Source organism: Anas platyrhynchos, chromosome 4, assembly GCF_047663525.1.
Source record: "Anas platyrhynchos isolate ZD024472 breed Pekin duck chromosome 4, IASCAAS_PekinDuck_T2T, whole genome shotgun sequence".
Taxonomy (NCBI): Eukaryota; Metazoa; Chordata; class Aves; order Anseriformes; family Anatidae; genus Anas; species Anas platyrhynchos.
Window position 1 is genome coordinate 61,825,768 of NC_092590.1, and position 144,179 is coordinate 61,969,946.

A 144,179-nucleotide genomic window follows, 5' to 3' on the forward strand; every position below is an offset into this window, starting at 1 on the left:
TTCCTGGATCCTGACTTCCTGCTCACTTGAAACTTCCTTAACACTTTGGCAGCTAAAAATTGACACCTTCAATTTGATATGCCGCTGTAGCTGCACCCCAAGCAAATCCAGCTGGAAAAGCAATATCCTCTAGCACCAGCTGCAGAGGACAGGCGAATACACAGCATTATGCGATGCTATGGAGATGTGGGCTTCATTTGCAGACAACAGTTTCTGGCTCGATCACTCTTCCACTTGTTACAAGCAGATTCTATACTGAAGACAAAAATAAACCCTGTGCAGCTTCACAAGCTGAAGGGTAAGCCATGCACTTTGCATATCTCCGGATTAAAGCAGAGAGGTGCAGTCAGCTAACAGTGAAAGCGAAAAAGGCAGCAGTGGAAAAGCCTACAGTGGTCACAGTAAAAGGGCTCCACCTAGTCCGCAGCATCGGCACACAGAGCAAGTTCCCATTTCCCTTCACCTCCCCCTCGTATCCCACTCCCCAGCCAAAGGACATTGAGGACCCTCTACTCATCATAAATCCTTCAGTCACCAGTCAAAGAATCCTTTCTACCCTTTCCTAGCTTCAAAAAGCAGCAGTACCTCTGCATTTCTGGCATCAAATGTATATTTTTTCTCTCCCCATACCAAAACAATTGGCCTGTCCATGCTGCAGTGGATGGGAAAGGATGTTTTAGCCATTACATGGTTAGCAATGGAAATCAATGAGTAGGAAAGTAAGTTTTATGTGGGAGTACGGGCAGATCTTTCTCTTTCTTTAAAGTCCCATTGATGCTCTTTTTTTTTTTTTTTTCTTTCTAGATTAGCAATGACAACCTTATGGCACATGTGCCAGGCTCAGCATCTGCAGAGAGAGCAGCCCTCAGGTCTCTGCCTCTACCTTCTGCCAGAGCTGTTACTGCTCCCCTGCCAGCAGGCAGAGAGGGAAGCAGCAGCAGGAGGACCACTCTGGGTAAGACTGTAACAAGTGGGATGGGCTGAAAGTCTTCACTGTACCTTTCCAGAAAGCTGCAACACCCGGCACACTAGATGGCACTACTGCAAATTCTCTCTTTTTTTTTTTTTTTTTTTTTTTTTTTTTTTTGAGTTAGAGGAGATTTTTCTCCCATTTATTATTCTACCAAAGCTATACCACTTTTGCCAAGGTCAGTATCTGCACTTATTGGACTGCTAAGCAATAATGTCTGACAACTAATATTTTTTCTTTTTGTTTACTTCTTTTTCACCTTTTTGATTTTGAAACCTTTCCAGGTGAGGACCTACTCCTGCAAAGTGTTATACATGCATGTAATACTTTCTTTTACAAGGAAAACAAGAAAAACCTTAAGATACACAGAAAAGCCACTAATACAGCTAGCGCACATACTTTTCCCAGAAATATGCACAACAGAATAGTCAACTTATTAGGAAAATATATTCCTTGCAGAGATGCAGAGAAGCTGATTTAAATCCAAAGTGCACGTTACAGAACCAGACAGTGCAGATGCAATGCAAAATGAATCAGGCTTTCACAGCAGGCATGCATTTCCTCAAGTGTCTTTCAAAGAAAAGGTAAAAGCTCTTTGAATACAAAGGAACAAAGGGGGAAACGAGGCACAACATACCAACTTTTACTCAAAACACACATTGATGCATAGTTCAGACAGACATACATATTTCTCACATGTTTCTTACCGATGACTAAAGACTGATGCAACGAATGAGTTAATGCTCTCTGGTGGAAGCAGCCTCCTCAGGCTTTCATTTGCAAAGAGGTAAGCATTGGACAGTTAACACTAAAACTCATCAGGGACATCTTAAATCATGATTAATAGGTATTAATGAACCAGAGTAATTATGCATATTTTTTACATCATTAAATGTTATTGGTAGGTACCTTTTAAAATGTAAGTGACATTAAATCTTTTCCCAGAAAATCATACAATTCAATTTCACAAGAGATATAATAAATATGTAACTCAATAATATGGGGGAAGAGGCAGACAGGAGATAGTAGCAATAAAAACCCAATAAAAAGTTTTATAAAAATGCTTAACCATAAAAACAAGGCTAAAAAGTGTCACTGCTGATTCTCTGGCAGGAATCAACAGAGACAGAGATGGGTTTTAGGAGAGATTGAGTGGGAGGAAAATATTCCATAAGCAGTCTGGGGAAGAGTGAACAAAATTTGCCTCAGAGGTTAAGGCAGATTCACAGTAATGAGATAGCAGACTATGTCAGATAAGTAGGCAGATACTGAAAGATACAGAGCTTCAAAATTCAGAGAAGCTGAGTTTATAGCAGCTAATCTCAAACTCTTCTGGCAACCCAATTTCTAGATTTGTAACCCCACTTTGGCTAGCATTTCTGGACTCACGAACCTATTTCTTGTTTCAGAAGTGGGACTTGCAATCATATTTCCATTAGACCCACCCAATGTCATGGCCTTTAGGATGCATTCCTGGCTCATTCAGCCTTCATCCTTTGGCAATTTCCCCCACATCTAATAAGTAGCCTCACCTGTACCTAAAATTTTGTACCTAAAAAAATGTACCTACCCTTGTTTTGTCCAATACATATGTACCAAATTATAAGAGAACTTAGTTTTACCTAGAAGCAATTTTTTTCCAGACTAGATTTCATTGTTTTTGTTTATTTGTTTGTCTGTTTTCACATTTGCACCGAAAGAGATTATATGTAAATAAAAGAACACAAACAAAATATTCCTAGGAAAATTTGAGCAGTTCTTGGATATCCAAACACACTTGGATAAACTGGATAACTGGATAACTTGGATAAACTTGAATAAAATTTTGGTAAGTCAATAAATAACAAGAGTAATTGGGTTTGATGTTAAGAGTTGGCAACCTGTCTTTATAAAATTCTAGGTATTATATAAAGGTCAAGGGTGACCAGGTTTTGGTGTCGGTACCTTTAGTCATGTGGGATTAATTAATAACAGAGGAACTGTATCTTGTCAAAATTAATTTTCCCCAACTGATTCTGTTTCTACATATCTTATCCTGTTTCTACATTCTTATCTACATATTATAAATATGTTTAATAACATTTACTATACAATTTAGAAATAAAACTTTGGAGGGGTTATGAAAATTCAAATCTCTCTCCTGAAACAGTACGCTGTGCAGGAACAGAAGAAGGATACAGATGCTTTGGAAGCGTATGTCTCTGAAACAGCCAGAGATAGAAGTTCACATATTCTGCGAGTTGTCTTTGAAATTGCTACTCATAAATTTAGCTTCCATCCCTGGCAACATAATGGAACAGCTATTGAGAAAACAAATTTACTAAAACACTTTGAAGCCTGCCAGACAAAGTTGATTTTTTTTTTTTTTAATTTTATTGTGATACAAAATTAATGAGCAGACAGCAGAAGATATACTGTCATGTGCCTGAATATTATCAGTATACTGTTTTCTTTTGGACATTTTAGCACTGATCTTAGGTGTTCTCACTTACAGAGACAGTTTCCATCTTGCACTGTTGATGCAGGAGAGGACTCCTAACTTTGATCCCCTAAATTAAGCCTTAATTAGAAGCCTCTGCTGGGCTGTGGATTAGACTTTCTTCTCCCATTTCTGCTGTGTCAAAATACTGTTCCCAAGCTTAAATCAAATTGGAAATGAACTCTCATGTTGACTGAAATGAAGGGTGATGACAAACAATGAAGGGTAATGATAAACAATAACTTTGAAGGGAGGCATTTAGTGCAGTACACAAAGATTAGTATTAGTTCTGATCTCATTTAATAGCTTCAATAATGAGCTAGAAGAGGGAGTAAATGGTACATTAATGAAATCTGCAGATCTATTAAACTAGGAGGAGCTGAGCATACTGCTGAAAATGGAGAAATAATACAAGGGGTCATGGCAAGATTAGAAACACAGGCAGAATATTGTAATGACATTCAGTTTAGAAAATAGAAGAATAATATTTGGGTTAAAAAAATAATCAACAGGTGGTTATAGGTATAATGCTGGAAGAGATTTAATATTAAGAACACTGGGAAAATTAGGCAAGAGTCTGTAACTGAGAAGTAGAGAAAAACAGTGAAATTTGGGCAGAACTATTAAAAAATAAGCAGTAATGACTCATCTTAAGCAGCTCTTCTACCATCAGCTCTCCTCTGCATTTAGTCTGGGCACTGGAAAAACAGACTATCTGTCAGATGTTCAGAGATTGTGTAACTACAGATTTTTTTCCAGGAAGAAAACTTAGAAGCAAGCCATCCATTTAACAGAGTGTTGTCCTTCATGGAGTGAATGACATAACTGTGAGCCAGTGGCTAAAAGACAGTAAAAGCATGAGACTGAAGAAATAAAATATTCTCCCACTGCTTCTGGTAATTGCATCATGCAGCTTGATTTTTTTTGATATTGCTGAGAAAACTGCCGATGCAATGCCAGCTGCTATGAACTTTCCAATACCAGATATATGTGCACAATATCTTGGAGAGCTAAAGCTAGTAGTGAGCAAGTTAATTCCAGTTGAGGAACTAACACAAACTAATCTTGCTGGGAATAATGGGTCACAAGCTATAGTGGAGTGCCAAAGTAATGTTTTATCACTGCCTGTACCAGAGAGGGTTTCGGCAATTTGGCATGGCACAGCATTAGGATGTATAGCATGTATGTAAAGTGATATTCCATATTGGTCATCAGTCATCAAAAGTCCTTGGTAGCTCTTGGCTGTTGAAGGAATCGTCCTTTATTGCTGAGTGCCTCCATACAGAATTTTTAAGTGGGCCTGACCACTCAAGAGTTTGTCACTGTCACAACATTATGACCCAACACTGAGTGTGCAGAGAACAGGGCATTGATCCACAGCTTTAAATTTGCACACTTCAGTAGAAAAACTGGCTCATGTAAAACCACGCTGTATTCATTTATATCTCAGCGTGCCCTGCCGTTCCAGGTTCCTGGCTTGTTCACCTTCTAAGTGAACAGGCTTAAAACCAATGAGCTGTCATGCAAAAATGTCAGGATAAAAAAAAAAAAAAAAAAAAAGTAGAATAAAGGAGGACGCGTATATGAAAACCAACACACAAATAAATGATACCAGAAGCATGAGAAAAAGAAAGAGAAAGCATGAGGCATGAGAAAGATCTTTTGAGAATTACACTTGTTTGTTGAGAAAGCACCTTTTTACCGATGTTTAAGGGAGAGCAGCCTAAGTTTTTCAGAAATTGTCAGTTTCAAGAAATCAGTATAAACTGCCTACTGGCAAAGTTGCTTGATTTGATTTTGCCAAAAAAATATCTGCTACAGCTAATCAGATTGACTGAAAGTGGTTAGGATGACATCTGAATGATTTTAAATGAAACCTGTTACCATTTTTAAAATAGAAGGTCCAGAAATCTTACATGCATTTGAAAGCTGTGCAATTCCTTTGTTCATGATATTTCTCCATAGGGCTGAATTTTCAAATGTGTGTATTATCTTCACTGCACATACCAAGCTTTGTTTTCAAACCAGTATTTTTTTCCCCATATGTACACTTTGTAATCCCAACACTTTACCCAAGGGTTACCTCTCTTTGTAACATCATTCATGTGTCTATATGAATGCAAATCTGTGGGTCAAAAGTGATTGTCTTGAAAATGTAGGCCCAGTACCTGGCTGTTTTGCTGCTTTCTCTGTGAAACTTCTGCCTTGTTCACAACTAAATCACTTTTATCCTTAGAAACCTGGCAGATCACTTGGGTTATACTACTGGATCTCATTTACATGCTGTCTGTATTAATCTCCCACTGTAGCACTCTCAACTTGCATATTTCCCTGCACAGCAAAGGTTTTTTTGTTGCAGGTTTCTGAGCCCATTGAATGATCAACACGAAGATGAAGGCAGGAATTCAGCCAAAGCCAGGCAGAGCTTGCACTGTGATGGCAGCCCCATGCACGTATTGACCTGCAGCCCCTGCTGCCACTCCGTGCCCCTGAAGGGAAAAGCATGTGCTCCAGTTGCATCACATGGAGGGCAAAAAAGCGGGTAAGAAGTCCGAGTTCTTACAAAGACCATGCAGCTCAGTCCTCACAGCCTATCAGCTGACATCAATGGAAATCACTCTCCAGCTTCAACCAAATTTGATAGAAAAATCAACATCTGTGAAAATACATGGCTGAATAAGTGGATAGGGTTTTCAGCTGATGTAAAGCCTGAAAAGTGAGGGCAACTAGAATATTAGCCACTGGAGAATGTACTCCAAATGTGTCACCATACCACATGGGAAATGCTTCAAGCAGGATGTGCAAAACCACAAAAAAAAAGCAAAAATCAACCCCCCAATATAAACCTGGTTTTAAAACTTTGAATGATCATAGAAACACTTTTTTTTTTTTTAAATCAGTTTTATGAAGATTATTTGGCTGAAACACTAGCAATCCAGAATTCTTAACACTTTTTTTTTTTTTTTAACCTTTCAGGTATTTTTATTATTATTGTTTATTTTAACATATGTCTAGAATCAGGCAGAAAGGATTCTGCTCAGACTGATTTTGTACTGGGGATATACTGTTTCAACCCAATGATTTCAACATTTATGATCTGTAGTAAGTCCTGTAAAGTCCCACATTTTGTTTTCAGAATTAGCTAGAAATAGAGAGACAAGGTCTTATAGCAGTGAAACGGTATCTTTCATTTTCTTTTCTTATAGAAATGCTGTTTCCAATGTCACTGACTATGACTAATGACATTGACTATGACTTTAGCAAATATGCTTGAAAAGCTTCTTCCACCAGTCAGGATTAAGAAATCCCATTATATTAGTGCATTTACATAAAATCCACTTCTCTATATCAGCAATATGGAACTATCTACTATTAAACAGCAGCACACTATGAGAGACAGTAGTTGATATTACTTTTCAAAAGATTTGTGCTATGCCATTATGCTGTAAATATTTTTTCCTTTTGCAAGATATACTATCCATTGTACTGTTCGTTTTTATCCTGCAAAATATTAGTAAATACTACTGCTTGCACCTGGAAAGTGAGATAAGTAGCACAGCAATACTTTAATTTGACAAAGTAATCCAAGTACCTATTTGGAGTTCAGTAAATACAGGTTATTTTTCAGACAGCCTATGCTTTACATATATACTTTTGGTCTTCCAAACAGTGTTACGGATGTGCAGTGATGTCTGGGGATGATGTTATTCTGGAAATATTGCAAAACTTGTAACTTGTACCTAACCCTGAATCTAAACTAATAGAATCAAAAAAAATAAAATAAAATAAAAAATCAATATAACTGTTTAACATAGCTGTCTCTTGCTTGATTTAAACACACGAATAAATAAATAAATAAATAAATAGAAAAAAAAGATTAAAGGATATGGTGGGTATAATGGTGCAGGACTGACCTTTTTATCATCACAGAGGCTGACTACTTAGCAAAGAAGTCACACAGATGAATACAGTACCTCATTCAATTTAAGTTCTTTAATCTTTTCCCGTGTTTTAGCTTTGCTCAGAGGAATCTGAACATTCACATAGTGCAGATAAAATCATGTAGATTCTTCCTCTTCCGATTAAATACTAAGGAATTTTATAAACAACACACACAAAAAAGTGGAGTTTATGGGTAAGTAAGTCTGTTTGTGTATCCAATTCCTTTTTATATTAATTGTCTCTTTCAAACTAAACTGGTGAATAGACCTAGCAATGGTTGCTGTATTAAAGCTTTTGGCTGTTGGGTGATCAGTTTTCAGTAGGAGGCAATAACTAAAGACATGAGGATAGGAAGGTTGGCTGAACACACATACTGACCTCCTAGAAATGGTTCTGGCTCCTTATGTTCCCAAGGAGGCCTGTAGAAAAATGGTGGGTATTTGTGTAATTAAAGGACTGTATCAAGATCTATGACATGGATTGGAAAGGGGGAGACACAGGCAATCTATTATTTTCTAGCCTTTGAAAAGCAAATTTTGGAAAATATTAATTTGGAAATTCTGTTAGCAGAATGCATACAGCACTTTATTAAATGCATTTAAAATCTGGCCACTGGTGGTGCTGCTACCCACATCATTTTCCTCTCTTTGTCTGAGCCAAGGCAAGAAGTTGTAGCAATAGAAAGCTGTTACCTTTTATGTGGACTATTACTACAGCTTGTCACTGGTTCCAGTTATTTGTTTCCTTGCCAAAGACTGAGGAACTTTACGCTGAGTTCCAAGTTCTGCAGCAGAGTGTGCACTACTGATTATAAATTATTTTTATACTCCGCTTCTGGCCTGCATTCCTTATCTTAGCGCCTGTTGGTTTTTTTGAAACAACCATTGGCAGCAGTAGGAAAATGGCAAGGAATGTTTTGTTTGGCCTCTGAACTCTAGAGTGGAGCCTGCTCAGTCTCTGCAGCACTGGCCCAATCCAGGTAATTCAAAGAAGCTGAGAAGGGCTGAGGCATTCTCAAAGTGGACTGAATCTTTGGCAAATTAAACAATCAAACTCTAACAAGCTCTCCACTGGGCTTCTGTTAAGAGTTTTTCTTCCAAGGCTTATACTGGTTCCAAATTTTAATAAATATTGCCAGATATGGCAAGATGCTTATGCTAACATTCATTTGTCATTTGTGTCCAAATTTCAACTTCCTCCTTCAGTGTCTGGAGATGCTAAAGTAACTTCACTTTCTTCCTGTGAAAATCTCATGTTTCAGGCACCTCTGATCTACACCAGGACAAATCTGAGACCAGAAAGAAAAAGGCAAGTATACTTATACACCAAAACAATGAATAGGTGCAAGATAGAGGATAGAGCTGTTAGCTGAAATATTTACAAGAAAAGAGTCCAGTTCTTACATTGCCCCAGTAAAGTTAACATTAGAATTAGGTGAGTGTCCTAATAATCAGCATGTGTTTGCTATCCTACATTGAACTTGAATTCCCCTCTTTTTTTTTTTTTTTTTTTGGCATTCTGGATATCTTATTGACAAAAAGCACACCACGATGCTACATTCTGAAAAAATATATCACAGTTCTACTGGTTCCAACAGTAAAAAAGTCATAATCATTGCTACTTTTTAAAATCTTTTTTTCCAATTTTACCGTTTTCTTCCTTTTATACATACTATTGTAGAATTCCTCAGAGTGCACTGAAAAAATGCAAATTCTATCATGGTTTTGACAAGTACATTACAAAAAAAAAATCCCATTTCAGACTCTATAAGGGAAGAAACAGCCTCTATGATCAAAATCAGCACAAGCTTTCCATTGGAAGTTGGATGAGGTCTTAGCTTTCACCAAAATTCATTCAGGTTAACTAAATTTAAGGAGAGGAAAATATGACACATGATGGTATCCAAATTTTTTCTACCCACAAAACATTTTTTTTTCACATGGCTGTAGCTGATATTTTAAAAGCTATTTTCTCAGTCTTCTTTTAACCCGGCTGCACTGCCACTATTGCAATGGGTTGTTAAATGGGTATTGCAAAAAGGATTGGGATTTTTTCTTTCGCTCTCTCCCTCCCAATCAAGATTAGCCAACTCCTAGTCAACATATGCTATATATAATATTTCTTAGGGTTTTCTAAAGACTGCAGGTTGTGTATACTCAAAAAATCAGCATTTCTCTTGCAGTTCTAGCATAAAGTCTTGGACTGATGCCTAGAACAGAGCCAAGATGTGTATCTCTCAGCATGCTCTGTCATGTGCTATTGGTTATAAAGCTTGCAATTGTTATACAGCTGGAGTAGTGCCTTAAGCATACCTTTGCCTTTCAAGGAGAAGGTTCAAACAAAACAAAACTTTTGTTCTCCCAGGAAAGTTCAATGAGAATGTCAGCATGACAAAGCAAGCTGGGAATATTTTCTTAAGAGAAGATCTTGTGATTAGTATAACTTTTGTTTCTGGCAATACCTAGCTATTTGCATGGAATACTTTACAGACATTAATTTATGTAGGCATTGGTTTATTCTCTTCCTAAATTCTTATTTTTTATTTAAAAGGGGGTGACATGCATTTTTGAACTTTTTTGGGGTATTTTTTCCTTCCATGTGATGAATTTTCCAATAAGAAGGGTTCCCAGATGGAACGAGAACACGGTAAGTTGGGAATAACACTGTCAAAAGGCAAAGTACTGTAAAACAAAAACAAAACAACACCAGTTGTTTACAATACAGTAAACAATTTCCAGTGCAAAAAGATTCCAGTGCTGTTATGCTCAGAGGTTCTTTCTCTATGCCTGAAAAGGTGCTATGAAGGAGAATAGAGTCCCTAGAGAAAAGATAAATGATTTCTCAAAATCCATATAAAAGCTCAATATCAGGATTAGGAAAACATTTAGATCTTTCATCAAGCAAATGTCCTTTTCAGGGGACAATACCTACCTCTACATTCTCGCCTCTACTGTAAAGTTATTATCTCTCACTATGCACATTTCTGAAATGTTAGGAAAATGTGCAGATATATGTTTTGTTCTACCATACACAATTAGAAAAATGGAAATCTGGAAGTTTTTTGTTAGATTTAATTAAAGTAAGTTACTGTGCTGCTTTGTCCTGGAAAGCATATGCGTAGAAATGCTCAACAGAATATGAAGCTTAGAATAGCCCTTCAAAAATAGACATTAACAGAGCTTTATAACTTAGATGTTAAAATTTCAGAAAGAAGACCTTAAACTCAATATCATGTATCCCAGCTCTCCCGTACTGAATATTTTGTATGCAGTAACTTGTATGTACTGCCAAGTGGATGCTGAAACGTATCTTTTCATCCGTAACTTTGCAATGGCAAGTCTTCTGTACTAAATTTACTTTGCATTTTAAAAGTTAAAAAGTTGAATGATTGCCTATTAAATTCAATACTACCATATCTCAGCTCCTGTGGAGAAGTAAATCTTAAAGGTTTGTGTTCAGTATACAACCAATTCAAACACGAACACTGTAAATGATGTTAGAGATTACCTTTTTATCATTCAAATTTCTCCTGTGAATCTGTCAGGGAAAGAGGTGGTTTTATAAAAGAAATAATTAGAATTGCCTTTGAAGTGAGTTGTGATCACAATCTAATAAGAAGGTAGATTAGTATTTGACAGTAGGACTAGAATTTTAACAGATGCAGCAAATCTATCTGCAAACAATAGCTTTTTCATTGGACAGCATCAGAAAACTGCTATGCTTTTCTGTTGTGGTTTCTCTCTGCTGTTGTCCACCTATCACTTTAAAATTTATCCCCTTAACAGTCATTAAAACTCCAATACAAACTCTTCTCAAACTATGTTTGTGTATACATAGTGTAGATATTCATCACTATGATAAATGAAGGGAAGTTTCTGTTGAAAGCTGGAAATAGCCCGTTTATTTATTTATTTATTTATTTTTTTAAAGCTATTTGAGCCTAATTCAAAGAAATCTATGGAATAATGCCATTACCCAACCCACTGCAACCTTCCATGAGATCACTTCTGCTACTCACTTTTTCAGGCACGATGCCTCTTATAATTCTTTGACTACTGTGGAGTCTCTCCTAGGTGCTTATTTCCTAAGTGAAGTCACTGCATCACTTAGTGAGATAAATGTTTGTGTGTGTGCTTATTCTGAAATATGAACCTCTCCAAGAGGAGAGGAAGTAATTCAAGTTTCTAAATAATGGCAAACACATAATTTTCATTAGTTTCTTGAAGTTCTATTTCTTTCTGCACATGGTCCATACTAATGAAAAATAAAAATAGCTTGGATAATCTGTATAACTCTATCAAATAAGAATAGACTGTTAACAAACCACTAAAAAGAACATGGCTAAACTAAGTACATGCCAAGCTAAATTTCAGTCTTCAGATATGCTCAAAATTGTGCAGGCAAAAACACAATCCTTCATAAGAAAAAAAGGAAACAGTTACATGACATATGATCACAAAGCTGGATGAAATGAATTTTGTCAAAACTTCAAATAGTAAGTGACCAGGATAAAACTGACCTTTGGTCAGTAATCATATCTGAGAAATTTCAGCTGTAAAGGTGAAAGCTTGGCAAAGTTATAAATAAATGAAAAGGACAGAAAGAAAACATTACAAAAATTATAGCTGTCAATATGGTCTCTATCTGGAATACTATTACTGGTAGTTTTTCAATATAGCACAGACAGCAGACTAAGGTGATCTATGGAAAAACAATCTGTCATTAATTAAGAGGAAATGAAGACGGTAGTGGGAATGAGATCATGGACCATCCAGAAAACCAACCACTGAAGAAAAAGAAAAAAAAAAAAAAAAAAGGAAAAATAAAGGTCTGTTGTAGCCAACTTCAGTGTTTTACTGAATTGACCTTTGAACCACTATGTCATCAGTTTCCAAATATCCAGTTTCACTGGCAAATTACTCAGCAGAATATGACATGATCAATGATCTGAAAGTTTTCAGCTGGTTGTATTGATCAAACATATAAACAAAACACAACTGTCAGCTGCTCCGAGTTCACTACTGATTAAGTGATGTTTAAAACAATTAATGAATAAACGCTTGAACACAGAAGAAAAAAGCCTAAGTGATATAAAGGAGTAAAGATGTTTATTGCTCACTTAATTAATAATTTGCTTTATAATTGATTTTTTTAATCATTTGACTGACAAACCTTAGGGTTTGAACTATAATTACTAGCTACCTACAATTACTCATTTTTAGATTTCCGTTATACACACCTAAAGTTCAGAAAGCAGAATTGCTGCGGCTGCCAAACTCTCTTCCAAATATTGGTGACAAAAAATAAATCTCAGACAATGCCAATTATTACAAGAATGTGAAGGTTGATTACTTTTTGTAAGAAAAGGCACATAAGTAAATGCTGTGGAACGCTGAGGCAGGGCTTGGGCACACAAAGGAATTATCGTAAACTAATGAGCTTCCAGGTGTCGGCCGAGCTTGGGTAACTAACAATATTCACACTCTTAGCCTGAAGCAAATCTGAAGCAAAACACATTAGATTAATCTTCAGGGAGAGCACCCTCTGTTAGCAAAACCACCAACCCCAAACAAGAGTCTAGTTTGCAATGATGCACTACCTCATGAAGAACATCTACCTGATTCTCCCTTGTCCTGATCTGACAATAGGAATGATTGAAATTTTAATTTGGGAATTTAATTTTCCTTAGACATCAATAGAGTGATCCAAGACTCAGTTCTATCTTGCCTTTGCAGAGGAAGAGCCTATAAAACAAGGGTTACTATAAAAGAGAGACCTGGAATCAAATTCCACATTGGTCTCACTAGAAAACTGAATTTATGTCTTTCTTAGACAGATAAGATGGGAGACAATCTAGCTGTTAAAAAATAAGGACCTGAGTTAAAGAAAATGGAGGGGGAGAGAATCTACCGTGGAAAGAATGCTGTTTAAAGAAAGGGTGAAAACTGAAAGATTAGCTTACTGTTACTCTAGTTTTATCTCTTGTAAGTACATTTTTTAATTCTTTAAATCAAAGTTCTTCTGCTTTATGTCTGCTGCTATTATTTCCCTGGAATTTAAAGTGCCTGTTTTGTTCGGCAAGTGGCTGTTAGAAATCTCGGGCTATTAAAAGATGGTGCCAATGTTAACTATTATATGAAGGATTAAATCTTAACTAAGTAGTATTAAAAAGTGACTGTATAAACCTTTAGGTTATTGGTACTTCCAAGATTTTTCAAAGAAAAGAAGACCAATATGAAGGATTAATAGTTAAGGTTATGCAAAATCCACTTAATCAGCATGGCTAATTTTAGCTTAAACTAAAGCTGCTGGCAACTCTATGCATTTTGCTTTGGGGCTTTACTTTTGAAGGGAGGGATGAATGCATTTTTGAGGTAAATCTATCTTAACTGAGAGACTACCTAATACTGTTTAATTGCTGAAAAGGTGATTTTAATAGCATTTACATGTAGGAAAGGAAGGAGGTCTTCAGCTGTGTATCTGTAAGATCCTAAAATAAGCATTATATTTTTCACATTTTTATAATATACTGGGTGATTGTAGAATAGGTAAGTTTTATAAACAATACAGTCATCAACATGGGCATTAATTATAAAGATAGAATTGTTATAGGTTAATATATATAATAAAAATATATATATTATATTAGTTATAATATACATAATAAATAATAATAATAAATATCTAATGACATATATATATATGTGTGTGTGTGTTATATACATCTGATATTAAATACCCGATTCAGAAAAGAGCCTAGGAAAATTGGAGCACACTCTGAAGATATGAATATAATGACTTGCCAGACTATCTGGGGTGCAAATACTGAAGATGGGTGTGTTTCACTGACAAATGCTACCTAAGCAAGACAGATGATGTACAGAGCATTGGCTCAAGCACTCCAAGCATTTTAAGCCAAAAAGATGAATTTACTAAGACTTACAGGTCTTTTACCCACCTCCAAAATCACAAAGGATTAGATTATTCAATGCGAAGTGGTTATGATATGGTTATGCTCTTAGTCAAAATACAGTGATATGAATGCTAAGTTTCCTAACCACTGAGAGTCAGACAAAATCTGGCTGCATTTCAGATTAATAGGGTAAAATGTGGAGAAAGAAGGAGGATGGGTATTTGGTGGGATTACATAGGGCTTCTTCATGTGGCTAGAGTAGGTAAGATTGGTAAAGTATGATTTGATTTACAATGAAGTTACTGCAATTGGAGCCGTGAGTGAAATCCAGCCATGTTATTATTTATAGACCTAATGTAACTATGTTGAAATGTATGTCTAGATCCTAGTGCACTAATACAGTATAATTTATTTTGAAGTCTTTTTAGGCACCTTCAGATTTTTTTTTCCTATGTCATGGTTAAATTAATTGTAATTCATAAAGCTTCACCTCCCTATGCCTGCTGTCATGCCCTGAGAAGGTCATCCCAACTTTCCATCTCTCTTAGGGTTTTCACTACTGTTATTTTTTCAATGAAACCTGTTTATCAGCTAGGAGCATAAGGGGTGATATACTGGACTGAAATCAATGCATACAGCATTGTGTGTGTGGAAGTGCTTTAGAAGATACTTCAGAAGGACTGTGAACCCCCACTGAGCTAATGAACTTTCTCTCGGTCTAAACTAATGCTTGGAGAAGGCTTAGGCCCTGTGGACTAAAGCTGAAAATTGTATGTAATTAGGTCTCCTCATCCTGTGTAAAATTAGGTAAAGTCAATAACAGAACCAGAAGCCACTTCAAGGAAATGGGGAATCTCAACAGCAAGTCAGGAGTGAGTTCTTCCTTCTTGCATTAAATCTACGCCGTTTATGTTAAATCTATGCAGGTTATGTTTAACTCCGTCTGTCTGCTTACAGAGGTTAGAGTTTCAGCTAACTAGCTTAAGTGCTGTTAGTCGTGATACTGTACCAGCAATTGTGCTTAGCAATCTACTAAGGACTTGCATAAACACTTAGATGGCAAGCCTGGACTGATCTTGGCGTTGGCCATTTAGCCATAGACATACAGCTATTCGCAGCTTTGTTATGGGTTGCTTCTGTTATAGCTAGTATGTGCGAGAGCTAGTGTTCGGTTTTTTGTTTTGTTTTAAGTGCAACATAGATATTTTGAGTCTTGCATGTCTTGGATATATGTCCCACACGAGGATCAAATCATGGCTGTTAGAAACTCCTTCTTCCAGATTGCAAATGGAAATTGGATTGAATATACTCAATGAAACAGATATGTATATTGTAGTATTTCCCTTGGCTAAATATCATTCAGTATTACAGTTCCACCTGTTTAGAATCTTCCTGCTCCTGACACCTGTTCTTAGTCAGGTATGGCCTTCAATTTTTGGTTTAGACCATTGTGTAATGGATCACTGTGCAATACTCTTTACTGCACCTCAGAATAAACTGTACCTCTTTGATGGAAAAAAATATTGGTGGAGATTTGTGAGAGGTGTCTTTGAAAGATGAGGAGCGGCTGAAGGAGCTGGGCTTGTTCAGCCTGGAGAAAAGGAGGCTCAGGGGCGACCTTATCGCTCTCTACAGGTACCTTAAAGGAGGCTGTAGTGAGGTGGGGGATGGCCTGTTCTCCCACGTGCCTGGTGACAGGATGAGGGGGAATGGGCTAAAGTTGTACCAGAGGAGTTTTAGGTTGGATGTTAAGAAGAACTTCTTTACTGAAAGGGTTGTTAGACATTGCAATGGGCTGCCCAGGAGTGGTGGAGTCACCATCCCTGGAATGATCACCATCCTAACACTTTTAGTGTTAGGTCAGAGGTTGGACTCAGTGATCTTGAGGTCTCTTCCAACCTAGAAATTCTGTGAAAATAAATTATGCTGATGGCTCACTTAAGAATCTTCAGATTCTGGTCTCTCCATTTCTCACTTCTCACTGTAAACTGGCACTTGGAGAATAGTAATTATGAGCAATGAGAATTTGAGCCTGATTTTTTTTTTTTTTTTTTTTTTTTTTACTGGAAGCATTCAGAAAGAACATACCTATAACCATCTTAATACTATCTTCTTTTAAATTCTTACATATGCTTAAGTGTCAAATGCATTTCTATGGGGTTAAAACAATTAAAACAATTTAAAGCTCTTGGAGAACTATTTATCTCTGTGTTTGTACATACACAGTTACACTACAGCTTCTCATTTAAAAAGGAAAAATGTACCCTTCTAAATCTTCTAGGAATCGTTCTTTAAAATATATTTTGAGTTATAATCTCTGACCAGACCTCCTAAAGTGAGATGCTGTATGGTTCTTTTAAGTAAAAATATTGTTACTTATGAATAAATCTGTCTAAGCATGCTATAACAAATTACTTTAATTCTAGAATAGAAAGTCAAGTATTTAAATCCATTATAATTTATAAGGAAGAACAGTAAATTTAAGAGTACAAAGGTTTACACAATCTCTACCTTGTGTTAGCTGCTTCAAACCATCAGTGTGTAAAGCAAGATGGTAAATAGCTGTCATGTCAATATACATTAAAATAAGCACTACTGAAGTCTGTATGGACAGACAAAATCATCTGTTAACATTTAATTTTGTTAAATTTGCTTCTTCTCTTGTAAAACACTTTTTTTTTAATGGTATCTCATTCTCTGTGCTCTGGATTCTTCTGTTTTTTTTCTGGATTCTTCACCTTTTACACATGATGTCTCCTTTCAACACTATATTTCTACTCTAATATCTAAAATACATTTGTTGTCTTCTATTGTTAGAGCTGATTAGTGCACACTCTGTTCAGGTTTGTGCTACCCTTCTTACTTGGGAAGATTGTTTCATAAGAATCTCGAAAACAAACCTGATAATCATTCTTGAAGATTTCAAAAAAAAAAAAAAAAGGTTCCTTTCCCTTAAAAGCTATGAAAAATCTTGACAATGTTGATAAAGCTGATGTGCTTGCTACAATTGCTGTCTATAAAGCTTACAAAGAATTCTCACTGATATCTTGGGCTCTTGCATGTCTAGCAAATGTTGTCTCCAGTCACATCTCAGTGATCAGCTTTTGGGACAAGAACAAGATTTTGTTCTATTTTCCAAAATATTCTCTTGCGTGTCAAAATGCGTAGGCAGCTAACTACCAACAGTGTGCCTATTTACTGTGGTAAAACAAATGAATAAATATATGAATTTTTATTATGTCTTCTATAAAGAAGACAAAGCAAAAGTTATCAGAGACGTGATGCTACTAGACATTTTTCTCACTCAGTCACAACAACAAGGCATAAACATTTCATGAATCATGCAATTTTTAGATGGACAGAAATATCAGTCAACAGAAGCAACGTCAATAAATAAATTTGAGATAATCCTGCAGTAATCAAAGCTCTATTTAGATATGCTCTGGAGTATTTAATATGTCTAAATAAAGAAACTCAGCTGTGTAGCAGAAAAACGATGCTGATGTAAGCTATTTGGTGCTGGCATGGAACCAAAATGGATGACATTTCTGCTGTTCTGCTCAGTTTCTTTATTTAGGTGTTTCTTACACTAGATGCTGCTTTATGATAGTTTTCTTCCCCCACCCCCCTCCTTTTTTTTTTTTTTTTCTTAAAAAAGGCAAGCAAAACACCCTTCACGTCTAAATTGATCTATGTAGGATGTCTGATAATCTAAAATGTTTTTGATCACTTCCTGGCTACCAGCTCAACTGTTCATTAAGATTCTCAGTGTTAGATTTATTTACCTGTGTAGTCAATTTATGGTGGTTCAACCTAATCTAATTTTATTTGGCTTCTTTCTAAGAATGCAATGAGCAACCATTATCAGTGTCTTGCTAATATTAAGACGTTCTGTGTCTACCACTTTTCCTTTATGCATTCATTATTCCATCAAAGAAACCAATTAGTTTGTTTTCACTTGATTTGTGCTTTTTACAAATGTGTTACCAATTTATCACTGTATTTTCTTCAAGCTGTTTACATACTGATTGCTCTTGCTTTGCTAATTGTTTTAGTTATTTGTCAGGTATTGAAGTCAAATTTAGTGGCCTATAATTTTTCATCTTTCTTTATCCCTCACTTATTCTCTTTAAAATTTTAATATAAATTTAACTCCCATCCCCCTTGGTCTCCAGAGGCAAAGAAGTAAGTGGAGACAGATTTTAAATTAAACAGTAAACACTAAGTAAGACTTGACTAATAAAACCTAGTTTGAACAATAAATGACTTCAGTGGGCAAAGGAGAAAATTGTACAGAAATTGGATGAGAGGAATGGATTCTGTCTTTGGCCTACAAGGCCATACCCTCTCTTGTTGCCCATACTTGTTTTCCATAACTGTGCATATCTGCAGCAAGGTAAAATGTTGGCGCTGCCGTTTGCATATTATTTTTGGATCATGAATCAACAAATTAAAGATCACTGCTCTAGCCAAACCAGAGCTAAGGCTACAACATCAGTGTTACAGCACTACAGGAAGAAATAGCATGGCAAGAGCCAGAAATGATGTAATATTTGGCTTTATATGAGAAAGAAAAATTAAGTCCTATCAAGACAAGAAAATAGGTACTGTTTGAAAAGGGCAGAGTAATATAAAATATCTGGTTCTTAAGTAGCTGAGGACTGATTCACAAAGACATTTATTACTTAAATCTCATCAGCTCTTTGGATGTTGGCCTTAAACTCAATGTTCAGCTGCAAACAGCTAAACATTTTAAAGGATAGTAAATCTGTCTATTATTCCTTTAGCTAACACAATTTAACTCTTTTTAAACACTCCCTGTTTCCGCAGACTGGACAAGATTATGAGGCCTGTGCTCTTTCAAGGCAGTTACTGTCATCAGCTCCCTCAGTATTCAGCTTTCAAGGAAAAGAGCTCACAGGATAATCACGACATGAGAGGGAACTATGGAAGAGCCCTTACCAATGCTATTTTATTTCTGCAGCAAATTTTAAGATCTATTAAGTTTCTATCAGATTTGAAGCTAGCCAGCAACAGGTAGTTGGCACATCTGACATGCAGTGGGTGCAAAAACTACAACACAGCATTGCAGACTTACAGGAACACAGCCTGGCTGCAAGATGCTGCACAATAGGAACTAATGGACAAATACAGTTCAAAACTACAAATTTCATATTTGGAAGTCTTGTAAAAAATAACACACTTGATTTTGAGTCATCACTGTGACCATGAAGAATGTCATACATCTATGAGGGATTCAATTTTTTTTGCAGTGCTCAATTAACTTGTGGCTGAGACTCCAAGGAGAGTCTGCTAAGCACAGCTCTTACTCAGAGATGTTCGCTTTAATGTGTCTTGTAAAGCTGAGTGAATTTCAGGGAACAGAAGTGGTAGTACTGTTGTGACAATATTCAGAGCATAATGACTTGTACAAATTTTTAATCTGAAAAAGTATAGCAAAAGTCAACACAGGATTTAATTGTTCAACAGAGAAAAATTATAATTTACCATCTGCCATTTTTAAGTACGCCTCTTAAATGTATTTGAGCTTGTTCTTTCTTGACACAAAGTTTGAACAATTCAGGTAACTTCATAGATGTAATTTCTCTCCAAGAACTATAACACCATACCAAACAGCATTCTGGTTTAAAAGAAATCAGTGCTATACATTTACATTAGGATATATGTTATCTGGGTTAAACGTTCAATAATTAATACACCTAAAGTCTCCTTATGATGAGATGTTTCTCACGTGTCTCATTACAGATTTAGTTCTGGTACTATGAAAAATGTTAATGTTAAGTCTGGAAAAAGTAACGATGCATGATAGTGATGGATAATATGTACAGGGTAATAATACAGTTTCCTTAGGATTGTAGCACAGCAACTTGCATGGGACTTAGATCAGGCTGTTTGGGACCTTATCCCATTCTTTACAGCACAGAAGTTGGTCCTGCTTTGAGCTGGAGTTCAACCAAATGACCAAAAGAGGTCCTTTCCAACCTAAATTACACCATGATTGTAATCTGAAAATTGCAGTTTTCAAGTGGGAACTGTATTGGGAGGAAGAGCTGGAGCACTGTTCTGTTGTGTTTGTGGTTTGCCTGTTAGATGTTATAGCACCAATGCAACAGAACTCTCAGACATAAAAAGCTTTATTTCAGAAATAAGGAGTCTTTCATGAAAAAACAGCATGCACTCTGGAAGCAGCCTGCTGTGCTCTTTCTATTTAAAAATTTACATGCATCTTCATATTGCCACATACACAGATACACACAGGTATTCTACCTAGACAGGACAAAGAACTCAAAGCAGATCTACAAAACCAAAGACTGCTCAGTGGGCTCCTGAACAGATTCTCAAAGGACAGTGGCAGGAAAACAAAACTCAGGCAGTGGAAATATAGAAGGAATGATGAGTGGGAACAAAGAAGTCATATGGCCTTGATGAGACTAGTATTGGAATACCATATATAGTTTTGGTGACTGTGTTTTTTGTAAGATATGTTGAGTAACTGTAGTAGAGAGTGGATAAAAGATCCACAAAAGGGCTGGCAAGCCTTTTGTACAGCAGAGACTGGCTTTAAAAAGACTGAGAGGTGATATATAATCATGGTGTATGTATAGGATAATGAGAATAAAATACAGGATGCTGAATAATGCCTTTATAGTTACACAATCTTCTAAAAATAGCAAAAATGCAGTTCAAACTTCATTTGTTTCCTATTCCAGAATGTTTTCTATAAAACTGAAGATGAACAGTCACTGGGAATGCATTCTGAAGAGAAGCAATGGATTCACTAGCTCTGGATGTTCTCAGAAATATTTTTTCTAGAGAGCTTGATTTTGATATAATTTACTGAGGTCAGTACAGGCTTTTGATGATTTCTTGTAGTATGTGCTAGGTAGCATGACTCAACAGTTCTTTCTGGCATTAGTTTTAATGAATCTTGTCCCTTTCTCCAATGACACAACCTGGTTCACAGATCAAAACACTCTGATGCCAGTTATTGCTCATTGCTATGCAGTCTTTATCAAATAATAATAATAAAAAAATCTAAAGTCTAAATCTAGCATTATGCTAGCTTCTCACATTTGTTATTCAGAAGACTGCAAGAGATACAGTTACTATTAAATCAATTCTGTGGTGATCTTGATTCATTTAGAGAAGAAATGTATTCTGTAAATTTTCAGTCTTACATCTCGTCCTGAGAGATGGTCATTTTGTAAACTCACAGTGTGTAAATCCCACAGCTGAATTTTTACTCAACGATTTTAATGAACTGCTGAATGTCAGTTCTTGCAGTCAAAAGGGTTTACCTTTCCTAAACAAACATGTGATATTTTATTATCTTCAGGTAATGCTAATGACACTGGAAGGAAATGGGAGAGAATCTTTAATACTGCTATTAGAGAAGCTTGGTAGAACGTGATTCACAGATATTCAGAGCACCTAGTAACTATATTCTAAATGAAACAAATTTACTCAGTCTTTAAGACTAATTTTAATGAAAAAATATGAAACAAAGACCAGATCTGCTGGGAAAATAGGTAACCTTTTAAATTAATGTTCCCTGAGCCACAATTAATTTAGATTTAATAGGACAGTTAATGTATGTTATTTGAATACTGATTATTAAACATTCACAAAGGATTAAAAGTTATGTAATAGATTCATAACTGTGAAATTGATATGGACCTATTGCATAGCCATAATACTCTGCAAATATGTTTGAGTATGTAGTTGCTATTTATTTAATATATATTAACTGTTTTATGAAGTCTGAATTAAATACTTAAATCTCAATTGAAAATGTTTCTGGGAAATACAAAACAGAACGTGGGATATGTTTAATGTGCTGTGTTTATCTAGATAAAATCCCGTTGCTTCAGAAACAACAAAAACTTTAGTAGTCTGTGGGGCCTGCTTGAGTAAAAAGTTTTCAATGGATAGTTTCACTGCTGAAATGCCTATGAAAGTAAGTAGACGTCAGGATGATGAAGTATCCAAAATGCAGGATCCAGAAATTTTGCTAATGTTGACAACAAAATCCTTTGTTTTCCCAATCTCCTTCCTCCTCAAGAAGCAAACCTATAATGATGTATTAATTGCTGTTTATTATGCTTCCTATTGCTTCGTTTTTTTATGGCTTGTGGTTGCTTAACAGAAGTAAAAGTAATCCTATGGATAAAATGTAGTGAGATAAAAGACCGCTACAAGTCTTACTGCAGATTTCTTGGATGTTTTTATTGTAATTGAAGGTGGCACAAAGATCACTTCTCTAATGACAGGAGCGCTAGCTCTGCGACCAGACAAGCATGCTATACCTACTGCTGTGGCTCCACCTGCTGAAAGGTATTGGTTTGAGTTCAGAAGGAGTACAACGGTAAAACACATTGCATCTCCTATCCACTCACTGTTTTTTTTTGTTTTTTTTTTTTTGTATCTCTGCATGGTACTGTGTCTTCATAGCATATAGGGTGTAGACGTATCTTGATTACTTGACAAGAACACAGCCTCTGTTTCAAAGGCAACTTGTACCTCTTGCCACCAACAGGCCTGTAACTCCTTCCTGTTCCATCAGCTGGATCTCAATGTAGGTACACTCCCGAGCCCAGATGTGTGGCTGGGCTGGCACAGTCCTGTAGGACATTGTCTGAGCTACAGTCCCATGTCAGTAATGGTACTCCGAAATCATTTGCCTCCTTTGGCCAGCATAGCCTTTTTTATTCCAGCCACCATATGAACCTTTCTCATTTTTTTTTTTCTTCAGAGTTTTCTGCCTCAGTTTGAGGCACTTTGCAGGGGAAGAAAAAGAGAATCTCTTGCTTCAGGCACCATTACACAGCCAATAAAGTTGGGACTTTTCTAGAGTTAATGTTCTGTAAAATCTAAGGTGATAAGATTTGGGAACGCAGGAAATTCTTCAAAGTATTCATGTTAAGGAAGTTTAACTTCTGAACCATTTGAATGCTTAAGCATCAGACAGCTTTTCTTTCGTATGCATTGTTCACACAACAGTGCAAATCCCCATCTATCTGGCTAGATATAATCACTACCATCTTGGAATACCATTTCCTTCTTTTCAGCCATAAGCACTGATGTGTTAGTAATGAAGTAGTTCAGCTTGTATTTTCCCTGCTAATTCTACTCCCTCCCCTAAATCTGTGTCTTTGGATCCTACTTACATTATAACATCTTTTAGAGCATTTAATGAAATATGATGAGGAATAGAAGGAAAACTACTTTATTTCTATTTTTATTAGTAGTTATTGCTTAGAAGTCTATTAATGCTGAGTAATGTGCCTAACAGATGCCAATCTTTTCAGAAGGAGTTAAAGTGAGTTACACATTTTAGCAACATTTTCAATGTAAGGCTTTACAAGAACCATATTTACTTCTTCCCCTTTCATGCAGATATATATTTCTATAACTTTTTATTGAAAATTCACATTGGATATATAAAAGTCCAAGAGGTTTCAAAGTTACATGAAACATTTATTTGGAGGCCAAATACTAAAGAAGTGGTGATTGGATTGCATGTCAATAAGAAACCTGGCACAATATATTTTACACATATCTGTGCGGTATGCATTGCTTTCAAAAATTTACCAATGAGACTGTATTTCATAGTCAGTCTTCCACCTACAATTATAGACTAGAACAGCAGAGGAGGAATGAGATCCCTGCATGAGTCTGCTGAATCCACATGGTACTTTTTTTCCCCTTTGCTTAAGGCAAAGAAAAATCAAGCATGAAAATCTTCAGGGCTGACTGTTCTTTCTGCAGAAGTGCATCTGGTGATATTTCAGGTTTTAACATACAAAATTTCACTGTCTAGTTCTGGCTTAATTTGGGATTTACTGAAAACCAAAACCAGAGACTTCTAAATAAACAACGTAGAGAGCAGTCTCCTTTTAAGCATTTCCAAAAAGTTTTCCATAAGAAGTTCACAAACTAAGCCAACTAATGTTTGGGGTTCTGCCAAAGCATTCTTGAAATACTCACGTCTACTTAAAGGAACAACCAGGTAAAGGGAAGTAGTGTTCCTCCTCAGTTTTCCCAACTGAGTCTAAAATTCTATAAACTATAATTTCATTTAATATATAAACTATATATTCTAAAAACTATAATTTCACCCAGTTATACTGCTGATACTGAAGATCCTGACCCTTGAATACAGCAGTGCCCAAGTTTGTTGTGTGCAACATGACAAACATCAGCTATGCATCTGGGAATGCCTGTGTTTGTCACAAACCAACAGCAGAGCTCGGATTAAGTAAGTGAACTGACAGAGGCAGAGATGTAATACTACAACCTACAGTTGTGCAAGATGTACTTGTATAAAGGTGACTCTGTGCCTGCTTGGATTTAGTGGTTAATAGCAAGCCAGTGTGTGCCAGCAGTTATCATCACCTCTGTCTACTTGGAATAGCAAATAACCACAGTATTGCAGACATAGCTAAGAGCAACCAAATGCTTCCTCTTCCTTGGTGATTGCTGTAGCAAACAAAACATATGTCCCAATCCATTAAGGAAAGAGATGAAATGTGGTAGGTAGAAGACTCCAAGGCAGTGAGAACTAGGGGCAGCATGACGGTCCCTTGTGAGCAAAATTAGGGAACAATCATTTTGATGAAGGTGATGATAGCTCAAGAAAAATGTGGAGGGATGTGAAATCTGAACTGATAAAAGCAATGGACAGAAGTAAGCAAAGTAAAGAATCAGAATGAAAGACAGACAAAAAATCACTTAAGAGCTCCTATTTATCTCTCTACCCTGAGGACACATGAAGGATTTGAAGTGCTGCCAAAACTATCTTTGTTTACACATAAATGCTGATAAGAATTTCCTTCATCCTACCCTATTTCTCACCCCCTTCCTCCTAATTTCTTGGATACAAAAATTTTGTAATTAGTAAACTAGAATGAACAGAGAAAAAAATAATTTTGAAAATTGAATGTGTTAGTGGTAAATTTTATGAAGGGAAGGAAAACAGCAAAAAAGGACATAGGATACTCATTTGCAAACTGGGAGCAAAAAACATTTTTAAAAGTTCAAGTCTCACCTCAAGTAAGGCATTACCAACACCACCAAGATTACCAACACTGGCAGAGGATTGCAGGACTGAGGGAAAGAGAGGTTAGGTTTTTTTTTTTGGTTTGTTTTAATTCATTGTTTAAGAAAAAAGAAGCATAGATTGCAGAAAGAGAGAGTATTTTTGAGTAGTTGCTACTCCTACTGTGTCCTGTAAATTTTGGGTACAGTTTTCCATCTTTTTTGCAGCCATATCACCTACTATAAGATATTGCCTTCCCCTGCAGATCTTGTCTTTCTTTAAGGTATATATTCTGGCTTACTTTACTGCTAAGAGAGGAGGTTGTGCTCCCTTTGCTAGTGTTCTTGTCTTGTTCCGACACTGGTAATCTGTTAGTTTTTCCCTGAGCTGATTCAACTCCATAACCTGTCAGAAAACAAAACGAAAAAAAAAAAGAAAAAAAAAAAAAGAGAGAGAGAAAAAAGAGGGTAGGTTAATTGTTGAGTTGAATGGGTCTATTGTACAGTCAGATTACTAACACAGGTAGACCAAGAGACAGGGTATATAACCTAAAAAGTAGAACGGTTGTGGGAAATCTAGGAGGAACAGGACTTTCTGGTTTTTGAAGCAGCTGCAGAACGTAGTTTCATCCTTATATCTTTAGACCACCACAACTACAATACAGGTAGTGATCTAATGAATGTGAAAAAAAAAATTACATTTCAAAAGAACAAAAAAAAAAAAAAAACAAAAAAACAAACCTTGAAATATGTTAAGTGATTCCTGTGAGACACATGTTTTGCATTAAAAGCTTTTCTGAGTCAATGTAAAAAAATACTTTTTCAAATCTTTAGCAGAAAATAGAAGTTGCAGTTTTTGCACAATGGAGGAAAGATGAAGGTAAAAAGCACAAGCCTTCATGAACAGCCTTTTGCTTAAAGCTTTCAAGCCTTTTGAAAACAGGTGAGGAACAATATGATTTGGAATTAGATTCATTGCAGTAGCAGAGTAACTAAGAGAAGACAACAAAATAAAAATCAACAAATCACTCTGAAGTTTCAATAATACCAGTTTAAACAGAGACATCGCTTAAGATGGTAGGTGCTTTGCAGCTGGGAAATATAGTTAGAGACCTTAGTAGGGATGATCTCAGAGAAGTGGTGAGAACAGCAGATTGTTGAGAAATACCAAGGTCAAGAAACGTGTATCTATAAAATAAAAGGAATTAAAGTGAACAGGACATTAATATGAAAAGTAGTGGTGAGAATTTGTCTCTTCAGGATTATGGGAAAATCAAGAGTTAAAATGGTCAGTGACTGCAGTCACCAGAAGAAATAGTTCCTCGTCATCACTTCTGTCATCGCCTCTGTGTTATGTGACAATGTAGATCACCTCCCTGATGCAACTGGAGACTAATGTGGTCTAAACAATGCATTACCACAAATGCAAGGCAAGGGAGAAGAATAAGTAGCTGCAGAAAAAAAATGGGAATGTTCCCTTCAGTAGCACTGAACTGCAATCTTGATTAGCAACACTGAAACTGAGGTGATGCTAAGCCAAAATGCTCTGGTGGTGCCAATGGTTTAAAGTGACATATTCTGCCAGAAGCAGCTCTATGCCCTGTCTCCATGTTGACCTTCACATGTTGTGTTTCAGCCAGCTTTATGTAGCTGTGCAGTGAACCACACTGTGGAACTGACATAGGTGAAGGTAGGAAGAAAGTAGAAAACATGAAGAGCTGCTTAACTCCAGACCAATTCTTGGGCCATGTTTTGATACAGTAAATCCAGATATAAAACTGCTGGTGCTGGATCAAAAATAATGGGGCTCCATGATACAAAGCACTGATCCAACAGAAATTAACTTTCCAGTTTGAATTTGTTTAAAACAAAGCCCCAAACTGAAGAATTGACTTTATACTGCTGAGCTGTATGCCGATCAGATATATATTTTCTTATGGGTGCCACAATAGCATCATAAGAGCACAGACATTGTCATTTTGTATTTCGTGTCCTGACCTAATTTGGGTCAAGTATAATTGTGACTTTGCATCTCAACCAGATCAGGCTGGTCCTGCTGAGTGACTCTGTGACTAATACTAAAGTTCAAGGAACTATGGTCTCTTTGTACTCTGGTCAACAATTCCATTAAGTGAGACAGGCTCCATTTTGATTTGTAAGAGTCCATAAAACAGAGGAGAGAAAGCATGGTGGTAGGTAAAGAGTATCCACAACACGCCCAAGTCATTTTGATGCTGTTCTTGAAACCTTGTTCCACCTGCCACAATCCACAACTCCAGTAGTCTGCCTGTATCTTTTATTAGGTTGCATCTAAAACTGGGCTGCAACCTGAGGTGTTCCAGATCATTTCAAGGAAACAGTATGTTAAAGATTTTCTTAGCCTCATTTTGGCAGCTGTTAGTGCCAATACTTAGTATTGCATTTCTGTGTAACAATAGGTATTTTGAAGGGTGTTACTTGCCAGTGCTCTTCCATAAGGATGTGGCTTTGTGAGTTCTTAGTTAGGGACCAACAACTTCCCATGGGTTCTGGAAAGTCTTCCTTAAACTTCTAAAGTAGGTGCTGCCAGTTCTTGTAATTCGACTGCAAGTTAGATGGCAGTTATTTTACTAGTCTCACACATGCCGGAGGCAAAGAACATACTGAGAACTTCTACTGTCATTGGCACAAAGGCATTTGGGTCTGGCCAGTGTGGCTGCTTAGAAAACTGCAAAAATGACCCAACGACACCCAGAAAAGCAGTCCCAAGAGTATAATGAAAAGACTCATTGCAGGTAACGTTGTTTTTGTTTGTTTAACATTTGAGATTGATGATATTAAAATGACTTTTTCCATCTTCTGGCTCCTTGGCCGTGAAGTGGGAATAACAGTTGCTTGTTTCTACAGGGATGACCTGAGGAGGACAGATGAATTACGAGTGCAAGACGCCATGGCAACAAAGGCCATTGAGCACCTAGGCACAGGATGACCCTTTTTCCACGAGGCACGACTGGAAACAAACCCCTTGTGGACAACCGATGGCTCAGAGCAGGGGACTGAGAGATGAGGCACACATAGAACCCAACGAGGGGGAACGGCGCCCACAGAGCACCACCGTCCCCCAGAGCGCTGGGAGGGGGGCACTCCCCCAGACTGGACGCTGGCAGAAGGGCGGCCGGGGGTTCCCCGGAGGAGGCGCTCGCTCTCCGGGGAGGCAGCACAGCTCTCCCCTCTCCCCGGGGCAGCAGCACCTCCCCGCCCCGGCCCCCTCAGCCGGCGAGGCGCAGGCGCGCTGGAGGCCGCCCAGGCGGCGGCGCTTGCGCGGTCAGGCCGAGGCCCGGCGGGGGGCTCCGGCCGCGGGGTTCCGACACCGGCGGAAGGCGGCGCTGCTGCCGCTGCCGCCGCTCGGAGCCCGCCCGGCCCCGACACAAAGACGAGGGCGGGTGCGGCAGCAGCGGCGGCCCCTGCCCGCCCGCGGCACCCCCCCCTCCCCATAACACTCCCCGGCGCCACATGGCGGCAGCGCCCCCGCGGAGCTAGGCCACGGCGAGCCGCGGCGCCCGGCTCTCTGCTCTCCCCCCGGCTCCTGCGGGAGGAGCGGGGCCCTGAGCACCCCCGCACGGCCCCGCCATGCTGCCCCCGGGCCGCCGCGCAGCCTGCCGCCCGCCTCGGCCCCACCGCCACCGGCGGCCGGCCCGGCTGCTGGCCGCGCTGCTGCTGCTGCTGCTCCCGGCGGCGCTGGGGGGCGGCGGCGGCGGCACGGCGCTGCCCGAGGGCTGTAAGTACGACGGGCGCCCCAAGAGCGCCGGGAAGGCGGCCGTGGCGGCGGGCAGCGGCCCCGTGGAGGTGAAGGTGGTGTGCAGCAACCTGCAGCTCGCCCGGGTGCTGCCTCCCGAGGCGCTGCCCAACCGCACGGTCACGCTGTGAGTACGGGCGGTGGCGATGGGGGGGGGGAAGGACCGGGGAGGGGGAAAGGGAGCCGTGCTGGGGCTGCACGGGGGCTCCGGCGTCCCTTTATCCCGCGAAGTCGCCTTTAAACTTCTAAAGAGCGCCCTGGTGTGTTTCTTTCTGTGTTTTGAACTTTCTCTCAGGGGAAAGCCAGCCTCGGAGTGCCGTGCCGTGAGGTGGCTGTGTCCACCGGGCGTGAGCCGCTCGGTGCGTGGCAGGCGAGGAGCTTGGCGGTAGCAAATATTGTCACGCAGCCAAAGGGACTTAGTTTGTCTCTTAGGGAAACGTCAGTTTACTTCAGGTAACAGTAGGCGTGTTGTTTTTACCTGGACTTAATCCTGGCTCGTCCGTGTGAATAACAAGTTCAAACTGGGTGTGCAGCGTACTCCAGAGCAAGAAGTGTATTGCTGCTCGCCTAAAGAGCACGCACATGCAAACGAAGCATTTGCAAGTTGTTTTTTTTCTTCTCCTTGAGATGTTCACCAGTCTCTATAGCAAAGAAGATATGTAGCAACACTGAATCTCATCAGTGGATAGCCCAAGAAGTACAACCTGTGTTCATTTTATTAGGGAGCCACTGCGATTTTGGGGGTGCAACAAAGTAGCATGCAAAGAAGATTGTGAAAAGAAACTCTATTATGAGGTCTAGCTTAAGATACTTATTATTTGACAGGAAATCACAGGTTTGAAAGATCTAGAGGTAATTGGAGTTGAATATACTTCTGTTATGAGAATAACAGTTTGCCTTGTCTTTGTGAACTTTGGCAGCACTGAACATGAAGGAAGGGCTTCTTTGGGAAGTTACAGTGAGATGTATATGCCAGTCCCGTCGATGAGGACCTATGAGAAAGGGAAAAACAAAAAAGGGAGATGATCGAGGCCAAACTAGTTGTGCTCAGCTTGTCAGTATGCAAGGGCTCAGAGAATATTTCTAAATGACCTGTGAGAAGTGACCAGAAATATTGATGTGTGAAGTTTCTGAAGTAGACAAGAAAGCAAAAGGTGGAAGGTGACAGCTGTTTGATCAACAAACTCATTTTAGTCTTTGTTAGCTGTAAGTGCTTTGCAGATGATTAACTCTTAAGCATATAGTATTCACACACAAAAAAAAAGATAAAAGTATTTGTTAGTCTGGGTGATACGCTGAAGTTGGCAGTGGGGATCTTTTGATTCAAAAAGTTTGGAGTCACAGCTGTGATTGCAGTGAAAGACAACCAGATATCAAACACAGCAGCCTTGCTGTGAATGGACCTTTGTTCATAATTGTAGTCACAGGAGAATTTGGAAGAATGGCTCATCTTTCATCTTGATTCTTCATACTCCTTTATTATCTAGAGTGTATCTAGAGCGTATCTACATACAGTAATTAGTTGTTTTCACTTTTAACTGGCCTTTGAAGATTATGATAACTTCTGAAACGTTTTTTCTCTTAAATACTCATAAACTTTTAATAGACTTAGCAAGAACATGCTTTTCCATTGTTTACTCTAGTAAGTATCATAACTATGTTGATACAATCAATGTGAACACATACTTTGAAATTTTACTTAAAAATAAGGCAAAGATTATTAAACCAATACACTTTTCTAAGAGACTGGACATAGTAAGTGTTGTGGTTTGGAATCTTTCAAGTTTGTTCACTTCTGAGGAGTGACTTTCCGTATCATTTTCCTGAATCAGTGTTAACCTGGTTAGAAGATTTTGGTAGTTTATGAGGTGGGTTGCCATGTGCCATTTCACTACCATGTTGATCAGTAATGGCTGGGTTAATTGTTACGTAATTGTTTGCCAAAATTTCTTGCCTTTTTTTTTTTTTTCCCTCCAAGCTGAGACTTAGAACTGCAATACTTGATGGTAAAGGTTGTCTGATTAGAGTCAAACTGCCCTAAGTTATCTTGAATCTTGATTCTTGTGGGATCCTTCTATTAAGATAACTACTAGTTCTATTATAGCTTTTTGGATTAGTGGATTGCTGTAGAGATAAGTAGCTGAAAATAGGTTACTGTTGTGTAGATCAGCTGCGCTTTAATTCAGTTAATTTCCTTTTATGTTGACTCTTAATTTGCAGAAAGCAATCTTAAATATAAAGACTTTTTATAAAGTTTTATAATTTATTATGCTTCTGGAAGTGAGCTAGGAAGGACTCAAATTTAGTAATTATATTCTTCTTGGAGATCCTGGTTCCATCTTCATCACTGCTCAAACTCTTATTAGACACTCAGTAGATGAGCTGCTGTGCATTTAGCATGTATATTTCTGTATTTTTCCTCTAGTGAAACATTTTTGAGGATAAAACTCACTAAAAAGTAGGGACAGAAGAAAAATAGTGGAAATAAGGATAAATGAGTAGCATCTGAGGATGTTGGCTAGGCTTTTGTAGTTGGCGGTTAACACTGGTGTTGGTAAGTTTGGCAAGGTCACTTAAATTATGAAGTGCTTGACGTTTGTTTGCCACAAAAGCTTTCATTGCTTGTAATTTAGGTCTGTACTAGTTACGGTTGGTTAGAATATTTAGTTACAATTCAGGAAGAAATATCCTAACTTGATGTCAATTAAGAAAGGACAAAGTAATTTTGCTTTATGTTTGAAGAAGGAAAGCAACCACTGAAGGAAGAACCATAAAGTATGGAGAGGTGCGTACAGGAGACTAAGTAGTGTTTAGGATTTAAAGCTGTACTGTAAATTGAGATTCCTGTAGAATCTAATTAGAATTAGCTAGTGCTTTATTGAGCAGTAGCTCAAATTCACTATGGAATTTGACCTCTAGTTATGGTTATAGTTAGTCCCTAAAGAAGGGACTGAGTATTTTGTAGCCTTATACAATAAAAAATGATTGGGATGCAAATGAAGGGTGGTGTACCTACACTAAAATCCAGAAATGGCTTTGACCTCTGTAGTTTAACCGGCCAGATGAGATGCTTTTGGTGTGAAGATAATATAACTGGGTGAATGTAGCTATGTGCTTTTGTCTACTGTGTTTCTCTAGATACTGAAGTCACTGCCATGATTCACATTTAAGTAAGGAGCACGCTATATTCGCATGTACTCATGAGATAAGATAACTATTGCTGTGCTTCCTTTGATGCAAGCTCAAATGATGATCTCATAGCTTGTTCTGTGAAAGAGAACGTGTAATCCCACTGAAGACATGCCAGTGAAGTCATAATCCTTGTTGTTGAGAATTTTGGTTACTGGTTACATATAGGTTATGTTATAGGAATATAAATAAACAGAGGAAAACCATGTATGCTCAGTAAAGAAGTGTTACTGAAATAGGAATCTAACTGGTCTGCAACTTTGCTTACCCACATACTCTGATAGGAACATGAGTATCAGTGTTGGCACTTACAAGCATTAAGGTTTACAAGCCAGAACATTAGTCTGGATTTGTGTTCAGAACAGTCCAAAGATATGGTTAACTGGATTGCTGTTGAGAAACATCTTAAAATGTCACACTTTTTGCCCAGCTTCTAAATATAACCGTATTGAACTGTATCCATTAAGCATCTGAAAGGCGTATTTTTTTGGCCGTTTGGGTACTTCCAAAGCCTTTACGTTTTTGTAACACAAGTTCTTATACTCCCAGATTTTCAAAGCAAAAGGTCACTCATGTCACAAGGAGTCATTCCTATCACGGTGTATGATGGCATTGTAATTCCATTAATTACGTGTAGTTACATGAGTAATTTTTTCCTACTTGCAGTAAAAGGACTTCCAAGTTTTAAAAATAAAGCACATTAGTATTATGTAGTGACTTTATATTCAGAATTTTTATACTCCTTTTTTTTTGAGGCATTGTCTAATGCTTTGCTAAACTGTTTTATTTCATTTGCTTTACTTAGATGGGCATTTCTTTAGTATGTGTCAGAAAAAGATGTTCATTACCCAAAATTGACAAACAGGAAATACAGGCGTAGTAAGTGTATTCTGTGGAAGTTTGGCTCTTTTGAAGTACATTTGCATTATTAATTTGAATGGTTCTCTTGACAGCTAATCCCTCTTTTGTTGAAGTATCTGCCAGGGACTGCTAAATACTCTGTACTAATAACTGATAACTTTTTTTTTTTTGAAGACACAAAGGGCTAATAACTCCCACGGAAACTTATCTTAACATTTTCTTCAGTTGGTGGGTACGTGGACTGTGCAAAAATGTTTTCCTCGAGAACATGTGGCAGAACAGAGACAGTACAGTACTTGAGAACTGTTGTATCCACAGTTGAGTCATTTGCAAGTACTTGTGCATGCCCATCTACCAGTGGCATCCAACCTGTAAAAATCGGTAGTGATGCTTCATTTTCTGTTAGGCTTGTATTCTAGTAAACCTCGTCAGTATTCAGCTGTTGTTTTGTGTTCATCTTTGTTGAGAAGATAGCAATCCACATTCAAAATAAAATTAACATTTTGCTGTATACCATGTTTCAAAACTGATTTATTATTGTGAGGTTGTTATTATTAGACATTAAATATATACAATATACTTTTATGACCATGTATGCTTATATGTTCGTAAGAACATTGCAAAAAAACAAAGGTCACAATTTGAACAGCTTTTTCATCTAATTTGTTCTGCCTAAATAACTACTGAACTTCAGAAGGCATCATCACGTAATTATGTGCACACTAGGACACCCACTCAGTTTTGCATAGTGTGTTGTTGTTTATTATGTAGTAGTAATGTCTTCAACATAGATGGTGGGTTGTAATTGGTAATAATCTTCATGTGAAAAAGATTTATATTAATACTGATTTTTTTTGAGATTCTTACATACAAATGTGTTTGAATTGTGTTAGGTGACTTTCAAACAGTACTTTTTTTTTTAAAAAAGTACTTTTAAAAGTACAAGCATTGTACTTTTAAATAAATACAAATACACGAAGTATTTAGAAATATGGCTTTTTATCATAAATACAACTGTAGTCAATTGTTACAAGTCTGAGGCTCAGAGTTTGAGAGCAACACGTTAGTTACTGCTGAGTTTAAAAAGAAAAAAGGACAGGTAAGTTATGCAAAATTCTGCAGAGCAAATTTAAAATTTTGTAATGAGGCCAAATTCAATTTTTTGATTTCTGGAACAAAAGTATTTATACAGAATTGCCCAGAACCTTTTATTGCCCATGAGGTTATCCATGAAAGCAACATCTTTTATATGTTCCGTAACCTTTCAGTGAATGTTAGATGTTCATTGTGTTGTACAGTGTTTAGTCTCAAGAAGTGGTATTTTTATCTTAAGGATTAATACTTTTTTTTATTCTTTTACTGTGGACTTTATTGATCACTAGTATGCCTGGTTTTGCTGGTTCTGCAAATCTGCAAAACCATAGAACTTTACATTTGAAAGTTAAATGAATATAAATAGGTGTTGTACTGCATTGATGAATGAAGAATGAACAACTGCATGTCTTGTTCCTTCTTGCTTGCAGTTTGTTCATGTTTCAAACGTTAGTGTTGCACTTTTAAATAAATATGGAGATGTAAGATTTGATTTTTTTTTTTTTTAGAATTTGAATGTATGTACTTGCATGGGTCAGATAAGTTGCAAATTCATGATTTTGTCATTACTGCTTTATTTAGTCTTTATCTTGACTGTTATAGTCTCTATAATTTTAAATCTATATGGTTTAAGTGCTTTCATTGTGCTAATAGTTAATCCGTGGAGATTAAAACCAGTTGAGCATTTCTTCTCATTATTAATAATAAATTGTTTTAAATTTAAGAACTTCAGAGAAGATAAGTATGTTTTCATTATATTTTGCTTTCTGTGGTGAAACAATTGGTGAATTTAAAAAAATACTAAGTTGTAAAACCAGAGAGAAATCATCTGTTAAATACCTGAAATCTTTAACAGCAAATAAGTGAGAGAATTTTATTTTCATCCTTGGGTTTCACTGTGTGGCTGTTTAGCAGTGAAAGAGCTACCATGTCTTGCTGCTCCTAGAGTGCTGCAGTGGCCATTAATTGCTGTTTCCATGCATTGCCCTGTTGTGGCTCCTCCGGCAGTGATGTCCAGCGTGCAGCGTGGTGCTGCCCTGCAGGTACCCACACAGCCCCAGAGTGAAGGGGAAGGAAGGGCTGTAGGAATGGAGGCAGATAGCTATGGCTGGCAGCTGGGGAGGACCTGAGGTGGCAGGACAGGGGGGAGTTTTCTTGGGATGGATTTGCTCATTATGGAGATGGAAAATCAGAAAGACTTTGGAAGGAAAGTAGAATTAGTTAAGGTTCTGAAGTGGAGGGTACAACTGGCTAGTGAAAGTGAGCAAGAATTTTGGGAAATTTAGCAGATACAGAGGAAATCTGGGTAGGATTAGTAACAGGTTGCCAGTAGGATGTGGATCATACAGCAGCATCTCAGAAAACTCTTTTGGTATTGTCCTCATGATGTATTTCCATCTGAGGAGATGAATGTAGACTTCTGTTAGAAAAGAAAGCTCATGAGTTAACACTTGTTTTTAAAGAACAGGTTTTACCATGAAACCTAGCATCAGGCAGGTTTTGTAAGTTGTGCTCTGATTTCTAAAATCATCCTGTAAGATATCTGGAGGATCTTAGCCCGTCTAATAATATCTCAGTCTTGTTTTAGGGTGACAGCCTCGCCTGTTGACAGGCATTTATGTGAACCCTCAAAACTGTGCTGATGGCAGGTTTAACACGACCTTCTTCTGCGAGCTGGCATTCTAGCTCCGTGCTGCAGACTGGGGGTCCCCTTCCTGCCCCCCTCCCTGCTTTTGGCCTGGGGATGGTGTGGTGTGAGGGAGAGAGGTGTGGGGTCTCCTCGCTGCTAGCTGAACCCCCGTTCAGCTGCCTCTCGGGCACAGGCCGGGCTGCGCTGGGGCCTTCCTCACTGCTGTGCTGTGTGTCCAGCTCCACGTGGAGTCAGTTCAGGGAGCTAAACTATCCAAAAGCTGCCGACTTCTGTAGCATTAGGATATAAATTTTTGTGGAAATGTGTCTTCGTGTGTTAGGAGTTGACAAGAAGTACTTGCTAACGTGTCTAGACAAATCATGTCTAGACAAAGCACTTTCTTATCAGGTAATATGTGCGCGCTGGAAATATAAATACATGACACTGTGGGCTTGACGGCATGGGCTATAATTACTGCTTCTGCGATAGGGCGTACAGAACATATTGCCTGTAACAGCTTAAGCTGGTTAAGGGTCTGGCTAGACTTGTGTGTCTGCAGTATTTCCCATGAAGTGAGCTCTTCTGGTGCACGTTTTTGTGGAGCTTGGAAGTGTAGGGTATGGTCGCACTAAACCGCAAGGGAGAATCCTAAAAAGTGTATAGCTGCTGTGGAAAAGCTAGGAAAAGGGAGAGGAATAAGACAAGAGGCCACAGAAAAAAACAGTCATCTCTTAAACTGATGCAGTTGCTACAGATACGGGGAGGGGAAGAGAGAATTTGGAGGAAACTCTGGGAACATTGTGGTCACAAGGGTTTAGTTGCCAGTACTGTTGGTTAGCTTTAGGACTGTCAACGTGGAGTGTTTGGAAAAAAAAAAATAGATGTCACTGTGTTCTCTTGACTTTTCCATCTTATCCTGGGTTGAAAAACTGAAGTACTAGAAAGAGAGGTTTTGTTGTTAAGCTTATAATTTCACAAGCATTTCTCTTCATGGTAGTGTGATTTTCAGCAATATTGCTTCTCATTATTGCATTCTGCTTTGTCCCTCATTGCTTCCTTTTCCCAAGATCTCTTTCATTTAGCATTTTTGATTAGAAAATTAATTGAGGTAGTCCAGTGATGGGCACTGTATTTCATTGGAAATCAAGAATAATGCCCTTAAAGATGATAAAGACTGTGGCAGCACACTGAGTATCAGGAAAAAGTCTTGAATAGCATTGCACAAAATGAGCATCGTTCCTTTTGTAAATTAATGATACAGGGATTGTGCAGAAAAAAAAAATTGGTCTGTCATTACATTGTATAAAGTTAGTATGTTTCTGGTTTAAAAAAAAGGAAAGATAAATAGATACAGGTGTAATTCAGTAACCTCATTAGTTTACTGTTTTAGTTTACAATGTTAATATTTCCTAACCTGCATAATAGTGAGATAGAACAGATCTTTTTACCTGTTACAAACTTGTATTTTTGGAAATGTTTCATTGCTAAACTTCCTCATATTTTTATATATTGGAAAATGCTCTCTCCTTTAGAAAAGGCTTTAGAAAGATTCATCATTCTATTTCTGTATAATAGTTTGTAGAATGTTTTCATTTCAGGGATTACTTTGAAGCAAGTACTGTTCAAATTCTGCTCAGTGTATTACTTAATGTTTCTTTACCTTTGACACCAGTAATTCGCTAGAAGGCAAAGTACTAACTGTGCAAAATTCAGTTTTTATGTCCTTGTTAAATCAGTTTCTACAAGATAAACTTTGATAAATATATTTATTTTTGCACATTCACTGCTTTCAGTAGAAAGCATTTTTCTTGGTTGTACCGATGGTTATTTTAGTCCATTTTTTGCTGGTGGTCACTTTTCCTAGTCCTTAAGAGTATACAGCCATCACTGCAAAATGATCAGATCTATTTTCTGCTTCCTAGCTCACTGCTGAGCTCTCCTAAATTTTGTTCTGGAAGCTACTTCAATGTTCAGCTACAAGTTACTGTCTCCCTGTCTTCATACTTCTTGGAGGCTATTTTGACTATTTTGTAATAGCGTTAATGGATGTTAATGTGTAGTTTAGTAATATCCTATTAAAGGGATTCATTTGTGAAGTTTGGAGATGTATTCTAAATTCCTGATTAGTTGACTTTTGTCATAATAATGGTTGTTTTATTGCTGACAAGCCAAAATTGTTTTACAGCACAAAACCTTTTTCACTTAGTGTTTTATTACCTCATTATAAAGGTAAAAATAAGCTTTTTTTTTTTTTTTTTTTTTTAATTTTCTTCTCTGTTATAAAGACATGGCTGATTACATCACATTTAATGGCTCCTGTTAAGTAATTGCATAAAGTAGATCCACATCTCAGTTTGTGTTCTTACGCAAGGGTTGGACAATGGAAAAGCAAAATGCATTTCTTCCAAGCAGGTACTGTTGACCCTTTAAAAACAAAACAAAAAACACGCCCCAAATCTAAACCAGAAAAAAACAACCCAACCAACAGCAAAACAGTGAGTCTAAACTGGAGCTTATGAGATGTATGGCATAGCAGTGACATTGGGCAAGGAAACCAGCATCATTTATGTGTGAGGTCACTTCTTAAAGAAGAGTTGAACAAGGTGGGGTTGAGTGGAGTGTACACTCATGCTCATTTTCCCACTCACCTTCTTAATGATGTGCAGGTTCAGGTATTTTTGCCTCTTAGGAAGAATTATGGTCTTAAACTAATAAATTAAAATTATTATTGATCGCAAAATAATTGTCTGTGTCTAAGTGGTACATAATAGCTCATTTCGCTGCACATTAATGGACAGGAATTGTAAAAGTGGATATAAAATGTCTACTTTGAGGTGAATGCTTTATTGTGTTTTGTCGTCTTATGCTACATCCCTAAACACTTCTAATAACGTATAGACTAAATATATTAATAGGAAGTTTAAGCTGCATTTTTTAAAGATTACACTTACAACATTAAGTGTGATGAAATGTCTTACGTTATATGGAGTGTTATAAAATCTATCATTTATTGTACTAAACCTTTATGGTTAAGCAACTAACAGCCTCTGCAGGAAGAAATACTAAATCAGGCTGACTATAATTTGTACATCACACTCCAGAGAGAAATTTACCTAGTGAACAGATATTCAGAGGCTTCTACTTTAGGCCTTTTGTTTTATAGGCAATGTCAGAAAACTGATTATTTATTTACAGAATTGTAATTTTTATTTCATTTAAATTTAGTTCAGTCAGTTATAGCTACTTCTGAAGAGGTTTCTGCTCCATTTTGAATAGCTATTTTTTTCCTGGAAAAAGTACAGGTGAAATCAATATTTCATGAAATGAAGTCAGTTATAACTAAAACAAAAAAGACTTCTGTGCCACTAAAGATTGTAGTTTGTTTGCTTGTGTTTTCACTTCGATGTTTTATATCTGACCTTCAGGTTTTTTCTTTTCATTTTATTTGTAAACCAGTTTTGTGTTTTTTTTTTTTTTTTTTTTAAGCTGCTGTTATACCTTATGCTCAGTTTGCATTAAGTAATAACTATTTTTTTATAAGCTCCTTCATTCATTTATTTTTATTCTGTTTTTTTTCTGCATTTTCGTGGAACCAGGAAAAACGTTGAAATAAAGATGTACTTCCTGGAGATTTAGCTAGATGGTTTGAGGTTTGTAAAATGAGTCCTGTACTGTCTAGGTTGAACCCCTTTTCTCTTTTAATAGAAGTAAAAGTAGTTTCAAAGGTTTTAGGGTATGTGCTTTTAACACTTCAGTTAAGTATTAGTAGTTTTGCCGGCATTCTGTGTTGAAGATAGATTTAAAAAAATAAATTCTTTTTACTATTAAAATGTCTGCATTCTGCCTTGCCAAATTTCAGCCTTTCAAATGTGTGCTCTGTTTTTCTGTTCTGCGTTGGATCTTCCTTGAAATACCTGCTGATCTCTGAAAAGATTTCCCTTGTTTCCTTGATTTGTTTGTCTGTCTTTTAAAAAAACTCTCTGTGGTTTCATTTGTTTGGTCAACTAGATTATCATAGATGCAGCCCAGGATAATTTTCCTTCTTCTAGAACTGTATTTTTGCAAGAGCAGACTTTCTTAGCTGACACTCTAGTGGATATTACAGACATAGACAAACATACCAGCATATTTTTGGTATACTTTTAAAAGTAAATATTTTTCTTATCCTTTCACCTTTCCACTGTTCCTCTGATCAGTTTCCACACAGGACTGGCTGACCGTGTAGAGCACTATGTTGATCACAGTTCTGCAATTAACATGTAATTGTTCATGTAATTGACGTGACACCTTGAAAGTTCCCTGGGGTGTTTGTGCAGTTTAACATTGCTTATGGAGCAGTGGGCACCGGGGTTGGCTTTGGATGAGCTGCTGAAATACGTGGTATGGGTGGAAAAGCAGGAAAAAGAACGGGATCTCCTTTTAGCATCAGAACTGTTACCTTGGTTGAACGATTCAATATTAACTTCAAGAATTTTCAAACCTTCTGCCTGTCAGATTGGAAATGGAAAGATTTTCACAAAAATTGTTCAGCTGTCTCAATTCTCTGCATGTGTGTGATCGAGAGAGATTGACTCAAAGCCAAAGCTTTGAGATGAAAATTGCCTTCACTGTTTGTCTAAACCATAGACGCTTGAGGCAATCGTTGAGAAACCCAGAGAAGAAAACTGCTTAATGTAATATATGGCTGTGTCAAAAAGGTGCTGTTTTCATAGATGGTATTTCTGTATTTTAGTTTTGTCTTATTCATGATGAGCTTTGAAGTACTAATGCTTGTCATCGGATAATAAATTTTATGCATTGGAGGAAAGGTGTGTGTTTGTTTTTACTGCTACTATAAAGGATATCTGAAAGATGTAGCAGACTGGAAAAAAAAAATCTCCTAGTGGCAGTCGTTAATGCTGAAGTAGTGTGATCCAGTCTGAAGATATAATTGGTGTAAGTGAAGAAGGGCATGGACATACTGGATCTGTGAGACACATTTGATAGAGGATCTGACAGAAATTGAAGTGACTGTAGCAGAAGTTATGGAACAAGCTGACAGTGAATAAATTTACAGGATGAGCTGGTTTTCACTGGAGACCTTTTTAGAAGAACTTGGGGATGAAAAAGTCAAATGATGAATGTCTGAAGTCTTGCTCAGAATGAACTTGATTTCTGAAGGCTGGAGGGTGGCAAATACACTGCTGATTTTAGAAGTGCACCAGGAGTTTTGTGGAACTACATGCTTCTGAGTCTGATGTTTGCACTGAACAGTAGAAGTAATGTTTGTTGGAAAAAGTGAGGGATGTGCACTTTGGAAAACTTGTATCTGCTGTAAGTCAATGGTCAGTCCTCTCAATGGAGTGGGATCTTACAGACCTGTGATGTATGGTGTATTTGTTAATGACCTGTAAAGGAGGGTTTTGGGTTGTGACAATTTGAGAATGAGGGTAAATCGAAGAATTTCAGAAGAAGTCTATGACACTACTAACTGGGCAACAAAATGGCAGAAGCAGCACATCAGAGAAGTGAGAATTGTGCTGGGAACAACGACAACAATTCTGTCTTCATATGTGAGATGATGGGCACTGAGCTGACCAGAAAACTTCAGTCTTCAGTACAAGTAGTGAAGGCAGATCAGATGTTATGAATTGTTAAGAAAACCACAGGAAACAAAAAAACAGCATCCTTACATCACCGTCTGAATTTGTGACTTGTCCATGTGTTGAATACGGCTTCTGTTTTGGTACTTTAGTCTCAAATTTTTTTGAGTTTAATGAAGCTGGAGAGAGCTCAGAAAAAGTTAAGAAGGCAAAAATTTACCTTTGTGTGAAAAGTAATTGGTGAAAATGAGTCTTCCACCTGGCAAGAGACAATCTAAGATTCTACATAATTGTGGGTGGTAAAGAGAGGGTAGACAGGGAGTTTCTTTCAGTATAAAAAGCAGGGAGCACCAGCTGAAGGTGGGTAGGAGCTGTGATCTAAGCAAATGAGATGAGGGGTTCTTTATGCAACAGTTGTGCACTGTGAAACCTTCTGCTCAGGATTGTTGTGGATGCCAAAATGGCATTCGTAAATGGTTTCAAAAAGAAAACAGGAAAATTTAGTGACTTGGATATAGAAAGCAGGACGTTCTAAGTAAGGAAGCCTCCAAGGAGTTTCTTAGCTTATGGATAAGTTGCATCCGCAGATGGCTACTGGAGACAGGATACTTGGCTAGATGGAGCTTAATAGAATCATACAGTCAGGTTGGGAAAGACCTCCAAGATCATCCAGTCCAACCATTAACCTAGCAGTGCTTACCGCTAAACAATGTCTCTAAGCACCACATCTACATGTGTTTTGAATACCTCCAGGGATGGTGACTTTACCACATCCCTGGGCAGCCTGTTCCAGTGCTTCACAACCATTTAAATGAAGAAATTTTTCCTGATGTCCAGCCTGAACCTACCCTGGTGCAACTTGGGGCCATTTCCTCATTTCCTATTGTTTGTTGCTTAGGAGAAGAGACAGACTCTGACCCCTGCTGCAGCCTCCTTTGAAGTAGTTGTAGAGTGATAAGGTCTCCCTGAACCTCCTGTTCAATAGCCTTTGTTTGATCCAGTTATTTGTATGGAAGAGAAAACATGCAGTGATCTGGTTCTTCAAGGGAAGAAGTAATGGATAGGCAGAACGCTTGCTGACTTCTTTTAAAGGTGTTTCAAAAGAATTACATTAGGTAGAAAGCTGAGTATGTGAGGGACTGCTGTTATGTTATGACATAAGCTTGCATGTTACTTAGAGCACTTAACATTAAAAAAAAACAACACTTCCTTTTTCCTGTGTGATATTTGGGCAGTGCTGTTATATGCATTTCAGATAATAGCTAGGTATTGTAGTTTGGTGTAAAGACTGGTAAGTAGAAAGGTTGTTTAGAAGTCTTAGCACCAGAAGTGTAAGCTGTACCAAAAAATGTTGCTATTAAATATGTAATATATTGTTCTGTTCTTGTTTACAGGATTCTAAGTAACAATAAAATAACAGAGTTGAAGAATGGTTCCTTCTCTGGATTAAACCTTCTTGAAAGATTGTAAGTACTTCTTAAAATTTGTTTTCACTTAAAAATAAAAATAATTGTATACTGTTTATTTCATTAATAGTTCTGTAACAGGATATGTTCCCATTATATTTTGATACAACTTTGTGATTGCAGAGTTAACATAATTAAGTATTTTCTTTATGAAAATGAATTTTATGTAACAGCCTAAAGGGTGCTTAGTAAAAGCTGTAACTCTCAAACTAGGTGCAAGTGAAGAAAATGCAAAGTCAGCAAAACAACCAACTCCTTCCCTCCCTCCCCCCCATCAGAACTCCAGCAAACAAAAACTTTCCTACTTTTTAAAGGGCGGTAATGAAATGTGACATTTTACAGGAAAGCTGTAGCTCATAACCCGATTTGGGTGAGATTAGGGCATTTCCAGTGGGAAGTTCACTGGAACACTATGATGGACTGGACTTGCTTTCTTGTTGGCCTTATAATATGAAAACTTAGGTTGTAGAGAAAGCTGTTTAATTTCTTTTCTTATGAAGTGTCAAGCCCTCTATCAAACAACTTCAAAGTATTTGTCTAGGGGAAATAAGTATATGACAGCCTCTAAAAGAGACTGTATGCACTGTAGGTTTGTTACTGACATACATGTTAACAGTTTTGCATGTTACTTTACGGTCCCTGTATATGCCAAATATATGGGGAAAAATGGGAGCCAGCCTGATGGGAGTAACCTCTTTGACACCTTTTGCTTCCTGTTTTCACTTTCCCTTTCAGATGATGTATTGCCTATGGGATAAGAAGCATTATAGCTTCTGTTACAGTCAGCTTTTTTTCCGGCTGGTAGAAGGTCAGGATTGGCAGGTTGATCTACCTGGGAGCAAGCAGAAACTTTAGAGATAGGGATTTTTCTAGGCCATTTGACTGGGAAGGTAGCCAGTTTCATAATAATCTTGCAACATCTAGGAAGAGTTCCAAAGGACTTCTGGCTTCAGGGGATTAAAAGAATTTTATTCATCCTCTGAAACTTGAAGGCTGCAAACCCAGTCACCTGGCCTAAATAAATTCAAATGCTACCACCATTCCATCCCCCACAACCTAGGAGAAAGATCTGTCTCCTGCACTGACAGATGAGCTCTATTGTAGAAATAAGCCTTTGTGCCAAAGAAGCAAGGTTATCAGCAGGGACGGCATTCTGGATCTTTACACATTATTTTGGCATCGTTGCTCTAGGTAATAAAAGCATCTGCTGACAGTTGTTAGTTGTTGAAACTCATTACAATTTTCAGACAGGAAATACTTGAAACTCTAATTAGTTTGAGGTGATCGTTTACATTTGCTCTATGAGTCCAAATCTTAATTTCATTTAATATAATAACCCAGCTTTCTTCAATTTAATGCCTGTTGTTTGTAAGGATTTTTAGGTTATTTTTATATCTCCTTTCAAGAAAAGGAAAAGAAAGCAATACGTAATCCATCATGTTTTGAATGTTTAAAGTGATCTGGGATAGGCAGTATTTAGATGGTATGGTGATGTAATTTGAATGAGATAACACACTGTGCGTACTAGTGTAGGAATTAATACACCAACAAATGATTATTGAGGGTAAGGTGTCTTCATCGTAAAGGAAGGGATAATTGGCATGACACACTAGTCCTTAATGACCACTCATTCTTGTGTGTGTGCAAGACCTGATGAGGGGAAAAAAAGTATTTAATAACAAAAAATAAACTTTTCTGTTTTAAATACTGCTAAGACATGCATCTAACTTTAGGACAGAAGGTAATTGTATAACTGAAACAATTTTTCAAACTTAAATTAATAGTCATTCTCTTGAGGCTATATAGCAGACTCATCCTGGGGAAACTGAACCTGACAAGGTACCCTTGCCCAAAGGAACCATGAGTCTCCTGTGAGCTTTTCATCATTATTTTTAGCAGTCCAAACGAGTGTATTGTACTGCAGTTGGTGTTTGAACAATTTGAAATAACACCTGTAGTTTGAATTTCTCAACTTGGAAGTTTAGCCACTGCCATATTCTGGAAGGGTATCAAGGCATCATTATGTAACCGTAGTTCTTAATTCTGTCTTCTGTGAACTAGACAGTACTTGTTTACTCGTAAGCTCTCATTCTAAAATTACTGCAAACAGTTTGAAGAAACAAGATTTATACGTTGGTTTGAATTTATTCTGTAACCCCTTATGTGCTAACCTGGATTTAGGAATGATAATTTGAGAAAATAATAGAGAGCATTTCTCACACAGGTCTCAATGTGCTTCTCGAATATGCAAAATAAAAGCTGTACTGCAAGTTTAAAATAATTTATTTTTTTCTACCTGAAATGTTTGAAATAAGAAAGACTTACCCCCTATTGATCTTCCATTTGGAAACATCTAGTGGCTATAATTCACCATTATATTGGATTTCCTTCCTGATTTCCTTTTGTATATGTGATATTTTAATGCTATTATTTTTGATGTTATAGGGGTTGTAGACTTGGCCATGATACCTTCCTTGTGATGAAAACGAGATACAGAATTGTTCTCCTTTAAAAACTTCAGTTTTTATATTAGCTTTTGCCAACTCACAAGATGAAACACTCTGACAGTCTGTTTTCTGTGCTCTTTCAAGGAAATTAAAAGATAATTTGGTATAATACTACATAATAACATTCTTGCCATTATGTTGATATTGAAAGCTTTCTAAAATGTGGGAATTGTAATGGAGAATGACTAAAAAAGATTAATGGCTGCTCTTGTGAAAGGGAATATTTTGATTTGTGTTGGAATTATTAATATCTGTGTACTGCATCCTCCAAAAATTCTCGTTAGATGTTACCTCAGTAGAAACAGAGTTCTGATGTGTTTGCATGTGTGACAGGGAAAGTAAGGAGGCCACAAAGTTTGACTGCCTATGTGCTGCGTCTTTGCCGAAGAGGGAGTACACTTGGAGTGGTGTTTGTCTGTGGCCTTCAGCCCTTCTGGCAGAAACTGGAGTGCTCAAATGTCTGCCTCTTTCAGACATAACAGAAACACCCTCCCAATTCTCTAACAGTGCTTCTCTATTCAAACTGTTCTCAGGGCTCTTGTTCTGTCCTAAGAAACCATGGATTTCAGTTTTTCCCACTGGACTCTTAATATAAAAACTTCTAGAAGTTCAGATGAGGAAAATTTTATTCAGTGACCTAGAAAGAGTAGAAACAGGACGAAATATTTACTTTTGGTAGTAAAGTTGTTCCTGTTTTGAAAGGAGAATGTAATTACAAATATGCCAGTATTTGCTAATGTAATCCAGTGCTGAGGATAATTCCAGATATGTTTGTTTTAATTTTCTTGTTTGTGTTGGACTGTGCCCATTGTCATATGCGTGAACACGTTACTGGTTGATGTAAGTACTACTTTGACCTTCCTCAGTTAACTGTCATCTCAAATTAAGAATTTTAAATAATTTCTTCTCACTTTCCAATGAGGGAATTGTCATTTTATTCAGACTGTTGTCTTCCAGGGTGGAAAAGATACAATTTCATGAATAACTTAATATTACTATAAGACACTGAAATAAATCCTCTTACTATTTCCAAAATGATTTTTGAGTAAGCGTGAGCAGGCTACAAAACATTTTTTTTTAAAGTTATGTAGAGAGAGATTACCAAAATAAGAGCGTTATTTAACTGAAGGATGGAATGTTTGTTGGGAGCTTTTTGGACAGTAGCATTTTCTGATTTTAGTTCCTGTTGTGATAGTGCTGCAGAGCATGTACAAAGAGGAACTTGTGTTCTTCTAGTAGTGGAACTGATTTTTATTATATTTTGAAGTCTTCTTAAAAGTGATCGATGTGTGTTTCTTGTTTGAATGACACTGAGCAGAGAAGTGGTTTTATGGATATTCAGAAACTTGTTTTCTGCTCAGACATTAGGTCTGTTTTCAGTTTTGGGAGCCACATTTCTTTTTGTTACTTGCATCTCTTCAAGAGAAGACTGGGAGTTAGGCTAACAAAATGGTATTTGTTTGCCCTATCCTTGCAGTGCTTCAGAGAGAATTTTTGAAAGATTAGTGGTACGAGAGAAAATGTTCCTTTAGTCTCTGAAAAGCCAGTGCTCCAAAACTGAATAGTTTGGAATGTTCTGAACTGTGGGAAATGGCACAGAAATTGAAGGAAAGAAAAAATAGGGCTTCTGGTCTGGGCTCTAGCTTTTGTGTATACCCTATAAAACTGTGGGAGGGAGAGGTTGGCTTTATGTAATGATTAACCTATTTTTATAACTTCATACTTTGTCCTTTCTCCTCATTTCCTTTTTGAAAAGGCATTTCATATAGTACAGGTCCCTGTAAGCTAATCTCTCTTACATTAATTTTCAAGCTCTATTAAAAAAAAAAAAAAAAGATTACTCAATAGTAGTGGAGAGCTAAATGTATACATGCCAGTAGGTACATATATGCATCATTTGTGCCTGCAGGATGCTTAAGTAACTGCTTAAACAATCTTTGTGTCCTGAGACAGAAAAGGATAAGTTTGTAAATAGGGTGTATTTATGCACAAGTAATTTTTAGATACTTATGCACGTTTTTTTTGACGTTTGGCTAATGAAATACAATTTTAAATTTTAATGAAATAGAAGGATTGTTTTTAATGGCAAACCACAGTTAAATCCAAGTATATTTTTTCATTTCTATTTTTGTTATATTAGCCAAGTAACATTAGGGTTGATTGTTAAGCATCAACATTTTTGCTTATTGAGAAGTTGGTATTTGCCTGCTTAATTGTGGATTTGTGGGGAAAAAAAGACTGAGAATAAGAAAATCCTTTCTAATGAGAATAATTAAACACTGGAAGAGGTTGCATGATAAGACAGTAAAATCTCCATCCTTTCAGGTTTTCAGGACCTGACTGGATATCATAGTGGAGCAGTTCATCTGACTCAGTTGTTGCTTTTAGCCAGACTGTATGACCTCTACCGATCCCTGCAAACTTAAGTTTTCCTATGATCCTAATCCCAGTTAGTTGCCTCACCTGACAAATACACGAGCATCCTCATCTGCAGTGTTCTGTAGATTTAAGGAAATTTATTTTTTTTTAATATAGCTTCTCAGTTCAAGATTGCTCATCTGCCTGGCTTGTGTTTTTTGTTGTTTTTCAGCAGTATTTCTAATTACTAGATGGAAGATGTAGTTACTGTAAAATAAAAGATGTGCCAATGAGATAGAGCTTGAAGTTGTAATACTACCCTAACTGAAACCCTTCTAGTGGATTTCCGTGTTTTTAAATAAACGTTTATTTGAACAAATTAATATCTATCACTATATCCTGTTGGTTAAGCTTTGCCAAAGAAAAAATAATTAAAATCAGTGAATAAGATGATTACATTCCATTTGCTAAAAATCAGTAGTTCTGTTGGCAGATATTAAAAGTGGTAAGAATAAAACAAAACCCTTAAAAGCCAAACACAACTTTCTAATGAGATCGTCTTCCCCACCCTACCCCTTTGATGAGGATGTGACCAGTCTGTCAGTTTGGCCACAGCTGCCACTTCTTGAAGCTGTCCCAGATCCCGGAGTCCTGGCAGCTGCACCACCTGGGCATCAACATCTCATCCTATTTTAGGAGAGCTGCCAGACATGTCAGTACTGTGTTAATTTGTGCTCTTTAAATGTCTCTTACGTTTCACAGTTTTCATCTGCTAATGCTTTTTGAGAGCTGAACACATAACTAGTCTTCCAAATGATTGCCTCTGGGAGTGGGAAAAATCCCAAAATGCAGACTCCCCAACTGTTGTTGTTGCAGGTTGAGAAAAAGCTATCGCTTTGGGTATTTGGGATGTTGGTTTTTTTTTGTTTGCTTTAAAATATTTTAATATAGTTGTTGATTAATGCTTTGCTATCTTATTTAAAAAATACGGAGCATCCATTGAATGAGTTCTATGAAAACATGACAATTGTTGGCATTTCTTTTCTAAAAAAAATGTTAATTCTGGTTTAATTATCCCTCTGGAACTTGTTTTAAGACCTATTAAGAGGAGGAAAAAAAAAATACTATGTATAAATCAGACTGGTCACTTTTTATAAACTAATCTGAAACAGATTTTGGAAGTAATAAAACTCTTATAATTCTTAAGCTACATTGTTGTGGGTTGGTTTGTTTGTTTTTCCACTGAAGTGTGGAATTTAAGTAAGAGATGTATCAGAGAGTACAATTTGAATTAAAGTAATGAAATTAAAGATAATCTAAACTAGTGGATTTCCAAGGCATGCTGCCAAGGTTTTTTCTCCCCGAGTGGGAGTTGTATGATTTCAAATTAAAGCTTTAAATATGAAAAGAGACTATCATTTTTCTTCATTGTCCAAAGACTGATGGTAAATAAGTGATGACTAATATTTCATATTCTCAGATTTGTCTCAGTATCGGGACTGGATTTATCAGCCTTCTGAAAGAGGCTTAGAAACATTAAATTTTCAGATTCCTAATACTGCCTTGGATGCTGCTGGCAGTCCCTGCTCCACACAGGGCAGGAAAATAAAGTTGAAATAAGAGAGCAGAATATACACAATATACACACATAGTTTGATTTAAAACTAACTGGTGATACTGCAAGGTAGATGTGAAGTATTTCAACTATTTAAAATGTTTATTAGGTATGGCAGTGAGGCCTGATCCATGTGCCCTGGCATTGTCTGTTGTACCGTGTCTGACTAATCTGGCTGCAGGAAATGCTATTGTGAAATCTCGGGATGAACTTGTATTTTCATTCATGCGTATCTGTGTGATGGTAGATGTAATCCTCTTGTACTGTTCTTTTTTTTGGCAGAACTATTAATGTTCTAGGAGCTTTTTTTTTCCTACCCCAGCTAACTAAAACATTGGTTTTAATTGGAATTACTAATTTTGTTTTCAAATATGAAGCTTTCCTGCATTACCAAAAGAGTGAAAACTTTTCCATGTCACAATGAATGCCTGAGAAATTTCAGTAATAATACGGTACAAATATTAGATGAGCAAGAAGGTAAAAATATTTTTAGCAGTGATAAAGTTTGTTCAAAACTCTGTAGATGCTGGGAGATGCTACTTGTGATCTTTCAAACTAAGCCATATCTGCAGGATATCTTAATTCAGGAATTGAAACTATTGTACAAGGACATCACTTGTACAGTTAATAAAGCTGTTTAATGACATAGTCACTTTAATTCCCTACAGTCTCCTGTTCTAGAAATGAAAGATTTAAAAATCTGTGCTCTGAGTCTTTTTGCCATCTTTAAGTGGAATTTTCAGCCAAGGCTTTTTTTTTTTTTTTCTGTTAATGGTAGTGGAAACTTTCAGTTGTCTGGTATATTTTTACGATCTTGTTTTGCTGCTTTGGTAGATGTTGGGCAATACTAAAGCATTAAAACGCGGGTAGGCTGAAGAAAATGATACTGAACTAGAATGTATTGTACTATATAATGAGCAAATGTAATACATCTTGAGCAGGTATAATTTATTTGGACAGTATGATAAAATGTCTTTGACTGTACCTTTTCATGTGCTAAGAATCAATAGAATATTTAAAGGAACATATATGCTGTTTATATTCCTCTTTCTAATTAAAATACAGGTTTGCAAATTTCAACAGACATGTCAAAAATTACAAATGTATTGTATGGGGTTTTGGGGTAGTTTGCAAAGTGACTAAGACAAGCTAGGTATATCTTCATGTATTTATTCCTATATTTAATGGGTACTTTGTGATTAATGTTTTAATTTTTCTACATAGGGACCTTAAGAACAACCTTATTAGTACTATAGATCCAGGAGCTTTTCTGGGACTTTCATCTCTGAAAAGACTGTAAGTAGCTGGTCTTCCCCCCCAGTTTATGGGGGTGAAATAGAATAAATTTTGTGTGTTTGCTTTTTATCTTCTTTGTTTTTTATCTTTTTTTTTTTAATCTGTTAGAAGGTGGATATGTATCACAGTCACAGAATTGTAGGGGTTGGTAGGGATCTCTGAAGATGGAGTGTGTGTATCTATATAGTTTTGCTGTCTAATACACACATTTACATCTATATATAAATATAAAAGTCTGCTTTCAGTCTAAAAGAACTGCTGCTTCAGTCTTCAGACTGAAGAACATCTACTGCCCATGGCTTGGCAGTCTCACTTGATCTTACTGGCAGTCTCTCTTGTATTATTCCTTTCTTTTAGTATTTCAGTGACTTGAGACAACACTGGGTTGTTCACTCAGAGCTTTGATGCCATCAAGTGTTGCTTTATTAAATGTTAAACTCCCTGTGATTTTTTTTTTCTATGGGTCATAGTGGAACACAAAGTCCCTTGCTATTAATATTATGCTGAAGTTACTATGCTGTTAATGCCGCTTTACTGAAGGCTGTGCCAACATTTCCATTAACGCATTTTTCAGGGATCTATACCTTGGCTGTAAAAATCCTGTATTAGATGAAACTTGAAAAACAGGATATTGGTGTGACAGCTTTTTTTTTTTAACTCTGTTTTTCAAAATATCTGGGACGGCTTTTAAGTCATGGAAATCCTAGTAATTCTATTTTTCACAGGCCTTTGCTCAGTGTGAAACTTTTGCTCTTAAATTTTCATTGTGTTTATGTTTGTTACTGTTCAGATGATCTGGCTCAGTGAAAAGAAGATTTTGTTGCTAATTGCACTTTCAAGAACCTCAAAAATAAAGCTGAAGGGCCAATTCTGGAACTTGCAGGCTTAATTTTTATGTCTTATTAAGTCTAAGATTTACCTCGTAAATTATGTAATGCTTATGTATTAATATAAACATTGAAATGTTCATACCTGTATACAGTAAATAAACTGGTGTAGATATCTTTGGCAGGCTAAAAAAAAATCAGTGAAGTAGCACATGAATATACCACACAAATGCAAAAATATGCTTCGTAGTGATATAAGCCAAGCCTGTTCTGAGGGGACTTATGTTAAAGGTTAGGCTTATTTTACTGTATATAGGCAAACCATTATTGAGTTAGAAATGGGGTAAGGAGTGTGTGTGCATACATCCATAGAACAATACATTTCGATTTTTGCTGAAAAAGACTAAATGTATATATGGTACGTTCCATTACTCATGACTCTTAGTTGAAATACTTCAGTTTGCAGACTTGTATGTCATTTTGAAATGAAATAGTTTATTCTGATTTTTGCTTTTTTCCTATTGATAGAGACCTAACTAATAACAGAATAGGCTGCCTGAATGCAGACATATTTAGAGGACTCGTAAATCTTATTAGACTGTAAGTATAATTTCTTTGTGTATTATTTCACTTAAGTGTTTTTCTCATGTAAGTTAACATTCTGTGTTTTAAAGGGACTAGTTTGTTTTAAGTGTGTGCATGAAAGACATGCCCCGTTTGTGGTCAGTAGCAAGCTTAAGATAAAAAGAAATGGGCAGGGCAGGAGACAACCAGTGGATACTACTATGTAGTCTACTTTGCAACTGTTTTCCAGTTTCTTGACTGGAAAAGTAAAGGAACTTTTTTTTACTTCTCCAGTTCCTTATACTGGGGGAAAAAGAGTAGCAGATCGTACAAAATATTTTCTGTAGAAATGTATGTCAGGCTTACACAACCCTGCTTTCTTACCCTAGCATCAGTATAGTTGTGTTTTGCTGCCTTTTTTGCATATTTTGTAAATATTCTTTATTTATTTTAATAAAATAACATTTAAGATTACAGAATGTTTCTTTGTCTTAGCTATTTGTTTCTTACAAAGTTTCACTGTCTGTGGGGGGAAAAAAAAAGGGATGTTTTTGAAGTACCACTGAAGTTTTACTATATAAATTTTTTATTTTTTTTTTTACAGCATGTTAGTAACATCAATTCAGTGAAAACAATGAAGTTATTTTAAAAATTCTGGAAGTGTATACTGAATACATGCTAATTGTTTATAATAAAGTATATGCTACTAAACCTTGTACCCGATCTTAAAAATTCCTCAGCTAAGAAGTATTGGGGAACAGTTTATCTGGGGATTTTTGCTATGCTTTTGAACTTGATACAATTCTTAGTCTTATGAACTATGGCAGCGTGCCATAATAGTTACTTAAAGGTTTTAAAAAATAATGCTGTGTTGAAGAGGGATCTTCTTTGTAAGTAAGTTTCACATTAATCTCTCGAGCATGAATTGAAATCATTTTTACTTTTATTTCTCAGAAATCTTTCTGGAAATCTGTTTTCTACACTTACACAGGGAACATTTGATCATCTTGGTTCACTAAAGTCTCTGTAAGTATTGCATCTAATTTTAAAATGATCATTTGTGTTTTAAAAAACAATTACATTATTAAAACATGCTTCAGTGTTTTCTTGGAATGGCCTTTTGTGTGAAACAAAAATAGTTAAATCCAAAACTTCCACAGTTTTTTCCAGATTTTGATTGAGATTTTTACATTAATGTGAGTGCTTTCACTTGCTAATACTTCAGTTTCTATTTGACTTTTAAATATCATAATAGCATTTTTTAAAGCCTGAATTAAGTGTATAGGAAATGTGCATGCAAACATACAATATAAACACACGATACTCTGTGTTTATAGAAAAACCTTCAAAATGTTCAATGTGTTACAAAGCTCTGCGAGAATAATGCTATAGCAGCTTCTGGACTTGCGAAGTTTTACTCCATATGTATGATTCATACATAGATACTTCATATTAAATAGGATCATATATTTATTTAAAACCTATATCTGGAGAAATGCCTGTGAACAAAGACCAAATGGAGTTTCACAAGAATGTTGGTTTAGTGTTTGAAGTGTTCAGCCTATGATGTGCTATCCTCAAGACATTTGCAAAAATAGAAATAAATTGTTTTTAATAGAGGATAAAACAGTGTGTAGGCACAATGATCCGTTTTGATCCATTTTAACTATTTCTAAACAGACTAATTGTTTTTTACTTTGAGTACAACAGACACCTATGGGGGATTTGGTGTATTGTTTTAGTAGAAAGTATTAAGCTCTACAGAGATTTTATGAATCAATGGTAAGCCTTATGTGATTTGCATATAAAGCAGAATAAAACTATCGTTAAAATTGTGAGTGGTGGCTCTCGTAACAGAAATAAATGAGAGGATGCTTTTTATATTTTTGTTGATTTTAATGTTAAAGCATTTGATTGCTAAATAAGCCTTTTGTCGATGAAGCGTGCTCTTAAGTCGTGGTGATGCATATTCAGGCACATTATTTAAAAATTACTAGAAATTATTTCATACACAAATATTAGATGTTATCTGTATTTACTGAGAGGATTACATTTCTTGAGGATTGTTTGCTTTTGACGTGACACCAGAGCTTGCAGGGTTATTAGAGTACCTTCCAATATGTGGTAGTAGGCCAGGCGGCTGTGTTGTGGGGTTTGGTCATCTGTTGACAGTGTGTCTGTGCCTGCGAGAGGCATCTGCAGCTGTTCTGTAAAGCTTTCAGACCTCCAAGTGTCTCATTTCATCATTGTGAATACTCGTTTTGCATTGCAGAGAATTTCAGACTGATTATCTTCTTTGTGATTGTAACATACTCTGGATGCATCAGTGGCTAAAGGAAAGAAATATAACTGTACGTGAAACTAAATGTGCCTATCCCAAATCACTGCAGTCACAGACGGTGACGGGTGTTAAGCAGGAGCTTCTGACCTGCGGTAAGCACTTCTGACAACTGACACTTATTTTCTAATGCATTTGCTATTGTGTTAAAATTATTGAACAGGCTTTTTTAGTTTTATTTTCTTGAAATAAAGCACTTGTATGGAATGTGGTAAGAGTGATTTGTTTTTAAAGACTTGGTTTTATTCCTTGTCCAGTGTTGTTTGCTTTTTGGAAATAAGTTTTTGATTACAGATATTAGTCCGCAGAAATTAAGGATGAGTGGTGATGCCTTTTCCTTCTAATACTTGTTTTAAGTGATTTTTACCTAAACTTCATGAGAGGAATCAGAAACTGTTATTATTTTTTCCCCAGTCTAGTTATCTGGCTTCTCATACACACAAATAATTCCAAGCCAAAGTCTGAAGTTAAAAAGGTCTTCATCTTATCACTGATTTTATTTTATGGTATTTTATATATTTTTTTAAATTTTGTTGTTGTTTAGTTTCCAATGCAAATAAGTAAAATTGGGGTAGGGAGAGTCAGTGTAATAATTTTCTGGTTGGTTATGTGATTGATACATACAAGAAAAACTTGTGAGAAAGTAGCTTTATTTAAGAAGAAGGGGGAATACCACTACACTAGGTTGTTCTTAGAGCTTTCTCTTACTAGAGAAGGACTAGAATGCACACTGAACTACTCAGATTATTTTTTGACGGGTTCAGGAAATGCTTGGCAGTCTTCTGTGCCTAACGGTAGATCTGCCTCAAATAGCCTTTCAGGGTATGTCCTATGGCTTTAGGAAAGAAGGAAAAAAAACATTGTATTACCTATAAATTACAGTATGCTTGCCAATAGTGTTTCAGAATAACTGAGGTGTTTATAGAAGTGGCTTGCTTTTCTTTGTCAGACTTCTGCTAGAGAAGCGCATGGCATAAGCATCAGTTGTGCTCTGCCAGTGGAAGAGGATATCCTGAGAAGAGGAATATCGACTTCATAAGCATAGTATTATATATATGATTTTCAAATATTAGTGTTGAAAAATTTTAAAGAAATTAAAGAAATAAAATGCACAGGGATATTCTTCTTTCAGATTTATATTCATTCACGTGGATGTAGGATAGCAAATGACTTTGGGAATGTACTACATTAAAGGAATACTTTTTTTTTTTTTTTTGAAAAAGGATATAGTTTGAATTTCTGATGCATCAGATGTGGCTCTTTGCATATAAATTTTGCAAATTGTAGCTTACAGTGCGATTGAATCAATAATTGATATACAGTTAATGAATTTGTCTCGTTTTCTGAAGAATGCTTATAAAACATATTTCTGGTATTAATTATGCTTTTATTTCTTGAATTTCTAGAGCCTCCTCTTGAGTTACCATCTTTCTATATGACTCCATCTCACCGCCAGGTTGTTTTTGAAGGAGATAGTCTACCCTTCCAATGTATGGCTTCGTATATTGATCAAGACATGCAAGTCTTGTGGTACCAAGACGGAAAGATAGTGGAAACTGATGAATCCCAGGGTATTTTTGTTGAAAAAAACATGATTCATAACTGCTCACTGATTGCAAGGTAAATCACTATGGAGAAAGTGTATTCTCCCACCTCCCATCTACCCCTCAGCCCCCCAGCAGTTTCTTGCTGGGTACGTAGAGAGAAACGTCCTTGCAGGGACATAGTAACAGTTAAATCAGGTAATTTAAGATATCATGTATGATATTTCTAACTATTTAGGAGGGAGCTCTAGAGATCGCGTAGCTGACATGTGTATACACACACACGGATTTAACATTGCATTTCACATAAGACAGCTTCGTGGTACGATGCACTTGTAATTTTACCATCCTAAGATGGCAAGAATGGGGTTTTTAAGTGAACTCATGAATTGTTCCTTCTTCCTTTGGACTACACCACAACTGGTAATATGGAAGTTCTCCATCAGATCTGTATCATTTATTCCACCTACAACAGATTTTTGATTTTTCACTGTCTACAAAGTGATTATATATTAAGTAATTGTATTAGTAAATAAGGGTGTTAACTTTATCACAAGTTATGTATTTGGAATATTATTTTAGTTTGGCATTTCTGCAACAACTATTAAAAATTTGTTTTAAGAACAGTGGTAATAATTAATGGAATTGTCTTCTCATCTCTTCTTTCAAAAGTCAAGGAACTTTTTCTAATGGCCGTTTTCTTTCTTCACTGCCTTGTCGTAATTGAGAGCTAGAAGAATAGAAAACATTTTTGTTAATCATAGTGCACTTATAAATAGCTGTGATCTTACAAGATTACTCACAGTTCTGTGTAACTGGTTGTTTCTTCCACTGTCTTTCTGTACTTGATTAATCCTTTTGGTAAAACTTTATGGGAATCTTGTTGCAAGGCTGGGGTTTTTGTTTGTTTATTTTGTCTTCCCAGTGCACTGACAATCTCAAACATTCAGGCTGGCTCCACAGGAAACTGGGGTTGCCACGTACAAACCAGACGTGGGAATAATACGAGGACAGTAGACATTGTGGTATTAGAAAGCTCTGCACAATACTGCCCTCCAGAGAGGGTTGTGAACAATAAAGGAGATTTCAGGTTGGTAACATCACTTTTTCTCAGAAAAAGTCTGTTTACTTTGTTTTTAACTCAAACATTATTGCTTTAAAGGCACCTAAATTAAATGGATGTTCATTTGTAAGTGATAAATTTTTAGCTGTTCATGGTTAGCATGTATTGAAAGAAATGCACACAACTGGAATACTTAACTTTTGAACTTGTAAACTCACATCTTTGTAATAGATGGAAATTAAACTATGATATCATGATATATACAATTTAAATTATTAGAATAGATTAAAACTTTTAAAATGAGCTGTAAGTTAGAGTTAGAATGCATACTGGTGGATTGGGTTTTCCACCAGGTTGTCATTCTGGTTTTTAAAAACTTTTCCTGCTTTCATACGACAAAATAACTGTATAAGAAACAGTCTTGTGTTTTTTTTTTTCCCTGAATATTCAAGTGAATATTATAAATGTTGCTTCCTTTTTATGATTGTTGGGACTGTAGTGCTAGTTCTGATATTCCATTGTGTTGGATATTGCAGATTATGTTGTCTTTTTGTTCTTACCTCTTCACCTGTTTTCCCTTTTCTGATCTTTCTGCTGCTGGTCACTCTAACAACACGTTACTCCTGGAGGTGCCAGCTGTAACAGATAGCTTCTGTATAGATTCTCTGTATGTAAGGTAATTCCCTTTATAATACTCTCTGTTGTACCTCCCTACAGTAGCTCCTGCTGAGAATTAGTGTATGTCATAGCGCATATTTTCACTACAGGTTGTAGGGTTTCTTAATGTGATAACTGCTTTTCATTTATGTTCCTTTATGCTGCTTGGCTATGTCGATCTGTTTACATTAATAAACTTTCTTCCTTTCCCTGTGTACATTAGGGCTCTTTAAAGTTGTCTTTATGTAGAAATAATCTAAGACCATTAACATTTTAAGAAATTAAAAGCAAGTTAAAGCATGTTGCTGAGACGTAGTTTATGGGGGGAGAGAAGACATGCTTTCAAGTACAAAAGGCCTTCTCCAGTTCTAGCAAAAATTCAGGTAAAGCCCCAGCTGAGAACATTTGTGTTGAGTTCATCTTCTTGTTCATCAGCTGGACATTTTTGAGGAGAAAGGTAGTGGCCATCTGGGTACTAGGGAACTGTTAGTAGGGAAGAAACATTAAGGTCAACTTGCTGCACAGAGGCAATTTGGAATTACTGAAGAGTTTCACTTTCACGTTATAATGAATTATTTATGTAGGAAACAGTGTGAATATCTTCCTTTTACACTGTAGTGGTTCCTACTGCAGGGATGAGCGCTACATTAGCAAATGAGAACTTCCTGCTCAAGATAAAAGGTGAAGAAAGTCAAACAGATGCATGCTGTATTCATCAAAGAACATACACATCTATTTAAATCACTTACGCTTTTTTTATGATGCAAGCGTGAATTGTTCTTCTTTGATTTGCCATTAGAGGTGAAAACAGATGGTAAAGGCTTTTTTCAAAGTGTTTTCCATTAAATTAACCTGTGCAGTTCAATGACTGTTGAGTGTAATAGGATTTACCCCCTCTGGAATTCAGTGGAAAGAAATAAGGGAAAGAAATAAGATTTCAGGGAATGTTCAGCTTATCAAAAGCTTCACTGTGTCTGAGTTCACTATAACAGTCTTCCATTTGTAGTTTAGGTAGAGTAATAATAAAGAGTAATTTTTCACCTTTGAGACCATATGGAAATACGGCTTTGACTAGTGAGAAAATGGTTCTGAGCAGATGGCTGTAAATGATCCTAGGTGAATTTGATTTTATAGTTTTTTAGTTGGAACTGGCTAGTCATTTTAGCTGAAAAGCTGCTTCAGAATTGGCAGCTAGATTTTTATCCTTTCAAAGATGGGAGAGTGAAGTGTCGTGACGGAGAATGTTCGTCTTTAGTTGGTGCAGTAATGATGGTTTAGCATGAGTTCATAAGGATTAGCTAAAAGCTGTCTCCATCATGGGAATCGTTTTTGTTGTGTTTTTTAATATACGTATTCTTTTAAGTCTTAGCAGACATCCCAGAATACATTACAATCCATGAATGAATAGAAAATATAATTTGTATGTTAAAATATAACCTATTGCTTCTGCTTCGGTAAATCCTTCAAGTGTTGTTTGGCATAACTTTCTGCTGGTAGCTGATAGGCTGGTAGTTGATAGAATTGTCATAAATGTAAGAATTATCCTTTTGAAAACTGTTACAAGGTTAAATTAATCTTAAAAATGTAATTGTTATGTTGAATTTAGAAAATTATTAGATATAATAATAAAAAATATTCGACTACTTGTAAGCTAATGAAATTATGGTATCAAAACCCATTATTACTAAAAGTTATTGTTCAAAGAAATGTTTTCAAAACAGCATTAAAAATAAGCATGAAAGAAAGAATGCTTCTATAACCTCATGGTCTTGCTCTTTCTTTCTGAAATTTAAATTACAGTGTATAAATATAAATGAATCCTATTTTTCCCCACAGCTGTCTACTCATGTATATATGATAGATTTTGAGCACATAATTATAAACAGTGATGAAGTAAGAGTTAATACAGTCCAAATGTTCACTTCTGCTAGCATCGGTTAAAGTGTGGAAGACATTCAAGCTTAGGCTCCCAAGAAATGAAGAATGCAGCCAAAGTTACACAGCCTTTGTTCCATGATGAGAATTTCATATCGCTGTTCACCTTTTGAACCCTGCTTCAGGGAAGAGCAGAGTACCTCATCTCATGCACGTACTGGGGAGGGAAACAGTTCATGGCTGAGAACAGTTAAGATTAACATTCACTAAGGAAAAATGGGGAACTAGGGAAGCGTAGCTACAGCTGGAGTCAGTTCCCCTATCTGATTCACTGCTGGGCTACAGAGAAACTTACACCTGCACATGGAGTACTGGGACCAGGAGAGGGAAAAGGGCAAGGGACTTGAGTTCCCCAGGTGCTTTTAGTGACTGTGTTTATTTCTATTGGTTTTGCATATGGGAAGTTATGGCAGGAAGCTTGGGAGTTTAAACTGGATATAAACAGTAGGCCATTTAAGTGGAAAGCTTTCTAAATCATTAGATACATAATGTATGAGCTTTATTAGCAAATTGTTTCTGTAAATGATTAAATTTGCTAGAAAAGTAGTAGTGGCTATATGACTGTCTGATGTTGCCAGTCTTCTTTTGAGAAGATTGTGGTAAAAGACGATAAAATGCTCTGTAGGGAGATGAATGAAAAGCCAATGTAGTAGGAATAAAGGAATCGTGACAAAAAGGAAAGAGATGCATAAAAAAATAAGGGAAGTATAGAGATGTACAAAGAGAAAAGAGACAAACCATCTTGTGATCATCTAATCTTTGTTGAATTAAGGAATTAGTGTTACAGTGAAACTCATTCTTCCCATTTAACAGCTGCGGAAGTTCCAGAAGCTATATATAGCTTACCAATGATACTTGCTTAGAAATGCAATATTTAAATGTAATAATTAAAACTATTGCTGGAAAAAAAAATGCTTTTTAGTTGAATCCTGCTGTTTCACTTTTTTCTTTTTTTTTTTTTCCTAATGTTCTGAGTAGTGAGCAAAGGAATTGAACATGCCATTTTTCGATTAAAATATTTTCCTGATCTTCTTGGAGGTCATGTCATACAACATCTGGTAGGACCGCAGAGTTCAAGTTAGTATAACACCACGCGGCGCTCAGTCTGTAATGCAGCATATTCAGTCAAAACTGAGGCAGCCACACTTCAACTTAAAAGCCTTTGGAAAAATACAGCTTTTAGAGAATTGTGTGTAAAGAGACATAGATATACCTTTAAAAGTGCTGGCATTGATGTAGAAACCTAATCTTAAAAAAAATAAATAAATAAAATAAATTGGTTTTGTCAAGGAAATAGCATTTTGAAATTTCGATGTCAGTATTTCTGGAAACCTGAATCTTTGCTTCCTGGAAGCTGTGTTTTGGATGTATTCCCCAAAGTGTTCGTGGGCCTGCACGTCGTCCAGTATCTGTTAACTGATTCTTCAGTTGTCTTTTAGCTGCTTGTTTTCTATTTACTTCATCCTCTGAAGGCTTTTTGTATCCATAAGAAGTAGGAGCTTAGAAATAACTCAACTTTTTAGTTGTTTTTCCCCAAATCCACACAGATTGGGCTGTTTTGATTTTCCCATGCAGGAATTTCAGTGATTTGGAAATATTTATCATGTATAGTATATGTTGTACTCCCTTCCTCACTTCCCAGCAGATCTGTAACTTGCTCTGTCCACGATCAGTTGTTCAGACATGATCCAGCACCATTACTTCTGTTAGCTTACAAGGATGCACATAATGTTGCTCTAAGTTTGCAACTAGGATTGCAGCACTTAACAGAGGCTGCTGTGATTTTCATAAGAAAGGTTTTGTCCTTTCTGCTGGCTTTTCCTCTCTACAGGAGATACGATAAATAATTACAGAATCTATACCTAATCTTTGAAATTGTTTACATTATATAAAATACCAGTACATAATTGCTGGCATTTTCAATCTCTGCTTTTTTTTCATCTTCTTTTTAACACCCTCTATTGCCATTAATTCTGGTGTAAGTTTTCCTTCCTGATATAGGTTGAATAATGACCCTTTTATTAATTTCTTGAAGTGGCCCTTGAGGCATGTGTACTAGGCTGAATGAAGCTATACTACAAGACCCAAATAATCACCTTTCTTCTCATCTAGTACTCAGATATTATGGTGATGGTCATATGAAGTCTCCATATCTTATCTCAATTATGTCACTGCAGTATGGCAAATTGATTGGTAATGCCAAGCTGTTAGAAATGCACAAAAATCTAAGCCTGTATTTTGTCTTTTGGTTTATTGTAATTATATTGTCTAATCTTTTCCATTAGATTCCTTATTGACTTTTGATTTTTATGGTGATGCCATGACTCATGCATTTTAAGGATTCTGTCATTTTAAGCTATCATTTTGTGAGTTGCTTGTTTTGACCAAACCGAAGTAATCTCTGCCAAAATGCCTGCAATGCTTTTCTTCTGCTGCTGAAGGTGCTTGGAGTTGACTAGAAATTCACAGGAATTTGAGATAGAGAGGACTTTCAGGATACTGGAGATGGTTAATGTCTTGTATCATGTAAGACAATTTGATCATAAACCATTCCCTGGAATTGTTGTTTATCACAGAGTACTGTGATACTAGAACTCAACTTCTATGTTTTGTTAATATTACTTACATTTTACTTCCCTGAAGTGGAACGTTTTTTAAGGTATTTACTCCAGTCTCCTTCAAATGCAGAAATTTGTATTTTTTCAAATTTAGGTAATTTGTTCTGCAAATATGTTAATTTAGATAATAGCAGTGATTAATTGGCCATTTACTGACATACAGTCCAGAGATATGAATTAAAAATAACTTTTTTTTTCTAGTTTTTGGATACAACTGCTCTGTGTAAAGATAATAGAAATTCTTAAGACTGAGAAGTGTGTTGGTTCTTCAGGCTCTTCAAAGAGCTTGCTTTGGCTTGACTTGATTATGGTACAGAAAGCCTGGGGTGATGGAATGAAGCTTTCTTTTGCTGTTGGTTTTAGTTGTACCTTATATGTTAGCTTGTGAGATTTGAGATATTTGGCTTTTTGTATTGTAGGTATATGTGGTTTTGCTTTCAATTTTAAGCATTAGTGTTCTGAATGTAAGCAATATTTTATTCATATCTTACTGGGGAGAGGGCAGGAAGCATGGCAGACTGGCTGGCATTTCTTGTCCTTGCCTTTCTCAGTGTTGCAGCTTAATTCAATTGTTGTTTCTTTATATTCTTATATCTCTTTTGAAACAGTTCTTAGGTTTTGAATGTGTATTGCAATTTAACTTTGTGTTTATTCTTACTCATTTTTATCTGCGTATATGAATCTATAGATATACAGTAAAATTACAGAAGAGAAAATGGAGAATATTCTGGTTTCCTTAATCTTAGTTCTCTGTCACTTTAGTTAAAGTAATCCCTTCCTATTTAATCAACATTTCCCTCTCATGTTAATTTCTATTTGGTATATGTTTGGTTGCAAAATCAGTCAGTGGTAGTACCACTACCACTGTTTCAGAATTGGTTTGTTTTCTGCAGTTTAGTGTTAATATGAATGAAGTCACTGATGAAGTTAGTGATGCATGTGAACAGGACAAGTAGAAAATTTCAGCGCTTGCTACTGTTATTTTTAACAAGTATTTATATAGCTTTAATACATTTTTTTTCATGAAATAGGCTTGTTTTCTTTTAGAAGAAAATCTGTAAACTGTTTCTAGCAATTGTATGAGCACCTTTTTCACTCCACCTGCAACCTTATGAAAGAATGAGGAAAAGCTTGCAGGCATTAGTACTCATTTTGTTAATAGTGCTCTCAAATACGAACAGCTTGAAAGGACTGAAGGCGAGCCAAGGTGGCCCTTTAAATAGTTTAGAGATGCTTAGTTTTGAGTGTCTCTTTATTTCATGTTGTAGTGCTTAATCCTTTTATTTACTTGTCATGTAAATTTGTCTTTTTTTTTTTTTGGTTTTTGCTTCTGACTCCCCAGGTGGCCTAGAACATTGGCAGGCATCACAGCCTACCTGCTGTGTACACGTTATTCTGCTGGCAGTGGGATATATCCTGGCAACTCACAAGATGAGAGAAGAGCTTGGCGCAGATGTGACAGGGGAGGATACTGGGCAGAGGAGGACTATTCTAGGTGCCAATATGCAAACGATGTGACTCGAGTTCTTTATATGTTCAATCAGGTAATTTGTTTGTATCTATGAAATCAAATTCTTTAATGAAAACAAAAACTCAGAACCCTATTTTTCCATTTCTTTTACATAGGTAAAACTGGTGGGTCTTGATTGAATTATGAAAAAAGAATGACTCTGAGTATGCAAGAACTCATAGGTTTATGTTAAGAGCTTGATCTATTTTGGATGCCCCAAGTTTGAGAGCATGAGGAAATTCTATTCCTTAGTGTGCTTGTGTAAAGCTTAGAGAGGCTGAATGGTACATGTCTTGAATATATTTGTCAGCTGGATGCCCTATTCTGCCGATGTTCTGTAAGGAAACAAGGCAGGTTCAATTTGTAACAGAACAGCTATTTTCATTATAATAATCATAGAGTGGGCAAATGCTGCTCAGCCTCTGTTGCAGTAAGCCTGTAATAGTTTTTTGTGGTTAATGAGAGTTTACGAGTAAAAGTAGCAATTATTGCCTAGGCCTCTATAATCTGATTGTATTTACTAAAAAAAAAAGTAGTGTAGCTTTGAAACAATATTTTTCTGCTCAAACTTCTTACGAGGCTTATCTCTAGCTAATGCGTGCTTTTGGTACATCACTGCAAAACAGTGTATGTAAACCCTGTGTGTATAGGTACTAGAGAACATCAACACAGTGACTAGTGTCAGATCAGTAGCACCTGTGCAACAGAGGGGAATAGGGAGGTCTGAGAAATTTAGTTATTTGTAATACAACTCTACCTCTTGAGTTGATGATATTGGTAGCACAGGCCATTGTCTGCTACCAATAGCTCTTGTCTGACCTCAGGGAGGGATTACCACATTTCATCAATTCACAACATTTCCTTGTGTGAGCTCATATTCCTTTAGAGAAAACTGTGCATCAGAAGCACCACACCCTCTATATAGGAGTTGAGATCTAAACCAGTATGTGTTCTCTGGATGTCTTTGACTTACGTGTATGGTTGAGTGCTTCATGTCCAGAGGCTTGGACTAAATCTAGCCTGAAGTAAAAGCATTGAACTGCATATTGTGTAGATTGGTAGCTGCTGACTTGCTCCCTCTGTATACTTAACAGCACCAACTTACTAGCATTTACCTTTCCTCTCTGGTTCCCTGGGGATCAGTGAACACTTGTGTAAGATGAATGGGAGGGAGAGAAAGGGAGAAAACTGCCTGTTGTGGCCCAGGTTGAACTTGGGTTGACATAACTGTGTGTAGCGCTCCCTTACATTCCTAGCACGGGAGGTGTATGCTGTGGCTGAGGGTTAAAGGGGGGGGAGTGCTCAATAAGTGGTTAATAGGTGAGAGGTGATGCCGGGGATCCCATTATTGTCCCATTGTGGGACACAGTAAGGTCAAGTATTTGCTTATTAAAACCTTTGATGTATCTGGGTTGCATTTTTCCTCACTTGAGAATTCACGTTTTCCAGCAGGGCCTGTAACAGCCCGGCACTACTGACTACATGCTGCAGCATCAATTTATGGCTGCAATTGCTCAGGAGCCTGGATGATTTCAACCTGTTGTAGCTGTTTTGTTAGCCAATGTTTTTCAGGTTGTAAAAGAACATTGCCAATTTCGTGTTAGGAAATTTAAAATGCATTTGATCCTTCTTAAAAATATGGGAACAGGTTGAAATAAAGCTTTCCACTTTTTTTCTTTAAAGAGAGAAGTGGCATGTTTTGATTTTTTGGGGGTTATTTTCTACTCATTAGAGCTTTCCTCTCTTTACGTGTAGTAGGTCTGGAAGTCTTTCTACCAGTATTCTGCACAGAAGTTTATTGTCTCTTTGAGACTAACATTAAATGTAATAATGATATTATAAGCATCATTAGAGTCTTTGTACACAAAGTAGTTGATGAGCTGTTTTGAACATTAGAACTCTGCCAAGTAATTTAAATAGAATAGAGGTGTACATTTTAAATGGCAGGAAACCTTTGTGGCATTATAAACATTTTTATTTTTATATAAATTTGTATATAAAGGTATAGTTCTTGGTGAAAAGAAATTAATGTTTAAAGTTCAAAAAAAACCCTCACAAAATATCTGAATTTGAAAGTTTACATTGTTCAGTGTCTGTTATGACATGGAACTCTGAGTCATTTAAATTGTAAATGGTGTTTTGGAAAAAAGAATCTTCCTTTAGTTGCATTGAATTCTATGTATGTGAGCTACGGCCTGCAGGGACTAACATATAGCCATGTTTACATGGCAGATTGCAAATTCAGTAGGGCAGACTGTATGTCCAGACTCCAAATAATGGAAAGAAGAGAGGTCTCTACTTTAGATCATTGTGGATAGACAGCATCTGAATACAAGCAGATTACATTTTGCACAGCGTTCCACTGTCCTGTGTGAAATTTATCATTTTGGGGCCCTGCTACCTCAGGCTTGTTGGAGTTGTGTACTGTTTAGTGGTAAATAATTTTTTTAGCCTGTCCTTGTTTCAGGAATGAAGTGATCAGATTTGTTATACGGAGGATCTGCCTTGGGTTTGTTGTTTATGCGTGTTCAGTTCCAAACAGTTCCAGTAATTACAGAATCAAGAGTGAGTGCTAGCTACAGCAGTGGTGTGTTGGAATTTCTTTTGGCTTCTCTTACTATAAAATGCTGTATTTTTAGAAACTTTACATTACTCAGGCTCTCATGCAAAGCAAAATAAGCATTCAACAATAAAGTCTCTTTTGCTGTTCATGGTGCAACATCTACTTTCCAAGACAACTGGACAAAAAAGGTCTTGTGGCTGCAGATAATGTTGGTTCTTTGGCTTATTTTCAAATGTGGTGTTACTATCAGATATACTGGTAGTTCTGGCTAGTTCAAACACTGTTTGAAGTCTCCCATGATCCCTGTGGGATTTGTTAGCCTCTTTGGCAAATGCTGGTTTTTTAATTGCTGAAGTGTTTCCTCTCTATAGTACTTAAAGCTTTCACTTTTTTCAAATGTTTTTCTTTATGTAGATGCCTCTCAACCTCACTAATGCAGTTGCAACAGCAAGACAGCTCTTGGCTTACACTGTTGAAGCAGCAAATTTTTCTGATAAGATGGATGTTATTTTTGTGGCTGAAATGATAGAGAAATTTGGAAGATTTGCGGAAAAATATAAAGAGGTAACTGGATAACTTGTCGTCGCTTTAAAGATAACCACAGTGTTGGTCCTAAAGTATTCTGAGCAGTGAAGCCTTTTCAACAGTAGATGCAGGCACTGAGTTAGTGGTTTATTAGATGCTATTCCGTGTTTTTGTTTGTTTAGTAGGTCCCTGAAGTTGCTGACCCATGGTCACAGACTTTGCATTGGCGCTGAGATCATCCAGCATTCACTGGACCTGTAATGTGAGTAACACCTCTGGTCAGCACTGGAGCAGGGAGATAGGTACAGTAAGTCTGTTTTTATTTAATATGGAGTGGGTCACACAGGTTTTCATTGGCATGTTCTTATCTAAAAAGATAAATAATGAAAGCCTCAGAGATCCTCTCAATAATGAATAAAACAAGACTTATCTTCTCCCCTTCCACCGTGGCAGGATGTCTTTATTCAGTATTGAGCTGTATCTCTAAGGTTTTCAGTATTCCTGTATCTTGCAGGATATAAGATAAAACATGAAAATAAAATCTTAGAGAACGCTCGTTGTCGGGGAGAAAAATGTGAGTGGTTAAACAGTCCCACCAGTGGGCAGGAACTCTCTGTTTCACTGCTGAACAGAGGTTATGTTGATCTCACTGTACAGTGCATGTTGGGCAATTGTAGACCACAATGCCTTGGTTTTAAATTTGTACACAAAAAAGCATCCAAATTTCCCCCTCCACCCTCAGCAAACCATAAATGCCAGCTGTAAATTCTTTGCAGAACTCTTGGAGAATTTTCAGTCTACAACTTGTTTTTACCATCATAATTTGGATTTTTTTTGTGTGTATTTTGGAATTACGTAAGTAGTTCATTAAATAGCCAGTTTTCTATCGAGCTGAAAGTAGAAACATGTTTTAGATTGCTGCCTTATTTGTTACATTATAAGGGTATTCTTTTCTCAGGTGTGATTTATTGTCTGTAAGGTGACACAATCTGACATTGTTTTGCCATTTTTGAAGGTAATAGTTGATATGAAAATGTCCTAAGTTAAATTCATTGCCAATTTCAGACTTGCCTTTGATGTATTTTTATCTTAATTGGTTTGATTTGGAATCAACCTTGATGATATGTTAAAAAAGAGTGCAATTTCATTTAATACTTGTTATTAGTTAATAAAATTCTTGTTGGCCTTACTCTACAAAACTCTTAGCTATGAATGATACTGTATAGACTTACACCATCTCATTTTCAGTTCTTTAGTTTGCATTACGGTGGCTATTCTGAAATGCAAATGTTGTACATTATAAAATGCTTCATTTAATAGCTTTTTGATGTGAAAAGAAGAAAAATTGAAGATGTTCAGAAACTTCTTGGTAGATTGTCTTAGGTTAAAATGCAGTTTGAGAAACTTAGGCATACCTTGATAAAGTGAAAGAATAATGTTTAATGTATGGAACGTGAAATAACTTTAGGATCTTAACACTGATATATTGTAACAACTCCATCTATTGATGTATTAAACGTGGTAACACCTTTCAAGTAATAAGTAATAATAAGCATCTTACGTTAATATAATTTTGATTTGTTCTTGAAAATCTAACGAAAAGCGCTGTAGCCTACAAGTTTTGCTTGATGCTCTTTGTTAGCTGTGGAATGTTTACTGACTGTAGCTTCTGTCCCTAACTGTGTTCTCGACTTACTAATGATATTCCTTCAAAAAAAAAAAACAACTCCCCACAATCTGGATCAAAAGGAGATCACTTCCCAGCCCCACCACCCTGTCAGTTTAGGCACTGTGAATTACATTTCATTCAGTTTGGTTAGAATTACATGTGCCTTCACTTTTGGTGCAATATTTGCCACTTTCTTAAATGCGGTGAAAATCCAGTGTAGGCCAATATTGGTACTTGATAATTTGGCACAGTTGTGGTCTAAGTAAAGGAATTCCCTTCATTGGTTTGTATTTCTGTTATGTAGAAGGCCAGGTAGGGAGTGTGAGCATACACTTTAACAGTGTAATTGGTGGTTTGAAGTCAACTCTGGTACCTTTCTGTATTTCTTGAATAGCCTGTGACCTAAAACAGTCCACACAGAACTGAAAGTAGGCAAGGAAGGAATCAAAGAAAAGGCAGACATAACAAAAGGAAGAGAGGCAGAAGGATTGTGTGCTAATTCTTCCTCTGTTACTCTTTTCTTGACATGCACACTGTACTATTGCTGATTCATAGCTATTTATTTTAGGTTTAAATTTGATTATAAATTGTTCTTTAGAATAACTTGAAAAGTAGAAGTTGGAGAATTACACCTTTTTCTCTTACTGAAATACTTGTATTTCTCATGGTTTTGTTCTGTAGTTCTAATGCAGTTACAGAAATTACTTTGGTACAGTATTCAGATGGGGGTAAATGTCTATGTATTTCAGTATGTCAACTTGACAGGCAGTGATTGAAATAAGGACAACCAATTCCTTTTTCTTATGTTGACAAGTAGCATTGTATTTTCTGGTAATGATCCTGCTTGATGCACGTTATCAAAGATATAAAATAACCTTATTTCTTTTCCCTGCTAGCTTGGTGACGTGATGGTGGATATAGCAAGTAACATTATGTTAGCTGATGAACGTGTTCTGTGGATGGCACAAAGGGAAGCAAAGGCTTGCACTAGAATTGTACAGTGTCTACAGAAAATTGCTATGTACCGGCTTGCAAATGGGGCTCAAGTTTATTCAACTGTAAGTACAAATTTCTTCAGAAGACATGTTGCTGGCTCGTAAGTTTCAATAGCTTTTTATTTTTCCTTGCTTAATAGCTTTTGGCATTATCTTAATCTCTTCTGTTTCTGTAGAAAGAGGAGAAATATTCTGAATTCCCTGCCAGATATACAGAAGTAGTTTTTGTTTTGTTTTTGTATACTGTTATGGCAGAGAATCCCTTAAAGATTATTTGTTATTCTTCCTGTAGCGTGTAACATTTTTTATTTGATTTTTTTTTGTCTCAGTATTCTCCAAATATTGCTCTTGAGGCTTATGTAATAAAGGCTGCTGGTTTCACTGGGATGACGTGCACCGTATTTCAAAAAGTGGCTACATCAGACCGTACAGGACTCAGTGATTATGGGAGAAGAGATCCAGATGGAAATCTAGATAAGCAACTAAGCTTTAAATGCAATGTTTCAAATACGCTGTCAAGCCTGGCTTTAAAGGTTGTATACTCACTGTTTTCCCACTCTCTTTGTAATAATATCATAAATATGAATCACTTGGAAAGCAAGCTTACATTATGAATTTCTGATGTTAAAGTAGCATTCTTATGTAATCCAGAATGACACTGACAAGGGATGATTAAAGTGACACAGGATAATATAGTTTGCTTATGGGATAATTTCTTAATGGACTTAGTTTTTAATGAGTAGGTGTGGTTTCCCTTATTAAAACATCCTAAGTGGAAAGATGCTCTCAGGCTGTTTGTAGGTATAGATAATAAATGCTCCCTAGTTCATAATAATTCTTATTTATTTTAATCTGTTTATTTCTAGAATACAATCGTGGAGGCTTCTATCCAGTTGCCAGCTTCCCTTTTCACCCAGAAGCAAAAAAGAGAAATCAGACCAGCAGATGAATCTGTCTACAAGCTTCAGCTTATTGCATTTCGCAATGGAAAGCTTTTTCCAGCAACAGGAAATTCAACAAATCTGGCTGATGATGGGAAACGTCGTACAGTTGTAACACCAGTTATTCTTACCAAGATAGGTTTGTTTTTTATTGTTACACTTTTATGATCTTTAAAAATAAGAAGCTTTTCTTAACTCATTTCTGTCAAGTAGCATATTTAAATTTTTTTTTTTTTTTGCATTTGACATACTGAGAAATTCATGTGCAAATACATTTATTTTGTAACAGATGGTTTAAACCTAGCCAGTCACCACATTCCTATAAATGTGACACTGCGGCGCATTGCGCATGGAGCAGATGCTGTTGCAGCTCAGTGGGACTTTGATCTACTGAACGGACAAGGGGGCTGGAAGTCTGATGGCTGTCGCATTCTTCTGTCTGATGAAAATATTACTACCATTCAGTGCTACTCCCTCAGCAACTATGCAGTTTTAATGGTATGGCACTTAGAATTACATATTTCTGGAACTTAAAAGCACTGGAACCACAGTTCTGTTTTTTGTTTCTGCATTAAAGTAAGCATTCCCATGTCTGTTTTCACAGAAAACTAGACGTAAGAAATGTTCAATTGTTACTTCTGTTAATACAGATTTTGATGTGAAATGAGATTTAAGTGGAAAACTGTCAAAGTGGAATTAATTGCGTAGTATGATGGAGAAAAAATAATTTTCATACGAAAAGAACTATGCTATAGTAAGCAATTCTAACGAACCATTTAATTAGATGTTTTTATGAACTTCAGTCTTAACAATGGCAGTTTAAAATAACAGATAGCGTTGGAGAAAAATTGCATCTGTTAGATAAAATTTGTTAGCTTTGTCTGTTAATAGGAATGCTTCCCTTTTTTTTTTGCTATTATCTTTCATCAGGGTTAGCTATCTTACTGTAAATTAGCTATTCATTCACTAGTATTAGTGAATGGAACAGTATTAGCTAATCTGGTTCATTAATGGAAGAAATGAATTGAAAAGGTTAAAAAAAAAACATCAAAACATTATATAAAATACTGTTTAAGAAACACCTAAAACTCTATATCTCAACATTAGTCTTCATGTAATGATGCCAATAAAATGGTTAACCAGTTGTAAAATATGATACGCTGGGGGGGGGAGGGAGGGAAAGAGGGAGGTGCCTTCTCATGCACTTTAGTTAGAAGTAGAATTTCTTCTTTGTTGCTGGAGTGCTTCGTTTCAGAAGCTTCCAGTTTACAGTGATTGATACCCTGCTTATCAGTCATCACTACATGTGAAATGATACCTTAAAAATGGTTGACCAGTAGGAAACAGGGTGGAAATCTTAAGAGCTTTAGGAATGCTGTTAACTTACTATGTGTAAATTTGGTGTGGGTTTTCTTTTGTTGTAATTAATGTGCTGTTTGAAATTATATATGTATGTTTATGTAATCATACTCAGAAGAAAGAGCATTTCTTGATGATCAGTGCATGAGAAGTTGCAGTTTTTGTTGTTTTCCAACTCAGATTCATAATTCATCCTCTTAAGAGAATTGAATAATAGAATAACAAACAGCTAAATAGAAATAAGCAAAATTATGTTATGGCATCATGCCAAATCTTTTAAGATTTTTACCTCTGAAGGTACTGTTTTAAATGACTTCAAACCATTATAATCCCTTAGCTCCCTTTTTAAATATTTTTAATATATAATTCTTCCCTTAACATATATGTTCTTTAGAATTGAATTCATCTGTATGTGTAGTATACATGTGAAGAGAGATTATACTTTAAATTGGTCACATTTCTGCCATCTGGAGGAAGAAAAATGAAGGGCATACTGCAGCTGTAAATGACTTTCTGTATTAACACATGGTACGATTACATCAATAACTATATTGTGAGGCATATAGAAAATTGTTGACTGCCAGAAGTTGGAAAGGAGGATGGGGCAGCTTTCTTGCTTTTCTACCAGTGGCTCTTTGAGTGAGCATTCCTGTTCCATACTCAACACTGGTATTACTTAAATATTTAGCTACTTCCAAAAGTGTTAAGTTGAGACAGGAGAGGAGTCAGTAGGTGGAGGATGAGGGAGAGTAACTCTCATCTATGTTTCTTATAATATGGTGCAAAACATCTGGCTAAGTAGGTGCTGAAGAAGGTTTTCATACTTCCTATGTGTTATTTAACTAAAAGTTAAAAATAAAGTTATGTTATTTTGAGTTCAGTTTTAGAAGCTTGGCTTTGAATTCAGCAGTTATCATTAACATAAAATAACATGAACAGAAGTGGCAACCAAGGATCTGAATGCAGTGTCCATTATTATGGCTACTGGCTAATAACCAGAGTGTTATTTCACTCTTTATTCTTTCTTCTGAACATATATACACTAAAATAAAAGTTTCAATATAGTGGTCTGTCTGTATACATTTCAGAACACAATGTAAAGTCTTCTCTGATAAGGAATGCCACGACCAGGTGCCCAGTTTCCTATTCTAGTAATCTAGGAACATACAGCTATAAAACTTTGTATTTATTTGGAAATAATTTTAACCACTGCTTAATAATGACACAGGTAACCAGGAGGCTCAGCAGTTCTCCTACAGTTCTTGTTCTCCAGCACCCACCAACTGTGGGTGCCACTGCCTTTGCTTATGCTTGTAACAGCAGTGGGTAGTTAAGGATCTCCAGCTGGATTTTAAGTGGGCTGTGGGTAGTGTTCCGATCAGACTATGCTGCCTGCCTGAGGTGCAATATCTTATGACTGTTCCTAAAGTGTTTTCATCCAGGTGCTCAGGAAAACCAAATACATAAAAAATCAAACTGACAGTCTAACTAAATTAGTTTGAAATGAGGTTAGTGAGTTAGCAATAATAAATTTATTTTCTGATAAAACAGTAATTGAAGGAGTAGTGAAGATGTTGCTGATTCTAATTTTAAGCCTTGATTCAAGCGCTCTTTTCCTGACCATTAAACCAGATTACCCATTGTAACCTTAAAAACAGATTATATATCACTGATTTTTCTTAAAATAAATTGAAGCTTCCTTCTAATGTTTTACAGTTTTTTTGTGAATGCTGAATTTATTCTCCCTTCCATCAGCATGCATTTGAACTTCACTCAAACTTCTAGAAGTTGTATAATTCTCACAGTATCTGAGAAAAGTTCCTGTATCTTGGCCCATCTGAAAGTAAAATATATATATTTTTTCCACTGAACTTAGTTTTATTTTGTGCTGGAAGGTACTGAAGTTTTTTTCATTACCATTATGGAAACAGAATCCTAGTAAATCATTTCAACATGAGTGGAAACTTACCTAACTGCATCCAAATCAAATGAGTATTTTTTGCTTTTCTTGTTCATAAGTGAAAATGTCACTCCTGAGATGTTATTTAAAATATTGTCATGCTTTAACAGTTTAAGATTCCATTCCATACTCATATTCCTTGAGGAATATTTTGACCAGTGGGTTCACCAAGCTTGAATGATGCTAAGGAGATGTTTAAATCTTGAGTTATCAGCTGTCTATTCAGTCAGACAGTACTCATGAAGTAACAGTCTGGTAGGAACCTCTGGATGTCAGTGGGTCCAATTACTGCTTAAAGCTGGATCAGCTTTGAAGTTGAATTATGTTGCTCCAGGTCATATTCAGTCAAGCTTTTTTTTTTTTTTTTATTTGCAAGGATAGCAATTGTACAACCTCACTGGGCAGCCTGGGTCTAGTATTTGACTACTGTCATCAGAATTTGTTTCCTACATCTAATTAGAATTTTCCATGCTGCCAACAATGTCCATTGTTCCTCACAGTTTCACTGAACTCCAAGTAGTTTGACTCTGTTTTCTTTTTCCCAGTAGATGGTTCAATATAATAATGAGATTTATCATTATAATGATTAGTCCAGTGTAGGAGTAATGATTTATCTCATCTTCTTTCTCTTAGAGATGAACTAATCCAGCTTTCTCAGCCTTATATATTGTGTGCTTCACCCTGTTAATCATCCCAGTGATCCTTTGTTAGACATGCATTATCCAGTGTGTCAGTGTCTGTCTTATACTGGGGAGTCTTAAACTGGGTATACTTCTGCTGAGGTGGTCTTACAGCACTAAACAGAGGGGAGTAATTGCTTTCATTCACTTGCTTGCTGTATTTTCACTAGTACGGTGAAGTGTGGGCTTGGGCTGTAGGGTGTGCTGCTGACTCGTGTTCAGATTCTGTCTTACCAGCACCCTTAGGTTCTTCTTTTGCTTTCTATTCAGTCCAACACCCAGTCTGTTCTTTAGCATGTGTGGCATTATTCTATCCAAGATGCAGAATTCTCACATATTCCTTTGTTGAAATTCATGGCATTTTATCAGCCCGTTCTGATGGCTTTTCAGTAACCATTTGAATATTGTCCAATCTACTGATCATTCTCCCCACTTCAGCATTATCTGCAAACTTGCTGAGGGCACTTCCTGTTCCGTTCTCTGAGTTGTTGCAGATTTCAATCATCACTGAAACACATGATTGTTCTACGTGCTGTACAAAGTTATGCACATTTTAAAAACAAGAAAGTTGTGTTCTGTCTAAGCTGATAATTTGTCTGTGTATTAAGACATACACGAAGTCTAAGTGTGTTATAAAACATAACTGCATTTATAACGTTCAGCCAGAATAACGGGTATTGGTAGAAGAAAGATAACCTTAAATAATGGGGGTAGGCTTCAGGGGTATAGTATTATATCTAGAAGGTTCCTGTTCCTTGTATTGTCTCCTCTCCTATTCCCACCCGCAAAATAAGGAGATAAGATGGACTAACGTTACTTTTGGATTTGTTGCCAGGACTTGACAGGAGCTGAATTATATACACAGCCAGCTGATCTTTTGCATCCAGTAATTTATGCCACTGCCATGGTTTTGCTAATGTGCCTGATTATGATCATAGTCAGCTACATATACCATCACAGGTATGAATCAAAATCAATAGAGACTAAAAAAATTACTTTCAAAGTTCTTAGCATCCTTTTCTTTCTTATATGAATGTGATATAGTAATTTGCATTCATATTTTTTCCTGTAAAATTTGTTGATGCAGACTAACACTTAAGCAAGTAGCTATTTCATATGTTCTTTAGTATGATAATTTAACTCATAACCGTGTATCTCTTTAATTGTCATTTTTCCTTCGTGATGCAAGAAGAGACCACTCAAAAATGACAGTGAAATTTAACAAAATGTTTAGCTTTTGATGTTTCTGTTAATGTCAGTGAAAGCTTGAAGCCTAAAATTTATTGAATCAGATCTCAAATACTTGTATCCTGGTTAATAGGAGGGTGTTTTAAATTCTTGTAATGAAGATTAGAGATTTTATTTGAAGTCAAACAATCCTTAACATTAATTATATCTCATTTAACATAAATGTATCTTCCTGGTTTCTGAAAGACAATAATGCAGCTGAACTGTATTTTATTTGTTTTTATTAACAGTGTGATCAGGATCAGTGTAAAAAGCTGGCACATGCTAGTTAACCTAAGTTTTCATATTTTCCTGACATGCGTGATGTTTATTGGAGGCATAACTCAGACCAGGAACGCAAGCATTTGCCAAGCAGTAAGTAAACACAACAGCACAAAAAATAAGTTACAGTTATTTCCAAAAAACAGTGTTAAAATACTGAATTTTAACTCTTCCATCATTTGGGAGGCAAAGCCAACTTACATACTTTTATGTAAGTATGAAGGTTTGCTATTTTTAGCTCTTATTTATTATAACTGAATATTTTGGAATTGTACTTAAGATCATTTGAAAATACTAGTTTTACCAGTTTAATACTATAGGGGTATTCATATATATATCCCCTTGCCTCCTACAGTGCAGTACAGGTATTTTCATCAGAATGTAACATTTTGATAAAGAATCAATTTTTTTCTATCTTAAAACTTCTCTTATTTTGACCCATGCATGGGGTTAGAACTGGGTCATTATTTGAAAACCAAAAAGTACTTCAGAAGTGCTCGGGATTTCTTTAGTCAGAAATGCTATCACAAAAATGTTTTTTACCTTATAGCTTTATATATGAGACTCATTTGTTACAGAATTATTATAGAGAGCTGTAAGTGACATTTACAGACCACACAAAAAGTGATTTCTGCAAATGTAAAAGTATTTATTTTTTACTGCCTCAGTATAACTTAAAGGTAGTGACAAGTATTTAAAGTCAAAGACCTGTTCTTTCCATAAACAAACAGCTTTATTGGGACTCCTCTTTTATAATGATTTATTCTTCAGCGATTGACCCATCTATCATTCAGTTGCTGTGTTTAAATGTAATGCAGTTGCTTTTTGATGAAGCAACTGTATGAAAAGTCAGGTTTTATGCAAATTGCATGGTAAATGGTTATCTTGTAACTTTGTAAAATGGGAATGTTTAGGGGTTTGTTTTTATTTTTCTCTCTTTTTTTTTTTTTAAGGTTGGGATAATTCTCCATTATTCCACTCTTGCAACAGTATTGTGGCTGGGAGTGACATCTCGTAATATTTACAAGCAAGTAACCAAAAAAGCAAAAAGATGTCAAGATCCTGATGAGCCGCCGCCTCCACCCAGACCAATGCTGAGGTGAGCTTCTTGTTTGTTTCTGCAACTCTGTGTACTAGGTCACCTTGCTCATATTCTGACCAGAAATTTTAACAGGTTGATATTGTTCTTTTGCAAGTGCTTTTCCTATAAAATTTTTCCTTTCAAGTTTACAGAGTTATTTCCAGATTTCTCTGCTCCTCGTTAATGAGGATGAAGTGCAGGATGGTTGGTCTCAGCATGTTACGGTTATGATGATGTATTTCTGATTTGTAAATTAACAAATTGGTACTGGTTTAACATCACTCCTGGGGCTTTGATTAGGAGTTCAGATAAGAACACTTCCCATTAAGTTATCATAGGGGAAAGAATGTGGAGAACTGTGTTACCAGCCAATTAATAACCACTATAATTCAAGTAAACATAGTTTAATATGGTTTTCCGAAAAATTGCTGACAAGTCATTCCAAAAAATGTCAGGCATTGTCAAATGAAAATAGTATTCTTTGTAAAGCAATCCTCTTTACAATTTGTATTTCTAAAATCACTGAAATGCAAAAAAAAAAAAAAAAAAAAATCTGTAAAATTCCCCTTATGAAATACTTTTAGTAGTAAACATTAATATAATTTGTACATATAGCTTAACTGTTTCTCCAGATACTAATTAAAGACTGCTGAGCTGGAATTCTCCACAAGGTGGCAGACATTGATTAACTTTGATTAGTTACATAGCAACTATTTAGATTAAGTTTAAGGTACAGAAAGTGCAGAAAATCAGAAATACCGTTCTGAATATCAACTAAAATTTGCAGTACTATGTACAAGCATATATAAATATTAAATACATGAGTCAGAAAGTAGAATGCTAGTATTTATATTACTAAGCACTCCCTTTGCTTTATTTAATTTATTCATTGTTTTTGTTTTCAGAAAAATAATCTGTTCCATTCAGTGTAGGATATCATGATCACCAACTGTTTGCCTTCCAGCAGGATACTGCATGGCTATTTTAACATCTGTGTAATTTTATTTCATTTTCCATCCCCTATTATTTGTCATGCCGGTCTTGCTTTGGAAAAATTTACAGTAATGTTACTAGCCTCGGAGGCTCAGCTTTGTGTAAATACTAACATGCACATACCTTTTCAGATCTGGGCACCTCCTCTGTGATAATGACAGTAACTCTGGAGAGAGTATAAGAACTGGGCAAGCATACTTAATAAATTCTCAGGTTATTCTGTCTCTGCAGATCAAAGATTTCCTCAGTCAATGTGTGATGTTTTTACATGGGACAGCCATAGAAGGATTTAAAAATTTTTAATTGAGTTGCCTGTTAAGCTCCTGCTCAAAGCAAACCTACCCATTAATGGCATACGGCAGAGTTCTGTATAAGAGTTCCTTGCTTGTATGGAACCAGTCACTGCCTTTACTCAGGCCCCCTGTTTCTTGAACTGAAAGAGACAAAAACAACTAATTCACTCTTTGCCACCATACTGCTGAGATTCTTCCTCCGATGTACCTTTTCAGATTCACAAAGGGTATTTTGAAATGGATGTAGAAAAGCCCTAGTAGATGTAAATAGATATATAGTTTTCCCCTCATTTGCCATATCCAAATTATTCTGCTTTGCATTCTTTGGGTTTAAAGAAGTCCACTCTGCACTTGATAGGAAACCATTATGCTTACATGTGGATCTTCAGTTCCTGTAGGTGTTTTATGAGGGTGGACTTAATAGCTATTAATCTTCCTTCCATACTAGCACAGATAAGCTTTATTCTTTATTTTGGAAAATTCATTGCATGTAAGATAATTTCTGTTGATCTTCTCTATTCTATTGTGTTAGCGTGGCTTTATACAGTTCATAAACAAGATGAAAAAGACTTCAAAACTGATTCAGTGTTTCGTAAAACACTCTAGACCAAAGAGTGGTCTTATGTGGTTCACAGATGCCATGTTGCAAAGATAGTACAGCACTTGCACTGGGTGGAATTTCTTAATTGTTCAGAACTTTATGCCAAGTACGTTGCATTGCATTGCCATGCCGAGCGGGAGGGTGTGAAAAAAATGGAGTCTCCTAGCTGCCAGTCACAAGAAGGAAATGGAGTTTGTCGTGCAGAAATGGTAGTTTGTTGAAATGTCAACCAAGACAAAAGGAAACAGTTTCAAATTATTTTTACTTTAAAGGATTGCTTTTAAAAGAAATTCAAGATCTTAATCATAGTATTCTTCATGGAAAGCAAAATATGGTAGTTCCAATACTGGGCATCAATGTTCTACATATAGTGAATTTTTCTGGTTATGTGTTTTTGTTACTGTTGTAACACGTTGTATATCCATGCCATTAGATTTTTGATCTAACTGAAGGAGAAATTGTAGCACAGCGTGCTATTGATTGGAGTGATTGTTGGTAATTAGTGATTTGATTAGTTAGATCCTCTAACAACATATGCCCTCATCCTTGTGAAAGCGTACAGTTTTCATTACAACTGCACAAGGAAACAGGAAGTAAGATCAGAGTTCTTTTTTTTTTAAAAAAAAAAAAAAAAAAATCTTCAGAAATAAGACAGAGAACACTTATTTCATTCTAAGTTTCCATATTCTCTTGTAACGATTTATAGCTTCTGTCATTTTTTGCTTCTTCCCTCTAACTTCATATACCTTGTCTATTCAGTGCTGTGGAGGGAAGTGAGAAGCTGAGAGAAAGGTGGTTTACACAGAAGAAAAAAAATGTAGTGAGGAAGACATGGAAAAATTGCTTTTACTGGAGTCCAAAACCAACTCACCCCACTTTTTTCTTTAAAAAATTGCATATTTCCAGAATTCTGGAAAGCTCTCCTTTTCCCTATGGTGACCAAATAAAATCCATTGCCATTACGCAGCCAAATGTTCATATATTGTTTTTCCTTCTTAGGTTCTACCTTATTGGTGGAGGGATCCCAATCATAGTTTGTGGAATAACAGCAGCAGCAAACATCCGGAATTACGGCAGCAGACCTAATGCACCTTAGTAAGTACTGTATAACTGAGAGCTCTGTCGTAATGTTTCACAGTCTTGCTTTTCTAAATACTACTTGCAGTTAATTCTGGTAGTTCCAATACATGTAACGCAGCCAAGGTCGCTTCACTTTCCGTTTTGAACTGATAAAGCATAAATGACTTGTGAGAAGGTGTTCATCCTGATTTTTGTTTGTTTCTTTTCCAGTTGCTGGATGGCTTGGGAACCTAGCTTAGGAGCATTTTATGGACCAGCTAGCTTTATCATTTTCATAAACTGCATGTATTTCCTCAGCATATTCATACAACTAAAACGGCACCCTGAACGTAAATACGAACTTAAGGAACCAGTTGAGGAACAGCAGCGTCTTGCCACCAACGAACATGGGGAACTGGCTCACCAAGATTCGTTGTCAGTGTCACTAGTTTCTGCATCTGCTTTGGAGAACGAGCACAGTTTTCAAGCACAGCTTCTGGGAGTGGGCCTTACTTTGCTTCTGTATGTTGCTCTGTGGATTTTTGGAGCTCTGTCAGTTTCCCTGTATTATCCTATGGACCTGATTTTCAGCTGTTTTTTTGGGGCAACTTGTTTAAGCCTTAGTGCCTTTCTTATGGTGCACCATTGTGTTAACAGGGAAGATGTCAGGCACGCATGGATAACAACTTGCTGCCCTGGAAGGAGTACGTACTCTGTGCAAGTGAATGTTCAGCCCTCCAGTTCCAGTGGAACCAATGGAGAGACCCCCAAGTGCACCAACAGCAGTGCAGAATCTTCATGCACAAATAAAAGTGCATCGAGCCTAAAAAATTCTTCTCAAGGTTGCAAACTAACAAATTTACAAGCTGCTGCAGCTCAGTGCCACCCTACTTCTCTTCCACTGAACACGGGTCCTCAGCTTGATAACAGTCTCACTGAGCATTCAGTGGATAACGATATCAAAATGCATGTAGCTCCATTAGAGGTACAGTTTCGGACAAATGGACACCCAAGCCGGCATCATAAGAACAGAAGCAAGGGACATCGTGCTAGCAGGCTTGCAGTATTGAGGGAATATGCATATGATGTTCCTACCAGTGTGGAAGGAAGCGTGCAAAATGGCTTACCGAAAAGTCGACAAAGCAACAGCGAAGGGCATTCAAGGAGCCGAAGAGCTTATTTGGCATATAGAGAACGTCAGTATAACCAATCCCAGCAAGATAGCAGTGATGCTTGCAGTACGCTTCCAAAAAGTGGCAGAAATACTGAAAAAACAACAGTTACCAACAACAAAAAAGATATTCTGAGGAAACCAATAGTGGTTGAACTTGAAAACCAGCAAAAATCTTATGGCCTAAATTTAGCCATTCAGAATGGACCACTTAAAAGCAGTGGACAGGATGGACCCTTGCTCACTGCAGACAGTACTGGTAATATTAGAACTGGCTTATGGAAACATGAAACTACTGTGTAGCATTACAACTTGTGGGACAAATCCATGTGAACTGTGATTACACATTCCTTAAAGCTGTTAACACTTTTAAAGACTGTTTACAAACTCTAGGTACTTTATGCAGGGAGGGAACAAGGATAATCTGCCAAGCAAAAGATTGTATGCATTACCTTCACTGTTCTTACAAGGACAAACTTCTGGTGTTTTTGTGAATTTTTTTTTGAAGTATCAATCTTGTTAAGAGATGCAGAATGGAACTTTGTACATTTTTTATTTTTTACCTGTAACCCTGCAGATGTGTCCACAACACATTTCAAGTTTGTATTTAAATGTATAATAAATAAATAGTATTTTCCCCAGCAGCCTAATGTTGTACTTACTTGTTGTTTTTCAATTACAGATTATTAGATTAAATGTCATCTTGATTTTACTACTTCAGTGTCTGAAAAGTGTGGCAGTTTCAGTCACCAAAGAAAATACTTGGTGTCTGAAATAGGCAATGCAAATAGCTTAATTACATCAGTCCTAGAGTTTGTTTGAAATGCAATTCTAATTTATAGAGGTTTTTCTAGCTTACAGGCAACTTCGGTACTCCAAAATCACTGTTGTCTTGTGATACATAAGTTAGTTATGTTTTCAGATGGTTGTGGCTTACTTCAATACGTACTTACACAGGGCTGTAGTATACTTGTCCTGGTAATGTATTTGGAAAATACAGTTTTTCCCTCATAATTACTTGGCTGGGGTTTTCTGGTTTTTAATTTGATTTAATCATTTGTAATTGAGAAGGAAAGGGTGTGTGTGTGTAAATTTTCAATAGGGACATTTTCCATGCAAACAATCATTTCGTCAGTGTATGATAAGACTTGAAGGTGCAAGTATTTTACATTCTTCCGAATGAGGAGATCACTGTATTGTTATTTGCTTGTGGGTAATGCGAAGGAATGGGTTATCAGAATGCCTTAAGTGCTAATTACTAATTTTAAATTTCTGTAGGTTAAAAAATGTCAGGTGCTGGGGTGGGGGGTGGACACAATTGCTTGTCATGGAGTTTTCATTTTTGTTAAGATGTATTCCATTTTGGCAGTTCTGTATTAACACCGTGCTGCTTACTGAAACTCTGTCTTGTGTTGTATTGCTGCTTTTTCACATCCCTGAGCAAACAAAGATCAGTGGGAGTTTTTCGCTCACGGTTTCTAGATTTTAAACAGTGTTTGTTTCTAAATCTTAAATCAATAGCATAGATACCGGTGAGAAGTTGTCCTTGTAGTTCAAGATTCGCTTATAAAACATGAAGAAAGTTTGTGCTGTAACAAACATCTTGTGAATTTTTAATTCTTGCTTTCCAAAACAGAGGGACCTGTTGTGTTGTGGGAGTTTGTTTTTTCATTTGAATTTGGTTTATACCTTCTCTGGTTCCAAGATTGGTTGGATGGTTGAATATGAACATGTGGGGAGATGGGGGAGGAAGTGAAGGGGTGGTATCTATGAATATAAAATTTGTTTCATATGGAAAATCTAACTTTTGAAAGTGATGGGGTTAACAAGATCTGCAAATACGATAAACTTTCGTACCTGTAATATTAACCTACCAATGCCACCTCGCATCTGAACTCACCTCCATACAAGTAGATAAAAAGTGTCTGTAGACTGCGGTCCTGAAGTAAGGAGTTGAGGAAATCAGCTTGATATTTACTGTTATGCCTAGTGTTTGCTAACCTAGCACTTTTAATAAAGGCCTTGCAGAACTGGCACCGCTGACCAGGCTTCTATGCTGACTGTGGTTGTGGCTACCAGCGTATCATGGACCAAACCCGGTGTCGAGTGGAGAACATCCCTACGCACTCAAAAGACAGCAGCTAAAAGGTCAGTGCAGAGATACAGCTTTACAGATCTCTGAAAGTGTGCTTTGTATGCAGTCAAGCGGATGACTGGTGTGACTTCAGTTTAAAAATTAAAATAAAATTTTAATCACTGCAGCAGTCTGCAATGAGGATGGTTCTCCTTGAAAATTAACCAAAATCAAACCCCCAAATGCACATTTTTTATGTACAAATGAATACTTAGCTGAACACATCATCTTCTCTGAATTCAGCACTTAGTATAATGGTGCTTATAAATCTTGCATTCTCTGAGCTGTAGTGTAGTAGATGAGGGCAGGACTTAAGATTAAGTGAGATCAAATTGTGGAGAAATTTTGTAGTCTTTATCAGATGAAGATTGTTGAAAATTTGCGCTTCATTTGCACTACTTGGCTATAGTAAAAGTTTAGTACACACCTTTCAGTGGGACATCACTAAAAAGCCTCAAATCCAAGTTAAAAATCCAATAGTTAACTTTCATGAATGAAAGAAAATACTAAATGTTAAAATAACAAATAGATGAATGTAAGAGTATAGAGATTTCCAGAGAACATGCGTCTCATAAAATGCATGAAGACACAAAAAGACAAACATTTATATAAAAGAAAACCTGTTGTTAAATGTAAACTTCTGTTTTTGTTTACAGGAGGAGGACTTCAGCCCATTGCCAAAGCCTAAGGGATAGGTGTGTAGAATCTGTGTAATTCTTGATGTAATGAGCTATATTTTGTGTAATACATAGGTGACGTTTACTTCCACTGACATCCACGTAAATTCTGTTCACTGGCTGATCTCTTTCCCTCAAATTCAGATGTTCCCCCTGCATCATTTTCACTAATCTCTTCTGAGATGCAAATGAATTGTGTTAAACTGCATGCTGCAGTCCTCCGCACCCTTCTTCCTATCTCATTAAGGTATCCAGCAACTTCACAGACTGTGGCAATTTCCCTTTAAGCCACAAACGAGTGAGTTTTTCCTCTATCAGAGTCTAACTCTGAGGAGCAGAAAGGTGCAGTATGCCGAAATTTAATTTCCTCTATTAGCTAACTGGTCACAACTGATGAAACAGAAATTTGTATGACAGTTTTCCTCCTAGGGAGGAGGGATCCCTAGCAACATCCAGAGCTATTGAGCAAGTTATTTAAAATTAGAATAAATACTGATGTGCCATGTAGCCAATCATTAGCAGACTTATTTATAGAGGTGGTAGAACGTGCAACTTCTGCATGTTCCCACGGAAGCTATAATACATGATGAACTTGTTTATTGTGTTGACACTTAAGAGCACTTACCCAAATCAGACCAAAGTTTAATCTTCAGCTCTCATGGGCCGAAGATGTGCTACTATTATGAATTTTCATGTAAAACTGTATTTGGAATTTAAGCATTTGTTAGTAACTACAAGGCAAAGAATGTTTGCAGAGGAAAAGAGTTTGATGTAAAACCAGAAAAGGGTAGTTAAAAGACCATATTTACTAACTATGTACATACCAAAATACCTATTCCCAGACCATTACAGTTTCAGTATCTGGTTAAAAAATTGATGCAATCACTCACACCTGGTTCCTTCCTCTTGTGGATAATGAAGAACCTAGCAGGTTGTCCTAGGATGCTACCAGGCTGGTGTGACATGGAATTGCCCGGTACTGAAAGATGATCTGGATATGGGAGCCCATCACCAGTGTAACAAATTCCTGACAATGACTTACATTACTTTAACCTATGTATCACATCACTGAAGCTTTCTCAGCCTTGTGGACAGTGCAAAGGAGCTTTAAAAAATCCTGACGTAGAGTTGAAATGGTTTTATGTCACCAGTTTTGGAGAAATGGATCTTTCAATCTTAAATGAGGTAAGGTGCACAAGCGAACCTTGGGGCTAGAATCTCGGTATGTATCAGTATGAGCTTTTTCTATTACGAGATTCAAGAGCTTTCCTAGTACCTTCAGTAGTTGTCACCGAAGTTAACTCTGTTGCCTCCATCTTTTTGATGAAAGTGTTTTGTAGTTTGAGTTTTCTCATCCTTTTTTATGCAGGTTTCTGTCATCAGATTTTTCAACACTAAGGTATCCAATCAGTTATATCTAATAAAGAGATCACCTAAACAGGTGTGATTTCCCCTTCCCTGGTACGTCTACTACCTTACCTTTCCTGTTCCTGAATCTAGGAACCACTAAATAAAGGCAGCTTAGTTCTTGATCATTAATTTTGTAATGAACTCTTAAGTAGCCTCATGTATACAGAAATGCTCATGAGGAATCTGAGACTTTCCTAATCCTGTGATCCTGTCCAATATTTCAGATAAAGGAAATAGAACAGTTTTAATCCAATAATTGTCAAAAACAAACAAACAAAAAAAAAAAACACCTCCCTCTACAAGGAAACCAAATAAATTTCTCATGCAGATCTAAAAAAGAAGGAGAGCAAAATTTTACTACTACTTATTAGGTAAAAGTATGTTTAGTGGCAAAGATGAAGCTGCTTCTTGCACTGAGGTGCCCTTAGACTGCACAGTGTTTAGACATGTTAATGATGTTGAAATATAATGGATGAGATCTGATGTACTAATTCAGCTCCTACTTGCCTATTTTGGAAGGTTTTGTCTGAAAGCAAGCAAGCAGACCCAGAAGTACCTCTAAAAATGACCTGGAGTGAAGTTACATGTTAGAAATACCACAGCAATTAATGACCAAAGCTATCTGAGGGCTGATCTTCATTTGTTCCCAAGACATCTTGTTTTGGAACAATGTAATTACTGTAGTCCTATGACTGGGGTAAAATTATTTTCTACCTTCTACCAAACAGCTGGTAATCAACTTGAATAGGCACCTGATTTGTTTTGTTGCCCCCATGTTGCTCCTCCATGAAGCTATCAGGTAACAGCTGTTAACTCCGCAAGTTAGTGGCTCAGCTTCTGCAATGCATGTCAAGTACCTTTCTTCTCCTAACATTGTCCATCTAATTTTCTTGCTTCCCAAAACACTTCTATAGATAGGTACCTTGATGGGCAAAACGCCCAAAAGCCACTCTTTTCCCCCAGGAATCCTGGCTTCTGCTGCAGGCTGGTTTCACTTCATCAAGAAGTGTTTTGTAAAGTTTAATTCAACAGTACCGAGATTCAAATGGAGATGGTACATTTCTGCAAGGCCGCAGGCTTTCTTCTGTGAGATAATGACTGTTCACCTAAGATAAGGTGACAGACTCCATGGTAGCGTGATGCCATGATTAGTCTGGATCAGAAATTTGGAAGATTGTTTGGAGGTCTCTAAGACCTGCTCTGTAATTCCTGTTAATTTCCCTAGGTATTCTGCTTTTCACCAAGTGTCATCATAGCCTTGTCTTCTCGAGAGAGCACTAAAGCAACTTTCTTAATGCACAGGAGAAAGATTAAGAAAATAAGCCCAAACCTTTTATGTCTGAAAACACACTACAGAGAAATTCTAAATTTATGTCTGCGTAATTTTAAAAATACTGTTTAGTGTAACTTTATTTAAAAGATGAACAACAACAACAAAAAAAAAAGACATACAAACTAGCTTAAGGCAAGTAACTTTTTTTTTTTTTTTTTTTTTTGGCAAAATGTGCTGCTAGACAGCTGATTAAATCACCTGCTGAAAAGACCAAGGTTGCTGTTAGGCTGTATTTTTACATTGTCGAGTCTTTCTGTTTTTTTACAGAACAGGTGTCCACGAGCACAAAGTGCCTGTTAGTGCTCACACACTTGTCCCCTGTGTTCTCATCCCACTGTTAGCATAGCACGTTCTGTACAGACAGAAATTGAAGGTGCTTCAGAGCTGCTAGTACTATGTGCCTGCTGGTAATGAGGCCTCAACTCCTCCTTTCCTGGGTGTAGAATCCCAGTGAATTTAGATTCACTCTTGCAATGATCAAATCCATTCCCTGTAAGCCAGAGATACCTGCTATCTGTAAGCTATTACTCATAGTTCTAGATACAGAGGTTTTGGAGAGGAAAGAATTCAATCAATAACACTGGCAAAATGTTTAGTTCTTAATGTACAACCTTTATTTTAAGGAAACTTGCTGTTTAACTAATAAAATCTGACCTTTAATCATGCAAACACTCCCTTCTCCACAAGGTCAAAATTAAAATTGGTATGTTTCAAGTTACAAGTTTTTCTACGTTTCCTTTGTTTGGATTTAAGCAAAGTGTTTATCAGCAGTATTCCAACCTAATCCAGTTGATAGTGGAGTTTCAAAAATGCCCTAGAACTGTGTCCTACATATTCGTGGAAAAAAAAGCAGGAGGCAAAGGAATGTAAAGAGAGATGAAATGAGAACGATAATGGAAGAAGAAAATGTGAAAGAAAAGGCACTTCTTACAAAGATTTTTTGTTTAAGCTGTAGCATGGGGGCTGGTGGGTGCCAATAGACCTGGACCCTACTCATGGCTCTCATGGCTGCTGCTGCCTCTCAGTGCTTCCCAAGGGGCTGTGAATGTTAAAACAACAAAGGGCCTGAAAGTATAGCCCAGGAAAACTTGAGTAGGAGGGATAGAGGTGAAAAAGATACAAATATATTGTAATGCTGCAAGTGACAAGCCATTTGCATTAGACAGAGGCAAAAGTAAATGAATGGGACTTCTGTCATCACAACCATAAGGAAGTGGTGTAATAAGAAATGATCTGAAGTAACAATATAAGTAATAGCAGAATGGTAAGGACCCACCAGAAGCCTATCACAATAGACTGGTTCAGTTATTGAGAGAGTGTTGCTATAGATTTCAATGGAGTGAAAACTTTCAAAGTTGCTTGCAGTCACGTTAAAATGGAAAAAGTTCCAAACTGAGAGCACACTCAACATCATCTCCAGAAATAAAAGCCTGCTTCTGCTGTAGTGCTGCCAGTGAAAACAAAAAGCGCAGTGCAGCTGTGTTAAGAAACAGATAAAGCAGAAAATGGGTAATACTGCACTCAAAATAATAAACGCATGTATTTATAACTTCTAATGTGCATTAGAAAACTGTACGTGCTTTCTGCTCCTTCTGTTGTTTTTAGCTCCTCAAAATCCTACACTGCCAACTCCTGATGGACACCTATTCTGAACCTGATGCAAAAGAAAAAAAACAAAGGTTTAAAAAAAATCATCTCTCCCAAACCCCAAAGTCTTTGCTTGTGCGTTCTTCTAGAAATCCTATTAGAACAACATGGTACATGTACGCAATGATGTTTGCGTTATTTTGGGGGTAGTCTATTAAATTTCTCTGCTGCTTTCATTGATCTTCCATGGAGTGAACAACAATCTCCAAGAACTTAAAACATCCAGTTATGAAACCCAGATGCAGAAAACACGAGCTTGCTTGCCCAGCTCTGACCAATGTAATCATTGCATTAAGGCAGCTGATTTATGGTAAGTGACGTTTGGCTCTTGTGTGTGTATTTTATGTCTTAAGAATGGAACCAGAGAATTAAATAAATTAAGGTGATTCATAATCAATAAAAATCAGCATTCCTTAAGCATGTACAAAAACACTGAAGTTAAAGTTGTAGGGATACAGATAACAGCTGGCCTTGGAAGTAAAGCTTAAGTTTGCTTCCCACGTTAATACAAAGGCAACACAATGCAGAAATGCCCCTCACGTGCTATTTCTCTATTATTAGATAGTCAGGAAAACCAAAGTTTTCACTCAAAATCACTCAATCTTATATTGTATTTTTGGTATACTGCCCCAGTACTAAGGAGCCAGTCTAACATTTAATGTGTTATGTCTGATTCTGTATTGCGTGGGAAGCTCATCAAAGCATAGCAGGCTTGAAGGTCCCCCCAGCAAAGCTTTTGGACTCTAGGTCATGGCTAAATGTATTTGCGAGGCACAGGAGAAGTTAATGCACCAAATGATCCTTCTGAGGGGCTTATGTGTCAGTTTATTGTAAGCTGTAAATTGCTTTTGGAGATGAAAGACGTTCGTCTCTGCTATTAACTATAACATAATGACGCTTAATGATTCTGAAATTGTTTCAAAGCCAGGGACAGGAACGTGCTCAATTCAATGCAACCCAGCACTCCCAAAAGAGCACATTACTGAAATACCTTTCAATCTCAGAATAGGAATGTGTGGACACAATAACAAAACCCTTGGCATAATGTACATGCCAAAACAAATTTATTCATCTGGAGTTTTCATGGTCACTTTCACACAAATGTAGCATTCTTTAAGATTTGTTGTTTTAAATGTAGACAAACAGTGATGAGGTACCAGGAAACACCAAGAAATGAAACCTTTACATAGGCAATGCCAGGAGAAGAGTGGAATTCAACCTACATACATCTCACGTAGAAGAGGCATTTTTATATTCTGTTTAGGGATTACTTGTTGATTAAAGTACTAATCGCACCAAGTAATGCCATCACTAAATCTGTGCAGTTAGACAATTATGGCAAGTTTTACTGCACAAACCTCCTTCACTATTGAGATAGAAATGATATATAACTGAGATTAACATGCCAGAAGCATGAAAACAGGAGGTTCAAGTATTCATTGCATGAGTAACTTCAAAAAACAATTTTGCAACGTAACCTCATGAATGCAAAAGTTGTGTACGTGTTCACCATACCAACCTCAGTTGAGTCATGCCAACTTCGTACATGCCACGGACTCCAGTGGTTTCCCAGGGCCAACAGTGGTGAACGTTTAGTCAGCAGTGCTTAAAAGCAACTGAAACTTAAGCCAGGAAATTCTTTAGCTAATTCAGGCCATTCTAGAATTTTACTGATTTTGTAGGATACATTGCAAATGAAAGCAAGGGTTATGTGTCTATGTGAAATGTATCACCCTCTTGCAGGTATGCCCAATTTCTTATGGATATTTTCAGATCCCAGGTGACTTTAGGAACTAAAAACATTACTTGCACAAGTTTTTGCTTCTAACTCAAAATACACACTGTACACCCATCCTTTATTGTTTTTAGAATATTTTTAAGAAGTAGTCATGGTTTTGTTCATTCCTGCTGCCTTTTTTTTCTTTTTTTTTTTCCCTACATTTTTTTTTTCATATTATAAATTTTCCTACATTGGCAAATGCCCATTTTTTCCCCCAGAAGATAGTGCTGAAGGCTGTAGTACAAGGTGTGCGTGTTTCCATACTGCAGTGTAAAATACTTCTGCACATGATGTATTGCATGCAGCTGAGCCCGAGGAGCTTGCAGCCAATATGCAAATAATTCCTAGACCATAGCCCTTTATTGTGCCCCAATAGCCCTACTGCACCAACCACTGTCACTGAATCTTTGCATAACTCATGGGCAGCCTTAGTGGCAAGGGGAGCTTGGGCTCACCCCAAAATTATTTAGCTTTGTCTTCCTACCACCGTGATGCTGTTTAAAGAGCAGTTTTTTCTCCCATCTCAGAGCTAATCCTTAAAAATATTGTAAAACTTCAGATTCATCTCGATAACAGACAGGATAAGTTCCACCCAAAATTAGATTCTTTGCTAAATTAAAATCTTTTTATACCTCTCATCTGTAAACAATTAACAAAATGCAAATCCTATTACTTGCCTAGGCAAACACGGCAATAAGGAGAGAAACTTAATTTACCTTGGCAAAACTGAATTTTCTCTCACCTCCAATCCATACCCAAGAAGACAAAAGTATGATCTCATGCTGTTATAGTCTTGAATTGAATTGCTCCAAGAAAAGAGCTGGCACTGAGCAAGCTGTACCACGGTATTAGGTCAGAGTCCGTGAATTGAAGTAAAACAGCAGCAGTTAACTCACCATTTTCAAAATTTTGCCTCAAATTTATTAGTTTATTGATTAGTCTAGGGCTTTCATTTTAATTTCCTGTTCATTTTAATTTTCCTGATAACAGCAATGGCAATTCTAGGATTTATTAATATTATAAAAAATGTTTGGAAAGAAACTGTGATGGATTCATTCATTAAAACTGCTGGAGTTTTACTTGTTGTGGAAATCAGGGTGGTAATGGTTTGCATTACAAATGTATGAAGTAGCACAAAAATTCCTATGAATTTGTACCTCATCGCACTGCAATAATAATAAAAAAGCAAATTAATGAGCTTTCTGCATCTAGGCTAATGACTGGAATATTCTCCAAGCAAATTAATGTTATGCTCCTTCTGTTTGAGCTCTTTGAGCTCACTGCAGGCAAAGTTCACCAGCAAGTTACAACCCTGGGTCCTTCCCTGCTTTCTGTGAGTCTCTTGACAATGGGCTGCTAGTGTCCTGAGAAGGTTTTGCAGACTGGCATAGAACCAGATCAACCTTCAGAAATGTCCTTTGTCAGCCACTGCAGCGAGCATGTTACAGTGGTGCCCCTTCTCAGGCAGCTAGCGCTTCATTCCATATAACACTGTCTCATTTGATTACCAAAGCATGGGAAGGTCTTGCCTTGACCCTCCCCTTTAGAAAAACTTGGAATAAAGAAAGAATCTCAGACAGCATTTTCCAACCAAAGGTATTTACATGGTATACAAGAAAGAGTGAAATTACATTTGCTATCAGTGACACAACAGCCCTTTGGGTCCCTCAATATGAACCAGCTCCCCGATATACCAGTTGTCTTGGGGGCAAAATAAAATAAGACAAAAATCAAATCAAATCAAATAATAGGAAATTAGATCTCTGCCCCCAAAACTTACCTGTACAATTCCTAGAGATCATCATGCAAACTTGCAATTAGTTTCAATGCCGACGGAATCGCTTCATGAACCAACTTTCATGACTGATGGAGATGAAGTTGATAGAGTTATTCTGTCTGTGCCAGTCTGTATCAAGGTCTCTTTTATGCAATTGTGCTGCATCAGATGCTTTATTTTACAAAACAGTCAACAGAAAGTAGTGATTGAAGCCTTCTCATCAGACAGAGATCAGGACTTGCTTGCTGGAATAGACTGCCTGCTGCTGCCTGCTGCAGAAATTCAGAGATGCTTCTGAACAGTCAATATCACCACATCATAAAAATCAGGTTTTCTACCTGGGTGATTAGCAGCAGCAGACACTCTGTCTTGTTCTCTGCCATTGTCAATGCTCTCACCTTGCTCCCCAGGAAGGCCCTCCAGGAAGCAGACCTTGTTCACTGGTGGTTTGTTCAGAAGAAACTCACAAAATTTGGTACTTATCACAAAAAAATCTTGACTGTTTCCAAAAGGCTCTTTCTCCTGTTGGTTGCCATTGCATTTTGTATACCACAACAGCTATCAACTTGTAATGAACCCATAGTACCCTGGAAGCAGCATCAGAACAGAGAATTGAGTACCTTCCTCACTGCTCCTTTATGTTTTCCGGCCCTCAGCTTTCCTTTTGTGAGGTAGGTTATTACTACTGCCTTTTTTTCCTAGGGATCATTGAAGAAAATAATTGCATTACAGGCAATTTCAGCTTTTGCTTTTTTCTAAGCTTGTGAGGAACAGAGTCAGATTTTAATTTCAAATCCAGTAACTAGAATATTGGTCAAAAGTGTCCTGAAAGTAAGTGTGAATGTGACGCATTCATATATTAAGATATTTTGTATTGCTGGAAGATATCTTCAAAACCCCTTCAAAACAGCGTAAAGCTGATGATGAATCACATGAATAAATGTACAGAACTAATATTTACTGACACTTTAAATATTTTGGGGTTGATCTCATATCTAAACATGATTTTAAATATTTTGCTTCAAAAACTTTGGTGTTGTCTCATAAAGCCAGCTGGATATATAATCTCTTAATTTAATTACTGAAACACGAAGTCCAGAAGAAAAATTGAAAGATTTGGAATTGCACAGGTCTCATAAAACTGGAAAGAGTAATAAAAATAGAAAAAATGAATAGTTTTATAGACTTTTTAATGTTGCAAATCCAAACATAATTTTATGACAGTGGCAAACTCTTAAGTGATGAGACGTGAAAGAGAAAAGTAGATCATAAGTTCCCAGTAGATATTTAAAATGGGTACTGCCAACCAGAATTTCACTCAGAATTTAGGTTCTAGATGAGGTTTTATTAAGCACTAAAGAAGAGAGTTAGATTAAGTGTTTCCATGACAACTGTGTTCAAGTTTCAGGAGTTTTTTTATGTAAATAGAACTTCTTTCCAAATCTAACCAAGGCAGTTTTGACTTAGTGCTGTCACTCCAGGGACACAGTGACATTAGCTAAGAGGCATGGTTGCGTGGTCACCAGTTCAGGTGTACATGTGCAAGAAAGTAAGTAATTACAAGCTATTTTCATTCACAAGCAAGGTAAAATGCCCAGATCTCCTCAGTTGTCCTAAAATGACATATAGACACATTCACGTTTAAGAAAAGTGCTAAAGGAGTAGCATTTGAAAACAGCAAATACAAGAACATAGGCTTACAGGGCACATCCACATTACAAAACCATAGAATCACAGAACTATAGAATCACAGAATGGTTTGGGTTGGAAGGGACCTTAAAGATAACCCAGTTCCAACTCCCTTGCCATGGGCAGGGACACCTCCCACTACATCAGGTTGCTCAAAGCCCCATCCGGCCTGGCCTTGAACACCTGCAGGGATGGGGCATCCACAGCTTCTTGGGGCAACCTGGTCCATTGCCTCAGCACCCTCATAGGAAAGAATTTCTTCCAAATGCCTAATCTAAACCTACCATCTTAGTTTAAAGCCATTCCCCCTTGTTCTATCACTACACTCCCTGACAGAGTCCCTCCCCAGCTTTCCTGTAGCCCCCTTCAGGTACTGGAACTCTGTTTGCCACCAGTGGGACCATCAAACTTCAGTACAAGTCCATGGCTGTTGAGGATATGGCAAAATGTCCATGTCTTTCTCCCTTTCCTGATAAATGTGACTGACAAGGCCAGAGAAGAGGCCTAATATGCTTAACTAAGCAGGTTACTTGCAACAAGCAGGTAGCATCAGGGAAAGCACTTGCCTTTTCTGCAGGCACAGAAGTAGTTTGAGGGAGATAACCTGTACATATTCTGTAGCCTTTCATATCAGGCAAGTTGCATGCAAGCAACCAAAGCAATTTTTCATTTGAGAGGGGTAAAAATGTCTGTCTTTATCCTTTATGCTCTCATAAACTGCTCTTATAATTTTCTGTATCATAAACCTCCCTTCTTTTTAGAAAAGCAGAAGATAAAAGATACATTTGGGGCACATTATTTTCAGAAAAATATCTACCTTCATGTATTTCAGTTTGTATGAGCCATTCTTCTTGGCCTGCCCTGGTAATTTCAGGTTTTTCCATACAAGTGTTTGCTAGACAAGCTCGCCTTGTACTCTAGCAGGTTTGTATTCAAAACACCCACACACTTTTACCAGGCAATAATTCCCTAAGGTTTCACTAATTACCTTCTCTTTGCAGTCTGCATCATTATATCAGCCAACTGAGCAATTCTTCCTTTTGCATCACACTTACATAGAAAAGTGAGAGGTCAGTGCATTAAATTTAATGACACTCATTTTTGCTTGCTTGTTTTTTTTTTCTTTTTTTTTTTTTTCCTTTTTTTCCCACACATCTTTATAAGAACAGATAAGCAAATGATCACAAATGTAACTTCTGTGTTTATATATGTATAAATATCCAGCTGGATGGATTACAACCAAGCTGCTTCCCAGGGTGATCAAAAAAAAAAAAAAAAAAAGGGAATTATTCCCACCAACGTACAACTGTAGGGGGTGAGATAGAGGAAAGAGCTAGCACATGTTGATACTGACTTTGGTGAGCTCCTAATACAAAAGAGAGAAGCAAGATGTGTAGGCTTTGGGGCAGTATTATAAATATATTTATATTCCATGATATCAGTTTAATCTACCTTTCTTACCCACTTTTCATAAACGAGACTGAAGTAACTTTAAATATAGGAGGTTTAAGTTCCTGTATTCAGCAAGGTAGGTGATCCGTGGAATATTGTCCATTGGAAAATTTTAATGACAAACTGAAAAACACACAGAAAAAGATTAAGCAGATGTTAAATGACTTTGAATCCTCCCACATGGATGAAGTGCTTGATGTCAGTGTTTCAGTAAGCCTACTGAATTTCAGAAGTGCACATTGAAGCACACGGTTTGATAGCAGCATATCTGTGGCAATCAAACAATTGCAGTCCATATTAAAATCATACTCAGAACAACAGCAGGTATTATCAGGAGAGAAAATACATGTAAAACTGTGCAAGATACAGCAAAACAGAATCTTAGTGAAAGCTCCTGAAATGCTGGTCGTTACATATGTAAAGTCTTCAGCATAGGCTTGTTGAAAATGTTTGAGCCTTTCAGATAAGCCTTACCTCAATTTAGAATGAAATTGGGTTGTTAGGGAAGCCAAACTAGAGAAACAGAAAACAAACAAAAAGTATCTTTAGACTGGTTTCTGTAGGCAGTGCATCTATACAGTTGTGCTCTGTTTTTCCTTTCCAAAACCTTTTTGACACTTCTAGCTGTTTTAGCTCTACTCAAAATGGGTATATACCTCAGAAGATGGTACATTTTTGTATTTTGTGGGTATAGAGAAGATCAACCAACATAACGGTGATACTGAGGACAAACTAACACTCTAGCAAAATGTAGAAGTATCCCAACTACCTAAAAGCCTATTCCATTCTGTAGCTGGACTAATACAAGTCCAATGAGACACAAAGTGTGTTTAAGCTTTGCTGCACAGACAACCACTTGTTTTTCAAGGTTACAGCAAAATTCTGCCATATCATACATATAGTTTTTATGAACTGGCACACATCTGTTGAGACCAACATGTTGCAGGGGGCAGGGGATCATTATTGTTCAAGGCACTGTAAGCACATCAAGTCACGTCAGCTGAGTGACAAAATCCTGCCCCAAATCAAAGTTATCAGAAAACAAAACAAAGCCTCCCCCACTCCTCCCATATATCCCTAAAAAAAAAATCACACAGGGTACCAATTGCACCAACAAATATTTCTGCATGATCCAATGAAGCTTGAACTACCCACCTTTGTCTAATTAAAATGTATATGAAATCAGAAGAAAGAACTGATGGCCATGGCTAATGTATTGGCAAAAAGAAGAAAAAGGGCAAAGGGAGTCATAAATGTGCCACTTCGGGCAAATAGTTGGGCTGAGACATGCTGAAGCATATGTTCCACTGGAATTAATAAAAGCAAGCTGGCAGATGTGAAATTGCAGAGCTGGAGAAAGGAGTTAAAGCACAGAGTGAGCACTTTTCCACTGAGCTTCTGAAGCAGATCACAATCCTGGTTTGTTTCAGTGGAAGGTGACTTTAAATCATTCTCTGTAATGATTTCAATTGCATTTTCATGGATATAGTGAATGAGATTATCCTATTCCCCAATTCTGTACATTTTTTTTGCTCTGCCTCTTTCTAATTTCCCTTTCTGTATGCAGAATTCTCCAGGTTTAAGCTTTCAGAATGCACTTTTAGACAAAAAGAAAAGATGTTTCAGTATTGAAATCTCTTTCTTATAATTTAATCTATATATAGACAGGCTTCTAAATCAAATTCTGTTGTGCAACTCACTGCAACACTTCTCCTTAAGTCAGTTTTGTTGAATTCAGACACTTGTCATGATGATGAACCACTGAGTAATGGTTAAATCTGTAGTCTCCAGCTGTTAATTTCAGGAAAAAATGCAGAATATATAATGTCAAAAATACAGAAAAGAATCTGGAATGAGTGCTTGTTCTGTTCATTACTTTCACAAGACTCCTACACAATAAATTCTTGGTATGTGTGAAGAAGTCATCTTCAACATATGTCATTCAATAGCCTTTTAGAACTGCCTCATAATCAGTAAATGTGAGATTGAAAGCTAATGCCATGTATTTTAGCACAGTAACTGTCTAACAGCTTCACTTGTAATAGGATTGACAGAAATTGCCATATCCAGATGAATCAGAAAGGACCGGACAAGCCCCACTAGCCACAATTATACTTGAGGAACAGTGATAAAGTGTTACTCTCCTCACCACACATGAACCCTGGAGATGAAGATGACAGATGATATGAAGATGGCAGGAGGGCTGAAACTAGATGGTCTTCAAGGTTCCTTCCAACTCAACCCACTCTATGTTTCTTTATCTTTCCACTGCCAATCCCTAAGATGTGGCCAGAACTGAGAATGACCAAATGAAATAAATTGGAAAAAAAAAAAGCAAACAAATGTGAAGTTGATATGAAAGGCAGAAGGTAGCAAGTGCCTTCAAGCTGCACTGTGAGTAAGCTGGTGACATTCAGTCACCAACACTTGATGCACTTGACTTAACAGTATCCTAATTTTTGATGTTAACTTTACCTACTTGCAGTATTTTGAATAAGGATGATTTAGTCTTTGGAAATCCTGTTTATTACAAAGATCAAACTACAGGGAATACTTCAGTCAAGTAAAATTGAATAGCTTTGTGGGAACAGAGGGGAATGAGAAGGAAATGGAGAACACCATGAGCTGTGAACCTATAAACTTTGGTAAATTTGAATGGGTATGTTACTTAGTTGTCTATCCTTTATTTAAACATGTAATTTGGTTTTATATTTACAGAGATTTAAAGGGTCATAGGAACAATACAAGCTGAATAAAATTGGACTAAATGCTGTGAAACACAAAAGACAGAATTTAAGTCACTAATGGATTAGATAGATAGGAATATTTTTCTGCTTAGAAAAAAAAAAAAAATATGATTTTTTTCCAACCTGCCATCTGACCTTTGATAATTCTTCATGAATCACAAAAGGGCATTTAACTTCATCTCTGAAAAACAAGCTCAATGCACCTTTTGCTAAGTAACTATTTGAAAGGAAGTGAACTAGTGAGGTCTGCTGTCCTGAGCCCTGTTCTTATAAACCCTTATGCTGAGCATTTCTTAACTCAGTCAATTTTCTTTTCTATGAGACTAGGAGAGGGTGTGAGTCACTACAAATAATTCCTAGAGTTAATTCGTTTGAGAACATCTTTGTTCCTGCAGACAGTAAGCTTGGGAATCACATACAAGAGGATGTGTCCCACAGGCCCTCTACTGCTGAGATGGAAAAATAAAATCCAAATTAAAATAAAATAAAAAGATAATTCAGATATTTTGTGTACAAGCTCTTTGCAGCATGATAAAAGTTTTTGTTTGTTTTTAACTGACAAGCCTTATACAAAAGCAGGTCTTCAAGTTTTCAAGAAGTAAGGAGGTTGCCATGTGGCTGATTCACTCTTAATTTCACCAGTCCCACTACTCTGAAATCCACAGTATACCTTCCTAATAGCCAAGGATTTTGGTACACATAAGGACTTGTTCCTTCTTTTTTTCTTATCCTCCATTCCTTTTCAGCTACAGCTTCAATAACGAATTGCACTACTTGGAATTTCCTTAAATGCCTTGTTGTTGTATCAGTCCATACCTAAGACTCATTAAGATCCAAATAGTAAGTGTTTTTATGCTGGGATGTCGAAAAATCTGTGTCCCCAGACTACATAGCATTTGCAGCAGGCAGGCTGAACAGGGATCACAGTACTGGAAGTCATATTTAGAAGAGCTGACTGACAGGGAAGCAAGGCTAGGTTTGGGGCATACCCGCAGGCTGAGGAGTTCATGTCACCTGGCAAGAGAGTGTCAGCAGCCAGTGAGAGAAGTCGTCTTCTCCTCCCTGTGGCTGAAGCTGAAGCAAAAGGAACCTAAGATCCACCAAGTGCAAAGAGCTGAGGAGAAAATACATGACGGTGCACAGTATAACAAGCATTTATAATTGCAACGCTGTTTGGAAGAGCAATCAGCCAGGGTTCTGCTATCATCACTGCTTTCAGGACCTCTGTATGGGTTAAGTGCATGCGCAGCTCTCACTGGCATCACCATCCCTGCTGGTGAGCATGCTCCGAGCAGCAGGAGGAGGGGCCCTGTGCATCACCAGGTGCTCCAACACAACAGCATGGGAAGCCTGCCTGCAGGCTGACATGAGAGGTGGGGAACGGCTTGCACTCAACGGCTGAGGCTTAGAGCACCAAGGATTCTGAACAAGAGTCTGAATCCCCCAGACAGACCTGGAAAATTAACCAGTGCCTCCTAACCAGATGAAGCACTTGAGTAACTTTGTAAATAGATAGAAAAGAAGGAAACACTCCCTACTGCTGTCCTCTCCTCACCCCCATACACTCCCAGCAGGCTTTTCTTTGAGATAAGCGAACATCCATGCGTTCCTTGGAGCAACTGTTAATGAGGACAGAGATTTTCCCAGGGACACCTGTATCTAGCACCTCAATTCTGCAGAAGGAAGGCATTTCAGCTACCACTGTGTTCATATTCCTCATTTTGAAAGCTCTAGAAGCTGTCTCTGACAGGGGAAGAACAAAGTTGAGGTGGTTTTCCCTTTTTAACAACGTGCAGAAGCGTTCATGTGGGCAGAGAGTATGAAGACAGGGAAATAGTTTGAGGGATGTGACTGAGCTGGGGTAGTTGAGACCACGTATGGGAACAAAACTAGCACAGATATCAGAAACACCAGGATGATCTCCCTAATTCAGCTCAAAAAAAAGGCTTGCTTTTTCCTAACACAGAGCAGAAAAAGGCAGTTTTAGGAAACTCCAGTCAAGAGCAGATTTAGTGATAAAGAACAAAAAAATACAAAGCCTCAGTTTATAATACGGTTATTACCAGTAAAGGCAGGTCTTAGGTAAAGAATATTTGCCTCTTTGTTGGTTATTACAGGAACACACTGATTGAGGAAAAGGCACTGAAGCCGCTTTATCCCGGTGTGTAGCCCATTCTGATAGATTTGTTCATGTTGGGTTTTTGTTACATGAATACAATTCACTCCCCGATAAATGGAGTATTTTATTGACTGGATTATATCTATGCTAGGTTTTGTTGTTGTTTTTTAAAGACAAATCTGTCAGAGGTTTATTTTGCTTTGATTTTTACCTTACCCAGAATCTATAGCTGGAGTGTTAGCAGACAAGGTGAATCCTAGCTTGTAAGCCAGACGTAAACAAAAAAGCCATTAGATTTACCCAGCTTTTGAAGTACATGCTGTATAATGAACACATTGGAAATGAAACCCATCATTGCTTCAGAAACAAAGATGATTACATCCCCTGATTGTCCCGAGCTTTACAAAGTACACAAGACAATCACATGTAATTGGTATAAATTGAACATCCTGAACAGCCTGGAGCCTAAATTGAGAAAATGGAGAACAAGACCGAAGACCTATAAAGTGGTAATGTTTTCATGAATAGAACACTGAATTTGTATTGTATGCTTCAGTTTTAATTCCGAAACTTATTAAAGTTTTCTCCTCCTGGTTGAGACATACTTTTATCCAAGCTCTGAACACACGACATTGTTTATGATCAGCTTCTGAAATGTGGTGGTCCTATTCATACATGAAATGTCACCAGTATTTGCCTGTGATGTTTAAAGGTAGGTGTTAATAGTAATATGTTAAGGGTGGAGCAGAGGTTTGATTCTTAAATTTAAAAACTCCTGTACTAAAGAGAAACACACTATTATGCTGTCAGACAACAAGGGGACCTTATACCTTTGTTTCAGAGGGTCACCTTCCATTTCCTGCTGCTGTTATACTTTCCTGCAAAACAGACTAGCTCTTATTACTAATAATGTGGTCTAATAAAAGAAAAATTAGAAAAGCATTCTTCAGTAATTGTTCTTCCTATTCCGGTTTCAATTCTATTGGTTGTTCTGTCTGAAGACTGAAAACAGTATTTTCCCCATTACTCTTAATTACCATTTCTCCAGCTGTATGTATACAATAAGTAGCACACAAATCTGACGGGATGCTAGCCAGACAGAGGATTCCGAGGAGGTGGGGGAAGGAAATAGTGTATAAGGATACAGGTCCTAAAGATGTTGCAGCTTACTACAAGCATCTGCCGTAGTGGCATCTGTTTCCAATTCATGTGATGCTGATGTGATCACACTGCTGGAAACTTCTCACACTTGGATTATCACCCCGTGGCTGCAACCAGAAGTAAGACAGTTTGTCATGCAATTGCTGATGCAGTCCTTTCAGCAACTGGTAATCTAGTGTCTATTCACTGTCATCATAATTTTATTATTATTTTAATTTTGTTTTATTTTTTCCAGGAGATGCAACTACAACATTTCTTATGTGTAAACAGATCTGCCTCAGTTTATTGTGAAGTAATTAAAATACTGAAAAGGAGATTTTGGAAATAAATTCAGAAGAAATTTAGGACAGAAATAAAGACCCACTGAGAGTGACCCAGTGTAATTAAGTGATGACATCTTTAGGGTCTATATGATTTTCAGCCAGTCCTAACCTACATGTACCTAGCAAATGTGTCCGTATTTCCCACTTAATGTATTTGCTGGAATATCAAAACAAAAACTGTGCAATGCACAGTGTCCAAATTAGGAGACTCTGAAACTGTTGCTTCATAGCATTTTTAGAGGTCATTTGCTGTACCTGTAGTTTCAGAGGTGCTCTAAATTGTATGTAGTGAGTTCAGTACAAAAGAAGACAGTTGCACCGTGGCTGAAAGACAGAATAGTTTAGAGGTACCTTTTAGAGTCTTTGAAGTTCACTGAGTTGATTTGAAGGTTTAGTTGCATTTATTCACCCAGGAATTCCACTAGCCTGAATAACACAGTAAATTTTGGGGGGAAAATTTCAGCTTCCAGACAGTTAAGCATTAAGTTACATACTCTCTACCAATATAGTAAGATTAGTGTATGTTGTCACATTCTGCATTACATGGGCACAGAATTCCATTACTAGGAAGAAAACGATTTCTGTTCAGAGCAACAAGGACCTTGATTAACAGAGCACATGTTGTAATTTTAAAAAGTCTCAGAGGAGAGTGAAGAGATTTCTGTACTGGAACCTGATTAAATATTATATCATTTTTATGAATTCCAAATACTATTTAGCGATCACAGGTGGGAAGATTAGTTTCAGTTGGAAAGCAATAAGATTGTTTTATGACATTATATTTTGTTAGTCATTAAAGTTTATTAAAGATACCATAAGCTACACTACTCCTCCATTTGCGATTTATGGTGGATTTGCCACAAGAATACAGTAGAACAGGAAAGTATGTTGTCTAAAGTAAACAACCTATAAATGGGTAAAGGCCATGCAGAAATAACTAATGATCCTGCTGGCTGCTGAACATCTCTCTCAACATTTCTGTGGGGGCAAATAATTCCTGGAAGATAATGTGAGAAACTCTTACTACTTCTACCAATTAATCTGTGGGTAATGCAGTTTCTCTTTCTGCAATCACTGTAGTACTGTACTGAGCATAAAACCAAAATTCCTAAACCTTTCTCAGTACTGATATGTGTATGTCTTGTTAGGATCTACATAGATTAGATGTTTTCCCACATATTCTTTTACACCCCATCCTGCAGAATTCTGCAGATATGAATCTAACATACTGGAATAAAACCCATAAGACTCTCTTCCTTCCCTTCACAAGATGACCGAAGTCACAAAAGAGTCCTTTTGTACAGTGAGGGACAGTACAAAATGCTAAGGATGTGGCAAACATTATTCAATCTTCCATGTCCATAGCAACAAAAAACTTACATTTATCGTTTTCTGGCCCATTAGGTTAATGAGTGCTCCATCTCCCCTAAGTTGAGGCAATCAATCTTTGAAAAGAAAATCTAAAAAAAAAAAGTATTGAAAAAAAAGAAAGAGCGAGCTCCTGATCCAGAGCAATATGACTATGGCTTTTTCATGGCTAAGGTATTTTCACATGGAAAAGGGACTTAGATTTCAGTTTATGATCCACCAAATAAAATAAGAACAGTGGCTACTTTTTTTTTTTTTTTTCATTGTCAGTTTGCTTATTTGTTTTGCTTTCCCTGCTGATTTTTGTAGATTTGGTCCTCAAAAAATTTGTTTATTTCATGCATAGTATGAAGCCAACTCAGAACTTATGCTGTGAGATAGTTATTTAAGGTACAATGATGTAGGCCTTGATTATAGTAAGTTCTGTTTAAAATGGACCTTTTTTATTTTTTTTGGTTAAAGATTTTGTTTGTTTGTTTGTTTTTATTGTGATTTAAATACCTCAATCTTAAATATCCTAACTCCCACCTGAATATTTGAGATTACATATATTAACTCTGTTTAAAGTAATTTCTGCCTCATAATATAGTTTTGGTCTATCCTAGCAAGACTTTTGCAATCTAGATGAAGACAGACTTTGTTCCTTTCAGCCCCTAATTGCTAACAGATAGCTAAGTCTTCACCAGGTTGTTTTCATCAACTATCAGTCTGATAAGGATCTGGTGTTTCTTTGGTACAACTTATTTAATTACAAAGCATACACATCATATCTTCTTTCCCAGATCAACACTCTATGGAGCTTTCTGAACAGAAAGAAAGCCTACGCTCATCTGATTCTTGCTGGAGCAAACCATCTCTCATCCCTGAAATTCACAAGCAGAAAAGCTGAGGATCACAGAAGTACATCCTAAAACCATGCAGGCAAGTTTCTGTCAAAAACATAGATGAGCTGAAACAAAAACATGTTTATATTTCAGCTTCCATGCATCACAAGCTACTACAACTTTTTGAATTTTTCTCCTTGAAGCTTGAAGTTGTGTATCTTTTCTGCCCACCCTCTGCCCAACTGCATAGCAGTTGTCTGTTGTTTCTTGTCTGTTTTTATTGCAAGCTCTCTAGAAGAAGGCTCTGGTACAGAGAGAAATCTGTTGAAGGAATGATTTTGGTTACTACTGCAATATATTTAACTATCATAAGTTGTATTGACAAAAATGCTGACACTAGCCTGAGAAAGGAGAGACATGGGGCACAGTGACTCTACATTAATTAAAACTGTTTTACTTAAAAGAGCAATAACATATCAGAAAGAAAATTTGTTCTTATTTTTATTTTTTAAGATAATTAAACTCATTAGATACAAATGGCTATTCTCATGTCAATGGGCCTTTCTCAATGTTGCTATATATATATATATATGTTATTTTTTTTTTTTAAATAAAAAGCACTTGGCTTCTAGGGCATGGGAAAAAAAAAAAAAAAGAGTGCTAGAGACCAAACCATACCAAGGAAGCTTAAATGAGCAAAAAAGTACTGAGAAGCAACCTGCAAAGTTTCTTAATCCTGTGCCTGTCTTCCCTCTTTTCTCCAAATTCTCTTCCCTTTTTTCTTCTCCACACCCAGAAAACAGTGCAAGTGATTTACAAATAAGTGAAAAATGTCAATAGATCTGCAAATAAGCAAAAAATGCATGATGGATGAGGGTGGACTGTAAAATATACAGAAAACAGTAACTGAATACTCTTGCCTATGCATTTCATTTACTTGTTTCTCAAGGAAATGCCAGTAAGTCTAGCCACAGAATTCCCTTACTTACCTTGTCTAGTGTTGGGAAGGCCAAAAGAAAAATTTATTTTTACAACTTTAGGAAAGACCTAATGTTAAGGTCTTCATATTACTATACATTTCACATATGTTTCATTATCTCAGAAGTCACCCCTTCCTCGCTGTTTTATTTGCTTGGGATACACTGTACATCAGAAATGTGATTACTGAATTTGGATGTCCTTTTCTACATCTTTTTGTATGTGTTAGTCTAGGATTTTTATAATCAGAGGGATGCACAAATTGAGTATCTGTGTTAATATATATGAAGGATATTATATACCTGATCAAAATATTTGGAGCAAGCCACACTAGAAATGGTGAAGTCAATATCTATGTAATGAGGCAGCAGGAAGTTCAGAATTTCCTAAATTAACCCAGGGAACCACAACCCCAAGGGGCATTTTCAGTCTTGGTCAGTATTGTCATTTATCAGTTTTCCAGATTTCTGTATTTATTACTCTTCAAAAAAAAAAAAAAAAAAAAAAGATGGAGCCAAGAGCAAAAAGAAGCACTCCATCTTCCAGTTTATTTAACACAAAATTTGCTTAACTTACATTCTTGTGACTTACAGGTCACAAAGTTGAATTTTCTTTCTTATTTACTTGTTCATCGATTAAAAAAGAAGAATTAGGAATTAGGTGTCAAACCTACAAATTGTGTCAGGCAAGACTATGGGTAACTGAAGTATGTTGAACTAGGCACATATCCAGTCAAATCAATGAAGCAAGGCTGAGAGAAATTCTGTATGGCACCATGTCCTTCCCAGAAAAATGTTTCAACACATTTCAAAACAAAAGATGTGAGCCAAAAAAGTAAGTACCCATCTGGTATTTATCTGCAATTCTGCAGAAAAACTTGCCAGAGGACCAAGTTATGTTCTGCTTGATCAAAAGCACATAACACCCCAGCAAACTTCTACATCCCTGCCTTCTCTTGTCCCTGTGCAATCTCCTCCCTTCCTCCCCACACAGTTAGACATCTACGGTAGCATAAAAGTCATTACAGAGCTAAAAACATTTAGAGACAAAACCCAGAGCACACAGTTATCCCAAAGAGTTGAAGAGTTCTCCATAACAATCAGGTCTGCCAAAGCAGCACCATTTCTGCCTGCAAAAATCACATCTCCTAGCACATAAAGTCAGTTGATTATACCAAATTTGCTATTTTACTGCACGTGGAAATCTGGATTTCCATTAAGAGTAAAGACAGCTGCCTGCTTGCCTGGTTTCTCCCAGTTCATGCCCGTATCTCTTGTGCTGTTGGACCCTCCTTTCCTCTTCAGCACTCCATCTGCCCCTTCATACAGGTCTTTGATTTGCCATCTGTTAGGTTATTACATGAAAGGAGGCTGTACTTGCTCTTCATTGAAAGGACTGTTAGCAGATACACTTCAGCCAGCACTGGAGACACATCCAAGGCATGCTGGCACCTCTTTCAACCTGTTCTGTCTCACTCAAACTCCATTTTGCAGCTATAGTACCCGATGTAGTTTAGCTAACCAGCATTTCCCATCCTATCAGCAAACATCTGCTCTCTTTAAAGTACCACAGTATTCTCTGTGCTGTTCACTCCTCAGAAAACCAATTGGAAACCTGGAGGCAGGTCTCACAAGTAGTATTTCTTAATTCTTTAACAGTGAAAAGACGCTGTTCTGAGTAACTAAAGTGTAAGTACATGAAGAGAAACTTGTAGTAGTGAGCAGAACTAGAGTGGGTGGTATGGAGAAGCATTTCTCAATGTTCCCAAAATGAATCAAGCTTCTCTGAAACTCTGGATGATGCATCTAGTCAGCTTGCTGTATGAGGTGAGTCTCTACATGTAGACTCTTCCAATAAATCAAGATAGCCAAACACAACAGGAGAACATAAAAGTTATCTGTCATTCCCGACACTTTACAGAGCTTCTGTCTTAACATTCAACCATTCATTTAGCCTCCTCCAAGTCTACTTCAAAATTTGCATCACTGCATGAAAATTTGTACTTGTGATTTACTGGTTTAAAAATAAATGTGTTGATGCACAAAGCAATGAAAAATAACATTTCAGGTGTGTGATATATTATATCCTATCTTCAGCATATTTTCTGAAGGGTAGGTTACCTTCTTGTTTTCATACATGTGACAGATATAAATACAGAAGGAAAAAAAAATGTGAAGCACAGTAAGGAACAAAGACAGAACTATAGATGAATTAAATTATTGCACTTTGGATTTATCAAATGGAACAATGTTCATATAATCACAAAATATCCTGAGTTGGAAGGGATCCACAAGGATCATGGAGTCCAACTCCTGGCTCCACAAAGGACCACCCAAAAATCAGACCCTGTGTCTGAGAGTCAGGCCTCTGCCAGGCTCAGTGCTGTGACTGCTGCCCAGGGGAGCCTGTCCCAGTGTCCAACCACCCTTTGGTTGAAGAACCTTTTCCTAACACCCAGCCTGGCCCTCTCCTGTCCCAGCTCCATGCCATTTAAAAGGCTCCATGCCAGCAAACCAAGGGACCCCAGCTGCTCCTCATACATCTTCCCTTCATACATATTCTATGCCCTTCACCATATAATTGTAGCCCTCTTTTGGACGTTCTCCAATGGTTTTATATTCTTCTTATACTGTGGTGCCCCAAACTGCATACAGTACTCAAGGTGAGGCCACACCAACGCAGAGCAGGACAATCCCTTCCCTCAACCGGCTAGCAAGCAATGCTGTGCTTGATACACCCCAGGATACAGTTGGCCCTGTTGGTTGCCAGGGCACACTATTGATTCATATTCAACTTGCCATTAACCAAACCTGCCAGATCCCTTTCTGCAGGGTTGCTCTCCATCCTCTTGTCCCCCAGTCTGTATGCATAGTCACAGTTACCCCATCCCAGGTGTAGAATCCAGCACTTGCACGTTACATTTCATACAATTGGGGCCCAGACCTCTATTTTGTCAAGATCTTTAAAGTACTCTCTCTACCCTCGAGGGAGTCAACAGCTCCTCTCAATTTAGTATGATCTGCAAACCTAGTATGAATTCAAATCCTGCATCCAGACCATTTATAAAAAAACACTGAACAGAAATGTCCTTAAAATGGAGCCCTGGGGACACCCCCTAGTGACTGGCTGCCAGCCTGATGTAACCCTATTTGCTATAATCCTTTGAGTTCAACCCATTAGCTCATTGTTCACCTATCTTATTATGCACTTGTATAGCTGTATGCTGAATGTTTTGTCCATCAGATTACCATGAGAATGATATAAATGTCCTCATTATACGTAGACTGTAATCTAGACCTCATGACAACACATTCAAACATCACAAGAAGGGAAGAACTGTGCCTAATATCTAATTTGAAATATTTTAATTATTTGCCATCTACTTTGGATTTGTGATGAAGTCTAATAGTGTACCTACAGCTCATCATGTAGTTACATGTAAACTTTTTAAATAAGGGAGGCAGAGTATAATTTCAAGGCATTAGTCTCTCTGCTCTCCCTCTGTCTCATTTGTCTCTCTCCAGGGGCTTTTATGTTTAGGGCTCCTCTGCACTCCTCCTACAATGGACCTACATTCAGAATTATACAAGGAATTAAGTCAAATATTATTTCTGGTGCACACTTCACTCTGTAAGCTACATATACTCAATAATTCATTCACTGTTAAAGCTTGCAATAATGATGTAAGGCATATGAAAAGCTTTTGACCTTTATGATTAAAAACTTCAATGACAGATAGGTTTTGATTAAGTGAAAAACTTTATAAAGTCATCAGTTATATGTCCAAGGACAGAAAGTTCCCAGCATCAACAGAAAAATTCTTGCAGTTAAGACTCAGACTCAGGAGGCCTTTGCTCAATTACAGTACTGACAGAGTATTCCTGTTTGATCACAGCACAAGGCATTTGGGATAATTCTCAGAAGTAATTAGGCTTTGCAGTGTCTAGGGTCATGCATCAGTGTCAAGTTTAGAACTGAGATTTCATGATCAATCCACAGCCTGAGCAAGGCATCTAAGGAAAGGACCTTCATGAACAGGGAGGAGTAAAACACAGAAAGGACTTGGGCATGTTAGCTATGCCAGCAGGGTGTTTTCATTTTAAACACCAAAGTATAACAAAAGGCAGGCATTTTTCAGGTTTTCAGGATAAAGGTAACTGAAAAGTAGAGGATGACCTTCAGACTAACTGTTTTGTTGTATGATGCCAGAGAAATTTATCTCAGATATGCCTATTCATGACATGTTGGTGTCTGCAGTTCAAATGCCTTGTTTGGCTGCTGGTTTGAGAAATCCGTAACACCCTAAAGGACAGAATGCACAATTTCAGGGCTGATTCAAAACCTCATAAAGTCAACAAAAACTTTCCACAGACTTCAGTTAATGCTTGATTAGCAACATAACTGTCAAGAGCATCAAGTCTTGTTCAATACTACTTGTTGAAGTAATACTTTCCAAAGGCTGTTGATAACAGTGGAGGTGTCCTGATCTGGATATATTCAGCAACTGTAGAAATACCACATAGGTCATGCTAACCTAACTACAGTAACTGACAAACATCCATTGCTACTACTTAGTTGGATTAACAAACAATGAATATCCACCACTTATAATGATTTGCATCATGGCTTCCTTTGATGATCCATATCATCTTATTGTTACCATTTGTTTATTGGATCCAACAGGGAAATTCAGTTGCAAAGCTTTAGTGGACAGGCATGTCTGACTTTTGGAAAAACTGTGGTGAACTTTAGTCAAATTGAGCAGAACCAGAAGCAGCAGTGATTACCCAAGACATTTAGCCTACATGATAGAACTTTTCTTAACATTAAACAACAAAAACAAAACAGTTTTTCTTGATATCCAGACATGATTTTTCCTCTCACTATTAAGTAATATTCAAAGTATTTTTTTTAATGACCTTATAGGTATATTCATTTTCACATTACTCAATGAGCCATTAGCTAGCTAAACTCTTAAATGCTTATTGCATGCATTTGTAAGTTGAGATAAAAATGTTATCAACTGCTATACCAGCTGGTATCACTCTCAGCTGCACAGGTACTGGTTTTCTAGTGGAAAGAAAATACTCTAACCTGCTGCACATTAATATGCAAGCACTAGTTCATCTTTTTAAAAATTGCCTGTCAAATAGCTTTTCTCACAAGTTCTCCAGTGAGTATTTCTTTTAAAGTGTCAAGTCCTTGTGTTCTATGTAATCTTCCCTGCATTCCTTAGTATTCAACTTTATTTTGAAGGGAACTTTGTAAAGTAGTACCTTGGTAGCCAACAAACCTCTTTCCTTTGTGCAGTCATTTTTTTTCTTTGACATTTTAAACAAACACTTTTCCCATTGGAGCCAATATAGTCAAAAAAAGTGCAAGTTGGAAGCAAGTTCTCTTATAATGATCTATTTTGTTGATGAAACACTTTTCCAATATATCTTTCAAGTTATTCTCAGGCATAGATATTCATGAGATCAGTTTGGCTTGCAGACTATTTATGCTAGCAGATAAGCAAGAAGAGCGGGGAAAAAAAACAGTATGATTGCCATAACCCAGACTGAGTCTGCAGATTAGCAGTTACAGAACAGCATGCATCTAAATGCGGGCTGAAATTTGAACAATGAACATGGAGGTTATACAAGTCATTTGGTCAAAATAAATAAATTCCAAATGCTCCCTGTTTATTCACTCACAGCATTAGTGACTCCAAGGTAAAGAATACCAATAAAATTTTAGATATATGGGAGTATAAGAGGAAAAGGGCAGACCTCTAAACAAGTAAGGTATAGAGTTTGATAAAAAAGTATCCAGATAAAATGGGTAACTTCAACTCATTAGTAGAGGTTCACTCCATGGTTGCTTTATCCAGCAGAACTCAGGATAATTGCCACTTCTCAAATGCCAATGGTCATCCTTCATATTCCAATGAATTGCTAGCCATTTCCTTTAATGTCTAGCTGGATAGCTACCATTAGATCTCTGTTAGAGATTTGACTATGAAAAGCCATTATTTTTAGATACAGATTTTTTTTTTTTTTTAATTTAGCATAAAAGTGAGCTTTAGTACCTTCCTCACATGCTCCTATATCCTATATCCTATTTCAACCCTACATGAAGCATGTCATTAGCAAGCTCTCATAAACAATGCAGTACACCTTTTGCCATTTATAAAGCTGTTCCCAAACAGAAACATTTTTAGGAACACATTGTTAAATATGATTGTTGGTTTTCTTTGCATACCTGACTGAAAATATGTTGCTTTTCCCTATAGGAAAAAAATACTCAAGTCTTTCTGACCAGACTCAGTTTATTTTCCACCAGCTATAGTTAAAACATTTTAGTTTACTGTTCTGCAGGTGTGCATCCCTTCCCCATCACTGAGCTCATAAATTACTTCCAGTCTCATCTTTCCTGTTTCTACATACCCGTCCTTTTGCAGGTAGCTTCTCTCCCCTCTCATTATCTGTGTATGTGACAGGAAAGCCCTGGCATTTCTTCCCTCTTTCTAGCACTATCAACTTGTAGGCAAGCACTTTATCAGGTAACAGTTTTCTCATTCAGTGCCCCCTCAACATTTTTCTTTTCCTACAAATATCCTGTTTGGAGGCAAAATAAATTATTACAGTAAATACTGGTATTTATATAGCACGAATTTACTGAGACAGGTATAGCAATGACTGCATCTACAGAGACACCTCAAGAATAAACTAAGCTTACATATCTGTAAAGCTAGCAAGTCACTGTACTGGCTTTATGTGGCAAAGTATTGGTAGCAGGGGCACTGCAGAGGTAGTCTTTTTGAGCAGAGCCCAGCAGCTGCCCCGTGTTAGATAGGAGCCAGCTCCAGCCAGCTCCAAAAGGCACCCGCCACTGCCCAAAGCCAAGCCAATAAGTGATGTTGTTTGTGCCTCTGTGAGAACCAATTTAAGAAAGGGAATACAACAACACAAAAGAAAGGGAATACAACATGCAAAACAGCAGCTGGGAGAGTGAGGAGTGAGGAACAGCCCTGCAGACCAGGGTCAGAGTAGAAGGAGGGCAGGAGGTGCTGCCCTCACTTGGGGAGAAGTTCCCCTGCGGCCTGTGGAGAGGCCCCTGGTGGAGCAGGCTGTCCCCCTGCAGCCCATGGGTCCCACATGGAGCAGATCTCCACGCTGCAGCCCGTGGAGGAGCCCCCAGTGGAGCAGGTGGATGTGGCCTGGAGGAGGCTGTGGCCCATGGAGAGCCCCTGTAGGAACAGGCCCCGGGCTGGAGCTGCAGTCCCACACTGGAGCAGGGGCAGAAAGCAACCATGAAGGCGCAGCAGAGATGAAGTGTCATGGTCTGACTGTATCCCCCATTCCCTGTTTCCCTGCACCACTGAGGAGGAGGAGATAAAGGAGGGTGGATGGAGGAAGGTATTTTTAGTTAGCTTTTAGTTTCGTGCTGTTCTAGTCTACTAGTGATAGGCAATAAATTATATTAATCTTCCTACACTGAGTCTGTTTTGCCCATGACAATAATTGTAACAGGCAAAACATCTCTGTTCTTATTGCAACCCTTGAGCCTTTTCCATCATATCTTCTCCCCCTTTTCCTTTGAGAAGGGGGAGAGAGAGAGTGGTTGTGGTGAAGTTCAGATGCCCACCAGGGTAAAACCACCACAGTCATTTACACCTGTCTATATCATATCCCAGAGAACTGCCATGGAAATTTCATATTTAAGCTCAATACAAAACCAAGATGCATCCTGCTTTTTCTCTAGGCCAAAGTTTCTGTTCATTAAATCTCCAATGGAAAGAATCTTTCATAGTACTTTGCTACTGCATTACAAAATTTCTTTCAATGTTGGGGTCTTTGCAGATGGTTAAGTCAAAGGTCTTAAGTCAAAGAGATATTTGCCAAAAATTATTTCATCTTCTAAAACCTTTTTTTTTTTTTAATCTTGTATTATTTTCAAAAATTAGAACAACTAAGCAATTCTAAAATATATTTTGCCATTAATGTAATTGCTTTCAGCCATATTTCTTGGGCATTTTGTATTTGACAGAAGGAAGGAAGAAATCATGCCAATTTATTTTATGCAAACAGTGAACTTGATGAACTCAGCCTATTACATGATAGCCTTGATCAATTTGTACCAGAAAATAAGTGAATCACAAGTTTTATCTGGAATGAATTATCAAAGAAAAAAGATAAAATGCTGACATTAATCTTTATCACTGTAAATAGTGTAGTCAATACTTACTGATCTTAGATTGTGTTACAGGTTATGACAATGCTACGGAGACATTGTTAGCTACAAAGGACATAAGGTGGGGGTGTTTTTCAATTTATTTCATTGGTAGGGCACCACACCTCTCAGAACACCATACGGCAAGTAGCATACCTCAGAACCTCATGGCATATGATGAGTTCCAGACAGATTGTAGGCAAAATGCATCTAGTAATTTTCATCCTCCTCCTCCAACCACCCACAAGTCATTTATTGCCTGGTTTTCTCTCTCTCAAGTTCACTGCAGTAGTGAGGTGGGGCACAATAACTGAACAGCTAGTCTTGAGACCTCACAACCCACAGAGAATCTAACTTGCTGCTATGCACATCCCTCCTGAAGTCAAAAACAGGCCATATTCTGTAACAAACAAACAAATAAATAAATAAATAAAATAAAACAAATTCTTTCTTCATTCTTTGCCAGATGGTTTTCAGCCCCCTCAGCTGCATCCTTACTTGGCCTCTGCATCTTAGAGTTCATTTCACACACCAGCTAACCAGAGGGAAAGTTCAATAACATTCACCTTTCAATGTACCCACCTGGCACAGTAAGACCAATTCCTGCTGGCACCTTATTTTTGGGTTTTCCTTCAGTTCTCATCCAATTCCAACTCATGCCTGTTAATTACAAAACACACCTCTCAAGTTCTTTCTCTAGTTAAATGAGTTGGCACACATGAAAGGTATCTTTATGAATTCAGAGCTCATTTCCCCTGCCAATTCCTGACTTAAATACAATTTTTTAAACTTCCTTCCTCCTTTACTTTTAAGAATTTTCTGTCACACTGCTTTTCAAAATGAACTTAAACGAAAGGGAAGTTTGTTACCCTTGTCTTCCTGCTGCATTTTCTGTGCTGATTTAGAAAGGCTCAGCCATGTTCACAATTCTTACCCTGCTCTGAGTAGTAGAAAAGATATACCTCTCCTGACTTTTGTCCTTCTGTCAGGAACTTTTAGCACTTTGTCAACATGGAAGACACTGATGTTATGACCAGCTTTATAGCTTCTGCATTCTGCAAAGTTCCTACCAGCCCATTGTTCTCATCAATCTGCCACATTTTCTTGCATGGTATCTTGGTTACCATATTTCCTTTTGCTGCCATTTTCTGCTTGCAGCTTCCAAACAACAGTTTTCCTTCTATTTCTTGAGCACCTCTTCACAAAGTTTGTTTTAATAGCTGCCATCTTTTCCCCAATTCACACTGAAGTTATCATAGAATGGCTTGAATTGGAAGAGACCTTAAAGATCATCTAATTCGATCCCCCCTGTGATTGACAAGGACACCTTCTGGCAGATCAGGTTGTTCAAAGCTCCATCCAGCCTTGCTTTGAACACTTCCAGGGATGGGGCATCTACAGCTTCTCTGACCAACCTGGTCCAGTGGCTCACTACAATCATAGGAAATAATTTATTCTGTATATCAAATCTAAACCTACCCTCTTTTATTTAAAGCCAGTATCCCTTGTCCTATTACTCCACTCCTGGACAAAGAGTCCCTCCCCATCTTTCCTTTAGGCCCCCTTTAGGTACTGGAAAGCCACTATAAGGTCTCCCCAGAGCCTTCTCTTCTTCAGGCTGAACAACCCCAAGTCTCTTAGCCTGTCTTCATAGAGGTGCTCCAGCCCTCTGATCTTCATGGCCCTCCTCTGGACTTGTTCTAATACTTCTTTGTCCTTCTTGTGCAGGGGGCCCCAGACCTGAACACAGCACTCCAGGTGGGGTCTCACAAAAGCAAAAAGGGGAAGAGGGGTGGAGGGAAAAAGTCACTTCCCTCACCCTGTTGGCCATGCAGCCCAGAATATGGTTGGCTTTATGGGCTCCAAACACACATTGCCAGCTCATATTAAGTTTCTCATCAACCAACACCCCCAGGACCTTCTCAGGGCGGTTAGGTGGCAAAACTGCAGGACCTTGCAAATTGCAGCCTTATCTACGTTGTTCCACATGTTCCACATGACGTTTTCCAGCTAAGGCTTTAGCCTCTCAGCAGTGTAACATAGAATCATAGAATCATTCAGGTTGGAAAAGACCTCTAAGATCATCTGGTCCAACCATCCCCTTACTGCCAATGCCACCCACTAAACCATGTCCCTAAGCACCATGTTCAAACTTTCCTTGAACAACCCCAGGGACGATGTCTACCATGATCCCCAATACCTTTTCTGAAAACATCACTTCCAGCCATCTGTCTTCCAGCATCTACCAGTACATGAGATTTCTCCTCTCCAGTTACAGGTCACAGCATTTGCTTTTGTTGAACTGCACAATGTTCCTGTCAGCTCTTTTCTCCAGCTTGTTATGCTGAGTTGATTTAATTTCATAATGATTAAAATTTATTGTTGCTGAAGAGTCACTGCAAAACACATGAATTGCTTAACATGGTTTAAAGCTCTCTCTTAAGTACAAGAAGATGTCTTAAATGGGCTTCTAACATTTTACTGTTATAAGATACATGAACATGGAGTCTTGCATGATATATATTTGACCTTTCACAAAACGGAAAAGTTCCAAAATATGATTTCTCTCAGGGACATCCCTTTGAGTGTTCTGAGCAATAGAATTATCAGAGCTATTTTTTTAGCCCTACTTTTCATGAAGGAGAAAAAGGTTTTCCTCATAGCTTCCTTAAAAAGGTCTATCTAGGAAGTGTAGTAGACAGTACTTCTATGTGTAGGTTCTGACATGCAGTGCTTATAATCATTCCATTTGAAGGATCTCATTAACAAAGTTTACCTAACTTTAGGATTTAATGAATAGGCTTTTAAAAGGCTTTGATATGGTCTTTCTCCACATTTTTCTCTCTAAATTGGAGAGGTATGGATTTGAAGGATGGACTGTTAGGTGGATAAAGAATTGGTTGGCTAGTTGCAGCCAAAGGGTTGTGCCCAGCAGTTCTATGTCTGGGTGGAGGCTGGTCACAAGTGGTGTCCCTCAGGAGTCAGTCTTGGGACTGGTGCTCTTCAGCATCTTTATCAATGACAAAGATGATGGAATTGACTGCACCCTCAGCAAGTTTGCAGATGACACCAAGCTGAGTGGTGCAGTCGATACAATAGAGAGAAGCGATGCCATCCAGAGGGACCTGGACAGGCTGGAGAAGTGGGCCCATGAGAACCTAATGAGGTTCAACAAAGCCAAGTGCAAGGTGTTGCACTTGGGCTGGGTCAATCACAGGTATTTATATAGACTGGGTGAAGAACTTGAGAGCAGCCCTGTGGAGAAGGACTCGGGAGTCCTAATGGATGAGAAGCTGGACATGAGCCAGCAGTGCATGCTTGCAGCCTGCAAGGCTAACTATGTCCTGGGCTGCATTAAAAAAGGGATGGCCAGCAGGGAGAGGGAGGTGATTGTCCCCCTCTGCTCTGCTCTTGTGAGGACTCCCACCTGGAGTCCTGTGTGCAGGCCTGGGGCCCCTAGCACAAGAAGGATGTGGAGCTCTTGGAACAGGTCCAGAGGAGGGCCACTAAGATGATCAGAGGGCTGGAGCACCTCTCCTGTGAAGAAAGGTTGAGGGAATTAACTTGGAGAAGAGAAAGCTATGGGGAGATCTCATTGCGGCCATCTAGTATTTGAAGAGAGTGTATATGAAGGAGGGGGAATGCCTGTTTACATGTGTTAATAGTGACAGAACAAGGGGGAATGGTTTTAAACTAAGACAGGGGAGATTTAGGAGGAAGTTTTTCACTCAGAGGGTGGTGAGGCACTGGAACAGGTTGTCCAGAGAGGTTGTGGATGCCTCTTCCATGGAGGCATTCAAGGCCAGGATGGGTGCGGCTCTGGGCAGCCTGCTCTCTCAGGGCAACCCTGCCCAGAGCAGCATGGGTTGAAACTAGGTGATCTTTAAGGTCCTTTTCAACCCAGGCCATTCCATGATTCTATGATATGATTCTTTTCATACTTGTTATGAGAAAACGCTTTTACTCTATGCCCATTTTATTTTTGTTTTCAGAAAAGCTTTAAAAGCTGTACAACACATTTTTACTTTCTTATGGCTTGCAATAAGATAAAGATTATTTGTTCTGAGAGTATATTGCAGACTGCATTCAAAACCTGAGACACCATTTTGCTAGCTGCTCTATAAAACCAATAGAACACCATACCAAAGTTTTTTCTTTCTGTAATGAAGATGGAGAAGACAAAAATGCTTAACCTTTATGAATTGCCATGGTGTTTCCTTACATCTTTCTGTGACCCCTAAGATGTATCATGGTGGTCACATCCTCAGTTGATCTAAATAATTTTTTTGTTCCATGCTTGATCAGTTGAGTGAAAGCATTTTGCACCATCTGAGAAAGTGGTCCTTTTTGTAATTTATATACTCATAGAGTATTTATTTTTATTTTAAATAATAGGAAACAAACAAACAAAATTACCTTATGCACTGTGCTATTCATACGTGGACAGAACAATAAGATTGGCCAACTATACGACTACCCACCTGCAGTCTGTCACCTGCATTTGTTCCAAAATACATCACACAGCCACCATCTGTCAGTCATGTACTGGGTCTGACTGCAATGGAGTTAACTTTCCCCACAGCAGCCCATAGCTCTGCATGGCAAGCTCTGCACTTGTAATTAGGATAGCACTGGTATCACACCAGTGTATTGTCTATTGCTGAGCAGTGCCGGCACCAAGACTCTCTCCAACTCCCCCAGAAAACAGTAGGCTGGGGGTGGGAAAGAGATGGGGAGGTGACATCACCAGGGCATCTAACCTAAGGAATATTCCATACCACATGGTGTCATACTCAGCAATAAAAGGTGGGAAAGGGAAAGGAGTGGGGGGCTCTCATTATGAAGACATCTGTCCTCCCAGACAGCCACTACAAGTATTGAGACTCTGCTTTAGGGATGTGGCTGAGAATCACTCGTGCATTAGAAGTAGAGAATAATTTTCTCTCTATCTTTCCTTCCACACAGCCTTTTCTTGTTATTTTTTCCTCTTTCTTTTTCATTTAATTAAATTATCCTTCTTTCAACCCATAAGCCTTTTTCTTTCCCATTATACTTTCTCCCCCACCTCTCTTCTCTTTGAGGAGGGGGAGTGAGAGAGGGGCTGTGGAGTTTGGCTGTCCATCAGGGTGAAACTACCACAGCAATTTATGTGTTTTCCAATATTGAAGAATGCATTTTGTGCCATGTTGTGAAAGGCCAACAAAAGTTATTAGATATTGGTTAGCATTGCAAACAAATTTAATTTTCCTTTTTTTTTTTTTTTTAAATCTGTTATGCAACAGACTTTAATAAATAGTCGGGAATTGGTTGATGATTTGGCATAGGAACAAGCTTATGCTTTATTCAATTAATTCAGTAATTTTGTAATTTTTATGTTTTATTTTTTGCTTTACCAAAAAGCCCAATATTTCTTTTTTTTTTTTTTTCCCATTTGGTTATTAAAGAAGCTTAAAACAGAGACAGTTCCAGGACTAAAGGACTAAAGGCCTACATTTTAGATTTATAAACGCTGCTAGGGTCCATATTAAGGATGAGAACAGCTCATTACCTATGAGTAGCCAAGGGGAGCATCAGGAAATGAAGAGAACCTAATAGTACTTCTATAATACAGAAGGAATTAAGAGGTAAATGAAAAGCAGAGGGAATTCTTTGTCTAACAGACTTCAGCAAGTTTCCAGTTTCTGGTTAAAATTGAGAATAATAGTACATACAGGTACAGACTCTTTAAAGAGAGTGCATACAAATATAAGGATAGAACCAGCCTCCAACCTGAAGACTGTTAATGAAAGTCAGAAAGCATCACAGGCCGGGTATATCACCCTTTCATTTTTAGATGCAAGAGAACAGGGAAGCAGAAGATTTGCTGGGCCTCTTTTAATCCTTAATACGTAGAAGCATGTTAATGATTCCATAGAGTTACTTACAGTGGCAGTCCAACTATCAAATCTTCAACGATCATCTGACAGTTAGATTGCTCTTACCTTCTTTTGTGCTTAAATATGGCAATGAAATTGGGCTTAATAAAGTAAGCCCAGCCAATACTTTTCCTAACTTGAAAACTGTCATGTGCTTGGTATAACGAATAACACTCAGCGCTCCAGTTTACTCCATAAGACCCATGTATACCAAAACATCAATATTTAATCACAGAATAGAGTAGCTTACAATGTAGCAGTCTTAAATTTTCCAGGTATTAATTTTTAAGTGTTTATATCAGACTAACACATTGCTCAGGTCCACAGAACAGGTAGTGATCCAGGACTCATTTGTTTGCCCATCAGCATCACTCATGCTTTCCCAATGGCTGCTGCCTTTGAAAGAAACTACATGTATTAATTTTTCTTGGACTTAGAGAAGAATGTATGCTAGAGGCATACAGATATAGATAAAAATGTACTTAACATTAATTGTTCTTTTGTATGACATAATTTAAAAATATTGATTGCAGTCTATAATTGAATATTTGCATCTTCTTATGTATAATAAGAGTCTTATTTAGGAAGTGATGTTTTATTCTCTTGCAGGAATGTTAGGTAAAGAAAAATATTCAGACGTGTTCTTTTCCTTTCTGAAATGTCTCTGTATGCTGATGGAGAATTAAGATCACAAGAATATGCTTGTAAATACATTTACATAATAAATAATCAAAACCTTTGGATAGTTGAGGTCTGACTCATTGCTCTTTCTTTACTGATATTCCACTTCATTTTCAGTATTCACATAATTTGCATACTAGCTTGAAGATGTGTAGCAAAGAAACTGTCTTTGAATGATCTAGAATTTGTATCATAATTATAATTCACTTGATTTTGCATTTTAAATTACCTACTTTACCAATTCTGGAATGTTAAGTCACTTTATATCTAGAAGCATGATCTCATTTTACATTTGATGACCTATGATTTCTGACAGTAAGGCAAGCATTTCTTTGATTGAGATAGCATACAGGTAGAATGAATGAATATATAGTATAAATATCTCCATATTTACTATGAACTTTTTTTTTTTTTTTTTTTTTTTTTTTACTTTTTACGTTTTACTATGCTGAAATTAAATTTCTGGATCAAAAATCTGTAAGCTTTATTTCATATTGAGAAGTGGAAGAACACTATCATATTTATTATTTTAACAGTCCAACAGTTAGAAATATAGGAAATTAAAACTAGATGAATGAAAATAAATTCATGGCTAAAATAATCTAATACTTAATCCAGTGACACTGCATAAGTAAATTGTCCACTGAAGCTTCAGTCTATGTCCTGTAAATTCCTATAAAACCTAACTATTATCTTAATACCTTTTAGAATATGTATTAAAGTGGGGATTGTAAGCTCTTTGGGACCAGAAAATAAAAGTGCAAGCTTAAGAAAAAAAAAAAAAAAAAAACCTTCCCTTGGGAATCTCTCTTTCTAATTTTGTGGAAATCAGTATAATGCAGGTGAGGTTTTTCCACTCTGGTATTTTATTTTACTTTTTCCAAATTCCTATGAATTTATGACTATACTTCTTTTTATCCTATTTAAACTGTTACCTATTTTAATTGCAGAATTACAGAATAGTTGAGGTCAGAAGGGACCTCTGGAGGTCATCTTGTCCAACCCCACATCCTTGATAAACTTTTAGGATCAGTGACATTCTGGCAATAAATTCCACAGAGTAGTTCTGAATCACACTTTAAAAGCATTTCTATTTATCAAGCTGAAGAGCATTTTTTGGTTTTGTTTACTTTTATTTCACAGTACAGTCCATCATTCACCAATGAGAAAACAGAAAAACAAAATGCCATAGATGACAGTCTCAAAAGATAGAATACAGATCAAATTCTAACTACACAACAAACTCAAAAAATTTGCATCTTTTCCACAGCTTTAATGTTTACAAGGTGAAAGGGGCAGATTTGTTCCCTCTAGATCTTTGAATTTAAAAATATGGATATTCTAATTCAATAGAGATATGGTCAGTAAAATACTGTATCAGATTCAGGTAACAGACTCTGCATCATCATTTAGATTAACACATGCATATTATTAAAAGGTGACATAAACATTAGTGAATCTGACTTACATAATGCATGCTATAATGACATTTTAAATTAATATATAATAACATATATAATAGATTATATACTATATAATTATACAAGTATATATAATACATATATAATAGCTTAATTATGTAAGTTTATTATAATCACATAGTATTAACATGCTATGCAATTATCATATATGCTATATAATTTATACATAATTGCTGCAACTAAATGTAGTTGATGGTAGGGAAAGGGAAAGTGTAAAGCTTGTTACACTGCTTAGAATAATGCGTGTCACAACCAGCTGCTGACAGTTAAGTTCTGCTGCACTTCCTTATTCTAAGAAATTGAGGATTATTTGTATTACATTTATTACTTTTCATGCTACCAACAGTTGTGAAGGCACTTTGGAACTGTTGATTCAGTACCATTTATAAGGTATTTGTCTTTTTGGTAGCACAGACTTTTTCAGATCAATAAAATATGAAGATAAATGGTGATAAATGAATAGTTTTTTAATTCCCTTTAAATCTAGCTTTATTATCACACTTATTTATTGTTAGTTCTTCAGAGCACAAAGAAGCTGCCTCATCCTTCATATCCATTGAAGGCTATACTCCTTTGCAGGCCAAAACACACCAATACCAGATTTCTTATTAAAGAGATTATCACAGAGGCACTGTTTTATCTGACAAATGAATCATAGACCTAAAAATAAAGAGTGTTATTACTCTTACTAGAAAATCCATTTAATCCATGTGCTTCTGTTTTTCTGTCAATAGAAAGGGCATTCATTTTGTCTCTCACAGCAAGATACAAAGCTTAATCAATGGCTAAAATATTCTGCCAGTGTTTAGTTCTTGCTTGAATCACTGAAGCCTCACCATTTTTTTTCCAAAAAACAGGAATTTAGACTTGACACTTGGGTCCTGAAATGGTTTGGAAAAAAATATGTTTAAGCCATCTATTGGTAACCCATCATTTTTACTTTAGATGGATTTTTTTTTTTTACTTACAGAAAAAGTATCCCCAGCTTATACGTACAGAACTGGTTAGAAAATTAGATAGTAGCATCTGTATAAATATACACTAATATTATCCTCTTCCCTGTCAATAAGAGAATATGCAGGCAGATTAATTCTTAGTTTTAATTATATTTTTTATTTCATTGAAGTTTAGTCTTTTTTTTTTTTCTGCTGCTTTTGTACCTCATTAGTCATGATCAAAGTGTATTCCTCTTAATAGTGCCTTAATGTGATGCTTTGATCACATTCTCTGACTAATTGAAAGTCCGTTAACTAAATTACAACAGAGCCTGGTGCATTTGAAGTTTTTGGATCCCTTTTCCTGAGGCCATTTTACTCCAACAAACTTGGGGTATTTAAATGAGTTTCCCAGGAGCCTAGCTGCTCTGGACTTCTGCTGTAATTGACAGAAACACCTTCAGTGAAAAGTGAATCAAGAATCTTGAGAAGATGATTTGGCACTTCTGTGGTCCAAGCATTTCTCAGGTGATCTATTGATGAGAAAAGATGTTAATGGGAACCTGTATCTGAAGCTAGGAAACCTATTTAAAAGTTCCTAGCAATAACTAGGATTTGGTTTGTATAACAAGAATTTGGCCATGATCCTTGTCTTCCTTACAAGGGACTATTTTAATTCTTATTTATGGCTATCAACCAACAATGAAATACATTCATCCATGAGTTATAAGAGCACCTCTCTGTAGGCTCAAGAATAAACACCTTAAGCATAGGTCTTACATATATATGTATATAATAAATATGTCTTGCACTTCCATACACAGTGTATTCTACCAGTTTCAACTATTTATATTCTTTCTTTCTTAAAGCCATCTTTAAGGCTTAAGCCACCTTACTAGCAGAAATCTTTTATCCAAAGGAGAGGATAGAGCCCAAAATTTTGCCACAAAAATTTACTCAAATCAGTGTTATCCCATATAAGTAGTTCTGTTATTAACTTGTTTCTACCTCTGAAAAGTGTTTGGTGAGGGATCCATCAAACATGGGCATATGATGGGCAAGACAATGAGCATAGACACAGCAAGGCCACATGATTGAGTACTACATATTCAAGAATCAGTAACTGCTTCAGATGATGGAACAACAAAGTTTGGTAGGCAGTTAGGAACCCCCACAGGAAAAGAGTGTCAAAATCCTCATTAGTTAGAGGTTGATTTATATTCCCTCTGTGATAGCTCAGTGGTAAATAATTCCTAAGCAATGTTACATGCTTTTTTTTTGCTATCCTAGAGACATATTCCAAAAGATGTCATTCATCTCATTGCTATTAATAGTCAACATACTGAGTATTAGGTGAATTAAGGCATAGTAGTCGTTAATTTACAAAACTTAAAGGCAAGAATCTTTGCAGTGTGTCGTATTAACTTCCACCCTAAAAAACGGTGTGCAGTCAGTTCAAGTTAAATCCTGTGACACTACTCCATGCAAAGCCATGCCATACACTTCATCAGAAGCAACCCAATCCTGCAACACAGGCAGTATATGAGAAGCAGGGAATGTATCCTTTGAATCAGCATTTTTTTTGTGTGTGTATGTCCAGGCACCAATTTCTTGGACATTCCCTGCTTATTTCATCTTGTCAGCCTCTGGGGCTGAAAATATCTAGAATTAGGGCTACCAGCCTTGCTGAGAAGCTATACGAGCACAGATGCAAGACAAACAAGTTGACAGCAGTGTTGTGCGTCTTCTGACTGAATGGGATCACTCAAAACAAAACTGGAGATATGACAGCTTGTAAAAGTTCCATCTACACAGTGATCATGTTTCCATAACCCAAAAAACTGTTTAAAAAAGCAGTAAGCAATCAAAATAAAACTAGTAAAATATTAGACAGTTCATCAGTGGTTTTCAAATGTTCTCCTCCACTAGTGTTTAAGCAAGCTTTTTCCTATAATTCTTGGAATGTGCTCCTTACCCTGTAGTTTTGTACCTTGCAGTGAGATTTGATTCTCATCAGGACAGTCTTTGCATCTCTTTCCTATTCAGTGGATATATATTTATTGTTCATTTGTGTAGCTGCTCAGACACTCACAATTAGCACTTTCATTTTCTGCCAGTTGTTTGGTCACATCTAATCATTCTGAAAGGTAAAGAAAATCTTTTTGAAAAATCATTGAGTTTTCAAAAATGCATCCTGACAATTTTATTTGGCTTTATAATTTATTGTGCTCATTTTCCTACCCCTGGCAATGAATTCTAACACTTATTGCCATACAAACCTCAGCTGCCTCTTATTCAGCTGATATATGTTCCACATAAAGATGCCACTGAGTCTTAAATGTCTTTACTAAAGCAAAGGGTGGTAGGTTCACAGTGATAGGACCTGGTCTGTCTCTGTTGTATGAAATTATACTCTGCTTCCATTTCCAACACTGAAGCTTGCTCCTGACTATAGCAGTAAGTCTTAATCCTAACAAAAAGTCAAATTTTAACTCTTGAAAATCCAATTGTATTTTTTGTAACCATTTAGAGTTAAAAAAAAAATAAATAAATAAATTCAAAAGCACCTTAGACTTTGTTAGTGTGATCTTAACACAGCTCAGGAGAAAATTAGAAGATGCCACAATTTCAAGCACAGACGTCAAAACAGCCCATTTAGACATTATTTCACTGGTTTATTTGATGATATTGGATGCTTGTGAAGGAAAGGTAGAATCTCCAAAGACAAATAATGTAAATCAGTCTTCTCGCTGCTGACCTAGCCAGGATGCACAAGCAGATGTGTTGTCTTTCTTGGCAAACCATCTTTGGCAGGCTGACACGTACTCAGAGAAGGCAGGAATCAGAGCAAGGGCAAACTGTCAGAAAGCAGAAAAGCTGAAGTTTTACAGCACAGAAACAAGAGAACTCCTGCAACAGCTTATGAAATGTTGGGTGCCTCTCAGGCTGGCAAACAGTTCAGAGGAGGATGTAGAGAAGCTGTGAACCACAGGAACACTGCAGAAGGAGGAATTGAGAACTGCTAACGAGTCAGCAGATGTGGTAGCTGGATTCTGACAGGTTCACATTTTACATATAGGAAACTGAGGTAAGATAGAGGCAAGCCTCAAAGCTTGTGGGACACAGGACTTGGAGCTAGCCCAGGCTTTTAAAAAAATAATAAAAATAATGCTTTGGGCAGTGAGTTAACCCAGATCAAGAGATGCAATTGTTCTCCTACAAGCCTGCTGCAGTTTGAACATTATCTACTCCTCAAGGAAGTTCTGCCACAAGAATCTGTGTGTTTATATGTCTCTGGGGAGAACATGTGCCATCAACCAAGACAAAACAGAATCTGATTCTGAAAAACAGATCTTTAAAAGGAGTGGACAAGCCCTACCTTCAAATTGTCTTTAACAGAGTTTTCCCTGAAGAGCACAGGAGAAAGGGATTTTACTCCATACTGTTACGGAACCATACATAGCAAGCATACATACTCACCTGCCTACCCACTCTGCATTGTATCCAAGTGATTTTCTAGCAGCAACTGAATCAATTCAGTGCTTTCCAGCTCTACTGAATGTCACAAATAGTTTGGACTATATCATGGGAAACCTATTGTCTATTTCAGGTCATTCTCCCAGGCTTATATCTTCTCTATAATGAACTACTTCATGGTAAAGAGGCTGTTAATCTTCCAGCATAAAATTCTCCCTGTACATAAATTAAGGTTTTGAAAATGAACTTAATAATAATTAAATAATTAATAATTAAATAATTAATAATTAAATAATAACTTTTCTGACTATATATCATTTTATCTTTGCTTCCACATAAATCTAAGTGAAAGAATAACATGAAATTAAGTAATCATTACAAAAATTACCTTTGATTTTACATAGTTTTGATATAAATTTGTATTCTGTCTCCATGTATTTAAAATATAAGGAAGCACCAACTTGGTCCTATTTCAACAGTGGTCCCAGTTCAGGTCCACTTCTACGTGTATTCAGCTGCACAGACAGCAAAAGAGGCATAGTACTTTTTGACAATAATATTCTAAAGCATAGAGAGGAGATGCAACAGAACTGGGAATTTATCTCAGACATAAGCAAGTATGAAATTCAGTAAGATATTAAATCAAATCAGCAACAGAAATGACCGTTTTTCATTTAGACTGAAACTGAGGTGAAGTACTCTGAAGAGATAGATAATGAGATGACTCAAACATCTGACAAATGTCAGTGGGCTCAGGTGTGCTTTGTATTGAACTTGCTGGTCTTAATACAGCAAATATGAGCATTTATAAATATATTCAAAGTTTCACCAGCTCACCAGCAAGTAAACAAATAAAAATAGCTCATTGATTTACAGATATGTCAGGGTTTTTAAAAAGGGAAATTTGAGTAGCTGGGTGATAGGAACAGTTTCTGTGGTAGCTACCACATTAAGCATTTTTTTTCCCAGCCTAGCTTAATTATCTTGTTAAAGAGGTTGTTGGCATATTTTGCAGCAACACCAAGTCTGACAAAATCTGACAAGAGTTAAAATTGCATATTCTTCTGTCTCAGTCCTTGGAAGTGATGTGAGGAATAATAGGTTTACCCAGGTTTTAGTTGCTAGAGGGAAGCCAACATACATGTGGATAGGAAGCTTGTGTGTTCCTCCCAGAGCATACTTGTCCATAAACTGCTCCCTAGGCCATCACATCTCTGGCACAGGTGACTGCCAACAGGCATTTTAATGTAGCTGAGTAGTGAGCTAGATCATGTAATGTTGCCTGAGTTGCTCAGGTTGTATGACGGGTGTCCTTGCCAGCAGGTAATAGCAGACTGCAGCAACTGGGTAGTGTGTTTCTCCTGTAGACTCGCCAGAGCATGTGGACCCAAGGGAAGTGCAGTGTCACGTGCAGCTTAGCATCACCTATCTGTGCTGCTCACAGGCTCCCTGCACCAGGTGCAGCTCATAGTGGGAAACAAGCCACTTTGCTCCATGGTGAATGTGCTGTGTAGTGGTGTCTGAGGGGAAAGAAAATGTTCCAGTCTCTCACTGACACACAGAATGAAAGTTAAGAGGACTGATGACCACTGACCTGTTTTAGTTTGGTTACAGTAAATCGTAACTTGAAGCACAGACAATGCAGAAAAGGCTTCATCAGTGGAGAAAGGCAAGGAAGTTTGTGTTTTGATGGCGCACCTCATCTACCATGAGCTGTTAAGAAGGTATTCCCCATGATAAAGGGTATGCTTATGTCTCCAAACCTAGATCTTTTAAACCCCAGATACTGTTTTGCAGATGCTCTCAGTTTTCAATCATGACATCATTGGGTTCCTGTGTATACATATTTTTGATCTTTTAAGTCTATCACATCTATTACCAATATATTATTTCAACTGTTCACTGGGAAATGGTCTGGAGATACAGCCAAATATTAGTGTGTGAAATGACAATATATTAATATCTCAAGTCTGTTGACTCTTAATGCTTCCACTACATTAAATCTCAGAGCACCTAAATGACTGACAAGAAGATTTTGCTTCATCATGGAAATTTTGCTCCAAATTGAATATATTGCTTGCACCTAACTCTGCCAGGATTTCCTTTAATTCCCCATATTTTTGCTTTCTAGAGGATCATTGGTTATCTATACCTAACTCCAGACAAAGGACAGTAAGGACAAGAATGTGTCTTCTCCTCGGTCCTTCATCCCTGTTCTTACCTTTCTACCAAAAGAGTAGGGAGAATGGAAAGAGTGGGAATGTAAGGACTTACATTTCTTTTCTGTCTGTGGAAGCAGAAATACAAGTTTCAGAAGAATGCTGCAACAATTAAACCAAATAGTTATACAGAATAAATATTGGATGAGGAGGAGGGCAGAAATTAAATCTCTTAGCATAGCCATCTGGAATTAGGGGATACTGATTTCAGTGAGTACTCTAATGGATGTCTTTATTTTCAGCTTTCCTAGCAGCTAGCTGAGGTGACTTCTTGTTCACCTGAATGTCCGCTGTGATTTGTGCTTGCTGCATCCCAAACTTCCCCTGTGTTTTGGAGAGAGCTTTATAAAATTCACAGAGCTAAGCACATGCAAATTCCTTATAAAATATAGAAGAGCTGTAGGCACTTTAGGAGGGATTAGAGGGAGAAGAGGATTAGCCACTGTTCTGAGCAGGAAACCTCCAAAAAAAAGCCGTTTAAGGATTGAAATCAAACAAGTGTTCAAGGTAGAGTGGCATTTTAAATACCACTGCTGCTGGAACAGGGCACATTTGCTCTAATCTATTCTTTCTCCAGATATCTAACTCATAACTTGAACTCTGCCAGGCACCCAAAAAACAGCTGCTGCTAAACCTGAGCTTTTAGCTGTTAGGATTTGTCTGGTTTGTTTTGTTGGGAGAGTGTCAGTTATTTTGTGGTTTTCAGTTGTTTTTTGTTTTTGTTTTTGTTTTTGCTATTAAAGCACTAGCATGCTTTAAGGTGATAATAAGTTGTTTATTTATAATGGTTAATTAAGAGGTTTGCAAAACAATTATGCTGAATGTTAGTCTGGAGAGAAAAGAAAGTATTAAAACAGAAATGACCACAATATATGTTAATAATAATAATTAAAAAAAATATTAAATATAGGAATTGCAAATTGGATGTGAAAGTAGGACCTCCTTTGCATCATTCACAAATAAAAATAATTTGAAATTAATGAAAGACATTTTATTTTCTGGTTCTGAAAGACAAAAACAAGATAAACTGTACAGATGCAAGAAGTACAGGTCTGTAAGTTATTTTATTGCAAATCAATTGATTTTGTGGGGAAATCTGGATGCTGAAAAGGACATTGGCACTGTCTTAATTTAATTCAGTGAGAAGCCTTCACCAGTTCCAGAAAAATACTTCCCAAGTATTGGTCACTTAAAATTAAAAAGGAAGTGATGCCAAAAACATGTCATATTATAATAAAGCATAAAACAGACAGTATTTTTATTCTTTTTATGTCTATATTCAAATATCTATTAAGCATATTGAGATTTAACTATGCATGCCCATTAAGGATACTTGTAAATGGTGATATCATTGCAGTTTGCATTTGAAAAATATCAGATTAGACAGACATCAATTCAGATTTAAATTAATATATACATGCAAAGGAACTAGCTCAGTAGGTCTCTTTTGATATATTAAAAGACTGTTTTGGCATCAGCAAAAATATAAGGGACCATCTCTGAATTGTTAGTTATTTTACTGATTTGTATTTTGACAGATTTTAAAATGTATTTGCTGGTGGCTACACCTGTCAGAAGAAATGAGCAGAGAGACTTTGGACTTAGTTTTACTTAATTCAATCCTGAAGTCCTAAAAATTTCCACTGCCCTGCCATCTAATCCTCAAAATGTCCTCTGTATAACAGTTTAGGGGTTACAGCTTCTTCCTTTAAATTACACAAACAGTTTTGTATTCAGAAACCAGAACTGGAGAATCTGTTCTTCAAGGTGAAAAATGCTGCAGCCTAATGTCACAAGAAGGTTCTCATCTATGCTTAATGAATCTTTTGTCTTCCTGCCTTTGGCACAGTTTCATAGAAAGCACAGAAAACCCGTGCGGTTTGAGAGTCTGGGTGTTCTTCCAGGACAGAGGTTTTAAAACTCTTCAAGCAGAGGATGGAAACATGAGCTTCCTACTTCCTGAATATGTGGTTCCTGTACTAGTTTACTGTACAAACCTACATTTTAAAACTAACTCACTCTTTGCTTTATCAAAAAAAAAAAAAAAAAAAAAAGTGTGCTAACACATTTACAGATTGCAGCATCTAGATCTTGACTGGATAGATAGAATTCCCTTCAACTTTGACTGTACCACACCAAAGACAGACTTTTAGAAAGATTTTGGCTAGCTGTAAGCAACTGCCAGCTAAGTAAGTTGAATTTGTTGAACTTTTAGCTCTGTATACTGAACAAAACTCTCTTTTCAAGGGTCTGTGTCTTAGCCATATGGGTATCTATGGGGTATCTAAGGATAGCCCTCTGTATTCTTTGTTGGTTTTGGCACAAGTTAAAGACCTCATTTGAAAACCTAATCCCTTATGATATAATATTTTATTAAAATATAGATATATTATGAATAATATATAAAAATATAAAATATATAACATATAATATATAGTATATAATATATATCGCCACTTGCCGAGGCGATTGGCTCTGGGGCAGACGCATTCTGCAGCGGAGCGGGGGATCGGACAGGCAGGGCTAATTTTTCTGTCACCGAGCCCACTCAAGGGAGCCGCCAGGACCCGGCAGCCCTCTCGAGGGAGGTGAACGAGGCGAGAAGGAGGTGTAGGCAGAGCCAGCAGCGACCCCTCCCCGGCCGTTAGAGCTGTGCCAGGGGTAACAATGGCTAGGCTGGGAGAGAAGGCAATGGCCCAACTGAAGTGCATCTACACTAATGCACACAGCATGGGTAACAAACAGGAGGAGCTGGAAGCCATCATGTGGCTGGCAGGCTACAACTTGGTTGCCATCACGGAAATGTGGTGGGACCACCCTCATGACTGGAGTGCTGCAATGTCTGTCTATAGGCTCTTCAGAAGGGACAGGCAGCATGGAAGGGGTGGTAGTGTGGCTCTCTATATCAGAGAGAGTTTTGATGTCGTGGAACTTGAGGCTGAGAATGATAAGGTTGAGTCCCTATGGGTTAGGATCAGCAGGAAGGCCAACAAGGGAAGCATCCTGGTGGGGGTCTGTTATAGACTGCCGAACCAGGATGAGGAGACTGATGAGGAGTTCTACAGGCAGCTGACAGAAGTTGCAAAATCGTCAGCGCTTGTTCTCATGGGGAACTTCAACTTCCCAGATTTATAAATCCTGGAAGCACAACACAGCCCAGAGAAAGCAGTCTAGGAGGTTTCTAGAGAGTGTGGAAGATAGCTTCCTGATGCAGCTGGTTAGTGAGCCTACCAGGGGAGGTACCCCGCTAGACCTTCTCTTCACAAACAGAGAAGGACTGGTGGGAGATGTGGTAGTTGGAAACTGTCTTGGGCAGAGTGACTATGAAATGGTAGAGTTCTCCATTCTTAGAGAAGACAGGAAGGGGACCAGTTAAACCTCTGTATTGGACTTCGGGAGGGCCGACTTTGAACTGCTCAGGACACTGGTTGGTAGAGTCCCTTGGGAGGCGGTTCTGAAGGGCAGAGGAGTCCAGGAAGGCTGGGTGCTCTTCAAGAAGGAAATCTTAATGGTGCAGGAGCAGTCTGTCCCCACGTGCCCAAAGACGAGCCAGAGGGGAAGAAGACTGGCCTGGCTGAACAGAGAATTGTGCCTTGAGCTTAAAAGGAAAAAGAGGGTTTACAATCTTTGGAAAAGAGGGTGGGCCACTCGGACTATAGGGATGTTGCGAGGCTGTGCAGGGACAAAATTAGAAAGACCAAAGCTCATCTGGAGCTCAATCTGGCTGCTGCCATCAAAGACAATAAAATATGTTTTTACAAATACGTCAGTGCTAAACAGAGGACTAAAGAGAATCTCCAGCCTTTACTGGATGCAGGGGGGAACTTAGTTACAACGATGAGGAAAAGGCGGAAGTGCTTAATGCCTTCTTTGTCTTTAGCGGCAAAACCAGCTGCTCTCTGGATACCCAGTACCCTGAACTGTTGGAAGGGGATGGGGAGCAGAATGTGGCCTTCACTATCCATGAGGAAATGGTTGGTGACCTGCTACGGCACTTGGATGTGCGCAAGTCGATGGGGCCGGATGGGATCCACCCAAGGGTACTGAGAGAACTGGCGGAGGAGCTGGCCAAACTGCTTACCATCATTTATCAACAGTCCTGGCTATCAGGGGAGGTCCCAGTCCACTGGTGACTAGCAAACATGACACCCATCTACAAGAAGGGCCGGAGGGCAGACCCGGGAAACTATAGGCCTGTCAGTTTGACCTCAGTGCCAGGGAAACTCATGGAGCAGATTATCTTGAGTGTCATCACGCAGCACTTACAGGGCAACCAGCTGATCAGGCCCAGTCAACATGGGTTTATGAAAGGCAGGTCCTGCTTGACGAACCTGATCTCCTTCTATGACAAAGTGATGTGCTTGGTGGATGAGGGAAAGGCTGTGGATGTGGTCTACCTTGACTTCAGCAAGGCTTTTGACACTGTTTCCCACAGCATTCTCCTCAAGAAACTGTCTGCTTCTGGCTTGGACAGGTGTATGCTTCGTTGGGTTAAAAACTGGCTGGATAGCCGGGCCCAAAGAGTCGTGGTGAATGGAGGCAAATCCAGTTGGAGGCCAGTCACTAGTGGCGTTCCCCAGGGCTTGGTACTGGGGCCAGTCCTCTTTAACATCTTTATTGATGATCTGGATGAGGGCATCGAGTGTACCCTCAGTGAGTTTGCAGATGACACCAAGTTAGGTGCATGTGTCGATCTGCCCAAGAGTAGGAAGGCTCTGCAGGAGGATCTGGATAGGCTGCACCGATGGGCTGAGGTCAACTGTATGAAGTTCAACAAGGCCAAGTGCCGGGTCCTGCACCTGGGGCACAACAACCCCAAGCAGAGCTACAGACTGGGAGGTGAGTGGTTGGAAAGCTGCCTGGCAGAGAAGGACCCGGGAGTATTGGTGGATAGTTGGCTGAATATGAGCCAGCAGTGTGCCCAGGTGGCCAAGAAGGCCAACAGCATCCTGGCTTGTATAAGAAGCAGCGTGGCCAGCAGGGCTAGGGAAGTGATTGTCCCCCTGTACTCAGCTCTGGTGAGGCCGCACCTCGAGTACTGTGTTCAGTTTTGGGCCCCTCGCTACAAGAAGGACATCGAGGTGCTCAAGAGAGTCCAGAGAAGGGCGATGAAGCTGGTGAGGGGTCTGGAGAACAAGTCCTGTGAGGAGTGGCTGAGGGAGCTGGGTTTGTTCAGCCTGGAGAAAAGGAGGCTCAGGGGCGACCTTATCGCTCTTTATAAGTACATTAAAGGAGGCTGTAGCGAGATGGGGGTTGGTCTATTCTCCCACGTGCCTGGTGACAGGACGAGGGGGAATGGGCTAAAGTTGCACCAAGGGAGGTTTAGATTGGATATTAGGAAGAACTTCTTTACTGAGTGGGTTGTGAGGCATTGGAATGGGCCGCCCAAGGAAGTGGTGGAGTCACCATCCCTGGAGGTCTTTAAAAGACATTTAGATGTTGAACTTAGTGATATGGTTTAGTGGAGGACTTGTTCGTGTTAGGTTAGAGGTTGGACTCGATCTTGAGGTCTCTTCCAACCTAGACAATTCTGTGATTCTCTGATTCTGTGATTCTGTGATAGTTAATATAAATATATTTGGTTACATTGATTTTAACAAAAAACTGTGAAAGTACCAGTTGACACAATACTGTACAAATAAATCATCAAATAGCATAAAGTCTACTTGAATTACTCAAATAACTTGTTTATCAATCATTAAAACTAGTGTTATGCTTCCCAAGCAATATGATGGAAATTAAGACCAAAACAATATAGGATAAATTTAATTTCAGCAGTTGTTTAGGCCTAGATAGTGGTTTTGATATTAAACCAATCAAACCTATTCCTAAAATTGAATATACTGAATATAATCCTAAAATGTTGTTTACATTGAACAGTTTTGCTTCATTGTGACTCTAATATTGTATAAATTTTAATTAAGATATATTTACCTACTTTTACCTACTTTTTTTTTTCAATCATTTTCTATCATTGACTTTTATTTAGGTAATAGTCTCAATATTCACACTAACTGGGACTCAGACACTTAGTACACACAGAAAGATTTTGTCACTTGGATTCCTAAACTTTATTTCTGTCAAATACACAAGGAAAAATTATTTTACTTTATCTAAAATGCTAAAATGCTAAGAAACAGACACTCTAGCTCTGGTACTGTCCATACATTGAGCTGTTTTGGTATCATGAAGCCTGGAAACTCCAAGCTCTTCCTTGGTCTGTCAGATTGTCTTCTGAGATGCTACCAGATACATCAGCAAAATCTCTGCCAGAAAACTGATGGAATTTTGGTAAATTCAGACATTTGGTATTTGCTGAATCCACAGCTTCTGGTAAAACACCTCATCAATCTTACTTGTTTGCTGCTGTTTCTCATCATGTAAATTTACTACTTAACTCAGCTCTGTGCTTAGTCATCCCTATATTAATTTGTTGTCTAACTGTTTAGAAACATATGTAACATCTAAAAAAAATGGCTATTATAGTTTCATACTTGTGTTCCCTGGATATATCTTCTGTATGTTTTAGAAAGGTATTTCATAAGGCTTTCTTTACTTGTCACTTAAAACCCGTTCTGATTCTGCTTTTCAGTATCTGTAGTAAACTGCAATATTGGCAAATACAGGTTCATAATTCACAAATGAGGTCTATCCTGCCATCACTGGAAGCTTTGACAGCAAAACTAGACAAAAAGCTGGAGAAACAAAGAGCTTCAGATCTTAGCTTTATGTCAAGAACATTTTAAAGAGCAATTTATACTGTATAGCATTTTGTAAGTACATTGTTCCTTATATTAGGATGTTCTGTTTGTAAAATACGAAACCTAAAGGAAAATCAAAGAATGTGATCTATTTCAATTAGCCATTTAAAAAAAAAAAAGTGTCTTATAAGGATTGCCATCATCTGTCACAAGAAAAAATCCAACATTTTGGTGAACTCATTTGAAGTGCTCTGTCAATGATTTGCCAGATGTATTCAGGTTTTCATCAAAATTCCAAGTTTGTGCACAAATATGACAGAAGATACAATCACATACTGTTTCTGACTATTATACTTTAGAGATGCAGAGATCAAAATAGATTATTCAATCCAGATTATTAGTTCAAATATCCTGAATAATAATGATAATTTCATGATCTAATTATAAATGCTCAAGAGAAGGAGGATCATTTAAATGTCCATGGCATAAGAAGCATGAAGATACTCTCACTATAAAAAGCAATTCTAACATTTCTTTCTTTTATTCTAGGCTATTCTTTAGCTCTAACTTGCATGTCTTCACAGCCAAATTTTTCAGGCCATAAATCCAATTTAGTACTGGCTATATTTTATACTGGTTATATTTCTAAACATTACCCCCAGGACAAACTGTTTCTTTTTTTAACCATGAGGAAAAACAAGCCACAAACATTTGACAGAAAACTTCTCTTCCCTTGAGATACATATGGATAAGACATGAAAGTCCTACAGACTGTGTTATACAGAGGTCTCTAAAAATACTTGTAAAAGTTTCTTTTGATTTTAAACTCTAGGCAGGTACTCCATTTTGGAAGAGAGAGAAAAAAATCCCATTTATTTTAAAATATTTAATTATAGAATTCTGGGCTTGCCATTATAAAGACTTATCTGTTTGTGCACTGTGGGCCTCCACGTCAATACACTAGCAGGCTTATGTTTAACAGAATAAAGTTTGGAAGGTTCATGTTCATAAAGGTTACAAAGGAGAGAATAAAACTTCAACAGCGAGTAAAAGTTTTCAAAGGTTTTGTTTATTGGCTTAATAAAATCCCAAATTACGCCAAAGAATCAGATGATCATATTTACTGAAGGATCCTTTCCCACTTACTACATTTTAACTACCACTGGGGTAAAATCAAATGACAGCTTAAGAACATATCACAGCATTATATAAGAGAAGAAAATTAATCTTTCGAATGTATATTATAGAATTTATATTTATACTGAAAGCTTGCCATATGGAATCTCATTCCTAGTAACGAAATCCTATTACAGGACCCAGCTAACAGAACATTGTTTCAGATCTCAGCTACCCATCATCTAGGTGAAAACAGATGAATCTGGCCAAGATTCACAGGTTACCCAGAGAGCTGGTAGAGTCTTCTTCCTTGGAGATCTTCAAAAACCTCCTTGACATGGTCCTGAACAGCCTACTTGAGCAGGGGCTTGGGACCAGATGGCCTCCAGAGGTCCCTGCCAACCTCAGCCATTCTGTGATTCTGGTGAAGACATATTACCCAACACTTTGATTCTCTTTTCTGGATTCCAAGACAATACTACATAACATCAATGGTATTGGTATTTTGCAATGCAGTGGGCCCTGGGACTGGGCAATGTTATCCAGATGGCTGACCTGGCCTTCAAGTTCAAGAAATAGGTGCCAAGTATCACAGAATCACAGAATCATCTAGGTTGGAAGAGACCTCCAAGAGGTCTCACCTAGTCCAACCTATGACCTAAGACTAACAAGTCCTCCACTAAACCATATCCCTAAGCTCTACATCTAAACGTCTTTTAAAGACCTCCAGGGATGGTGACTCAACCACTTCCCTGGGCAGCCTATTCCAATGCCTAACAACCCTTTCAGTAAAGATGTTCTTCCTAATATCCAATCTAAACTTCCCTTGGTGCAACTTTAGCCCATTCCCCCTCGTCCTGTCACCAGACACATGGGAGAATAGACCAAACCCCACCTTGCTACAGCCTCCTTTAAGGTACCTATAGAGAGCGATAAGAAATAGGGAGACCGCAACTGAAAAATTTAGATCTTTGTAGAATTATAGAATGGTTTGGGTTGGAAGATACCTTAAAGATCATCTAATTCTAACCCTCCTGCCATGGGTGAGGATGCCACCCACTAGATCAGGTTGCCCAGAGTCCCATCCAACCTGGCCTTGAACACCTACAGGGATGGGGCACCCACAACTGCTCTGGGAAACCTGTTCTTAACTCTCTGAGGACAAGAAAGATCTGGTTTTGTGAAGAAGTAAGCATCTAACATTGTCCACTTTGTGTAAATTCCCAGCATTTAGGGAACATCAATTTTTATCCAGTTACAGTTTAACATCCACCCTGGGAGACTGCAAAAACTTCAGTCTTGGAAGTTTTCAGGACTTGGCTAGACAAAAGTATTGCTGACCTGAGCAAGTATTGGTGATGGTTCTACTTCAGGTGGGCTAGATGTTTGTTTCAGATCCCTAGGGTTCTATGAGGTTACTCATATATATTTATGCAGACATCACAGGGAAAACTCTTGTCACCACTGAATTCAATGACAATTCTTTCCATTACTAAACAAGAGCAAGATTTCACTCTGAGAAAAAAGTATCGACTACTGTTGTAATGGACTTCCAGAGTATCTAAAATGCATACATTTGTTTTTATATTTGATTGTCCTGGCTGTGAGTAGAAGTCATCCTGTATCAGTAAGTTTTGTTGATGAAACAAAAATAAATTCCTAGCAAAATATAAAGGGATAAGAAATCAAAGTTATTTTTCATGATTTAATTTGATAATTTAATTTTCATTCCATTGGATGTAATTGTCTACTTAATCTTCCACAAATTTTATGTTGATACTCAACAAATTAAACCCTAATACATCAGCATAAAACCAACTGAAGTACAAAACCTGCTAGTGGAAATAGGTATCAGATCAGTTCTGATTTTCTGTGTTGTGGTATATCTCCCTTCATTAGTAAAATGATATGACTATCTTTGTAGCTGATAAAGCATTTTAATTGATTTTTAGCATTTTTTCTTAGCATTCATTTCTGGCAGATTCACTCCTTTTTTCATTATACAAATTGACGTGCAATTAAACTATGCCCTGAGGAGAAAAAAAAAAAAAAAGGATGAATCAATAATATTGATATTTTATGCAGAACTTGAAGCTAAGGATTTTAATAGAATTAAAAATATGCTTGGTAAGGTTAGTTCAGAAAGTGTGGACAGTGTGAATGTTAAAATCAAAAGTCTATAAAGGTCATTGTGAATAGAGTGTATGCTTACAGGGTATTTTAGTAAATTCCTCCTAAGCAGATATTTACCATATGTTACAAAGTAAATGTACACATACTTTTTCTGATTTTCCACAATGTAGCCACAAACCCACACATTCCAAGGTTAGACAGAAGCCTCCTGTATTGCACAGTCATCACAGAGTTTTATTTTAATACCTCTGCAATGAATCCAATCGTTCATAGTTACATTTCTATGGCTTTCTATCAGATGGGTAACCTGCTCAGCCTTATTTCAAAAAAAAAATGGAACTATAGAATTACAGTGTATGCATACACAATTAAATACAAATATATGTAGCTTGGGTGAGTCTGAGCAATAACAGTAACACGCTCTGGAAGAAACTGGTAGGAATATGCAGATTTAGATAACCACATCCGTGCTTTTCACATACCTCAGAGAGAAAGCATTCACCAGACTATTCAATATCCCTTGTGCTTAAGCATCCATGGCAACAAAACGGGACATCCTACCTGTTACTCAGATGGCTCTGAAAACCTGGGGTACCTGGGAATACCGTGGAGTGCAGGGATACATGAATATGATGTGAGTGTTGAGGTGACCCACAATTTCAGTTGTTATGACCTGTGGACACTTTCATATTACCTAATATGAAGAAAAGGATAAGTTGTGTGTGGTGTATGGTCCTCCAGAGGTGTTTGAAAGGTCTATTTGAATAAGGATAGGCAAGAGAGTTCATCTTATTTCCTGCACAGACCTGTAGCATGAGTCACAGTTTGCATCCCTCATTTGCAGTCTTTCAAATGGTACCCTCTGTTTTCCTACATTATAATTATAAAGCAGCTTTTAGTAGAAAATATCTAACTATGGAACTGGATCATGGAGCTGAAGAGAACAATCACATCATTCGGCCTAAAAATATTTTAAAGCAAGCAGTTTCCTATTATACAGTAAGGCATTTATAATATGATTTAGCAGAGTAATTGAACCTTGTAGAGGATTCCCTGACACAGACATCAGCTACTTTTGTTCTAGCTTGAACAATTATATAAGCTGTGTCCCACTGTGATGGGTTGAGCCCGGCCAACAGCCAAGCACCTACACAGCCTCTTGCTCACTCTCCTCTCTTGTGGCATAGGGAAAAAGCAGAAGGAAGGCTGGAAGACTTGTGGATTAAGTCAATTTAGCCAATATTGATCAGTTGTCCTCTCACAACTTCTTGCCCACTGGCAGCCTAGTCACTGGGGGCAAGGGCAGAGGGTGAAAATGAGAAATCCTCCAGGCTGTGTAAGCATTGCTCAGCAATAGCCAAAATACTGGCATGTTATCAACAATGATTTAGTTGCAAATGCAAAACCCCAGCATCACACAGCTGCTAAGAAAAAAATTAACTCCATCCCAACCAGATCCAGTACACTACCCATATGAAAAATCAGGTGTGATTTCTCCCAGAAAATCTTGGCAGAAAACTAGACTTGCCTGGGGAGCACGGAGCTTACAGACAGGAGAGATTGTGTATTAAGTTGAGAAGAAGGCACTTAGAGTAGCTCTATCTGCATCATGGCATCTGGTCAACAGCCAGAAGAACCTCAGGCCCCTGAAAACATTGCAATACTGCTCTGTTTTGCTGCACTTTGAAAGTGTTTTTAAAGTACTTGAGAACTGTTAAAAAAACACATGCACTTCTTCAACTGTTGCCATGCTTTGAAGTTTGATCCTTGTCCTCAGTTCAGCCTGAATTCAATGGCAAAGTGCTGTGGAGTTTAATGATTTCAGTGTCTCACTATTTATATTTGCTACTTGATATTCTCCATCTGTTTTGTTCCTGTCAAGCCAGTCATGTTATATGTTTGATAAATATTTATAAATACAAGTTATTAAACTGAATCCATTTGGAAATAGAGTATGGATCAGTAATATTCAGTGCTGCTTTTGTATATGGATATAATTACACTGAGGTTGCTTATAATATGTATATAAAATCACAGAAGAAACCCTGGGCCCTGGGAGATGGCAGCATTTCTTATAACATCCCTTATCTTATAATATCCCTTATCCCTTATTATACTTAAGAACTTCAGAAGCAGCCTGAAGTTCTCTCTTCCATAAGCATCTGGTTCTATACTATTTTCATTTACTATCACTCTTTCCATTTATTTTCTACTTTTCTGAATAATATATGCCTTTCAATGCTTGCATTGCAGACACCACTTGTATAATAAGCACTGCCCTGTTACTCTTACATGAGTCACTTACACTTTCTTAATAAGTTTATCTGGTTCCCAAATTCTACTGCCAAAAATGCTTGCTATAGAGAAATATTTATTTTGTAACTTTACCTAGACTTCTAGCAAACTTTGGCACAGTTCCTTTTTACTTTCTGTATAATTTCACCAATACTATTTCTTTGTTCTATCTGATGGTGAATTCTTGTTTTTCAAGTAATTATGTGTTAAAATGAACCAGAATGATAAAATGTATCTTTCCCAAAGTGTTAACAAGTACTGCAGGAAAACAGCATTAAATTAACAGCTTGTACAGTAAATAGCATTATTGGTTTGCCCTTCTGTATTATTGCAGTAAGAAAATTAAAAAAAAAAAAAAAAGGATATTTCTGTTTTTTGTTGTTTGGCATTGCTATTTCCAGTTCCTTTTCATTTTTACTTTGAATGAGTCATCTTAAGGCAAATTAACTTCTGCCCTGCACTGCAGGAGGCAATTTTAACATGGCAGCCTAATGGGGACAAATTATACATGATCAAAATGTGGAACAAAAAAAAAGATGCTCTATTTCCACATTCTAGCCTCTCTTGGGCTATGCTTGTGCTAGGGCAAGAGAACTTCTGCTTCAAAAGCCATTTCTCAAGAATGTTGATATGTCTTTCAGCTATTAAACATTATGTAAAAGAGATATGCATTTTGTCAGTCTTTTCTGCTCAACATAGGAGTAAACACCTGAGACTCAATTACTGTAGCTGCGGTTGCAGGTATTGAAAAGCACACCTCATGACAGTTCTCTTTCATAGATATGGTCTAAGCTCCTCCTGAACTATATTTGTCTTTTTAGTAATTCAGCAAATTAAGATTTCATGACCTGGAGGAACAACTCTTGACTGTGAGGCTGTACCTCCTGTGAGCTATGAAGTTTCCATTTTCTACTGCTATGTATTTTTGCTTTTGCTTATAAGCCGCAAACAGTAACTGAGATCACTAAACAAAATGGTGCTCTTTGCCCAATGAATGGGATTTGAATAAGCCATAAACAACAGTATTCCACTAATCCTTTCTTTTCTCTTAATTAGAACCCCTAATTCTTGTTATTTTGCTGTCACTCATTCTTACATTTTCACATGTTGCAGAAAAATTAGTAAGTTTGGGATTTTATACAAACAGTTTTAAAATCTGATATTTTTTAACACTTCTCTCCCCTTGTTTTCTGTTCATCACAAGTTGAAGATCAAAAGAGGAAATCTTTGAAACTAAATGGTTGCTTACAAATATTCTCCTTATACTATAACTGAACCTGATAAATTTGAATATAATTATTGCTTTGAACCATCAGTAATGTTCAGGGTTGGTGGTACTGAAGTGTTTTTTAGGGTTTTTACTCAAAGTTTCTTTTTTTTTTTTTTCCTTTCCCTACTTGCCTAGTAGATCAGTAAGCAAACATAATGATCATGAAGGGCAATTTCTGAATTGAGAATTCTGCATATTTCTGAGTTACTGAGAAACAGCCACCATATTAGAGAATGACTAGTAAATAACTTTACTAATGTCAGACAAGTAAGGCTTACACATTACTTCTCTGTCTATCATTTCTTGAATAACTTAAATCTGCTGACCAATTTCAGCCAAACATGGCAGAGGACTAAAGCTGTTCCTGCAGAATTCTTGAGAGTTGTCTGGTCTGTAAAAGAGACTCACACTGGAGTGAGGGGCAAGCTACACATGCCACCAAATCTCATCAGCCACTAGAGAGTCTCTATGGGATAAAGTTGTTATACATACCTCATCTATGGAAAAAAGCTTCAGGTGGATGTTGTGCTCAGACACGAGACATGATCTGTGGCAAAATAAGTTCCTTCAGTTGTGCTGCTTGGGAACTACTTTAGTGTGCCTGTTAAAAATCACAAACATATGAAGACTATGGTTGATATAAAACGTTAATTTTTCTTCTCCAGGGTTATGGGCAATATACAATGATGACTTTTCTGGTCCTTTTACTTCCACTGACAACTTCCAAATTTTAATTGCAAGAAAGGATGAATCCCTTTTTCTTTTCTGAAACATGTGAGAGAAGATTTGGCTTTCATAAGCATGAGTGGACACAGTGCTGTTGTTGCCAAGTGTCTCTTCCCAACTCTTCTGTTTATATCCTCTTTGTTCCCATGCACCTTTTTTCACTTCACTACACTGTTTCTGGCAATTGGGTAAGTCTCAAAACACAGATGTGTGTTTCTCATTCTCAGGTATTAATCAGTTGTAGGAGGTCCCTACTGCTGGTTCACATGATAAACAGAAGACCAAATTCATCCTATGGGTGCACATACTGGAATGCAACAAGTTCCACAGAGTTGTAATGTTTGACTAGTAAATTCAACATAGAAGGTGTCAAAAGAAATTAGCAGAGCATTTGGGTTTTCTGGTAGGTCTGAAAACTGTGAAGTCAACACTGTACAACAACACAGGAAATTATTTTAAAGAAAGGAACTTCATTTAGAAAATGTATCTTTCCTGGGAATACTGCAAGATTTTACTAAAAACTGAAAATTTGCACTTTTCTTTAATAAAAAAATAGGCAAAGTGTTGATATTTTTCACAGAAAATGTGTCAACTAAAATGATTTTTGTAGGACAAATTTTTCTGTTTTCTGACAAACTAGTCAGCAATGACATGGCACAAAAAAGAAAGATTCCAAAAATACCTTTTATTCAGCTGAAAGGATGAACAGAGATTTGACTTGATATATCTTTGCAAATGTGTGTGGGTGGGAATTAATAATTGGACCAATTTCTTTTCAGTCCTCCTATAACTCATTTGACTTAATTTGATTCTACAACGAAAGGTTTTTGCCTGCTTCTATGTAATTTTTAAGTATTTGTATCATATCAAAGCTCTCTGAATGTCTATATTCTGGCATCTACTGATTAAGTACTTTTTAATTTGGTTTTGAACAAAGGAAGATTAATTACAGCTCTTGCATTAATTCTTTCATAGAGTTCTGGTACCTTAGGGAAAATGTACAGATCTACTGAAACATCTTGCTTATGAGTGTGAACAGCTCAATCTATTATTTTACAGAAAATATTTCAAAATATTATGTCCTTTATTAACACCAGAAATATAACCAATTTTTGTGAACTGTACATGGATTAAACAATACCTGTAACCAGGTGCAGGAAAAATAGCCACTAACCTTTTTTTTCATGATTCTAAACTGGTTAACATACACCACATTGTCACATTTTACTGCACCATTGTGAAGAATGACCTAGTTCTGTATTTTATTTTTTTTTTCCAGTATAATTTTTGTTGTAAGATTAGAAATTAGGAGTTTTTTTTTGTAATAATGTAAATTACATTTTTCCCACTTTGTGCTCTGTGATTGCCAGAATGAAGTTTTCTGTAGCATTTGAAAAAAAAAAATTGATAATAACATTTATTGAAAATCCATCTTGTGCTATGTAAGCTTTTCAGAAAATAATGTTCAATTCTACACATGCAAAAATTATGACTTTTCTAATTTTTAGTGTTTCTAATATTTCCATGGCTAATATATCTGCTACACAGTGAATGAATGGAAGTTTTCAAACAACTAAGCCTGTACAAATAACATTATCTTTCTAAGTCATTGGCTTTTACATATGAAGTATGATCTCATACTAACAGTGCAAACTGGTCTTAAAATATTCATAAAAGGTCAAAACAAAATTATTATTGTGTAGACATTAATTCTTCTTGCTTTGTACACAAATGACCATTCTGATGGAAGCTAAATTTATGGGCCATATCCAGTCCAATGCAAAGTTAGAAGAGCTTTTTCTTGGGCAAAATACGAACAGGACACTAGCTCTTATGATTCATCTTAGATTAGAATGAATTTCCTTAAGTGCCTTATGCTACTGGAGGAAGTATGGCCTATGTGTAGTATTAAATTCATAAAAAATGAGTTGGGTGGCTGTGCCACAGGTTTAATGGCCACTCCCTCAACTCCACACACAGGTGAGGCAAAGAGAAGAATCAATATTTTTCAATTTAAAAAAGAAATACATAAGCTTTTTTTTTCACTCACAGAAAAAAAAAATAATCTGAAACATGCTGCCATGTTTTAACATTTTAACAGAGAAAATCAAGCTCTAGCTGACATATAACCCAGAGCAAAGTATGTTATTTTTATAAATCAATGAACAAACTCTTCAGGAAACATCCAGGTTTAGATTATAGTTTGGTGTTTGGGATTAAGGAGCACCTGGTTTCAGATTTTTGACAAATCATTGTCCCATAAGCTTAAAGACTTTTATCTCAAGAAACTGAAATCTCAGTGCTTTTGTATTTGAGATTTCAAATCCAAGAACACCTACTGAAATTCTAGAGGGTTTGATGCAAATATTACCATTGATGAAATGATCTTAGTTCAAGCCCTAAACGAGA

At 37.2% G+C, this 144,179-nt stretch overlaps 2 protein-coding genes and 1 long non-coding RNA gene across 3 annotated transcripts in view; 2 read left to right on the forward strand and 1 right to left on the reverse strand.

The window, feature by feature from the left end:
• LOC101799786 (cytosolic beta-glucosidase-like) overlaps window positions 1-651 on the reverse strand; it is an 11,261-nt gene extending 10,610 nt beyond the window's left edge. Inside the window, 2 exon segments of the mRNA XM_072036788.1 lie at window positions 67-139; window positions 586-651. Coding sequence (XP_071892889.1) covers window positions 67-139; window positions 586-651 — 139 coding nt within the window.
• A 20,384-nt stretch (window positions 652-21,035) lies between these two features.
• LOC119716784 (uncharacterized) lies at window positions 21,036-28,359 on the forward strand. Its single transcript, XR_005265420.2, has 3 exons — window positions 21,036-21,167; window positions 22,566-22,659; window positions 28,249-28,359. It is a non-coding gene; the product is annotated as an uncharacterized lncRNA (long non-coding RNA).
• Window positions 28,360-28,829: 470 nt separating this feature from the next.
• Window positions 28,830-81,832, forward strand: ADGRA3 (adhesion G protein-coupled receptor A3). The gene is made up of 19 exons (XM_027457314.3): window positions 28,830-29,264; window positions 42,886-42,957; window positions 50,662-50,733; window positions 52,089-52,160; window positions 53,079-53,150; window positions 54,397-54,557; window positions 55,869-56,082; window positions 56,932-57,096; window positions 63,622-63,823; window positions 66,767-66,916; window positions 69,443-69,604; window positions 69,871-70,074; window positions 70,408-70,621; window positions 70,772-70,980; window positions 75,317-75,441; window positions 75,960-76,083; window positions 76,944-77,089; window positions 79,958-80,053; window positions 80,249-81,832. The coding sequence occupies exons 1-19, from the start codon at window positions 28,972-28,974 to the stop codon at window positions 81,489-81,491; spliced, it is 3,996 nt and encodes a 1,331-aa protein (XP_027313115.1). The 5' UTR covers window positions 28,830-28,971; the 3' UTR covers window positions 81,492-81,832.
• Window positions 81,833-144,179: the final 62,347 nt, after the last annotated feature.

What these genes read in the sequence shown, in the direction of transcription:
- ADGRA3 (XM_027457314.3), top strand. Translation starts at nt 28,972, where the DNA reads ATGCTGCCCCCGGGCCGCCGCGCAGCCTGCCGCCCGCCTCGGCCCCAC. An exon ending in GCAGGAGCTTCTGACCTGCG is followed by an intron (nt 54,558 to 55,868) that starts GTAAGCACTTCT and finishes TTGAATTTCTAG; the next exon opens with AGCCTCCTCTTGAGTTACCA. An exon ending in AACAATAAAGGAGATTTCAG is followed by an intron (nt 57,097 to 63,621) that starts GTTGGTAACATC and finishes CTGACTCCCCAG; the next exon opens with GTGGCCTAGAACATTGGCAG.